The sequence below is a fragment of the Phocoena phocoena genome, chromosome 7, assembly GCF_963924675.1.
Source record: "Phocoena phocoena chromosome 7, mPhoPho1.1, whole genome shotgun sequence".
In the NCBI taxonomy this organism is placed as follows: Eukaryota; Metazoa; Chordata; class Mammalia; order Artiodactyla; family Phocoenidae; genus Phocoena; species Phocoena phocoena.
Genome location: NC_089225.1, coordinates 23,677,995 through 23,822,173, shown reverse-complemented (window position 1 = coordinate 23,822,173; position 144,179 = coordinate 23,677,995). Strand labels below are relative to the sequence as shown.

Here is a 144,179-nt window from a genome sequence, read left to right as displayed (position 1 = left end):
CATTTATGGCAATATGGTAGATCAGATTGATTATCTGGTTTAAAACATTTTTCTAAAAGTTTGCTTTTAAATGAATAACCTGGTTTTTAAAAAATGATCAGAAGAAAGACTTCAGAAAAGACTGAAAATAGAATTTGGTAGTATTGAACGTAGCTTTTGCTCCAAGGGAAGCTGTTAAATAGTAGTTACCCCGAGCTTCTGTTTTGATGGTCAAACAAGATACCGAAGAAGGCATTTGGTGCCTAAGACTTATGAAAGGTGGGGAATGCAATAGGCCTCTGCATAAAGCTGAAAATCTAAATGGATCTCTTGGGATCAAGAAATCAACTTACCTCACAGAAACAGACGGCAAGAAAACGTGCCTGAGTTGACATTGGTACTAATGGAAAAAGAAAAACATCTTCCCTGAGATGTTTTATTTGCTCACATCATTTTATGGCTTAAATTCACACTACCTGTTTCATCTGAGAGGCGTCAAGTGGAAAATTAAAAGCGGCTGAAGTCATTATGGGCCCCAAGCTAACTGGCAGAAGCAAATGAAAATCTTTTTTGAAAACAAAGAAAAAAGGAACCAAAGGTGTCCAATAATTCTCTCAGATAAAATTCTAAACAGTATACATTCACAGTCTATGGCCATAAAATAGTGAGTCCTCAGGGGGATGTATCAATAAATTAAAGTCACAGTAACATACTTCGCAGCCACTAAAATGGCTAAAATTTAAGAGATTGACAATGCCAAGTACTGGTGAAAATGTAGAGTAACAAGAACTCTCATGGATTACTTGGATACAATAGTATAATTGCTTTGGTGAAATGCTTACTTACTCTAGAGCTGAGTAATTATTTGCCAAGGCAGTTACCTAAGTGAAACATAAGTATATGTCCACCAAAGAGAGACATATGTGAATGTTCATTTCAACTTGATTCATATTAGCCAAAACATGCAAAGAACCCAAATGTCTGTCATCTGCTGAATGGATAAGCCATTTGTTGTACATTCGTAGAAGGAAATAATGCTTGACAATCAAAAGGAACAAACTATTGATACAAGTAAAAACATGGGCTAAATAAATATTGAGGTACCCAGGCAGTGGGTATTATTATTGCTAGGCAGTGGATATATTGGAGAGACTAAGAACAAACAACAAGTTATGAGTTCACTTGGAAAGGTAATCAAAGCATATTTTACGCTAAAAATAATTATACAAATAAACAATTTGCTAAACAGTGTATTTTCCATCTCATTTCTGATTTCACAGAATAACTTCAAATATGTGCAACTATAAATAGAAAGATGGATGGATAGATGGATAAGTGGCTAGCTAGATATGTTTAAAAATTGACAAAAGTCTGGAAAGATAAGTATCAGACAGGAGATGTCTACTCTGGTTATGGGATTGTATAGAATTGATGAAGGAGTATATAAAAAGAGAACTTGCTCTGTTAAATGTATAAGTAAGAAGAAAGTCTTCCAGTTCTGGATAATTGGTTTCCTTTGGTGTGAAATCTGAGTTGAGAGGCTGGCAGATATTCACACTGAAGTCAGGAAACAGGCTGCCTACGCAGGGAGCTCTACTCAGTATTCTGTAATAACCTATATGTGTAAAGAATGTGAAAAAGAATGGCTGTATCCATGTGTATGACTGAATCACTTTGCTGTACACCTGAAACTAACACAACATTGTAAATCAACTATAATCCAATCCAAAATTTTTAAGTGCTTGAAATAAATATGACAAAATTAATAGTTGATGATTCTGAGTTGTGAGAATATAGGTTTTCTATGTGTAATGTTTTAAATATCTAAAACAAAGAATAACAAAGAAGAAAAAAAAGAAACAGGCTGCCTGTACCATAGGCAATATGATCAACATTATAGAGACTCAGAAGGGCCTGCAGTCAGCAAGAGCCGAGGGGTGCCCAGTTATCAGAAGAACCGAGGGCATCGGCAGAAAATGCTATCAGAATACCTGAGATAGAACTGGGTCAATCAATCGTACCCCCAGAGATGCTAGATATTAAACTTTCAAACAATTCTAGTGTATAAAAATCATCACATCAGGACCAAGTGGATTTATCTCAGGAGCGCAAAGTTAGTTTAACATTCAAAAAAAATAAGTGTTATGTGGCCGTGTTAACCACGAAAAAAGGAGAATTATGGATGCAGAAAATGAATTTGATAAAATCTGACATGCAAACATTATAGAAACCTGAGGAAACTAGGAATATAAGAGAATTACCTCGGGCTTCCCTGGTGGTGCAGTGGTTGAGAGTCTGCCTGCTAATGCAGGGGACACGGGTTCGAGCCCTGGTCTGGGAAGATCCCACATGCCGCGGAGCAACTAGGTCCGTGAACCACAGCTACTGAACCTGCGTGTCTGGAGCCTGTGCTCCGCAACGAGAGAGGCCACGATAGTGAGAGGCCCGCGCACCACGATGAAGAGTGGCCTCTGCTTGCCGCAACTAGAGAAAGCCCTCGCACAGAAACGAAGACCCAACACAGCCAAAAATAAATAAATAAATAAAATTAAAAAAAAAGAAAGAATTACCTCAATCTGATAAAGGGTATCTACCCCAAAAACCTACAGCTAACACGGAAGACTAGGGTGAAAGACTGAAGACTTTGACTTTTTTTTGTTAAATGTTTTACATTTTTATTTGGAGGTCTAAAAAGGAGCCTAGCAACCTTCTTCTTGTTTTTTAATCACTATAATTCTTATTTGTCATTTATTTCAGGAAAAACATCAGAGAATGAAAGATCATATTTCATCTAATCTGAGACACAATCATTTTGTGTCATACCATTATTTATTGTGCAATTAATAAAAAATTGCCAACTAATTGTCAGATGCCAACAATTAGGAGAAACATTTTAATTTTTGAAATCTTAAAATGTGAAATAAAATTTCATCTCAGAGTTAATGAAGTGAGATACTTAGCAGAGAACATGTAAGTTGCAATAAACATATTATGGAAATATAATACAAAAAGAATGAAAAAATACTAGAACAGAAAATTTTTGAAGACTTTGCCCTTAAGATCAGGAGTAAGGCAAGATGTCTATCCTTGCCACTTCTATTCAACATTGTACTGGAGGCTCTAGCCAGGGCAGTATGGCAAGGGGGAGAAAATAAAAGGTATTTAGATTGGGAAGGAATAGGTAAAACTATATTTGCATATGACGTTATCATATAAATTCTAATGAATCTACACACGAAAAAACTATTAGAAATAATTATGTAAGGTCACAGGAACAATGCCCATGTAGGAAAATTAATGCATCTTCTTATACTACAAAGAACAATTGAAACTAGAAATTCCCCTCTTTAGATCTTGAGCAAATATTGAACTTTTCTGAGTCAAGTTTCCTGACCTATGAAATGAAGGAGTCGGAGAAGATAGGATGATCTCGAAGGCTCCTTTTCACTTGATTCTCTAGTGTTTCACTACTCTGTAACTTCGTGAGATCAGAGATTCTGTTTTGATCATCATGTCATTTCACAGAGCCCAGAACTGTAGGTATAAATACATTGTCTGTTGAATAATAAAAGAATGACATGCTGGAATAAGCCACCAAGGAACAGGAATGAGACTCCACTTGTGCAGATGTTTTATGAAATAAGTAAAGAGCTGCCGTCTGAAGAGCCTTGTGATTCGAAAGTCAGAGACTAAACTCTGTGGTCTTTTAAGGTTTCCTTTGGCTCTAGGAGTATATAATTCTTCCCATCTGAGAATATCCATCGTGATAATGAACTGCCAATCAGAAAGCTGTTACTTACACTACCTTGAACGTCGCACTGCGCTAGGCACTGTGCGGGAAGAACAGTAGACCATTCCCTGCCAGAGACCAAGAGTCAGAGGCAGAAACCAGAATGGAAATTATGTTCCGTCTCCAGCAGAAGCTCAAGTGTTTGTAAAATTACCCTCTAACTTCTCTCTCTTTCCTAAAATTATGGGGAGCCAAGACCTTTGGCTGTAATAACTTCAAATCACAGAATACTTAACCTAGTTTAATATGCGATTGGCTTTGAATGTATCTGAGGTCTGCATGCTTCATTATTCTTTTGGCAACCAGGCTGCAAAAAAGTTTGCATGTGTAAGCCTACAGAATGATCCCTGTTGGAATGTGTATTTTACCAAGGTTAGTTCTGCTTCATATCACCCCTGGGAGGCAGGTCAAAATTAAACTTTATCTTGGAAGCAAACACACACACACAGACACACACACCCAGTGAACTAAAACCAAGAATCTAAATAGTAGGCAGCTGAGATTATTTCCCCTGAGCCAACATAGACTGAACTCAGAGCCAGGCAGCTCCAAAGAATCAGGTGTCAGGTGTCCTCCGAACGAGTCAGTAAACGTGTGAGTGCTAAGAACACATGCAGAGTTGGTGACCAGGACTCATTTCAGAGAGAGAACAAGGAACCAGGGGGAGTAACAAACATGAAATTTCAGACCAAAACTAATGGCCCCTAGATTCCAAATGTACTCACATAGTCAAAAGCACTTTTTAGGGTAAGAAGATATTAAAATGGAAATATTTTAAAAGATGAAGTGTATGATCATAAAGCAGCCTAATTTTTTTTTCCTCCCACTGTCCATTTAAACCCCTCTGAATGTGAATGAAAAAAAGGGGGAAATCTATATATAGAGAGAAGGAAGAGTTGGAGGAGGAGGGGAAGGTGGGGAGGTGGATTTATTTTAAGGCACTGACTCACACGATTGTGCAGGCTGGCAAGTTCAAGATCGAGAACAAGCCAGCAGGCTGGAATTCAGGTAAGACTCCTGAGTCTGAAATCCTTTAGACAGGCCAGACAGGCTCAAAATACAGGCAGGATTTCTGTGTTGGAACATTGGAGCCAAATTCCTTCTTCAGATAACCTCTCTTTGCTCTTAAGGCCTTTAACTGATTGGATGAGGCCCACCCACCTGATGAAGGAGAGTCTGCTTTACTCAAAGTCCACTGATTTCAATGTTAGTCCCATCAAAAAATACCTTCACAGCAACATCCAGACTGGTGTTTGGCCAAACAACTGGGCACCAGAGCCTAGCCAAGTTGACACATAAAATTAACTCTCCCAGCCCCTTGGATGAAAATAAGAGTAGTAATTATGATTCTCTGCTTCCTCCTAGGAAATGAACAGTTCTCAAGTCATTTCAAGCCACAAAACAGTCTCAATTCAAGATTTCAAATTGTCTAAACATCCAGGTCCACATAAGGTTAAGGCTTCATCCCTCAATCAGCTCCGGTCTGCTTTGGGCAGGCTGCCTGTATTAGTGGTGGGAGAGGGAGTGTCTGCTTTTACAGGTCCTAGACTAGCACCTCGATTTTTCCTCCCTCATGCACTAGGCAGACTCTAGTTCTTCCAGGGTTGATATCAAAATGAGCAAGAGACATTGATGCTGTCATGTTTGGTATTAGCACTCTCTGGGCTTCAGAGAAATTTAAAGGTGAGCTTTCTCTCAAGGGATGTTTTTGTCCGCTTTTATAGACACATCCCACCCCCATCTTGGGATGTCTCCCTTGTCTTCCCTTGACACAAGTACATAAATGTCTTTCCTCTGACCTAAAACTGGTATCCCTTTCTCAGCTCCTGGGAACAAGCTGATCCATTATCTTTATGTTGGTCACCCCATTCTTCCAGGCAGTCATGTTCTTTCTTTCACAGGAGTCTCAGGTATGGATCTTGGTAAATACACAGGTATCAAGACCCTGATAAACTGGGATCCTGCACAAAAGGCTGTACTAACTGTGCTCTCTTTTTAGAGCAGCTCATCAGGGATAGCTTCAGTCCACCAGATTTCAGAGACCTAAGTTGGCTGTCAGTCTCCTTCACCCTCTAAGCTTTCAGGGACAGAAACTGAGGTCCTGGAATTGACCCATGAGGTCCCCTTCTCTTGTACAGTTGACCCTTGAACAATATGGGTTTGAACTGCTTGGGTCCACTTATACATGGAGTTTCTCCAATAAATATGTACTGTGGTACTACATGATCCGATGTTGGTTGAACCCCTGTATGCAGCACCACGAGTACAGTGGGAGGATTGTCAAGTCGTAGGTGGATTTTCAACTGCTCCAAGGATCTGAGTCCCTAATCCTCACGTTGTTCAAGAGTCAACAGGGTTGAATTTAGGGAAAAGTCTCCCACCACTCCCTAAGGAAGGTGAGTTTCCTCTAAGGCTCCCCAACTACTGCCAGACCTGGGCTTTAAGCTGTCTCCCACTTGTCCCCCAAAGCTATCAAACTCAATTTAGGAGATATGTAAATATAGGTCAGAGGCAAGTTTGGTGTTCCCTTATGTCTCTTCTATGCATATAAAAAATATTTTATGCAGGGTTTTATTTAGTTTTTGAAGGAGGAATTCTTCAAATAACCTAGCCTAACATCATTTCTAGAAGCTAAATTTGAAATTTTCCAATTCTCCAATATAACACGCCACCTTGGAATAGAACTGCTTACTTATCAAAATATGATTAAAGTAGTAACAACTGATGAAAATGATTATTTTAACTAAAAACCTTCTTAATCTTGTTCTACAGAATGACAATAGATGTGAAAGAAAAAAGGAGCGTGGTTTGTAGTCAAATAAATTTTGCAGATGCTGTAATAAACACTTTCTGGACAGGTTTCCTCTGAACTTTAATATGCATACTTATGTAAAGGAGAGGTGTATATGTTGCTGTCCTTTCCGAACCTATTTTTTTTTTGTTTGTTTGTTTTTGTTTTTTTTGTGATACGCGGGCCTCTCACTGTTGTGGCCTCTCCCGTTGCAGAGCACAGGCTCCGGACGCACAGGCTCGTCGGCCACGGCTCACGGGCCCAGCCGCTCCGCGGCATGTGGGATCCTCCCAGACCGGGGCACGAACCCGTGTCCCCTGCATCGGCAGGCGGACTCTCAACCACTGTGCCACCAGGGAAGCCCCCCGAACCTATTTTAACACAAAATTTCTTTTATGCTGTAGCATCTCCAAGGACTAGTGTTCCACAGCATGCACTTCAGAAAAAAAAAGAAATCCTAAAAACGAATAGCTGCAGATTTGGGAAGATATGGTCATATATGTGTATGATAATTTATTTTTCCTAATGTTTATGCACCTAACTTTGCCTATTTTCAGCTTTTATAAAACCACTTTGTATCTTTTGCATATTGCAAAATGCTACTTGTTAAAAGATCAAAAAGAAGACAATAACTATTATATTATTGGCTGTAAACTGATTTTTCTGTTTTCAGGGTTGATATTTAAGGACTCTTAAGAAATCTTGAGTAGATATGATTTCAAGATAAACATTGGCACACAGGATCTCTTAATGATTTTCTGATGAGTCCCTATGGATTCTTTCAGGACCCCTATTTTTGTATTCAGTTCTCTCAAAGGTGGTAGTAACATACAAATATTTGCCCTGGCTGCGGGGGCTGCAGGGGGGGCGGGGAATTGTGAGGTAATTCTGAGTTTAGAGAAGATAAATGTGAAGGAATACAAAAAAATCAATGAGTTTTCGTAAGTTGAATTCTATGTGAACTTTGTGAATCATTTGGATTGAAAGTGTGGCCCCCCTTCACTCTAGAATTAGCCCCAAGACATATTACTAGCACTGCTTGACACTTTGTTAAATATTCGCCATAAATTCCTACTTTCATAGACAGTTTTAGTTTTAATTAGTTTGCACCGGTGTAGTGTTCCTTACAGAAGGAACGTCATTGTGGTTGGGATTATGGATGGATTTCTTGAGTAATGATGAAGGTTACTAACAAAAGACCATGCAAACTCACATCATCTCCTCCCATACACCTAATATAGAACAGCAAAGAAGTCTAACTTCCCCATCTTATTTGCAGTTATTTTCTTAAATTGCATTATATTAAAAGAAAAAGCTATAAATTATTCATATATCTCTTACCTAATCCTGGATTACATTTCAAAATGATGATAATCAACAGGCTATAGAAAATGGTACGATATTTATAGCAACATGGTAACCAACTTAATTAAGTAATATCAAAGACAAATTGAAATCTCTATGTTCTTTCTCTTGATTCAGACAATTTTCTTCATGATATGATAATTCAGATGGAATTACATGGCTTGATTACTTTTTAAAGTGATTATTGAGTTCTCCAGATACTTATTGGTCGCTCAGGATCAGTTATCCACATTTATTAAGTGCTATATCTAATTGGCAAATCTATTCCACTTACACTTTTTAAATCGCTCCATTGTTGGTCAAATTGTGTTTGATGGTACCAGACTCCATTATACAAAGTAATTTAGTTATAAATACGATTTTAGGTTTCCCTAATGTTGTTTCTCTGATTATACATGACAACTTGGATAGACTAGAGCCATTGTAAAGAGCTGGAGCTGCCATATCATTTTCCATATTATGGAATCAGTCTACATTCTTTATAAATTTGGATCCCAGCAGCAGGTTTAAACTTGATTTGCTGCGTCATCGTTTATACTATAGGCAAACTCAAGTGAGTAGCAGTACAATAATATCCATAGTTCAATAGATGAAGACAACCCATAAAATCCACATTGTTTGATGATAGAATCTAAGAGTTAAAAGAGACATTGATGATCTAGTACAGCTTCTAACTAAGGCAGAAATATCCTCTGCTATGTACCAGATAGGGGATAGTTATTTTTTTATTTATACAAGTTCAACAATTAAAAAAAAGAAAATCACTTGCTAACAGGGAATTCCATTACAGTTCAAAGCATCAGAGAAGTATCACATCCTTGTGGTTAAGCCTGTAGCCTATAGAGCCAGATGGTGTGTTCAAATACCATTTCTACTATCTCCTTACTGGGAAGCTAAGTACATTTCATCACATCCCTGTACTTCAGATCTGTGATGTGGAAAATAGATATCTATAAAGATTACATTCATTGAGACATACAAAGACACAGAGTTAATAATGTATAAACATACCTAGAAGAACTGTTGGCATGAAAACAATAATATTTTTTAGAAAGTTATTCCACATATTAAACTAAACCTGTCTCCCAGTACCTTCCACTCATCAGTTCTAGCTCTGACTCTAAAAGTGCACAATGGGAAACATTCCCTCTTCTACATTTCCAGTCTTGGTCTTCCAGACTTCTTTTCTTCAGGCAGAGTTACCAAGTCTCTAATATACATGAATACTGTCTTCAAGCCAGTGGAGGCCTAGGCTAAGATGCATGTGTTTCTTGATTTCTTTGCTGATTCACGGCACTCTACAATGATTTAAATTTTTTTTTTTTTTTTTTTTTCGGTACATGGGCCTCTCACTGTTGTGGCCTCTCCCGTTGCGGAGCACAGGCTCCGGACGCGCAGGCTCAGCAGCCATGGCTCACGGGCCCAGCCGCTCCGCGGCATGTGGGATCTTCCCGGACTGGGGCACGAACCCGTGTCCCCTGCATCGGCAGGTGGACTCTCAACCACTGCGCCACCAGGGAAGCCCTAAGTTTGTTTTCTGAAATTGAGATGTAATTGACATATAACACTATATTCGTTTCGGGTATAAAACATAATGGTTTGATATTTGTATGTATTGCAAAATGATCACCACAAAAGGTATAGTTAACAGCCATCACCATACATAGTTACAATGTTTTTTTCTTGGGATGAGCACTTTTAAGATCTACTCTCTCAGCAATGTTTTTTGTAATTAATTCTTTCTTATTGGAGTGTAGTTGATTTACAGTGTTGTGTTTCTGCTGTACAGCAAAGTGAGTCAGTTAATATATATGCACTCTTTTTTCAGATTCTATTCCCATATAGGTCATTACAGAGTATTGAATAGAGTTCCCTGTGCTATATAGTAGGTTCTTATTCTCAGCAACTTCTGAATACATAATACAGTATTATTAACTATAGTCACCATGCTGTACGTTACATCCTCATGTCTTACTTATTTTATAAATTGGAGTTTTTACCTTTTGACCTCCTTCACCCACTTTGCCCACCCCTTACTGCTGCCGCCTGCTTCGGGCAACCACAGAATCTGTTCTTTATATCTGTAAGCTCACTTTGTTTTTGTTTAGATTCTACGTGCATGTGAGATCGTACAGTGTTTTTCCCTGTCTGACTTATTTCACTTACCACGGTGCCCTTAAGGTCCACTCATTTGTCGCAAATAGCAAGATTTCCTTCTTTTTTATAATGCTGGATAATACTCATATATATATTATGTGTTCTTTATTCAGCCACTGACGAACGCTTAGGATGCCACCATGTCTTTACCTTTGTTAAGAATGCAGCAATGAAATGGGGGCACAATGACTGCTTTTAAAGAACCTCAGCATGCCTCATATCCCTTCACAAACTTCACGTTCATTTTAGCAAAAACGTGACCACTAAATTTAGAACGAGGAAAGTATGTCACATGCCAAATAGAGGCACACACAATGTGTGCCTTGTTGCTGTGGCTGCTGGGACTAGAGACAGAGCACATCCTTCCGGAGCACCACTTCCCTCTGTGGGGCGTCCTAAGGCTGTGGAAGAGCAACTGGATCAAAATACACAGTAAATATTTAGTCATCGTTTCGCGTTCAGAAGACAGAATCTTTTCCATTTTCTCGTGTACTTTTTTTTTTTTTTTTTGCGGTATGCGGACCTCTCACTGTTGTGGCCTCTCCCGTTGCGGAGCACAGGTTCCGGACGTGCAGGCTTAGCGGCTATGGCTCACGGGCCCAGCCGCTCCGCGGCATGTGGGATCTTCCCGGACCAGGGCATGAACCCGTGTCCCCTGCAGCGGCAGGCGGACTCTCAACCACTGCGCCACCAGGGAAGCCCTTCTCCATGTTTTTCTTTGCCTTTAGAAGTCTTTTTCCAAAATTCATCTCTAGTTTCCTTAGTAACTCAGTCTTTACAGAAGCTCTTGTGATGTTTGATACTGGATATTACTCGCCATCTAATTCATGGGGATTCCTCATCCTACAACTATTAGCTTTCTGATTTCAAACGGCAAGTGGCTAGCAATATGCATGATGGCCTCTTCAGTTCTCAATATGATTGTAAATATATGAAGCAAAAAATATGGAAACAGCAAAAGATGAAAACTCAGAATAAAGAAACGAAAATTGGAAAATAACCTAATGTCAAAATCAAAGAAAAATTGTAATTATTTATATTGCAGATGGAGCCAGCTGGGAAGATGCTCTGTATTCCATTCTTCTATTCCAAGACCTGGACGATTAAGCAGTTTTTCTATGATGTCAGGTATGATGTTTACCTTATCTGAGTGGTGGAATTGTGAGTGATTTTGACATATTTGCCAATATTTATTTCTTACTTTCTAATTTTTAAAATCTAAATAGCTTTAAGAAGAGAGCATCTATCAGCAAAGATAATCTCAAATGTGAAGTGGTTGTTTTGGGGATTGGAAGTTTGGGTGATGATTTTGTCCTTTTATTTTATTATATTTCCAAATATTTTTTTACTATATTTATATGTTATATATAATTATAGAATAGAATATAGTTTTTAAAAGACAATACAATAGAGGACTCTGAGAACATTGGTTTTATTGCCTCTTATTTCAAGTCAGATTTGCAACAAAATATTTTCTTTCCTACTTGATATTTTTTATCACCAAAGTGAGAAAGATTATCTTTTTTATGAGAAAGACTTGTTTATATGTACATATAAGAAATTCAAATGGTTGTCTGGATTCTTACCCAAAATGGAGGGTGTGTTTGAGTGGTCTGCCTTAAAATATAGTCTAGGTAGCACTCAGAACTTACAATGGTTATTCCAGAGCTAGATTGTGGAGAAGCTAAAACTGAGGATGACTTTTTAATAGTAATCATTTTAACAATGTGGAGAGAATTATTGAGATAATCTGTGTCATTAATATAATATCTTTGGATGCATAAGGGGCTGTGGCATATCTTAAAAGATATAGGAGTCATCCTCAGAAGCAACTAAAACTGAGGTATGATAAGAGACTCTTGTAACTGCTTTAGACTTTATTGTTTTATTATTGTTACTATGATTAAGGCATAATTTACATACATTGAATGTACAAATTTTAAGTGTACAGTTCTATCACTTTTAACAGATCCATATAACCTGTATAATCTGCATCTCTGTGAAGGTGTAGAACATTTCTATCACTACTGAAAGTTCTGTTAGGCTTCTTACCAGACCATTTGGTTTCTTTCCAGTTTAGGGCTTTTGTGAATAAGGATACTATGAATGTTCTTGTCCATTATAGTAGATACACTCATTTCTGTTGGGCATATGTACAGGAGTGAGGTTGCTAGGTTATGGGGTATGTGTATGTTGAGATTTAGTAAGTACCTTAAAACATTTTTCTATGTGACCGGGCCAATTTACACTCATCCCGCTAAGTAAGAAATTCACAGTTGCTCCATATACTTACTAACACTTAGTATTGTTCATATTTTAATTTTACTCATCCTGGTATGTAATGAGAACTCTTTTTGGTTTTAATTTGCATTTTTCTGGTGAGTAACGGTGTGAGCCTCTTTTCATATGTTTATTGGGTGTTTTGATGTCTTCTATTATGAAGAGCCTGCCTATCACAGTGTATCGTAAATGTCTATTTGCTTGTCTATAATTATGTTCTCACAACTGGTCTGTGAGTTCCCTAAAGGTAAGGAATGTTTTTAATAGACCTTTCTTTTCCTGATACTTAGCACACTGCACTAGCCCACTGAAGATTCTAAAAAATATTAGCTTGACCAAAAAAGGGATAATTATTAAATAGCTCCTCGTATGTGTCAGGTGCTCTTTGTGTATTACCTCAGTTAATCCCCACAGCAAATCCACTTACCGATGAGGAGCTTGAAGCTCAGAGAGCTTTAAATATTTGCAAGGGCCATAGAGCTGGTGAGTGGCTTGCATTGCTATAGACTAAAACCAAGACTTTCTCATTTGAAAAGTGTTTCCATTGTTCCTTCTAATCCACTACAATGGCTTCAAATTAGAAAGCAGTCTTTCATTGTATTCATTTTGCACCCATGTTTACTGCTCATGATGGCAGAGGATGGTGTGCTAATATCCAAGTTTCTCTTCTTTTCTCTGGGCACACAGCTAAATTACCTTTCCCAGGTCCCTTGAAGTTGGGTAGGCTCTGTGACCAAGTTACAGCAATAGAATGTGATCTAATATTGTGTATACCACTTCCAGGCTTCACCTATAAAAATCTCCCACACGCAATCTTCCACTTGCTGCCTACATCTTGAAGATGGTGGCAACATGAGCTATAAGGAGGCTGGGTCCCTGAGTGACTGTGTGGAACAGAAACTCCTCCCCTCCCCCCACCACACTGGTCTATCACGAGTGAACTTGAAGCTGTCATCATGATAGACCACAGAGATATCAAAGTTTGTTATAGAAGCCCAGTCACCTAAGTCTCTCTCTAGATATTGGTGATGTGGAGATGATGGACTTGGAGAACTTCAGTTTGGTAAATAAAGAATTCTAACACATGGCAAATGTTGTGATAAAGGTACAAACTAAGTTCTATGGCAAAATGACGGAGACAGATCAGTTCTGCCTTGTAAACTTAAAGAATATCTCACTGAGGGAATAATATTTTTTTACCTTGTCCTTGGAAGATCAGATCGAAGTGATGGGCATTTCAGGTTGTAGAAACAGCATGAGGAAATGTGTGGAAAGCTAAAAAGCGTGGTGTACCGCTTTTGCCTGGAGATTTGTGAAGTTCAGTGTGGCTAGATTACAACTCATATGAGGAGAATGATAAGAGAGAAATGTAAAAAAAAGAAAAAAAGGTTTGGTGGCCACAATTGAAGCATGTACTCTACCATGAAAAGGAATTAGAACTTGGTGTTATGATCAATGGGGAGCCATTTTTTATGAATTGAAGGGAAAGAAACTGGACCAGGAAAATCATTTAAAGGCATTGCAATTATCCAGATGAAAAATAATGAGGATCAGAACTAAAACATTGTCAGTGGTTATTAAGAGGAGGTAGATTTTTAAAATTAATGTGGCTGTGGAGACAAAACGAATGACATTTAGACTGTTTCTTTTGTTGAATGTCACCCACTATTAGAAAAGTATTACATAAATCAAGTCCACATGAATCTTTGGTATTTTCAGGTCTTCTTCTAGAGTCTCTGTTTCTTGTTAAAATGTCAATTGTTGATTTCTTTCTCTAACTTCTGGTGGCCTTGTTCTACTTAAAGTGTGCTCAGCAATAATATTCTGTCAATGAAAAAAACCAAGTTAAGATTTCTGTCATTGTTCCTTGCATGCTGTTCCCCAACATTTCAGTTTGTTTTCTGTTTTAGATGGAAGATAAACACTGTAACTCCACAAATAGTTATTGAGCTCCTATTATGTTCTCAGCATAGCAGTAGTCAGTAATGATAAAGAGAGTATAATCCTCAATTTTCAGCCTTTATGAATTTCCTGGTCTAGAGTCAGTAGGGAAGAGGAAATCAAGAAGGATAACAACTCCAAATGGCAACAATACAGTCTAAAGCTGCTACCAAAATGAAGTATTATGAGGGTTCAAATTGCTAAGAAGATTCAAGGGAGTGCTGTTAGGTATTTGGAATGGTAGGTGTGGTTTTGTGCAGACTTCACGCAATGTGGTATAGGTTTCAATGATGAAGGTGATGATGATGGTGGTGGAGGACAAGTTCCTTTTAGCATCTGTAATTAGATGACACTGGAGTTACTACTGACATGCCTGGGGGCATATGACCAGGAAGGCTGTTCTTCCACATGCATGCCTGGTCTCCTGCATTAATGATTCAAATCACTGATTATGTAATAATAATAATGAGAATTGCTAGCCGAAGAGTCAATTTTCACTGTTTGTTTTGCTTCTCAGGCGAATAAAGGCAGTTTTAGAAAGGCTCCCGTGAATTAACAGAATAAAGCAAACACACAGGAGGAAAAGTGTCGCCAAAGATTAAGGAAGCTCACGTTAGAATCAGAGTAGGAGACACACAGAAGCTTAGCGAAAGGAATGAAGGAGCAGTTTCTTTTCTTCTGCCTCTGAAAATTTACTTGCAAACTGAATCACAAGCTGAGGAGGCAAAGGTAGGCCATTGTATGATGAGAGGAGGAAGGAAAAAAAAAGCAGCAAGGAGGATTTTAGTTCGCTTTTTAGAGGATTAAATAAGGCTGATGCCAGGAACATGCTGAAGTAAATTTCCCAAAGGGGTAAGATTTTGGCAGAAAATCAGAATCATGTATTTAGAAATGAGCATTATTCTTTAACTATACCAACAAAAACTCTAAAGTATTCAGCCTGGAGATGAATTTGGAAAGAATATAATAGATGTATTCATTCATTCATTCATTTATTCTGCAAACATATATTGAATGGCTATTATAGAACAGACACTCCGTGAGGCATTGGTAGGAAAAAAGGCCGAGACAGTCAGGCCTCCCTCAAGAAGTTCATGCAGGGTGACTCACAGAAAAACAAAAACAGAAAAAACAGTAAACATGGTGATGCGTATTGTGAAGCTAGGTATGAGCTAGCTGCTAAGGAAGTGTGGAGAAAGAAATTCTTCATCTGGCTGGGGCAGTCAGGAAAGGCATCCCAGAGGAAAAACTCTCTTGAGTTAGGATGTGCAGGATGAATAGAAATTGGCCAAGGGGAAAAAGCGGGATAGATACTTAAGGCAAAGAGAAACAGAAGAGAAACAGATCATGCACCAGTGATAATTGCTGCACATAAGACTCACTGTTGGATGCTAAAATTAGTGGGTAAAAGCTTTTGCATAAACAAAATTTACACAGTCTCAAAGTATCTCCCCCAAGGTATGTATTAACTACAAAGGCAAAGAGAGTAATTTTACAGTAGAAAAATTCAGCAGAAACCACCTTCTAGTAGCTAGAGATCAGCATCATCAGTGAAAAGCCATGAGCGTTATGAACCCAGTGATACGATGCACTGAGGAGAACACAGCACTTCTGTATTGTTCTTGCCCAAAAGGCATAACTTCAGTCCAATCATGAGAAGACATCAGACAAAAGAAAACTGAGGGACATTCAGCAGAACAACTGATCAATGCCCTTCCAAGGTGTCAAGGTCATGAAAGAAAAGGAAAGACTGAGAAACTGTTACAGACTGTAGGAGACTAAGGAGAAGTAGGAACTGAATGCAAGGTGGGATCCTGGTTAGGATATGGAACAGGAACAAAGTTAGTGAAAAAACTGGTGAAATTTGAGTAAGCCTGTTAGCTTAGTTAATAATGTTGTCCCAGTGTGAATTTCTTTTACTCGATAAATGGACTGCTGTTATGTAAGACATTAGGGGGAGTGAAGGATATATGGAACGTCTCTGCACTGCTTTTCCTTTTTTTCTGTAAGTCTACAGTTCAGAATTAAAAAAAAAAAGTAAAGACACTCAAGTTTAAGGTAACAGAATGTACACATGGGAGGATGAGCACATTGATAGAATCTTCGTGTTGGAAATTTGTGGGAGGTGAGGTTGGCCGAGTCCTTCCAAAGGAGTTTGGGTGTAGGTGACAACAGGCCATTGAGGAAGTTAAACAGGAGAGCATCATAATCAGGTTTGTGTTTCATGCACATCCTTCTGGTGACAGCATGGACGTGAACGTAAGGACTCCGGAGTTGGGGACAGCGTTAGAGTAGCTATAGGTCCAGAGAAAGATGGTAAAGACTTGTACCATGGCAGTGGTACAGGCGATGGAATGGAATTCTAGAGTAGCGCAACAGGCTTCTAAGAGATTCATCATCATTCCCTTATTAAAAATCATATGTAGGGCTTCCCTGGTGGCGCAGTGGTTGAGAGTCCACCTGCTGATGCAGGGGACACGGGTTCGTGCCCCGGTCCGGGAGGATCCCACATGCTGCGGAGCGGCTGGGCCTGTGAGCCACGGCCTCTGATCCTGCGTGTCCGGAGCCTGTGCTCCGCAATGGGGGAGGCCACAACAGTGAGAGGCCCGTGTACTGCAAAAAAACAAACAAAATAAAATCATATGTAAAAGTTTCCTAAGCTGATTTTCGATACTTATCACCCATATACCTATGTATGTAGCCTACACTGTTGGCCATTTTATCCTAATTAGGAATTTACTTATCCTCCATCCCATATGTGCTCCTGCTTCCTGACTTCCAGCCTGCAGTTTGATGTCATTACCTGAAGATCAGCTACTCCTTATATACAACAGGCCAGATTTCTTTCAGTAGACCATGCAACCTGGCGATGGGCTTTTCCATTCCCAGAACACTCTGCATGTAGGCAGCAATAAACAGATAAGGAACTTCCTCTCTTTCCCTTTGCTAAAGTTGCCAATCCATCTAGCTGATCAAGACCACTTGAATCCAAGATCAAATAAGTTGTTAGCCATTACTCCTTTGTTAAAGAAACAGAAAAGGAAGAAAAAGAAATAAGTGAGATTGTCAACGAGAATATTTCTTTAATCTCAAAACCAAACAATACAACCCACCTTCCAAACCATTTCTCTTCTTTGAATCTTGTCACCACTTTACAGCGTTTTGCCACTGCCTGCAAAATTCACTACCTGGGCTTCCACTTGAGGCTGCTTAGTTCTGCATTGTATTGATAACTTACCCTGGAGTTTTGATTTTAAAAGACCCAGAAGTGGGAAAGGCTTCAAATAGGATAAAAAGGCAGGCAAATGTATCCTTCAAAACCTCTACTCCATCCTGCACCCTCTACTAGTTTCTTGAATGCTTCCCTGTAAAGGGCGCCCAGGTGACCATCAGGTGGCTTGATAATAAAGCAGATTTGATTTGATAAGTAAAGGAAATAAGTTGCCTTCCCCAATGATATTTTATCTGCATTATTCTGTTAAGGGCTTACTCCTTTTTAATTAAGCATAGTTTCCTAAATCTTTTTTTTTTTTCAGTATTCTTTTTTTTTTACAGTACACGGGCCTCTCACTGTTGTGGCTCCTCCCGTTGCGGAGCACAGGCTCCGGACGCACAGGCTCAGCGGCCATGGCTCACGGGCCCAGCCGCTCCGTGGCATGTGGGATCTTCCCGGACCGGGGCGCGACCCCGTATCCCCTGCATCGGCAGGCGGACTCTCAACCACTGCGCCACCAGGGAAGCCCTCAGTATTCTTTTTAAAAAATTTTTTAATTGAAGTATAGTTGATTTACAACGTTGTGTTAATTTCTGCTATGATTCAGCAGAGTGCAAAGTGATTCAATTATAAATACATATGCATTCTTTTTTTATATTCTTTTCCATTATGATTTATCATAGGATACTGAATATAGTTCTGTGTGCTATGCAGTAGGACCTTGTTGTTAATCCATTCCATGTATAGTAGCTTACATCTGCTAACCTCAACCTCCCACTCCATCCCTTCCCCAGCCCCTCCCTGTTGGCAACCACAAGTCTGTTCTCTACGTCCATGAGTCTGTTTCATAGCTAGGTTCATTTGTGTCATATTTTAGATTCCACATATAAGTGATATCATGATACTTGTCTTTCTCTTTCTGACTTACTTCACTTAGCATGATAATCTCTAATTGCATTCATGTTGCTGCAGATGGCATTATTTCATTCATTTTTATGGCTGAGCAGTACCCCATTGTATATATGTACCACATCTTCTTTATCCATTCATCTGTTGGTCAACATTTAGGTTGTTTACACATCTTGGCTATTGTGAATAGTACTGCTATGAACATAGGGGTGCATGTATCTTTTTTGATTAAAGTTTTGTCTGGATATATGCCCAGGAGTGGGATTGCTGGATCATGTGGTAATTCTAGTTTTAGTTTTTTGAGGAGCCTCCTTACTGTTTTCCACAGTGGCTGCACCAACTTACGTTCCCACCGACAGCACAGGAAGGTGTCCGTTTTTCCACACCGTCTCCAGCATTTCTTACTAAACCTTTTTCTAACAAAGCAAAGACTCCTGATGGGAAGGCTCTGCCACGGCCATGTAGTGTGTTCAGTGTTATTGGATCTCTGTCCTTCTTGAGTAAAGGAGAGGAAAGCCTGAATATGCTGGACACTTTAAGAGGAACAGTGGCAGAGGGTCAGGGTTAAGAAGATATAGCAGAGATTCTGGCCTTCCAAGGATGCCACACCTCCACGTATTAGCAGAATACCTGATTTATTCCCACGTTTGCCCCATTGCTTTGCATTATGTATGGGATTGCCTAAGACATTATTTTAAATACAGAGCTACCGACTGCTTTGAACGTTGGAGTAGGTAAGGAGTAGCTTGGTCTTAGGTGAAAGAGATTAGAAAAGGATTTCTGAAAAAGATTTTGAGAGAAGGAGGGAAGAGACTGAACTCACAAGAAGAGCTGGAATTAATTTTTTTAAGTTAAGACACAGTAAAAATCAGCTAAATGCCCAAGCTGAGACTGGGAACAAAAAATAGAGGAGCCAGGGTTTGTAACCAGGACGGGGCAGAGCCGGGTGGCAGGGAAAGATGAATTAGAGAGAGAGTGTAGACATATAAGCATTTGCCTGAATCATTTGTCTGTTTGCCTGAGTATCTTGGGTCTAGTTACCTGGGATGTAACTTTGCTCCCATCAACTGATGTAGAAAAACGTGATAAATGTTGTCAAGTCTACAAGTTTAGTATTAAGGTTATTGAAATCCTTGGCCTATTTTGTGACCCTGTGACAGGGTGGAGGAAGCCACTGTAGATGAGAAATCCAGTAAGAGAACCATCCCAGGGAGAAATTGTAGGTGTGTTCCTATTTTAGGGAATTTTTTGTGCAGATATTACGGGAGATTCCCACCTCCTTCTCAGGCTCCAAATTAATTGGTTCTTCTTATAAGACAATAAGGAGAATTCAGAAAATATAAGGGAAACTTTAGACAGAAAGGTTTTCAGTAAACTCCTTTTATTTTCTGCTCAAAATGACATTAATAATTAAATATTACCCACATTGGTTTCTCAGCTTGGTGTGAATGAGTTCTTTTGCCTTTAATTTTTCAAATGCCAGAGTACAGATTCAAGGTCTCTTCTGTTTCGGGGGTAGGAAACAAAAAGAGACTCTTCTGCCGTCAAGCTTGTGGACAATGCTTCTGCCCTCTTTGGGGACCTATCCTCCGTTACACCAAGACCAGTAACAGACACAATTACTTGTTACATCATTCCCTTTCTCATTTGAATGTAAGAGGTAGGCTCTTTTCTGCTACCCGGCCTTTACAAAGTAACAAGCAGGCAGAATTCTTGTGATATATAAGATACAAAGCTCAAAGAACATGCTACATTCACTTCCCATTCCCTTGTTGTAAATCGTGCACTGGAGTGCACCGTGCTGTTCTAGGGACAGTATTATCAGTTCCTTATACTCATAGGTGAAGAAAGTACTGTCACATGAAAAGTGGTCAAGAATTATTATTCATGGGACATGTGATACAGTTCCAAAGATAAAACTTCACCTAGCTCATAATTTTACCCTGAGCGAGCCCTGAGTTCAGGGAAGAGTCCTAACAGCAATATGGGAGTGGCCTCTCTCCATCATAATCCCACCACTCAGGACTCTGGGACAGTAGAGCATCATCTCTCTATGTACTTACTCTCCATCAGTGGTATGAATGCTGCTGTTGGGATGCAGAGCTTGTCTATGGGGATTGGTGGGATTTTATAGCAATTACCAAAAACTAATCTTCATTCAACCCCCATTAAGCATGATGTGCTATATATTAAAAATATTACTTACCAGGGATAACTTATCCATGACCTTTTGCGGCATGAGGAATTATCTTGTCATGTATTATCATAGTAAATCCTCTCTCTCCTCTATCTAATAGCAAACATTTTTAATAGGTCTCTGAGGATCTATTTTAAATATTCAACCTAATACAGAATGCTGTAAACATATATCTTTTGCAGATAAAGAGAGCTGCTTTTCTTTTTCATTGGAGATCCTGGGCTTTAGATAGAGGGACTGCTGGGGAAGGGTGAAATGTTGAAAGCTATGTATCTGATTCAACCCCCTCACTTTGAAGCAGAAAGCTAAGAGGTTAGCCGATAGTCCAAATTCAAGGGCAAATCAGATGCAAACCTAGACTCACGCTGAGTTTCCTTCATTCTCTGTCCAGCACTTTATCCTGCACATTGACTGAGAACAGGGTTTAGAAGCAGCTGCTGTCCAGCAAGCCAAGAGAGGAAAATTCATGTAAGAGTGAGAGGAAGGACTTGGTAACATATATGGTGAATTGTGTTGCTGTCTGTTACTATGCTGCTAGGAGGTGAAGTTGGTTCTGTGGGGAATAAAGAGGTCTCCCTGGAATTCTAACATAGGCCAAGTTATATGTGCAGGAGTCATGGACGTTTGTTCTATAAACAAATATTTATTAAATACCTCTGCACACCAGACATTGTGGTAATTGTTGGCTAGGGATCTCGGGGGCTGAGGTAGGCATCTCCCTTCCCCAGCTTCACGGGTCTATGAGAAGAGACATCACTTGATGTCTCTAACTCCCCCCCACCCCGCACCACCACACACATCCTCCCCAGTTAGGTAGTAGAGGCGAGCAGTGACCTACCTTACTGAAGAGTTTCAAAGAGGAACCTGGCGTGACTCAGCCCCCTTTTATTCTTTCTCTTGGGAATCTGTCTGGTCAGCTCTTGGTCGTGTGTTCGGCGTAACAGTAAAAGTTCTGTTCTAATGGGGATGAATCCGTGGTTTCCCCTCCATGTTTATGACAGGAGCTGTCAAGTTATCTAATACAAAGCCTTAGTTTTATGAAACCAAATTTGCCTCACACTTACATGAAGTATTCCATCAGCTTTATTAGTAATAAAGTTGGCTGAAGTCAGGCAAAGGTGTGCTAGGTCTACAAACAGCATTTGGGCCACTACGGTGCAGGGCTGGGGTCATGGGTGTACGACCAGTGCAGTCATACAGGGTCCTCTACTTGAAGGGCCCACGCTAGGCTTAATGCCTTGCTGTCATTGTCTTGAAATTCTGAATTTTTGAATGAGGGGCCCACATTTTTAGTTTCTTACTTGGCCTTACAAATTCTGTAGCCAGTCCTGCCAAGGTTCTTAGTTCAACAGTGGGGACTTAGACCATGGGCTGTGTGGCTGAATCTTAAGCTACTGGACATGACCTTGGCCTGGTATTGCAAGATCATTTTAGCCATTAGTGGATAGAACATTTGCCACGTCTAAACCTTAAGGTGGCTGGGATCTGCGTACAGAGCACTGGTAAGACTCTAGCAGTAAAATGTTAGGTTGATCTGCATTTGCTACCCCCAAATTACATTCCATATTCAGGACTACGGAAGGGATTCTGTATTCCTGAGGCTTTTCGAAAGCCTGGAGTATCACTACCCTCACCCCCTCCCAAACATACAAACTGGCTTCAGAGTGATTCAGGACTAGTAAATAACTAAGCTCTTTCTGCGTTTTTCTGTATTTGAAGAGCACATGTCAGAGATTTGGGTCCTCACAGGACCCCTACGTACAAGTTTCAGAAGCGATAAAGGCTTCAGCTCCAGAGTACTGGTCCCGCTAAAACCCAGATAAAGAAAGTGAAAGGCTCTCTAGGAGGCAATTTCCTAGGCCTAATCAATTCCATAACAAGGGACTTTGTTAATAGACACTGAGGCATAGGAGTAAGAATGCCTACCAGAATTCTTACCGTAAAAACGTGCTTCGAGAACAAGCTCTACTCAGTAGAAAACTGGGGTGCCAGGGACTCAGGGATTAAGGGAGAAATGGAAATTAGTAAAATTTAAATACACTGAATGGGGAAGATTGATACCTCAAAAAAGACTTATTGATTGGACTGCTACGTTGCAAATTTCGAAACCCCCGAAGGTATACTATATCAAATGGCACTTTCTGGGTGACAGAACCCCAGGCAGAATCCTCTCAGATACGATAAAGGCACCATGCCCAAAGAAGCTTTCTTTAAAAAGATCTCCCAACTGAGTTTAAATTTAAAGATCTTGGTCTTCTTAAACAGGCACGGCCTAATTGACATTCTCTGGAGCGAAAATAAAAAATTTCCGCACTTCTTTCGAACACCATCAAATCTTTGCTATATCCTTTGGCAACCCGAAATTCTGGGTTTCTTTGCCTGAGATGAGGACTTGAGGACTGAAAACTACCTTTGTTTCTATGTTTGCTAGGTTTGCAGCAGTTCTGAAATAATATCTTGTATTCTAATATACCTTTGAACTCTTTAAAGAGTGAGGTACATTCAAGATTTTATGTGGAACTAATTCAACTCTTGAGGTCCAAAGGAACTGCATGTATTCTAGTGATGGACAACACAAGCTGTGGCTTCTAAAGGAACCCAGCTCCATTTGATCACTGAGAGAGCACCTTCAACTAAGACAAAGCAGAATACAAAAAAGACTCCACTTTCTTTGGGCTTTTCATACCCAAGAACAATATCTGATTTTGGACTTAAATTACTTTCAACTTTGATGTATTTGAACTTGAACTTTCAAGGGACTCTAATCTATGGGTTTATTTTCTCTCAAGGAATTTGATCCTGGAAGGGAGTTATGTTCAGGTATTGGGAATTTTACTATTGAATTAACTTTAAGTTTCCCAATGAGTTATATTAGGCAGTGTACTTGAACATAATTTAGAACTGGGCGAAAATAGGCAGACAAATTTCACCTGGCTGCTGTGGTTTTAGAATTAGTTTAATTAATGACCCATTTCATTGGGGAACGATCTACACTGTCATATGCAACCTCAGGAGGGTCCTTAATGAAGGAGTGATTGGTATGGGGGAGAGCTTTGTGAAGATAGAATCAAACCACCCTAATGGGCTGCCACTCTCCTCCTCCAATGAGATAATCATTCTGGTGTTGACCATATATTTAGGGTTAAGCCAAAGGAGTTAAGAGAACCACAGTCTTGGGAATGTTGATTGGAAAGCATCCTTTACCTTGGTTCCTGTTTCCAAGGGAGGAGACATCAATCAGTAACCTCTTGGCTTCTCTCCTCCTATCTTATTTTTTCCTCGCTAAGGCAGATAGAATGAATTATCAGATTGGTGTGACAGGGAGAGGGACCGGGGATTCTCAGTCCCTTGCTGTCTTTTCTTGCGCTCTCTCTGCCTTCAGAGAACGTGTACTCTTGCCTGCTCTTGGCCTTGTGCTAACTTTGTGCTTGAGGCTTCCTTTGGGGAGACCTATAGTTTTCTTATGCTATTTGAGATTATGTATTATGAAGTACACCGTTGCTTTTCACTTAAACTACAATCTCTTTCAGCTGTATAATGGCAAGTTAATGTTTTAATTCTCATTGCCTTGTTGTAGACACTGGAAAGACTCCTGTGGTATAAGCCAGGTGATCTTTCTCCAACTATTCAACCTATTTCTCAGTTTCCCCATGTGTAAAATGAGACAATACCTCTGCCTACTTTTGCAGGATTGTTAGAGATGGAAAGAGTTAGTGGCAAGTGCTTAGAAAAATGCTATAGCAGTGTTTGCTCTTACTATGTTATCTTATCTACCACTCTGTACAGAATTTGAGGAATGAGAATGAGAGATGCATTTTACTGGGTTTCCCATGCAGTCCAACAATATGTACTAGGTACACAAAAAACAACGTCATGGTCCTGGCTTCAGTCTTGGGGTAGAAACACACAAGTGAATCAATAATAATTGTAGCATAGCACGTGACACGTTATAATAAAGACCTGTGCTCTGTGCCATGGGAATTTGGAGATGGGACCAACTGACAATTTAAATGTTACTGCGGCTGTACTCAGTACTAGTCCAAGGCAAATTGTGAATTGGAGCCCCATATTTTTCAGCCGCAGAGTTACACCTTCATTTTAGTGCCTTCTGTCCCCATTTTTCTGCCACGCCATGATCTATGCTCTCTCACCACCGCCTGGCTGCCCTCCTGGAGTTGCTCCCTCTAATATTCAGTTGCAGACTCAGTCGCACGTTGGGACAACAGATGCCTGAGGCACCCATCCATATCAGATGCCAAACCATCAGTTGAGGGTTGAAAACGTCACTGGATATGTAATAAGACGGAGAAAACTGAGTTTATCAGAAAGGAAAGGAAATTGGGTACCAGATGAGGATTATAGTTCTAAGCAACAGAAGCTAGCTCAGGAAGATTGAACAGACAAGGAATTTATTTAAAAGATATTTAGCGGATCACAGAACCATTGAAAGCAGGCTGGAGACGATTATGTTCATGGCAGTGCTTTAAAACCACATTGTAACCCTGGTCTGGGGAGGAAACTGTAGCTGAGGCCACTGTACACTAGATGACAAAATGGGTACCAGTCACTAGTGCATCAGGACCTCTGCTCCTGCAGCCACTGTTGCTGCCTGCATGATGCCTCTTCTGTACAAAGCAACTTCACATCTCCTGCAGCCACCACAGATCCCAAATGATGGACACCTTCTTAAATCTTGCAAAACAACAACAGTGACGACAACAACAGGACTGAATTCCGTGCAGTTCTTGCTTTTGCCACCGCTTACTTTCTACCAGTTTTGCAAAGGTGTATCCAGTTGGTAGAGTCCAGGTCATATGCCTGAATTCCAGTGGCAAGGCAGCTGGCAAAGCCAGTTTTCTGGCTTCTCCCTTGGGGTGGTGTTGGGAAAGTATCAGACAGCCAGAAAACATGACAAATGTCTAGTATACTACCAAGAGCCTTGGAGGAGGAATGAGACCCTTTAAAGACTTGACTGAATAATGATTGATGCCAGTAAGTATCTTATAAGGTTTTTTTCTTTCTTTTTTAAAGGAATGGTTTTATTTTTCTTTTCAATATGAGCCATTATTATTATTATTCATTTTTCCTTTATTTCTCTTGCTGTTGAGGTTCTACCCAGCCTCCAAGTCAAAGTGAAATCCAGACGTTCCTAAAGAACCCCATCCCAACACCTCTCTCCCCTCAAACACAACTGTGCTTTGCTCTTCTTTTATAACTCATCACAGTTTCAAAGACTTTTACTTGAGTCATATATTGTCTTTTGCCACTGCCATCACCTCCTTTGTGACCTTTCTAGAAGCCGGAATTGGCTTCATCTTGGGTTCTCCCATACATAGGTAAGTTGCTCATATAGAGCAGAATTTCAGCAAATATTTGTTGGATCGAGCTAAATCTTCTTATTTTGTCTCATACCCCTGCCTTTTGTTAATTAGGCATAGAGGATAAAGTATTTTAATAGGACACTGAGTTATCCCTTCATATAACTCATTTTAATTTTTTTAAAATTTTAATTCATTTATTTTTATTGATGTAGAGTTGATTTACAATATTATGTTAGTTGCACGTGTACAGCAAAGTGATTGTTATATATATATTATTATTTTCATATTATTTTCCACTATAGGCTATTACGAGATATTGGATATTGTTCCCTGCGTTATACAGTAAATCCCTGTTGCTTATCTATTTTATATATGGTAGTGTGTATCTGTTAATGCCATACTCCTAACTTATCCCTCCCCGCTCCCTTTCCCCTTTGGTAACCATAAGTTTGTTTGCAATGTCTATGCGTCTGTTTCTGTTTTGTAACTAGATCATCTGTATTATATGATATAATATTTGTCTTTCTCTGACTTAACTTACTATGATATGCTCTAGGTCCATCCATGTTACTGCAAATGGCAATATTTCATTGTTTTTTTTTATAGCTGGGTGGTATTCCGTTGTGTATACATGTACCACATCTTCTTTAGCCATTCATCTGTCAATGGACACTTAGGCTGCTTCCACGTCTTGGCTATTGTAAATAGTGAACATTGGGGTGCATGTATCTTTTCGAATTAGAGTTTTCGTCTTTTCCGGACATATGCCCAGGAGTGGGATTGCTGGATCATATGGTAGCTCTATTTTTAGTTTTTTGTTTTTAAGTAACTCATTTATTTTTATAAGGGCCTTCTGGAACCACTTTGAAAACTTCTTAGGTGTAGGGGTTCCCTAAAAACAATACAGTTAACCACCCTTGGGAAAGGTAAAGTAAAATCTCATGATCCAGAGGAGAGGTATATCCAGAATAACCCCCTGTATTTCACAGGGAAAAAAGGAAACTTTCCTGATCCTTCAGAGAAAGAGTGACAGTAAACTGAGAGAGCTGACTTCAGGAACCAAATAGGATATGTGTGGGTTGAATTCAGCACCAAAAAATAGAGTCACTTTCGGGCTTCCCTGGTGGCGCAGTGGTTGAGAGTCCACCTGCCGATGCAGGGGACATGGGTTCGTGCCCCGGTCCGGGAAGATCCCACATGCCGCGGAGCGGCTGGGCCCGTGAGCCATGGCCACTGAGCCTGCGCGTCCGGAGCCTGTGCTCCGCAATGGGGGAGGCCACAACAATGAGAGGCCCGCGTACCGCAAAAAAAGAAAAAAATAGAGTCCCTTTCAATCTCTTCTTCCCTTGAAAAATCGAGTGAAAACCTGCAGTGCTGGCCATTATCAGCCAGATTCTTCAGTGACACTTTCTGGTAGTAAAAAACCATGGGGTCAGAAGCTGCAGCAGACTGATTAAAAAGCCAGCCTCTCCTTCTTTGGACATGGCAGTCAAAGAAGAGGGTGGGCAACTCTTTTCTAAAGTTTCTCTGGGAGTTTGATCTGGTTTTATTTTAATTTGGAGAAATAAATTGTCATCAAACATATAGGCTGAATTACAGTACTTGAAACCAAAATTATGTTTTTACTGCCATAGTTGGAAAGGACATGGGGAAGACTGGGAAGCTGGATGGAAAATGTATGACAGTATAAAACACAAGTATAAGTAATTTAACGTGATCACAGATAACAGCTTTTCTTCAGAGTAAGTTCTAGTTGCTATTTATTCTTCTGCCTTGCGAAGTCCTTTTGAGGGAAGGATTACAGAAGGTTTGTAGAAGAAACTTGGAAACTGTCTAGTCATTTCATCTGACAAAGAAGTACCCCGGGGCTTCCCTGGTGGCGCAGTGGTTGAGAGTCTGCCTGCCGATGCAGGGGACACGGGTTCGTGTCCCGGTCTGGGAAGATCCCACATGCCGCGGAGCGGCTGGGCCCGTGAGCCATGGCCGCTGAACCTGCGCGTCTGGAGCCTGTGCTCCGCAACGGGAGAGGCCACAGCAGTGAGGGGCCCGCGAACCACAAAAAAAAAAAGTACCCCGAAGGCCCTTGAGGAAGTGAGACCTACTAAAGGTCACACAGAGTAAACAGCAGAAGTGGGACTGGAATCAGATCTGTTTTGGTGCCACCTGGCCCTGATCAAAAACTATCTAAGAAATACTCAAAGACAGCATCCTTTACTTTTCCCCTAGGCATCAGGCAGACTTTGTTTCTAGCTCTCATTTTCAAAATGATTACTTTGTAAATTTTAACAACCATGTTGGAAAACAACAGAATTCCAATGTTAATTGCTATTTGAAAGGGGAGGGGGACTTTGCAAATATTTTACCCCACCCATCAGCAAACCCAGCTATGAGGCTGATCTTTTCTTTCTGACCTTCCCAATCCCAGTCTAAAAATATTTGCTGATGAAAAATCTATTCCAGCTAGTCCATTTTTCAGAATATGAACACTTCTCTTTGCCTCTCTTTTAACACTGGGCATCTGTGGGTCCTGTTTTGGCTTTGTTCCTAATTGCTATGCTATTAGCTGACTCTTCATCTGTTCTTGGCCATTTAGTCGGTGTGGACTTGTTTTCTCTGCCCTACTGATTATGAGGTGGGCCGTGGGATAACTGAAATAACTGAAACAACCCCACCCAGTAGATAACCTTGTCCAAGATTAATTGTCTCTTTTGACCAAATTATCACTAGCCATCCCCCTAAAGCCTTCCTTTTGAAATCCATTAGTTAATAAAGTTCCCAAATTACCAGTCAGGAGTCCATGTGGCTTAGGCAGACAAATCCTAGGAGTTAATCCTATTAATCCAATTTGGGGCACAGTTTAGACCCAGGGTGCTTCTTGAGAAGTTATATCTAGTTTTAAGGCTGTATTTGGTAGCTTCATTTGGGGGAAGTTTACTAAACAACCTGGTATATAGTTTTCTCTGGAAACCTCTGTGTGTGCTTACATTTTGCACACCATAACAAAGTGAGACTGGTTGATAACCTAGCTGTAGCCACCTAAATGGAAAGCACGCCCGTGGTTTGACCAATGGAAAGACATCTGAGACTCTCATTCAGATAAATCGGAAAAGTCCCAGTTAATTCATTCTACTTAATGGTCTCCATTTCTAGCCATTCACTGCTTATTATGGAACAGTGAGAGCAGGCCCTCAGAAGAACCCCGCACTTAGTTTAATGCTCTACTATAGTTTAATGCTCTACTGTAGTCTAATGCTCTACTATTGCTGTCTTGAAACTTAATAATTTAATCTTTGAATGTGTGTTTGGTAAATGAAGCCTCATGGGACAATGGAGCATATACTTGAGCAAAGGACATATGCAGAAGAAAGGTAATTACCTTTTATTTCAGTACTTTTGATGGTACTTTTTTCTGATTTTTGAGCAAGGAATCTCATTTTCATTTCTGTTCTGAGTGAGAGTGGCATGTATCGCAGTGTCCACACTTCACCTTGGCCGCTTATATTTCCACAGGGCCCTATCACCTTCTGTCCTGGCTTACATTGTACCCACACACCTACATCACCTCAGTGACTAAGGTTCACTTTATCTCGTTTTTCCTAACAATGGTTTAAACTATTTTTTAAGCACTTACTCTGTGCCATCCACTTAACCCACATTCTCCATGTAATCACCGTGGCGCCTCTCTGGGACCACTGTTCTCAGTAGTCCCATTTTACAGAGGAGGCAATTGAAATGTAGCTTCAGAAACTTGCCTAAAGTCACATGGTAAGTGTTGGGGTCAGCATTTGAACTCTGGAAGACTAAAGCCGGAGCCAGTGCGCTGCATAAGTGAGAAATGTCTTTAAAATGCTCAGTCCAAGAATATGATGGGACTTGTTGGACTTTTAACCCTTTATTTTGCCTTTTAAAAAATATAGTACTACATTATAGTAAGTTTATGGCCCACTAAAATCTGTCTTAATGAGGCATTAATGAGGTGATAGTAGACCAGTAATCACCTGCCTTCTCTCACTTCATTTTCTTTATTGAAAGTGAGGAGTATTTGAGTGAACTGTTGTTGGGCTTAAGGTCCTCAGGTCAATATTGCGCTCTAATTCACTTAATCATCTCTATTTCCTGGTCACTCCTTCTGTCTCTGAAACTCAGTTTAGAAAATTGTGTGCAGTGTAGATAGTAAGTTCAAAATCCGTAGAACTGGATTTCTAGAACCTGATTCCAGGAAAGCATACATGGTCTCCATACCAATCTTGCAAATGCATCCGAAAACTGTTCTTTTCTGTCCTGTTCACCCTTTAACTCCGGGAACAACGTAAAGGCCCCGCTTCCCAGGCATTCACTCTCTCTCCCTTGACTACTACACCAGTCATTCCAAATTCAAAACTTAGATGATATTTCAGTCTGTGATATGCAAGGGGATGAAAAGTTTCCTTTTCGTTTCGTTTCTCATCTTTCCCCACTGCTGTTAAGCCTGAATCTAAATGTTGCACATTCTGTAGGGCTCCCGTTAAATGGGCCTGTGAGGAGCTGGCAGCTGAGGTAGAGAATATGCCGACCTTATGCTGAGCGTTCCCTGTCCTGCCTAGAGGCTGCTGTATTGCTGGCACTGGACTGTCCAGGGTGGAGAGGGTAGGGGAGGCACTTTCCCTCTTGCCGTCACTGGAGCGGGCAACCCTGGTTAAGATGCATACATCAATCTGCCTCTCCCAGGGATGAACACAGTTTCGTCTTTCTTATGATCTTTGATCCGGGAAGTACGAAATGCAACTGTTTTCAGGAGAACAGATTTTCCTACGGAGCTATGTTCTGTTCCTCGTGAGTTTTCCTAAGATGCTCTTGACGAGCAAGGAGAGGGAATGTGGCAGCAGCAGGAGACTGCAGAGAAGGGTACATTACAAGTTACCGGAACATCCGTCATCATCGAGAGGGCCTAGGCTGTGACCTCTGTGGCAGAAAGCAGTTCCAAAGAGAAGAAGCTCCTTTTTGCCACTTTACTGCTTATAGCAGCCTCTGTGCTGTTAGCCTAACAATATTTCTTGAAGTTAGAGTGATTTCGTGATAGTTTTTATCTGAGGGCCTCATTTTCCGTGATCATTCCCAACTGGACTGGGAAGAAGAAGAAGCTGCAGCTCTAGCTGTGACCAAGAGTCAAAACGCGCCCTCAGGGCTTCCCTGGTGGCGCAGGGGTAGAGAGTCCACCTGCCGATGCAGGGGACGCGGGTTCGTGCCCCGGTCCGGGAGGATCCCACATGCCGCGGAGCGGCTGGGCCCGTGAGCCATGGCCGCTGAGCCTGCGCGGCCGGAGCCTGTGCTCCTCAGCGGGAGAGGCCACAGCAGTGAGAGGCCCGCGTACAGCAAAAAAAAAGCACAAAATGCGCCCCCAGTAAAGAACCACCTGTTTTGAGCTCTCCCGTTGCTGCCAGACATAATTACACTCACCGAAGCTTCCAATATCAGCAGGCTGGGAAGGAAGGGAGGAGCTGTCTGGGCCTTGCCTCCCGGCCACAGACGGATCCTTTGAGGCCTAATGAACGCTGTCCTCTGGCAGCAGGAGACTCATGCCATCATATGCTGAAGTAAAAGCATCACCAGTCACCAGTCACACTCAGCTTTCACACCCACTTCACTCCCCAACACGGAGGCTTCCTTGGCACACCCCCTTTCCCCAAACCCTTCCACCGGTCCTCTGGAAACGTGACCCCATGGGCAAATTCCCCTAATCCTCAGCCTATCTTACAGAGGTCCCTCTATCCCTTTGTTTTATCCAAACCCCATTTCCTGTAGCCTACTGAAAAGGAGAGTTTATCTAGTAATAGGAATAGTAGGTGGGGTTGTCTCCCTTTCTCCTTGGGGCTAATTCCAAGCCATTCCATACGCCTTTGAGAAGGACAGACTCCTTCTATATCATCCTACTGATCCTTTACCAACACTGAGACGTCGCCTCTCACTCGCTGAATATTGTAGCCCTTGTTCACTCTCTTAACGTCCGCCTCAACTTTGACCCCTCTTCCAGAAGACTTCAAAGACAATGTCTACGGTTTGTTCAGCCCACGGGTCTCTCATTTCCTTGAATTAACTCTTCATTTCAAATGGCCTTCGCCTCCATTTAACTTCAGCCACCCATTTCCACATGCCTGTGTGAAAGTGTGATTATAAATCTGTGATCTATAAATTTCAACAGCTTCCAAAAGTGCTTACTTAACACTCTAACTTGACCATGCTACTGTTACGCAGATTCTACTACTGCTTTAAAATATCGTTTGTATGTTCTTCACCTTCTTCATAACACCTAAAGTTCCCCTCTACTCAGTTTCACTAACTGTTGAAGACTGTGCCTCATAGCACAAAACAGAAACGATGAGATGGGACCTCCATTTCATCCAGATCAATTTTCCTACATAAAACCCCTCCTCCTCTTTTCCGTCTTACTTTAAGGAAAAAATATCCTTTACAGATATTAAGGCTCCAGATATCCAGGTCTTCTCTCGCCTTCCCAGAGACCTCTCCATATCAGTTATATCTTTTTTTCTCTTAAATTTGAAGTATGCTTCCTTAGCGGATTCTTCTCCTTAGCATTCAGACATATTCTTGAACCACCAGCTTGATCCCCAACCCCATGCAGCCACTGCCCACTATTTTCCCACTGGTCTTCGCCGTTAACTTCTTAAATCATCTTCCTGGGCATCCTTAACGTCTCTCTTTCACTCATCTGTAGCATCCAATTTAATAGCAAATTAAATCCGTTGTAGCTTCAGAATATTTCCATAAATCTGCCTTTTCTCATCATGTCGACCACTAGCACCTGGCCCAAGCTGCTCTCATCCCTCACCTGTCCACTCCAGTAGCCAGCTGTGTGCTCCCCCTGCTTCCTCTACCTTGCCTCCTGCAGTGGCCTCTGCTGAGAAACCCCCAGGGGTTTCCCATCTCAGAGGAAAAGCCTGAGTCTTGAAAACAGACTTTCGAGGCCTGACACGATCTGCTCCAGCCCCCGCCCCGTCCCCACTCTGACCTCACCTCCAACCCTTTTTCTCTTTATGTACTTCCTTCAGCCAACCCGGCTTCGCTGTTATTTCTCAAAAATGCCCTGTGCTATGCTCAGTATTCTGTAACATCCTAATGTGGAAAAGAATTTGAAAAAGAATAGAGGCACGTATAACTGAAAAACATAAACGTTTCTGCTTTTAAGAACATAAAGGCATTTATCCCAAGGTCCTCAATAAAGGGGATTTTTTTTTCTTTGTGATAATAATGAAAAAGGGCACTTAGAGCAGGCTTCTCTCTCCTCCCCACCAAACCACGTGATGACCCTTCTTTATTTTGAAGAGACCTTGGAATATTTAACACTGTGTATTAAGATCATAAAGCAGGAAGATATTCTTCGAAAGAGAATGTATATGAGAAGTAAAGTTGACCTTTGCCAACCTGGTAAAAAATAATGCCCCGTGTGCAGCTGCCTCAGGTGTTTTGTATGTGATGCTCCTTCTGCCTGGAATGTGCTCCCGTAGACATTCTCATGACATGCTCTCTCTCTTACTTCCTGTAGGTCTGGGCTGCAGTATTACCCTAGAGAGAGGACTTCCCTAGATAAACCAACGGCCGCCTTCTCTCAGTAGTTCCTCTCCCCCTTAATAGCACTTTATTCTTTCCACCTGACATATTGCATATTTAATTATTTGTATGCTTATTGTCTGTCTCTCCTCTATAACAAAAGTGCCTTCAGGCATGTTATTTTGTTTTTGATTTACACTTACTACTCTAGTTCCAGCATCTAGAACAGAACCTGGCGTGTGGTAGGTCGCGATAATTATTTCCTGAAAATGTCCCATCTTATTATTTCCACTTTATTCTCATGGTCCTTCCAAACTGGTCTGCTTCTTTGACTTCTACATTTGTTCTTATTAAGGTCTTCAGCGACCTCCTTTGCTAAATCCTCACCTAACGTTACCTCACAGCAGGTTTTGATGGAATAGGTAACTCCCTTCCTCTTGAATCATTCCTCATGGCTTTTGTGATTTTCCTCCTGGGTCCCTGGTCCTCAGTCGCATCCCTGCTGACTCTTATGCAGCCCTTAAGCTGTGGAATTCTTCAGAGACCTCTCATCTCATGCTGCACTTTCTTTCCCGGTGATCTCATTTCCTCCCATGGCTTTATAAATACCATCTATTATTACTGGTCTCAAACTTATTTTCCTGCCCAGCATTATCTTCTGAGCTTCACTAAGAATCATTAAGAATCTCAATATGATGTATGAAAAACTAAAGGCCAAACTTATTATCCTTGAGAGTTACTTCCCTCAGAAAATGATGTCATTGCCTAACTCAGAAAACTGTCTCTTCTCTTTCCCTTATTTCCTATGTTCTGTTCCCCACCAAGTCCCGTCCATGCTGCTGTCACACCATACCTTGTGTCTGCTGCCTTCTCTTCATCTTTTGTCATGCCTAAACCACCATCACTTCCCACCTGCAGCACTGCGACGGTCATCTAAATGGTCCTTCTACCTCCGCTCTGGTCTCTTTCCATCTGTCCACTACACACTCTCTAGTATGGTCGTGCCACTTCCTGGCTTAGAACACTTCAAGCAGTCTTCAGCACAGTTAGGTTATAAAGTCCATCACGATCTGGTCTGTAGCTATTTCTTTTGCATGATATCTTACATCTCTCCTCCATCCTCAGTCTCTGCCTGCACACAGCAGTGCTCACGAATGGCTTTTCTTAGGGCACCTATTATGTGTATTATGGTAGTAATGTAACCTATATTATATCCTATCACAGCTGTCATGCTGTGATTAATGTCATTAATTTTTAGATGAGAAAGGAATTTTTAGTTGAATTCCAGGGAAATTGATCCTGGCCCTGAAATCATATTTATGGAATGAATGAATGAATGAATTTGCCCAAGACCACATTTCTAAACATTGCATAGCTTCTCTACCACGCAGGGTTGTTGGAGTGATATACGTGTTAATTTTTTGAAAAGCATAAAGTACTAAAATGTAAATTAAAAAAAATCACGGTACATTTTGGAAGTTTGGGTTACCCTGTATTACACAGGCATTCCTGCTGAGTGGAAAATAAATAACTAAAAGGCTGAGTCCCCACCTTTAAGGAGCTTATCTCCTCATAAGGCAGGCAAGGCTTACATATAGTAGAACTCATAGAGAACAGTATAATATGACACTAATAAATGCTGGGGAGAATAATTGGGGCAAGTCCTCTTCTGCATTCTGTTGAGGAAGGATACAAATAAAGGGACCCCGCCCAGTCAACCTAATCTACTGAGTGAACCAAAGGAGTGTCATCAATTATAGCCAGATCTCCAGTGTCCTATGTGAAAGTCCCCAGCACTGGACTTAGCCCAGCATACATAAGCCACAAGAATGTGTTACCTCTGATCCTGCAAAATAGTATCTTACAAAAGAGGTTCTCTCTGACACCATGTCTACCCAACCCTGCAACTCCCCACCCCTTTAACCTGGCTTCCCTTTAACATGATCTGTTTTCTTTCTTCTCACCACCCAACACCATATATTTATTTGCTTGTTGTCTGCTTCTTTTTGTTTATTCTGTCTCCCCCAACTAAAATGTAAGCTTGGGGCTTCCCTGGTGGTGCAGTGGTTGAGAGTCCGCCTGCCGATGCAGGGGACAGGGGTTCGTGCCCCGGTCCGGGAGGATCCCACATGCCGCGGAGCGGCTGGGCCCGTGAGCCATGGCCGCTGAGCCTGTGCGTCCGGAGCCTGTGCTCCGCAACGGGAGAGGCCACAACAATGAGAGGCCCACGTACAGCAAAAAAAAAAAAAAAAAAGTAAGCTTGAAGAAAGCAGAGACTTGTGTTTCGTTTGCTCTTGTGTCCCTGGTCAGTAACGGGGCTCACAATTGGCTGTCACTGAATAAATGACGTGTTAAATGCATGAAAATTGAGGCACTAGGTTGAATAGAGTCCATTCTTTAACTAAGGGACTCAGGGATTAGGATCATCATTTTTTTTTTTTACATCTTTATTGGAGTATAATTTTTTTTTTTTTTTTTTTTGCGGTACGCGGGCCTCTCACTGTTGTGGCCTCCCGTTGCGGAGCACAGGCTCCAGACGCGCAGGCTCAGCGGCCATGGCCCACGGGCCCAGCCGCTCCGCGGCATGTGGGATCCTCCCGGACCGGGGCACGAACCCGTGTCCCCTGCATCGGCAGGCGGACTCTCAACCACTGCGCCACCAGGGAAGCCCTGGAGTATAATTTTTACAATGGTGTGTTAGTTTCTGCTTTATAACAAAGTGAATCAGTTATACATATACATATGTTCCCATATGTCTTCCCTCTTGTGTCTCCCTCCCACCCTTCCTATCCCACTGCTCTAGGTGGTCACAAAGCACCGAGCTGATCTCCCTGTGCTATGCTTCTGCTTCCCACTAGCTATCTACCTTACATTTGGTAGTGTATATATGTCCATGCCTCTCTCGCGCTTTGTCACAGCTTACCCTTCCCCCTCCCCATATCCTCAAGTCCATTCTCTAGTAGGTCTGTGTCTTTATTACTGTCGTACTCCTAGGTTCTTCATGACATTTTTTCCCTTAAATTCCATATATATGTATTAGCATACGGTATTTGTCTTTCTCTTTCTGACTTCACTCTGTATGACAGACTCTATGTCCATCCACCTCATTACAAATAGCTCAATTTCGTTTCTTTTTATGGCTGAGTAATATTCCATTGTATATATGTGCCACATCTTCTTTATCCATTCATCCGATGATGGACACTTAGGTTGTTTCCATCTCCGGGCTATTGTAAATAGAGCTGCAATGAACATTTTGGTACATGACTCTTTTAGGATCATCATTTTAACAATGCTCTAATATTATCCTTTTTTGACTGGAATATACCACCTGCTTCTCCGCTCTCAATTTCCAAGACTGGCTTTTTTTGCTCTTTTACCGAATCTCACAATAGGAGAAACTGCAGCCCGGCCACCCAGTGTTGCCAGGAATATGACCAGAGGCCTGGGCCATGCCCTCTTCCGAGGCCCTCTGAGACCCTCCACAGGCAGCTGTCTGGCGTCTCAGTGGACCTCTCTTTGGGCATGGCTCCAGTCCAGAGGATCACCAGCTCATCTCCAAATGTGCTGTTTATGAGGATTGATCCAGATACTGCCCTCCAGAACCCAAGAGGCCCCATGCTGGCTCCATTCAGCTATGACAGTGTATGCAAAAGCTACCGCAGGTTTCGCTAAATTACGGAGCAAGTGTCAGACTTCCTTTGCGTTATCAGACACATATTACATGGCATCTTTATTGGGTTTTTATATCTTGAGGGGGTCCTAATAGGATGAAAGGGAGGCTTGCTAGGTGCAGATGAGTGCCATTTGACTATTTAAAGGCACATTTAATTAAACTGGATTCATTGCCTGCATGGGGCAAGTTAAATGAAAAGTAAATAGATGGAGTATGATTACATATTATTAAGAGGAGAGGCAGCTCTGGAGACCAAATTCTTTTAACAACATTAAGCCAAGCTCATTTCATATGCACGGTTTAGCACTGGCCTATAAGGAGAATGTGTTTTGAGAAAGTCAGAATGGTTATGAGCTCTAAACAGCTTTTAATAAAATGCAGTGTTTCAGGAAAGGATCAGCTTCTAAGCTTCACTTAAATATGCTAATTAAAGAAAATGAAGTTTCCCACTGCTCCCAGGTTCGCTTTGTTTTCCCTCTATTTTTTACGTTCGTCTCAACCAGGCTGCTTTCTGCTTTAGCTCATATAACTCCTAGAAATGCTCCAGATTCCTTATTTACAAGATGTCAGGATTTTCTGTGAGTTGATCAGAAGAAGAAAGCCCAAGTCTGTCAAATCAATGACTTTACTCAAATTGGCTCTCTGGGTCTGATTGTCCCTAGACTAACCCTAAGCTGCTAGCTGGGTTCTAGACCATTGTAACCAAATGGGCCCACCGAGTTTGGCAGTAATAGTAAAAATAGCTGTGATCTTTTGACTGTCTGTAGTTGGGCAGGTGGTTTACATGCATCATCTAATTTGATGCCCACCATCCCCGTAAAGATAGGTATTGATAGTCTCACATCCCACAGAAAGAGATCGAACAAGGTAAATAGATGTTGGTGCAGCTGGGATTCAGACTCAGGTCTGAGTGACTCCAAAATCCCTTCTCTCTCACGGGCAACACCTTCCCTGACCCCATCCGGGGAATCACAGTTCTGGGGGAGGGGACAATATTTGAAAAGCATGTGAAATTGTCAGTGTGATTTGATATTACAAAATAGAACCAAAAAATAACTTCCAATAACTTTCAAAGCGTGAACCCCTGTAGAGGAAGTTTTGCACAGTTCTCTTGGCTGCTGGTCCACAGGTCAAAAAACAAAGTTGAGAAGCGCTGATCTGATTTATCCACCCCAGACGTACAACCTTCTGATTTTGCCTCGCCAGTTCCCCCTTCTTCTGATAGCAACACCTTGATGTAGCTTCTTAGAGTCCGCTCTCCTCCATTTTCAGTCCATGTGGCCTGAGCTGTGTTTACCCTGCCCTTTAGTTTCATGTGTTTGCACAGGTCCTTGGTCTGGTCAGCAGGGTCCCAGATTGAGTCATGAGACCCACTCCAGGAAGGGAGCTCCAGCCCTCATACTTTTTCCACTGGAACTATTGAGAAAGTGACACCCTCTAAGCTGGTAGGATACATACCTGGCATTGTTCATGGTCCTCTTGTCATCAAGAGGGAGAGCCTGCCTGAAAAGAAGCCATACCCAGAGATGGAAAGGCTCAGAATCCCCGATGACATTGTTTGAGAACCTGCGTCCAGCCGTGCATGAAGCCAAACATCTATGCATGGACTTTCCAAGTTCATGAACCAGTTAATTCCATTTTGTTATTAAGCCAATTTGAGTCATTTTTCTATCACTAGAACCTGAAAAAGTATGCCTTCCCCATCCCCACCAATTTTATAGTTGTAGAACCTGAAGCTCAGAGAGCGAGAATGATTTTCTCAATTTTGTTACTCCTGGTTAGGGACATAGTTAGGTCTAGAATCTAGGGCCCCTTCTTTCCAAGTTAGTTTTATCTCCCTGGACCGTTGATTCTCAAAGTGTGATCGCTGGACCCGTGGTACTAGCATCATCTGGCACTTGTTAGTAATGAAAATTCTCCAGACCCTTTCCAGATCTACTGAATCAGAAACTTTGGGGGTTGGACTAACATTCCTTTAGGTGGCTCGGATGCCTGCCCAAGTTTGAGAACCACTGCTTTGGATCAGTGTTTTCCAAACTTTTGAAATGGCAGAAACATTTTTTAAAATAGAATATTGTATAGGAGCTCAATATATTGATAAGTACCGATAAGGGCAACTTACTTTGCTTGAAGTGGAGGCAAGGAGCCCAGAAACCCGCTTGTTCCTGAAGACACATGACAGCGCTTGAGAACATTTCCAAGGAAGCTCTAGGACCCCATGAGTCACAATTCAGACAGAGAAAGATTGGAGAGATGCTATGTTACATCCACCCCAATTCTCATCACTTTAGGGTACTGCCCCATTACCATTTATGCTCAAATTTTCTATAATCCCTGAAGTGCTGTCTTAGGGTGAGCGATTCAAAATCTCTACATAAAAAAGGGACCTTTTGAATATTTACAGAATCAGAGGGGAAAGCTGGGATTGGGGAGTTCACAGTAACAAAGATCTGCCTTGGGAAGTCCCAGGTCCTGTCCCAGCTCACCCCAAATCCAAATGTGGACGTAGGAAGTGAAGAGGCAGCAGCTTCTTTTCAAAGAGCTAAATATCCAAACCTTTGGTGTCTGGAAATGGTGTAGGAAGTGATTTATATTCCCCTCAAACATGGATTGCTGTAAACCGTGCAAATTCAGTAGGGCTGCTCCTTGACAAATTTATGAAAAACGGAAATGTGTTATGGAACCTGGCACTCCTTGCCCTGTGCTCACCCAGCATTGCCTGGAGGGACTTGGTCTCTTCCAAAGAAAACTGTCTAATCACCCGTGTGTGCTGTGGCCTCAGACACCTGGTGCCCTGCCTCCCAGGGACGTTTGCAGAGGACAGGGCAGTGTTAAACAGAAAGGCAAGCATCTGCCGGGAAATATTTGGGGATGAGGAGATTTTACAGCCCTCCTAGGGACACTGGTAACCGCTTCCGTGTCTTAGCAATGGTTAGTCATTATCTCTGAAATGCCCTGTGATCTTCAACTCAGCCCATTTCCAAAAATTCTTCTTCTTATTTTTTTGCGGTACGCAGGCCTCTCACTGCTGTGGCCTCTCCCGTTGCGGAGCACAGGCTCCGGACGCGCAGGCTCAGCGGCCACGGCTCACGGGCCCAGCCGCTTCGCGGCATGTGGGATCTTCCCGTACCGGGGCACAAACCCGTGTACCCTGCATCGGCAGGCGGACTCTCAACCACTGTGCCACCAGGGAAGCCCTCTTATTATTTTATAAGTTCAATTATAATAAGTTCAATTACCATCTCCCTTATAAAACTGTACATGTCTCCCTATCTCCCTGTCTTCCTGATATTCCTTTTTCAATGTTCCCATTGATTCTTGTACATGCCTCTGTTATAACATCCATCATATTATTTTAACACTAACAGCATTTGTTTTGGTAATAATAGAAACACGTTTTATATTTATTACTGCCATTTTGGGGATACATCGCTTCATGATGTGGTAAGAGTAGGGACCATATGGTTCATCTGTGTATCTCAAGAGCTGGGCGCAGCATCTGTCACACCATAGGTGCTCAAAAATATTTTTCCTGTGAAAAAAATAAATTTCTTGCTAGGCTTGTTCTACCAAGGTCAGCTATGGAGTTCACCAGCTTGAGAACTTAATAACAGCCAGTGTGAATCTAGTGCTGAAAATAAGCCAGGCCCAGTGCCTGGTGAGTTTCAGATGAGGAAACGTGTGAACTTGTCCAAGATCAAGTAGCTCGGGAGTGATGGAGGAGTGACTTAATCCCAGTCTTGTTTGATTCCAAAAGCTTTGCTCTTAGCATTATATCTGTCTCGCCCTCTCATTCATCATTCATTCATTCATTTAACTCACACTTAAGGAGAGCTGGATATGTGGATATCCTGAGAGGCTGTCCTTATCCTCAAGGACCCAGACTTCCATGAGCTCATAGAATGGTGGAGAGAAAGTCCCCAGAACTGCAACAAATAGATGGACAAATACAATCCTGTTTGATGAGGGCTCTTGTCTGGGATATACGTAGTACTTTTCTTCTAAAGAATATAAAACTCTGAGTACATAAGCAGTGAGATCATAAAGAGATCGACCTCGTTTCAGTCCTTTCCCCCTATAGAAATGAAGCCCGTTTCTGTACAACGTCCTGAGGCTTACAGGCAGATCAGATTAAGCAGGTTATCCTGGTAATGTTCATTATCCCAGGCCTGCCTGCCTATCCTCTGCTCTAATTGCTAGCTTTCCTGGGCAGAAATATTTCCAAGCTGCGTGCTCTGCACTTTCTCCTCCTTTTTAATATCATCAGATTTGAAATAGACATACACTGCAGTAGGTTTGCTGGAAATATTATAGAAGCCCAGTAAGAGATATTTGCATATTTATGAAAATAGTTTACCTTCTGCTTTGACGGTAACAAATGCTCACAGTCTCAGCGGTTTGTTCACTTTGTCCAAGGAAAGAACCAGGAGTATATTAACAATTTGAGAAGAACTTTGGGGTGTGGTTACAAATGATTTTATTTTCCTTGATGTTCTTATTCCAAGAGGTTTCTGTTTTGGCATAATTTCTCATGCCAGGTACAACCTTCTTCTGGCCATGATAGACACGGAAACTTTTGGAATTCGCCCCAGAATGTGCCAAGAGTTTAGGTCAGACTTTGCCAAACTTACTAACCAGTCTACACTCATTGTTCATCTTTGACAATTATAATTTTGTCAATTTTTATCAGTTTTCTGGATAACTGCTTAAGATGGATCTGTTTCGTGAGTCACTTTTGCTTTTCTAAAAATCTTTCTGAAGCCATTAAGCAAAGGAGAATGCAAACCTGACTCACTGATAGCTAGTTCTTAGCCTTTTTTCTAGGAAGAGAAGATTCCGGAAGAAATGTTTGAAAACAGAGAGATGAAAATTACAGTGCTTTTGGGCTTCCCTGGTGGCGCAGTGGTTGGGAGTCCGCCTGCCGATGCAGGGGACGTGGGTTCGTGCCACGGTCCGGGAGGATCCCACATGCCGTGGAGCGGCTGGGCCCGTGGGCCATGGCCGCTGAGCCTGCGCGTCCGTAGCCTGTGCTCCGCGGCGGGGGGGGGCCGCAGGGGTGAGAGGCCCGCGTACGGCAAAAAAAAAAAAAAAAAAAAAAAAAAAAAAATTACAGTGCTTTTAATGACACTGCATCTCTGACAGCCAGTGTTTGTGTTAGACTATCCCCAGCTACACCACCAGTTTACTGTAATTTTGAAATAGTTTAAAAGAAATGAGCCCCCTGTGGAATAGGCTGAATGACATATTGGAAAGACAAAGGTTTTGACGTTAGACAGACCTGGACACAAATCCCCACTCTCTCACCTACTTGCAGGGCTCTTCAGGGAAAATCCTTAACCTTTTTGAGATAAAGTTTCATCAGCTGTATTATGGGGCTGGTCTTGCCCACCTGCATGGTTCTATAAGTTTTCAATGACAAAGAAATATGGGAGAATTCTGAGTACGAAAAGCTCCAAAAATATTAGTAGGTGTTCCGTAAGCTTACTCTTGTTCAATAACCGTATTCTTGGAGTATGTATTCCATCTTTTACGGTACTTGTGTTAGAGCTATTGTGTAGTTTCAGTGCCATTACCAATTGCTTTTGTTTCCTGCGGCTACTGTGACAGACTGCAACGAACTGGGTGGTTTATAACAATAAAAAATGATTGTCTCACAGTTCTGGAGGCCAGAAGTGTCAAATCAAGATGTTGGCAGGGCTCGAGGGGAAAAGCCTTCCTTGTCTTCTCCAAATTCTGCCAGCTCTGTGTGTTCCTCGGCTTACGGCTGCATAACTCCAGTCTCCATCTGTCTTCATATGGCCTTCTTCTCTTTGTCTTCTCCTATTTTGACTGCTATAAGGACACTTGTCCTTGGATTTAAGGTGTACGCAGATAATTCAGGATAACATCGTCTTGAGATGCAAAGACCTTTTTTCAAAATAAGGTCCCATTCACAGGTTCTGGAGACTAAGGCACGGACGTATCTTTGTAGGGACCACCATTCAGCCCACTGCACTAGGGTACTGTGAATCTACGGTGAGGCAACTTAAAAGGTAGATTCCCTGAGTTGCATAAGAGGTTGGAGCAAAGGCTTTAAGTAAACTACAGCCTGAGTGGACCCATGAAAGGTAATGGATGTGACGAGATGATAATACTGAAAAGTTAGGCAGGAAGACAGAAGAGAATGAGTTTAGATGAGACGGTCCCAGTTGTGAAAAGCCAAGTCTGGCTACCCCGAATGACTCTCTAACTTATCTGTAGTAAGCTCAGTCTTTCTAGAAGCTCCCTGGCTCAAATATTTCTGAAATCCCAGAGTAGGAGTAGGGCCATGGCAGCGCGTTAACTTACACAGTGAATCAGTCTTGCACTTTTTAAAGAACTGCTAGGGAATTTCCCTGGTGGTCCAGTGGCTAAGACTCCTCGCTTCCACTGCTGGAATCAGGGCTTTGATCCCTGGTTGGGGCACTAAGATCCCACATACTGTGTGGCCCAAATAAATAGATAAACTGTTTGGATCTTAAAAGAGACAGAGAAATTTATTAAAAAATTAAAAAAATAAAGAACTGCTAGTTAAGCAGGAAATCAGAGACTCATTTTCATATAGTCCCAAGCAACTAGCAGCTGAACTTCATAAATATTGGCCTCCATTATAGTTCCTTGAGGAAATTGCTAAAACACAATTCTGTACTCAGACAGTCTGTTACATCTCTCGATATACAGCTCTGGCGATCTGATTCCTTTTTGACCAAATCTTTTTCACCCCTTATGCAAAAAGAGGATACAAATAGACACAGAAAAGTTCAATGCCCATGTCTACCCGCCGGTATTATCCAAGCTCCAGACATGACCCAGACATGTTATTAGGACTTTACACCTGAATTTTGGAGCAAGGTGTTTATACCCTCATTTAATGTCATTCTCCTGACCACACGCCCCCCACACACTTTTTATAAATTCCTTAGAAAAATATGTCTAAGCAAACTATGCTTAAAGACAAAGAAATGTGGAATATTTACATTATAGGGACAAAAAGAAGTATAAGGATCAATGGGTGAGGAACCAGTGGGGAGGTGTACTCAGGGAGAGAGTCAGAGCCTAGGCATACAGCCATCACTTCTCCCCTAAATGTTACCTTCCGGAGACCTTTTCTGTTGCAGTACTGAAGAAGCTGGGTCTCTGTAATTGTTGTTAGTATACAGGGGAAACTTATAAATGTTGGAATCAGAGGAACTTGGATAAGAATCCTAATCTACCACTTAACTAGCTTTGCTTTCTCAAACAAGTTGTTTAGCTCTTTTAATCATTTGTACCGTTATTAAGTCGAAGAAAATACCACCTAATTTAAAGCACTGCAGGGGAGATTAAATGAAAATTGAGAGCTTTGAGCTTTGTCATCACAAAAACCCATTACTTTATAATTTGTATAAGCTTTAGTAATTTACAGATTAACTGTCCATGATACCTTTAACTCAGAACATCTTTGCTGCTGGACCTACCTCTTTGGCTTGTTGTCTTTTCATCTTCAGATTCTCAGGCCTGCCATAAACTTTGCTCCCTGATAAGTTAACTGATGGGTGCTGAAGATTTAGATGAAAGTACTATCATTTTCAGAAATCTCTCCTTAAATAAATACATGAAATTCATATTCTTATCTTTCATTCGCCTTTAAAAATAAACTAATATAGGGACTTCCCTGGTGGCGCGGTGCTCAAGAATCCGCCTGCCAATGCAGGGGACACAGGTTCGAGCCCTGGTCTGGGAAGATTTCACATGCCGCAGAGCAACTAAGACTGTGCGCCACAACTCCTGAGCCTGTGCTCTAGCGCCCGTGAGCCACAGCTAGTGAGCCCGCATGAGAAGAACCTGTGCTCTGCAACAAGAGAAGCCACCGCAATGAAATGCCCTCACACTGCAACAAAGAGTAGCCCCTGCTCGCCACAACTAGAGAAAGCCCACACACAGCAACAAAGACCCAACCAAAAATAAATAAATTTATTAAAAAAACAACTAATATAGATAGAACTTTCTGGTACACTTAAATGCTAGTTTGAGATCACTCAGCTCATTTGCATGGATGACCTCTACTTGAATTCATTTCTCTGGAAATAAAAGTTTAGTGCACTACTAATTCAACTTAGTAATTGGAAGACTTCAGCAAATGAGGAAAATTCTAATTTTATAGGGACTGGGGACTTCATTCAAATGAAAAAGGCTTCACTGATGACATGAGTTAATTGTGCAGTTAACATGAAATAACCTTACCTAGCATTACAAAGATTTTAAGAGAATCAGTTTGCGGGTATCAATGATTAAAAGATTCTTTAATGGGAAATGGCATTTCCTGAATTTTCTCTGTGTTGTGTATTAAAAGAGACAATCACCGGTCACTCAAGAGTCTAATACTCTCCATAATGTTATATAGTAGAGCCCTATTATGTCCCCAGATCTAGGCCTAAAGATAGGATTTCTTCAGATTCCAAGGTACCATACTCTTTCTTTTGTGGAATCCTTACCTTCTACCTCTAAATGTTGGCGATCTCAGGGCTCAGTTCCAGACCCTGTTACCTAATTACATGCCTGCTTGGAGATTTCATCCATCCCTCTGGCTGTGAATACCATTCATATGCTACTGATGCCCAGATTCTCCATCTCTCTGAGGTAGAGTCATATATCAACCTGCCTACTTAACATCATCACTTGGATGCCTCATAGTCATGTCAGATGTAACATGTTCAAAATTAAATTCTGTCTCAGGTTGGGTTCCTTAGAAGCAGAGCTTCAGGCAGGAATTCTCAAGTGATTTATCATATTGATATTGATTTAGTGATATTCAGGTGATTTATTTGGTCAGTGCTCTCAGGAGAACGGGGAGGGCTGGGGTGGGGGGAATAGGAGAGGGCTGGAGAAAAGAGCTAAGTGAGACTAGCTTCAGTGTCATCCCACAGGGAAGATCTGGAATGCAAAGTGTGCGCTACGTTGGTCTCACCTTGAGGCAAGGAAGCTGGCCTTTTATAACCACGTGTCAGGTTTCTGGCTCCCTAGGAGTGGGAGGTTGGAGGACGTAAGTTCCCAAGCACCGTTTTACTGGGAAAATTCTCCAGAAAAGGTGGCAGCGGGGAGCAATTAGCATCCAGCACTCATGGCAGCTGGGGAATGGGTGTATCTGCCAATGGAGAGGGGAAGACCGGGGTAGCAGTAGCGTCCACTAAAGATTCTTAATGGACCCCTCAATATGTGGCTCAAATTCTACCTACAACTTTTATCTGAACTGCATCCACTTCTCTTCAACTCTACGTCTAATACCTAGGCCACGCTACTATCATGTCTCACATATCTGGCACCCCTGGGTCTACTCTTACTCACCAGCAATACATTGTCCTCATAGAAGCCAGGGTTGTTTTCTTTGTTTGTGTGTCTGTTTAAAACACCAGTCTGATCACCTTCAAATCCTTTAATGGATTCTTATTGCCTTTGTAATTAATCTTGAACTCAAGGTCAAGATTCACCAGAGAGTCAGGCCTCTGCCCCCAATGCCAACCTCAGCAGCGGCCTCTCTCCCTCTGCTGCTTCTGCTGCTGACCTTTGGTCAACTCCTCGATCATTAAAAGCTGCTTCTGCCTTGCGGCCTTCCCTTTTGTTGTCTCCTCTGGTGAGAAAGCTCTTTCCTCATCTCTTTGTTTGCTTGGCTTCTCATCATTCAGGTCTCTCAAGTGTTCGAGGACGCTTGTCTGAGAGAGGCCTCTCCTGACCTGTTAGCTCATTCACAGCACTAATCTCAGTCTGCGGGTTATTTATTTGTTCTCTACAAACCTGGCTATTGAATGAGCCAGACTGGTGTATGGAAGCAGAAAACAACTTTCTGTTAGCCTTGATCTCTTAACTCATTATCCTCCACAATAGATAATCCCATAGCGTCTCCCCGATTCCTCTCAGGTATTAAAATTCTAATCGAGGGAGACATCTACACTTTAATTCCTTAGACTTATACTATTTAAAGCTTTTTAGCTTCCCCAACTTGGGCCTGCCTCAGGCTGGAGAGACTGCATTGGGCAAAGAGGACAAGATCAGCCTTTTTACTATTTCCCATAGTTTACATCCCCCTCCCGCCCTCACTGAAGGGTGTAGGCTTCCTGTGTCTTCTTCAGGATTGAAGCAAGGGCAGAGCCAGGTGGGGTGTAAAAGGACTTACTTCACTTGGATAATTGTAACCTGGCATCACGGCTGTCTATGAGTTGTAGGCCTGACTACTGATTCTCCAGCTGAGACTCCCCCTCTGCAATTTTCTGATATAGTAAATGGCTTAGGTGCTGGTTGATTACACCTCCTTCAATTCCTGGCTTCCTGTGGCCTATTCCCCCAAACAGCCATGTTGGTGTCTCCTCACTCCTTTGACCAATCCACTTTTGAGATAACCCAAGTACAGTTCCCTTTTGCAAAGACCATATCTGGAGCAGAGGAAATAATTCAGCTTTGTGCTGCCCACCTCAGGGCATGCAAGACTGTCTCAGTCCATTCAGGCTGCTACAACAAAAATACCATAAACTGGGTATCTTATGAACAGCAAACATTTATTTCTCAGTTTTAGAAGCTGGGAAGTCCAAGATCATGGGGCTGGCAGATGCTGTGTCTGATGAGAGCCCACTTCCTCACTGATGGCCATCGTCTCACTGTAACCTTATGTGGCAGAAGGGGTGAGGAATCTCTCTGGGAGCTCTTTTATGAGGGCACTAATCCCATTCATGAGGGCTCCACCCTCATGACCTAGTCACCTCGTAAAGGTTCCATTTCCAAATACCACCACACTGAGGATTAGGTTTCAACATATGAATTTTGTGGGGACACGTTGAGTTCATAGCAAAGACTTTCCAATGAAACCTGCTACCAAAGGTTACACAGGGTTGGCTAGAGGCATTCAGCTATGAGTAGTAAGATATCAGAACCTATATCTCCCAGACTTCTGCTTTCTGAGGATTAAACTTTCTGAGGATGAAGGAATCTGCTCCCCTACCCTGGGCTGTACTCTGACAACACCCTGTTCATTACTCCTTACTCCCAGGCTTCTCTTATTTCCTGTTCTTTATAGCCAGGAGGTGAGTGTTAAAACAGTTGGCAGAAGTGATTCTATCCAATCTTCTTGTATAGCCAACATAGAAGATCTAACCCTACATTTAGAGTTTGGAGTACATTACACCTACTATTCTCAGATTTAAGGCCAGTTAAAACTCCAAGATAGGGAAAGCCCCATTTAACACCCTGTTATTTATTTCCCTTTTGTCTGTAACCCTCACTAGAGTATATATACAAGAAAGCTGGTACCCTGTCCATCTGGTACTCTGATGATTCCTCACCACCTAGCCCAGTTCCTGGCACATAGTTTGTGCCCAGTAAATATTCGGTGAGTAAACTAACAGTGCTGTATATATAAACCTTTTTTTTCTTAGTTCCTTTATCTGTAAAATCTGTTTAAAATTTAACTCTTAGGGAAAAAAGAGACAAGAGAAAAAATTAGCACACACAGAAAAAGTAGGACACTGATGTTCAGATTATAAACTTTATTTAGGATTTGAAGGGCCCCAGAAGTCAGTGTCAGGGATTTACAACCCCTGACGGATTCCCCAGGGGTCTTTTGTTTAAAATGTAGTAGTCAAACTGTTTACTACTGTTTTCCTACCCTAGTTCTTGGTAGATTCTTTGCATCACTCATCTCCACACCTGCTCTCCCTAGAAGGGCTCTTCAACAACAGTTAGTCTGCGTAGTTTCGCAAGGTAAGAGGCCCTTTCTCCTGCCATGGAGGCATCAGTCTCACCAACCCTGTCCCACTTCAGCTGCTCCTGCCTCCTTCCCAAGAGTTCAGAGATCCACAGTGAGAGCCCTCTGTCTTTATATGAGGCAGGAAAAAGACAGTTACCTGGAAAATTTTCTCTATCATTGGGTGATCAACAAATCACAGTTACTGTAATAATTATCACATCATTATTATTATGATATGTTAGTAAGCCATCCTGCCAGAGTCTTTTATGTAGTGAAAGTAATGAACTTCCTTTCATCACCACTTTCCTTTGTCAACATGTATTGTTTCTGCAGCTAATTAAGCAAACCAGTGTGCATTTTCATGGTCAGAATGAGCAATAAATTCTGCAAAGAAATGTTCAAAAGGAGGGGGTGGCTGTCAAGGAGACCTGAGGATTCCACCCTGGAAGGGCAGTTGTCTAATGAGAGGGCATCTAGCTCCCTAAGGGGCTCCTTGCGTGTCAGGTAATGATTTTGCAGGGTCAGTGCAGGTGAAAATGCCATGAAAGTGAATGGTAAGTGTTGAGAGCAGAGGGCTGCAATTTTAAACAGGAAAGTCAGGGAAGGCCTAATGTAGAATGGACTTTACGTAAAGACCTGAAGGAGATAAAAGAGTCACGGGTCTTCTGAGTAAAGAGCATTCAGGCAAAAAAAAAAAAAAAAAAGAACATTCAGGCAGAGAGATGTAAAGGACCAATAGCATTACATTGGGGTGAGGCGTGATTAAAGAGGGACTCGAGAAGGAATATAAAGTTTCTGGCCAGAGCTTCTAGAAGGATGGCATTCTTATTCATTGAAATGCAGCAAAGATGAGATGGAGAAGGTTGAGATGGAGAAGGTTTGCTTGGGGAGATTAGGAGCTTAATGTTTATGTGTATTAAATTTGTGTAAAGCCTATTACATGCTTAAGAAGAGATTCCACAAAGGCAGTTGTGTCTATAAATCTAGAACTCAGAGAGAGAGAAATCTAAGAGCTGTCTGCCTATCAAGAGTACATAAATAAATTAAATGAACAGCCCCAAGGTAATAAGAGTAAGCATAGATTAAAAAAATAAAAGACCCAAGATTGAGTCTTTGCCACTCCAAAAGTAAGAGGTCAGGGAGATGAGGAGGACCTCAGAAAGAAGCTGTAGGGCTTCCCTGGTGGTGCAGTGGTTGAGAGTCCGCCTGCCGATGCAGGGGACACGGGTTCATGCCCTGGTCCGGGAAGATCCCACATGCCGCGGAGCGGCTGGGCCCGTGAGCCATGGCCGCTGAGCCTGTGCGTCCGGAGCCTGTGCTCCGCAACGGGAGAGGCCACAGCAGTGAGAGGCCCACATACCGCAAAAAAAAAAAAAGAAGCTGTATTAGTCAGGGTTCCTCAGAGAAACAAAACCAACAGGATTTATGTAGCAATATAGAGATATAGAAAGAGATATATTATGAGGAACTGGCTCACATAATTATCATGGCTAAGAAGTCCCATGATCTGCCATCTGTAAGCTGGTGGCCCAGGAAAGCTGGTGGTATAGTTCCAGTCCAAACCGGAAGGCCTGAGAAACCAGGGGAGCCAATGGTGCAAGTCCTAGTCTGAGTCTGAAGACCAGGAGCATGGAGGTCTCAGGGCAGGAGAAAATGGATGTCCCCGCTCAAGCAGAGAGCAAATTTGCCCTTCATCTGCCTTTTTGTTCTCTTCAGGCACTCAATAGATTGGATGATGTCCACCTACATTGGTGAGGTGATGATCTTCTTTACTCAGTCTACCAATTCAAATGCTAATCTCTTCCAAAAACAGCCTCATAGAAATAAAGCTTTGCTATCTATCTGTGAATCCCTTAGCCCAGTTATCTGTGAATCCCTTAGCACATCTATCTGTGAATCCCTCAGTCAGTTGACATGTAAAGCTAATCATCACAAAAGCTTTAGAAGGACTTCCTTGGTGGCGCAGTGGTTAAGAATCCGCCTGCCAGTGCAGGGGACACAGATCTGAGCTCTGGTCCAGGAAGATCCCACATGCTGCAGAGCATCTAAGCCCAGGCACCACAACTACTGAGCCTGTGCTCTAGAGCCCGCGAGCCACAACTACTGAGCCCACGTGCCACAACTACTGAAGCCTGCTCGTCTAGAGCCCGTGCTCTGCAACAAGAGAAGCCACCGCAATGAGAAGCCGGTGCACCGCAGTGAAGAGTAGCCCCCGCTCGCCATAACTAGAGAGAGCCCGTGCGCAGCAACAAAGACCCAACACAGCCATAAATAAACAAATATTTTAAAAAGGCTTATACTTCCTTCCTATTAAAAAAAAAAAGCCTTAGAAGTAGTGGCAAATGAGGTGTGAGGCAAAACCTGAGAGGGGGTGTCCTGAAAGTCACAGGACTGCGTTTCAAGATAGAATGTGACAAATGCTGCTAATAGATGGAATAAGGTGAGGGCTAAGGGTGTACCATTGGATCCAGTCACCTGGAGATCACTGGAGATGTTGAAAAGAGTAGGATCAGTGAAGTAGTATGAAGTAAACAGAATGGGCTCAAGGGAGAATGAAGTAACATGAAAATGAATGGCAGTGAGTATAGAGAACACTTTTTTTTTTTTTTTTTTTTTTTTGCGGTTACGCGGGCCTCTCACTGTTGTGGCCTCTCCCGTTGCGAAGCACAGGCTCCAGACGCGCAGGCTCAGCGGCCACGGCTCACGGGCCCAGCCGCTCCGCGGCATGTGGGATCTTCCCGGACCGGGGCACGAACCCCTGTCCCCTGCATCGGCAGGCGGACTCTCAACCACTGCACCACCAGAGAAGCCCTAGAGAACACTTTTGAGGAGAATTTCTGTAAAGGGAAAGACAGAAATAACTGGTAGCTGGAGGAGGAAGTAGAATTAGTTAAGAAATTTTTTATGTAGGAGAATAAACAGTAAATTATGATGTTGATGAGAAAGATCTAACAGAGGAAGGAAAATCATGGTTCAGGAAAAAGAGGGGATAATTGCAATATCTTTGAGCAGACTGGAGGAATTGGCACCAGGGCACAATGAGAGACATTGGCGTTAGCTAAGAGCATGGACAGTGCTTCCAAAGTACCAGGAGAGAAGGCGGAGTGTACAGGGACAGATGCAGGTAGTTCAGCAGATGTGGGGGGAGTTTGCAGAAGTTCTTTTGGTTGCTTGTACTTTCTCAGTAAAATATAAAGTTGAGGAGGACGAACCAAGTCATCAACTAAGAAAGGAGGATGGGGGAAGAGGTCATTGGAGATTTCAAGTATGAAATAGTCCACTGTTAGAGTGGGAGAGAAACAGATATGGACATATAATTGCCAGTTAGCATGAAGAGCCCATTTGAGATGAGTGGTCATGAATTGAAAGTGAGGCCATTTATCATAGTTTATGCTTTGCTCTAATCACGTTGAGTTGCACAGTTGCAGGCATGGAGTAGACAATTGAATTTAACTAGGGCTGTGCTTTTCCCTATGATGAAGCTAGAGAGGGGCAGAGAAATCATGGATACCTGCAAGGGAAGGCTTATAATTCTTGGTCACAGAATTAAGGCTGGATGAGAAAGGGAGTGAATCCAGAATGGTCAGGAAAAGTGAAACATTGCTATCATTGATAGATTTTAGGTTCTGATGGGTTCAAAGGGAGGTTGGAGAGAAGATACTGGAAGGAGTGGGCTGGAAAGATAGCAGGTAGTCATCAGAGAGTGCAATGCTGGAAACAGAGAATATGGAGGGGACGTAGTTCAGATAATGACAAGGTCTGTGATATATTCATGAGAGCAAATGGCTGAGGAACACAGAGGAGCAGATCCTAGGAAGAGAGGAGCTCTGGGACTGAGAAGCCAGGTTGGACTAGAAGGGCGTTGATATCACCAAGAAGCAGGAGTGGTGCAAAAGAAAGTGACAACGAGCCAGGATCAAAAATCTTCCAAAATTCAGAAGTAGCCTGAGTCTGAGTTGACGACTAGTACAGCACCTGATCCTCTGAGATTCAAAGTGTTTTTGTGGAGAAGGAAGAGAAAATACAAAGGAAGGAGTGACGAGGGGGTAGGAGGGCACCCATCCCTCGTGCAAGCCCAGTGTAGGAGACTGCAGAAGGGCTAACAGTTATCATCTGAAAGGGCTTTCTCAAGAGAGAGTCAGGGTCTGAAACATAAGGAGTCTTTAATTATAATAGACCAGGAGTCCTATAAGTTGTAGTGGAAAAGTTTTAGGAATTGGGTACAGTTAGAAGATGTGATCAGAAAGTGATTTCATGAGGTTTAGCATATGGAGTATAGAGAATGAAAAGTTCTGTGTGATCTCTTTAACAATGGAGACCAGGACTTCTGGGGTGGCTTTCTTTTGCTGAAACTTTGCGTTTCTTTAACTACTGACTGATTTTTTGTCTAATTATGGAGGGACTAATTTCTTCTCATGGGGCAAGATGCACAGGCGTGAATACATATGTACTGGGCTGTGTTTAAGAGATAATTGTCCCTGTGCTGTGATGCACTGTGCTTAAGAGATAACATATGGAAATTGGGCGGAAAGCAGAATTGGGCTCAGCATAGCAAGATCTCTACAGATTAGGAGAAATTTGCATGGCAGTGGGAAGAAGGGGTTATTAGCGTGTAAAACAACATATCTGAAATCAAGCCTATCTCATTGTTATGGGAACGTTCCTTCCACTATCAACAGTATGTCATGCCCTGGTATCAGTAATATAGATTTCAAAGGTGGAAGGAGGAAGAAACTGACTTACATAGATTTTGAGTCCTTACGTGAGTGATAGATTACATATTTCGAAAGTTACAAAAGCAGAATTTTAATTTATTTTTTCACAAATTGGACTTGGTTTTTGTTGCTTTCAATTTCATTTCCATCCAGTGGTGGAAAATATAATCGAATGACTTTTAGGGAAATTCAGACAAATAATGGATTACTTAGCCATTTTGAGTAAAAGTCCAAATTCAGAAAGTCTTCCTCTACCCATCCTTCACTATATGTTTCGGGTAGGGAGAGTTTGGCTGTCACTCTAAGGGAGAGCCAGCACTTACATTTGGTCTGTATAGTGAGAGTAAAGTGAACAAACATGGTGCCATGGCCTGTCAGCAATGAATGCTACGTGACCACTGGCATCCACTGTGCTCTCAGTGTCTTCCAGCCCCCCTGCCCAAGAAGCCCTCTCTGATTGCATCTCCTTATTGTGTATAAAATATCTGATGAGGACCAGTGGCCATTTCTTGACCCTTGCACACTCATTTGGGTATTAGAGGGCAGAGTGAATAGGGATCTCAGGAATGCTTTTTTGTGTCACTCTGGAGCTTATGAGAACATATCCTGGGGTATGGTGTCCTCCGTTTCCCTTTCTTATTATTTATTTATTTATTTATTTATTTTGCTGTACGCGGGCCTCTCCCGTTGCGGAGCACAGGCTCCGGACGCGCAGGCTCAGTGGCCATGGCTCACGGGCCTAGCTGCTCCGCGGCATGTGGGATCTTCCCGGACCAGGGCAAGAACCCGTGTCCCCTGCATCGGCAGGCGGACTCCCAACCACTGTGCCACCAGGGAAGCCCTGTTTCCCTTTCTTGCCCTTACAGGTTTAGCCATGCTATGCTGGAAGTGACAGTCTTACTTTGCAGTAGCTCCTCGTGATTTAAGAAAGATTGCTCTATGAGGTTTTCTGTCTCCCTTGCCGTGACCCAGGATGGAAGACCCAGATACACTATACTATCCGATCTCCAAATTTAAAATGTATCTTTTGTGTTGCCTCACACATTTGACGTGGAGTTGTGCATATGTGTTTCTTCTCCATCCCCCAATAACAAGAATTCTCTCTTATGTCTAACATTCCTTTTTCTCCAATAACCATATTTGCTATTCTGGGTTTAAACCCTCTTTAGCTTATGAAGACATGGGAATTATGGTCAGGGCAGAGAGGAAATCATTCCTTACTGAAGTCATGTGCTTTATCCTTGGAGTAAGACATTTGATGTCCTCGTTCTTTGGTTCCCCGTGAAGAGAAAACTTTGGGCATATCATTGGATATGACACATAGTAGGTTTGTACGTTCTCCTGAAATATCCATTTTTATTTTAGTGAGAAGCTTGGGTTGATAAATGAAATAATATACCTGGCAACTGGAAAACTCTTTGCAAGAGAGGTGCTATAGGAGTGGGAATAATTGTTTCGAATTCTTGGGGATGGTAAAGAGACAATGGGCAGGTGGCTCATCATGCTTTCATTGGCTTCCAGTTTGGTTCCAAATGGCAAACTATTGCCTGGGCAAATATTTGGAATCGAAATGACCCTACTCCATTTGTTCAGAATATTTCAGTACTCTGTGTACTATGTAAGTCACGTTCACCGTTATAAAAGGACATAAAACTTGCTAGGGGAAAAAAAAATGTGATTTATTAGAACACTAGGATGGAGTTTGAAAAGGAAGCAAGTGAAAGAACAGATATCTATCACCAAATGACAAAGATGCTAACAGAGGAAGTGAAGAGTCTGAGCGCATTGAGAAATTTGAAGTTAAGATGGCAGAACTTTTCTCTAGGGGTGGGCAAACTCTATGTGCTTCATTGTTATAGAGACCAAAAGCGTTGTCAAATGAAAAGTAGATCTTGAATTGTGGATTTTGTTCTAAAAAAGTCAAAGACAATATTGTGTAATTTTGATAGAACCAATCATTTTTATTGAGGAGATAACAGTATTTATTTATTTGTTGCCTTTAGTTAAACATGAAATCACTATATTTTGGAATAGCTCTTGAGAATAAAAGTAGAGCAGAATGATACCATGACTGAGGGCATCAATCAAACTAAGAGAGAGGGAGGAAGGAAGAAAAGAAAGAGAGAGAGAGGGAGAGAGAAAGAAAGGAAGGAAGGAAGGGAGAGAAAAGCATAGTTATTAAGTAACATGAATTAAGGTTTGGCGGGTGGAAACTGGCTCTCTTTTGAGCTCTCTCTAGTTTATTTCATGAGATAAATTTTAAAAACAACAATATGGGTGGTATAGAGCTGGCATGTGGCACAGTTTATGCTATCAGATAGGCCTGAATCTGAATTCCCACTGTACCACTTAATAGCTGTTTGATATCAGGCAAATCTTAACCTGCCTTAGTTTGTGCAACTTGCCAAAGTATCAAGTTTTTCCCTCTGTAAAATGGAAACATTAAAACCTACTTCATGATTTGCAGGAACGCAGTGAAATACATTGATTGCTTGGCATAGTATCTGGGACATGGGTTTAGGATTTTGCATTTAGTCCTTCTTAGTGAATTTGCTGTGCGGAAGACTGCACTGATACCGTCAGAACTATTTGACTTTTCTTTCAAAGACATTTGGGAATAAATTCAATAAAAGAGCCCATTTGCCCTGCTTTTTCCCACTTAATGACTGACTAAAACTGAAGGCCCAATGTCCCATTGAAAGAGGCTAGAAGGACCTAGATATTAGCGTTTCCTCGAAATAAAAAAGATTTATTCCTTCTGGCTACAGTTTAGTTGCTCCCCTACCCGCCCCCCCCCACCCCCGCCAGCAATTAGTACATTCTGGCTCCGAGTTCTACAAGCATAAATTAGTCCGCCCCACCCCAAGCTAATGGTCATTCCTGAAATAGGAATCTGTTATTCTCCTCTTGTTGCGACTTATCCCGGAAAAGAACATTGCACTGGGGGATGGGCTGGGGGAGGAGTCTCTAAAGAAAAGAAGAAAATAAAAAAAGATGTAATTCTTTAAGATCCTGCTCAAAAGGGTCCTGTCCATGAAATCTGTTTCTTTAATCCTCTAGTGAGAATTAATTGTGTTACATTCCCCCAAGTACTGAGAGTTTCTACAACTCAATTTTGCATTTCTGGCTCACTTTATCACGTATTATATTTTTCTTACTTGTCAGTTCACTGGAGCAGTCAGTAACAGCTGTCAGGGCCAGGCTGAGCTCCTCCTTCGCCGTCACTTTCCCATCCTACCTAACTTCTGGTCTTGCGCACAAGTGTCCAAAGTCAGCCCCTATCAATCACTCCCTCTCTGCAGAACCCCAAGACGTGAGTTTCTTGGTTACTGTGATCATAGTCATGGAAATGCATGTTCTTAATTTGGGAATTGGGGAGATTTTTCAAGTAACCGTAATTATCTAATACCCCATTTTAAGGTAAGAAAGATCAAAGTTTGTGGAACCAGTTGCCCTTGTAATGCAGAAAGCCCTATTCTGGTCCTGCCGGCTTCCATCTCCTTGGCTGAGAAATATCACAGACTGGTAAAGTTTACCTCCAAGCCAAAGGCACATCTGTTTACACAGTTGTAGCTATTTCTGTTTCAATATTACATTTTCTTCTCCCATGCTCCTCTCCCTTCTCAGTAATGTTTTCTCACTGCTCCATATAAATTCTTCTATTTTTCAAGTTATTAATATGAAAGGGGCAGGAGTGGCGGCTCTTGCATGAAAGGAAGAATCACTTGGTATATGTCGTTAACGAGAATGCCTGACATTTGAGTTTAGTTGTTACCCTCCTAAAAATTCAATAATGTCTTTTTAAGGCACAAACTTGGGACTGCTATAAAGTTTGATCTTAAACAGCCTTAGGTATCTGGGCCAGGTCTAAACATATTTTTCTTGGTGGGAAATGATTATGTCTCACAGGTCCCTTCAATACTGTTGTGCACAGGCCAGCAGACCACTGTTGTTTTTAATTGGAAAATGTAAATCATACTTAAGAATTGTTCCAAAAGGACTCTCGAGCTGAGTCCTTGGATGCAGAGTTGCAGCTCACTGCAGATTTTGATAGTTGAGTTACAACTCACTGAAAATCAGCGTTTTAAAATGGAGGCACTGACAAACCTTGAAGCCAGGGCAGCACAAATGGCACCTTGATAATTTATAATCTACAGGTTTATTATTACAATGACAAATGCACTGTCATCGTTAATAGGATATTTCCCAGCAAGGACTTCTTGTTATGCAAGCCAGGTTCGGTATGTCATGCAGCGCGATAGCAATAAAGTCTACAAGAATTTGTAATGAACTTCAATTACTAATAGATTATGGTTAATGGGAAATATGTGCGGTAAAGATATGGGTTTTTATATGCGCCTTCTGGTATGCTACAAGGCAATGATTTATGCAACAATTTATGTTAACATTTTCTACTATGAGAAGGCCCAATTTGGTAGAAAGCCACTTCATCCATAACAAATATTTAAGATAATTTTGCACATAATATAAATGAAGGTATAAAATTAGATATTAATCTATTTAATTTTAGCATTTTTATTTTTGTTGAAAATGGAGACTTTTTTCTCTCCTGAGAAGTATTGTTGGTTAAAAATTCTTCCTATAAAACAGAAGCATGAGATTTATTGATGTCTTTGAGTTAAATGTAACATTTTGTATGTTAATTTCTTTTTTTAACTTCCTGCTGTAATTAGAGACCCACTTAAGTTTTGATATATTCTGGTGTCTTACTTATGTAAGTATGATTTTAAATTAAGAAAACCCACAAGCATACATGTTAAATTAACATGAATTTGTAACCCACATCATGATTCCTCTTTCTACAGAGATTGATAGCTGTAATATGTAGACGTGCATATATAAATGATTTATGTTTGTGTGTATATGGGCGGGTTGGCATACACACAGACACACACACACATACAGTTTATATACATGTATATACACTGTGACAAAAACTGACAAAACTGAAAAATGCTAACCACAGCTTAGTCAAGTATAGACCAAAAAATATATATAATTAAATTTCAAAAAACGAAACAATTCACTAAAAGATTTTGAGTTAAATGATAGTGAATTTAAAATTATGAACATAGAGCAGGCACAATCTTGGGAAATCACTGAAAGCATTTTTATATCTATCAAATGTGTGTGTAAGTGTGTTAACAGCTAAGATGGTTTATAAAAAGCTTGGTGTTTAAAATTAGCAAAATCGTGTTAATGCTCTTCCTTTTCTTTTAATTCCTGGATTCATTTTTTTCGTGAGTCCTATATGATATCTTGCAGATAGCGTTGTAGGCTAATGAACACCGATGCACTTACTACTGTCCTTACTTGAATAACCTGTGAAACATGGTTTTTTCTCCCCGATCGATGATAGTGCTAAGAATGAGGAAAGGCCTTAGCATCTCAGAGTTACACTCTTGGACTATGGAGCAGAGACCCAGCTCTGCCATGTCTCAGCTTAGAAACTGTGCAAGTCTATCTAAACTTATCAAACGTCATTGTCTTCATCTATAAAATAAGAAAAATTAGTAAAAAATGCCTTTTTATTTTGAAAATTAAATGAAATAACATGTCAAAAATTGTATATAGTGCCTGATACATAATTAGTTCTCACTTCATTTAGATATTATTAAATAATAATGCAAATGCAACGTTCAGAGGCTACTGGTTCAGATATGTCAGTGAATGATGCAATATTTCTATAATTATTCCTATTATTTTTACCAGTATTCCATACAAGTTTCCATATCTGGTGAGCCAGAGAATCACCTGGTTGATTCATAGAAAGACAGACTCCTGGGCTTCACACATGGTTCAGATCTAGGGTAGAACCAAGAAATTTGCATGTCTAATAAGGTTCCCAGGTGATTCGTCTGCCCATTGAAAACTGAAAAGTAGTAAGTGACTATGGTTTACAGAATTTGTTGAGGTTCATGTCTCCATAACTTGTTGAAACAGAATTAAATACTATGACGAATGACTAATCTGCTAGGTGGATATGTGACATCATGCAGGTTAAGCATCTAGAATTCAGGTGATTGATAAAATAGGTACACTTATCTTGATATTTTAGCACTATTTGGGGAAAAAAAGGTTTTTTTCTCAGAAATAGTCACCTACTCTCCTAGACCCAGGATAACATGTGTTGTATTTTTCAAAGTTTTTTCTTATTTTCTCAGTGTTCCTTTTGGCCTCCTTTGTAGATTAGAAGAAAAAAAAAAAGATTCTGAAAAAGATGGGAAGGACTTGGTTAAGATTAACCTACTTGTGGTAGGTAGGGCATGGATTCAGCCACTGCTACTTCAAATAAGTCAACATCGTACTTGGAAGGTAGAAAGTTATTTCTGTCTCTTGTAACCGTCTGAAGGTAAGCAGTCCACCCCTAATGTGGCAACTCTGCTTCACCAGGTTTAGGGACCCAACTCCTGTTACTTTGCATTTCCTACGGCATTGCCACTCTTGTCTGCCTGGTCTGAGATTAGCTCACTGTCACATCCACTCCAGCCATCTAGAAGGAAGAAAAGCAGATGAAGAGAACACATGTCTTCCTTTGTTGGCATATCCCACAATGTTACTTCTCACATCCCATTGGCTAGAACTTAGTCGTGTGACTATATCTGGCACAAAGGGAGTATGGGAAATGTAGTCTTCATCTGGGCAGCTGTATACCTAATTAAAAATTCGATGTTACATTGTCACAGAAGAAGGGGAGAATTGCTACTAGGAAACAGTCTCTGCCATATTACCTTCGACTCTCTGGCCAGCTGGAGCTACACAGGCCTTACGATTTGCCATTTCAAAGTCTCTTGTGTTATGGATGCTCACTAAGTGAAAATATGTGTACACAAGATTAAAATAATAAATCAATTCACTGGGATTGTCCTTCTCTGCCCAAGAGGCCAGGCCAGTCATACAGGAGCTGCTGTTTGAAGATAATACATTGTTGGATCAAAGTTGATTAAGTCAAACAGGTGTTCTCTTTGTACCAGAGTCAGCAGTTGTGATCAGTCCCCAGGAAGTAGAATGAAAATTCGAAGCTAGGAGATAATTCCTATAAGGAAGCTTGGATAGTTAGGATAGAAAGGAACAGAATCAACAAGGATCACCCTTAGGCAGCAATGTGATGGTTAAGAAAATGGTATCTGTGGTTTATCGCTATAGATTGGCATTCGCTGTGAGAATGTGGGGAAAGTTACATAAGCAACTTAAACCTCAATTTCCTTCTTTGTGAAATTGGGATAAAAATAATGACTATCCCATAAGCTTGTTACAAGGATTAGATTAAATAATGTGACACAATACCTAACACATCATAAACACTCAATAAATATGAACTATTATTAAAGTTGAGTCCTTAAAATTCCTTAATGTCTGTTATTTAGCAAAGAATCTCCATGATCAACTATTTTTCAGGCTGCAAATCTATAAACTAGAGAGACCAAAGAAAACACAGGGAAAACAGCTAAGCCTGGCAGCTAATATTTACTTCGCCATTCTGAGGACACACAGATGGGAAACCCATGGGTCGCCAACCTTGCCCAAATAAATCCCTCCCATGAGATGTCTCCTGAAGCAGTAAGCCCTAGCTAATTTGCTTGTCCCATTTTCTAGGTGTCTTTTATAAAATGAGAAAGAAGTCCAAACTCTTCTCCCAGTCAGACCTGGAGAAATAAAAAACCTAATAGATAATAATAAACAAACCACAAAGACTGTTATACTTCTCCCATTAAAAGCTACTGTGGGATAGATGAAGCCACTTGGAAAATGTGCAGAATAGTAGCAATCTCTTGATAAATAAGCCACAGTTGCAATGTGTTTGTGCTGATAATAGGTAGCATGGAACAACTGCCTCTTCTGCAAAACCCTGGGATTTATGTCCAGTCCGCCTGCAACGGGGACTAGAGAATTAACTCGTGAAATCCATCCATCGACATGTAGAATAAGGAAGCACAGTATAGAAATGAAATTAGCATAAAATTAGTTAGCTGTAGGACATAAATAGAGGGACCGACATTTTCCTGCCTCTTTTGTATCAAATGTCTTTGGAGAATTCACGAAGCTTGGACTGTAGTTGATAGCCCCTGTGATTTATTTCAACATTTTCTACCGTAGGCAGGTTGTTTGCAAAGTCCTTCAAGTATCATTAAGACAAATCAGGAAACACAGATAATTCTTCAGGGGAAGAATCTGATCATGGGAAGACACTGATTATATAGGATAGCCTCCAGAACCGCACGCCACTGTATTTATTAAACCATCGCTGCAGAGATTACAGCAATCTGACATGGAGTCCTAATGAATTTTTGGCACATTTGGAAATTGTGACTGTTGTTGCCCAGGGAGCCTCTTAAATCAACCCCCCTTTTACTGCTGTTGCCTTTTTACGGTGTATCTCATGTTGAGAAATGGATTACATGATCCATAGCTTTAACTACCCTGCATTTGTTGATCGCATACTACGAATGCATATTGCACAGTGTATGAATCACGGGGGAGCTAGGATAGGGGTGACAGATAATTTAAACATGAAATGGGTGATGCTTGGGACCTGGTAGGAATAGAGGTAGAGAAATAAAAGCAAAAGTCAAGGCAAATGGATGAGAGAACCCAGGTATTTGGCAATAGATTAAAACTACCTTATTATTGAAGTACAGTGTTCAGAAAGAGTGCCATTTCACCCTTCAGTGAGGTGATTTTTTTTTTATACTACCCTTTGACCATCCTATTGCTTTTTCTTTTCTGCAATCAGATCCCTTCAATTTGCAGATGGGCGTTTGGGGGCAAAGGCAATTTAGTCTGATGCAGTGTTACTCTTTAAGATAACCTACATCTATGATGACAGAGGATCATAAACTTAATTTTCCCAATGTATAGAGGCACAGTGTGAAGTCAGAATGTGTAAGGGCTAGCTTACCTTCTTTTACAAACTTATTTTGAGAGCAGAGCAAGTCATTTAACTTAGTATCTCAGCTTCATCACCTCCTAAATGGGATAGTAATAATCAGTCTTTCAAATTCGTTAATTAAGAATCAAATGAGATCTTACACGTTATTCTAACAATGACATCTGGGAGGCAAGAGGCAGACACCCACACAGACACCTTGGGGAAAGGGGTACTTGTTTTCTGGCTAAACATAGACAGGAATTGGAAATGGTAAGGAGCATTACTGAAGACAACCAAAGCACATCTCCTGTTCCAAGGCCGTATGGTCTTATTCTCTCTGTAGGTCTGCTCCATTCTTCCCTTTCTAACTGTGACATCCTAGTGAGGTCCTCCCACGTATGGCCACTGTGGTGGCTACTCTGGACTAGAGTTCATCTCATGACATTTCAGCCCACCTACTGTAGAAAGCCACCTAACCTCTTGACTGTCCTTCAAGTGTGTCAAGCTCATTCCCACATCAGGGACTTTGTAGTTGCACTTCCTTCTTTCTGAAATGCTCCTCTCCCAACTCTTTGCATGGTTGCCCCTTCACTTCATTTAAATCTCTGTTCGAATTTCACCCTTTTTCTAAAAAAAAAAAAGCCTTCCTTGACCATTCCAACCACTCTTATTTTCCCCTCCAGTACTCTTTTCTCCTTATCTACTTTTGTTTTCTTAATCATGCCTATCATTATCTGACCAATATTGATTTTTCGGTCCACCCTCCCACTAGAAATCAGGTCACTGACGTTGGGAACTTTGTTTTCTTTACTACTTTATCATCTTTGCTTAGAACAATCAGTAGTGGTGGAATGTATATTTCATGAATGAATGAAAAGATGAAAGCCTAACTTCCCCAGGTTTGGAATTCTAAATTAGTAAGAGAATTAAAGGGATGCCTTTTATATTTTGTGAAGAGAAACCACTCCAGTCAATCTCTGGCCAGCCTATGTATTGCCATCCTTGTGTCAGCTGCCCACCCTTTCTTTGGTATACTCAGGCAAGGTTGAGATGGGGCCACTTTTCATAGTATGGAGCGCTGGTACTTATAGCATCAGGCAAGCAGATGCCCTCAGGTGGGATTTGAGTGGCTCAGCCCTGGTGGCACTTGGGCTTCGTGAAGCACCAGTTCAGCAATAACAGAGAGGCCATCTACCTTTAGCTAGAAATGTCAAGGTCAGGGAATAGGTTGCTTCTTCTAGGTACTATCTCTCTCTCTGGCCTCAGTCATAATTTTCCTTAATTTTAATTTTTTTAAATGGTTCTACATTTTATACTGAATATTTTTGAGCAGTTAATAATAATTATAGTTAATATTTTTGAAATTCCCTATGAGCCTGTCACTTTATGAGCATATTTCTGTACCTTAACTCCTAGAATCCTCATGACCACCCTCTAAGGTTGGTACTGTGATTATCATCTTCATTTTGAAGATGAAGAAATCTGATAATAGAGAAAATGAATTGCCTGAGACCTCTCAGTGAGTAATTAATAGAACCAGGATTTGAACCCAGGAAATCTGGTTCAAGCTGTCCATCTAACAAGACTATTTTAGGTAATCAGTCCCTTGTGGGGCTTATCAAGAAGTCCTTATTTTCTTAGAAATAACATTCTGATGGGGTAAATATATGTAAATATGCTTTTAAAATGACAAAATACTCTGTGTAAGCTATTTTTATTAAGCAAACATTTTAAATACATTAAATATACATTTGAGTCTGTGCAATGTCACAGACTTAAGATCTAGTATTTTCTGTGACCCTTGCATCTGTTTTTTACGGATGCACACCAGAAATTTAATATTTTTCTTTTGCCCAGATTGGCAGAGTTTTCTTTTTTTATTTTGTTTTAATTTTTTATTGAAGTATAGTTGATTTATAATGCTGTGGTAGTTTTTGGTGAACAGGAAAGTGATTCAGTTATATATATTTTTTAATTTTTCATATTCTTTTCCATTATGGTTTATTACAGGATATTGAATATATTTCCCTGTGCTATACAGTAGGACCTTGTTGTTTACCTATTATATACATAGTAGTTTGTATTTGCTAATCCCAAACTCCCAATCCACCCGTCCCCCATCCCTCTCCCCCTTCACAACCACAAGTCTGTTCTCTATGTCTGTGAGTCTGTTTCTGTTTCGTAGATAAGTTCTTTTGTGTCAGATTATGGTTCCACAAATAAGTGACATCATGTGGTATTTGTTATTTCCTTTCTGACTTCACTTATTATGATAATCTCTAGGTCCATCCGTGTAGCTGCAAATGGCATTATTTCATTCTTTTTATGGCTGCATAGTATTCCATTGTATATATGTACCACATCCTCTTTATCCATTTATCTGTCAATGGACGTTTTGGTTGCTTCCCTGTCTTGGCTATTGTAAATATTGCTGCTATGAACATAGGGGTGCATATATCTTTTTGAATAATAGTTGTGTCCAGTTATATGCCCAGGAGTGGGGTTGCTGGATCATATGGTAGTTCTGTTTTTATTTTTCTGAGGAATCTCCATATTGTCTTCCATAGTGGCTGCACCAACTTACATTCCCACCAACAGTGTAGGAGGGCTCCCTTTTCTCCACACCCTCCCTAGCATTTGTTATTTGTAGACTTTTAATGGTGACCATTCTGACTGTTGTGAGGTTGGTACCTCATTGTAATTTTGATTTCTCTAATAATTAGCGATGTTGAGCATCTTTTCATGTGCCTGTTGGGAATCTTTGTGTTATCTTTGGAGAAATGTCTATTTAGGTCTACTGCCCATTTCTTGATTGGGTTTTTGGTTGTTGTTGTTATTGAGTTGTAGGAGCTGTTTGTATATTTTGGAAATTAAGCCATTGTCAGTCGCTTTGTTTGCAAATATTTGCTCCCATTCCGTAGGTTGTCTTTTCATTCTGTTTATGGTTTCCTTTGCTGTGCAAAAGCTTGTAAGTTCGATTAGGTCTCATTTGTTTATTTTTGCTTTTATTTCTATTGCCTTGGGAGACTGACCTAAGAAAACATTGCTATCTATGAATTATGTCAGAGAATGTTTTGTCTATGTTCTCTTCTAGGAGTTTTATGTGTCATGTCTTACATTTGTCTTTAAGCCATTTTGAGTTTACTTTTGTGTATGGCGTGAGGGAGTGTTCTAACTTCATTGATTTACATGAGGCAGTTCAGCTTTCCCAATACCACTCCCTGAAGAGACTGTCTTTTCTCCATTTTATATCCTTGGCAGAGTTTTCAATTAAGAAAGTTGCCAATTTTTACAATAAGCAAGGATCAAGGCCCTAAAATACTTTGCTCCACTTAATACTTGGGATTTGGCAGGACTCTCTAACAAATGCAGAAAAGTGTCAGAAACACTTTAAATAAGTTAAGGTTTATACTAAGGGCAACAAACAATTTTGTTGGGTTTCTTGAGCTGTGGTTACAACAAGAATATAAACACATAGGTATAAGATAGGTGCTTGAGAAAGAAAGTAACCCATTACTTAGCATCTTCTCTATGCATGGCCCCATGTTAAGCACTGGGAGATGTACGATGATGTATAAAACAACATTCCAAATTCATGTTGTAGGCTTTTTTTCTGAACCACAAAAACAGACTTGAATATTCAATATGTGACTGCCTCAAGTCCTTTGTAATATCACGCAGTGCAGGCAGGAGCCAATAGTTCCATCCCTCACACCTGTTGTACCCTTTATCTTTCCACCACTGACTGGTAGGTAACTCCTAAGGATTTTCTCTTGAAAAAGGCTTGACTGTTCACATTACATTAAATTGAAGCAGGTGAGAATTTATTTATCCTCGTATTTTATAGTAAGGGCTGTATGAGAAAAAGGCCATATTTACAAACATCCGTCTATAGACGGCTAGTCTTCTTCATCTTTAAGCAGCATGGTAGTTCTATTCTTGTTTTGTTTTGCACATGTGCTTTTTAGAAAAGACCGTAATTTGCTCTGTAGTCTTGATTTCCATTTTTTTTGGTGAAGTTGTTCAAGGTTGTCGTGGTCCATATCCATCCATCATGCCTGCTTCACAGATTTCCTTTGTCAGTAGTACGTATCAGTATGATTAATGGTTCAGGGTTCATATTCAGGAATCTGATTGGATCACTGTCATTTCATTTGTTGCAACTGACAATTCAAAAAAATATTGATGAAGTTGTCCATGAAAAGAGAGTAATGCAAGTCAGTTTTACTTATTATGAACAATAAAGCTTGGTAATTTGTGGGTAGAAATAGGCTCTATACTCCAGTGTATTTCCTGGGCCTGAAGGAAGGCATTAATCCTTTTTAAGTGACTATACCACAGCATTAAGTGGTAGCTCTGTGATGTGAAAGAGTGAATATCATACTATGTTGAACGTTTCATCACTGGTGAATCAGGGTCCGTGACCTCTTTAGTAAAACCTTACTTTTGTTCTGTTTCTAACAGGGAGTAGTAATTATTATATTTTTAAAATATATGTATTTATTAATTATAAAATTACTTAAGAGGTGTGCTTTTTTTAAGAATGATAGATGTTTATTATTAAAGATAATATAAAGATTATGAAAAACTTTTCAAAAATCCTCTGAAATACTACCGTTAAAGATGATTTTTTTTTTTTTTTTTTTTTTTTATGCGTTACGCGGGCCTCTCACTGCTGTGGCCTCTCCCGTTGCGGAGGACAGGCTCCGGACGCGCAGGCTCAGCGGCCATGGCTCACGGGCCCAGCCGCTCCGCGGCATGTGGGATCTTCCCAGACCGGGGCACGAACCCGTGTCCCCTGCATCGGCAGGCGGACTCTCAACCACTGCGCCACCAGGGAAGCCCAAAGATGATTTTTAAAAAAAATATATTTATTTATTTTATTTTAGTTTTAGCTGTGTTGGGTCTTCGTTGCTGCGAGTGGGCTTTCTCTAGTTGTGGCGAGCGGGGGCTACTCTTTGTTGCAGTGGCTTCTCCTGCTGCGGAGCACAGGCTCCAGGTGCGCGGGCTTCAGTAGCTGTGGCTCGCAGGCTCCAGAGCGCAGGCTCAGCAGCTGTACCACACGGGCCCAGCTGCTCCGTAGCACATGGGATCCTCCCAGACCAGGGCTCAAACCCATGTCCCTTGCATTGGCAGGTGGATTCTTAACCACTGTGCCACCAGGGAAGCCCTAAAGATGATTCTTGATCTTAGAGGAGATCTTAAGACAGAGGGGCATAAGGATGATGGAGTATTGAAATAGACTCAAGTGTTTTCAAGAAATTTAGTGAATGATAAAAGGTATATTTTAAGTCAGTGGGTTTTTTTGTCAATTGTGTTGATATAGATGGGGGTTTTTTGAGGAAAATCAGCTTGTTCTCAACTCACTCTTGATACTTATGTAAACTTCAAACATATCAAAGATTTTTTTACAGTGAAATTATAAAATTATTATGATTAAATATGTTAATATTCTAAAACCTTGGTTTTAGGAGGCCTTTTAAAATGTGTCAGAAGTCCAGAAATTAAAAAAGGAAAAAAACTAAATTTGACTGAATAAAGTAGAAAAACTTTAGTATAGCAGAAAACAAACAAAACACTACAAGATCATAGACAAAATTAAAAGAAGAAACAAAGTGGGAGGAAATGACAACACATAACAAAGTTAATTAGAGTAATCTTTAAAAATAAGAAACTACAATAACGAAATGCACATAGAGAAATACTTCTTCACAGAAGGGGAAAAATCAATAAACATATGCTTTCTTAATGTGCAAGGTATCAATAAGCATATACTTTACTAGTATTTTAAAAATCCATAGCACACATTTTATTAGTATTCCAGGAAATTCCATTATAATCAACAAATGGAAAGGGTTTTATTGTCAATAAGCCCGTGAAACCTAGTTGTCTCATTTTTCCAGATCATGTGGTGTGTAGACAGCATGTAGTCTCTTTACCGATAGAAGGGATGGGATAAGACCAGCAGTGTCATATATGATTCCACATGGAAGTCCAAGAATATCTTGGGATTTTCTAGATTTTACATCTCAGAGAAAATGCTCTGTTTATATTATGAGATATATTTATAATTTTAATGCACAAATAAGTGGATGATCAAAATTGTTCAGACTATAGTTTTTGAATACATTCTCATGGTGGACATTTATGCCTCAACCACTATGAAACTCAGACTGTTATTGAAAAGAACCTTCCCCTCTTTCTTGACACTGAATTCAGGGTCTTGCAGATCTTTCATAATCTCTGCTTTGAGATCAGGTGGTGCTGTTGTACTAAAGTTGCAGGTTTCTGTCAAAAAATCCCAAAGCAGGTCTCCATTCTCATTGCCATCAATAAAACAGTCAGATATGTCCATGGTGGAAAGAAGGTCATAACACTCATACTTAATCCTCAACTTGTCCAGCATCTGCACGAGGTCAGATGACGTGACATACTGGCAGAGGTCATCCCGGGGTAAGTGAGATCCGTACTTTTTCCATAGCTTGTCCCAGCCACTGGTTTCTGTGCAACAGAACAAAATTCATGCTTTCAGCTATTCTTCTTTGCCTTTACCTACTCTGCCAGCCAGTACACTAGATGCTTGGAATAGAGCAGTCAATTTAAAAAAAAAGAAATCCTTGCCTTTGTGTAGCTCAGTTCAAGGAGTGAAGGGGGTGGGAGGAGAGAAAGTTAAATAAGTAAATAGATCGTATATCAGATGGTGCAGAGTGCTAATGAAAAACAAATCAGAGCAAGGAATAAGGGGGATCAAAGAGTTGGATGGGTTGCTGTTTTATATCAGGTGGTCGCAGACAGTCTCTCTAATAATGTGACATTGGAGCAGAGACATGACAGCAATCCACACAGATATCAGAGAGAAGATTACTCCAGGTAGAGAGAAGAGCAACTGCAAAGGACCTGAAGCAGGAACAGGCTTGGCTTGTTAAGAACTAGCCAGGAAGCCAGTGAGATTGGAATTGAGTGAACAGAGGGGAGCGTAGAAGGAGAGGAGGTTGTATGGGTGATGGTGAGGAGTAGACTGGGTGCTAGATCATATGGAAAAAGATGAGAAGCCATTGTAGTGTGGTCTAATAGAATTTTCTGGACTCTTGGACATGTTCCATATTTGCGTTGTCCAGTATCCTAGCCAGTAACCACTTTATGGTTATGGAACATGTAAACTGTGGCTAGTGTGACTAAGGGAATGAATTTTAAGTGTTACTCCATCTTAATTCATTTCACTTTCAGTAGCCAACTGTGGCTTCCATATTGGACAACACAATATTAGAGTGACTTAACCTGATTTGCATTTTCATAAGGTCGCTCTGGCCACACAGATGGACTATTCTCTATTGAGAATAGACTATAGGGGCATAAGGACAGATCAGGAAGAACAGTAAGAAAGCTACTGCAATAATCTGGGTGTTAGATGATGTTACGTTGCACCAGCAAGATTGGAGGTGATGAGAAGTGGTTGAATTTTTTATATATTACACTCCTAGATCCAATGCCATTTGCTAATGATTTGGATATTGTTAACAATAATAATTTGGATAGTGAAAGAAAGAAAAGAATCAGTGATGATCCCAGTCATTTTGGCCCAAGCATCTGAAAAGAGAAAATTGCCATTATTGGAAATGGGAAGAATGGGGGAGGAACATGTTTAAATGTGTTATCAGGCATCTGGTTTTGGAGACATAAGGTTGAGGTCCCCATTGGACATTCAGGTGGTGATAGGAGGAAGGCAGTTGTTTATGTTAGTCTGGTTCAGAGGAAAGGGTCTAAGAGTAAAAATTGAAATAGAAAGAAAGAGCACAGCAAATACAATGATAGTTTACCCAGACCAAAGATGGGGTAGCCTCTCATGTCTATACAATTACAGGATGCTGCCTTGGACAGCAACAACTAGGTTGAGTCCTAAAAATTTTGTCCCCAGCTTTAGAAGATATATTAGCAGTGTATGTTGTATTTAGTTGAAAACCTGGCCCAGTGTAGAAGCTAAGAGATACAGCATCTGTGGGAGAGATAGGTTGGACTGTTCTGACACTTCATGAATGAGATGAGGTTTGGTATTTAGTCTCTCAGAACCTCAGTTTTCTCATCTATAAGATAGAGATAACCATACTTACCCCAAATGCAACTGCAAGTATTAAATGAGATAATTGAAGTGAATCATTGCTCAATGGTAAGCACATGGCAGATGTGTAATAAGTGCTTACAAAATAAATGAATATTATATGGAATTACTTTGATAATGTATTTCCACTGGTTGTAATCTTGAGAATGTAAAAAGACAAATTTGCTTTTCAGACATCTGTAATAATACTAATAAATCAAAACAAAAGAACAGCTATTTATGGACTTTCTAATATACGCATCTAATAGTGGGCTGTTACAGAGATAGTGGATATGTGCAGCATTTAAGAGTGGTCTCTGAAGCCTGACTTTCTGAGTGTGAAGCCTGGCTTCTCCTCTTACTAGCTTTATGAACCTGTGCCTCAGTTTTGTCATCTATAAATCAGGGATAATAATAGACTATCTTCATAGGATTGTTGCAAGGATCACCAAGTTGATAAAGTAAGGCACTTAGAACCATGACTGGCACATAGTAAACACTGCTCAAGTGTTAGGAAATTAAGTTGGACTTGGCCAAAGCAATATAAGAGAGAACTTACAACTCTGTGAGTTTCCAGGATTAAAAATTAAGATTTCAAAGGCGTGAACTTTTTTGGTTCTGAAAGCTCCTTTATGATGTAATCAAAGTAATCGGACTCTCCAGAAAAGTACACAAACACTATATAGCCACACAATTCTGCATATAATTATAGGACGTTGGCCTCATCCATGGGCTTGGCTAATGTCTCCTGATTTAACTCAACAAAAGAGAATAACCAAGGCAGAAAATGGTAAATAATAAATAGCCTAGATAATTGATGTTCCACTAACATTTCAGAAGAGGGAACGATAACTACAGGATAAGCTCTAGAAGAAGGTGGAATTGGAATGAAGCAGAAAAAAATAAAACCTCAGTTCAGTGGGAAAAAAAACGAGGGTCATGAGCATGTGTTACAAAAATCTTTCATTCCAAAGACAGTGACTGCCTAAATAAGAATTTGCCTGCAAACAAGACTACAAGAAAATAAATATTTCGGTGGTTGAGAAAAGGCTCTGTTATCATTTTTTTTTTTTTTCACCCTGGCAGAGAAAAAAGAACCAAACACTAATTGCAGAGAATTTGCTGGTGTCAGTGTTCTGTGACTCAGTGCCATTTCTGAGCTGAGCAATTAGAAACTTTCTGACTGATACATTATCATAATGGCTCTCGGTGGGCACAACATATGGTGTTACTTTTGTTTTCAACATGATGTAAACCAGGTCCCTCACCCCCACCCCCCTTATTAAAAATAACACGCCATGATTTGCCTCCTTCCTTAGATAAGGAGAGGGCAAGACAGAAAATGTCACTGATCTCCTGGCTAATCTCCTGTAACCAGATAAGTTGCATTTTAATTAGCAACTCTCTCAACGAATGCCTGGCTACTACATTTGCAGAAAAACATGCCACTAACATTATTTTAGTGTGGGATACTCCTCATTTTAAAAATCCACCTCTTCTTATTTCTCTTCTTTTTCATCCCCAAATCAAACCTTTTATCATTATAATCAGGAACTTCTGTTTGTTATAAATAAATAAATATTTACTGAGCTGGGCTAACTCTTTAATGGATACTTAGGAACAGGAGAAAAGCCTCTGTTCTGCCTACTTCGGTGTGCACTGTGTGCGTGTGAATATGTGTATCTTCTTTATTGAGTCCTTTATTCCTGTTTATTAAATCCATCTTCAGATCTCCAGAACTTTCTGTATTCTCTGATTCCATGTCTATCATGTTAGCTAAAACACAGTATCTTTTTTTGAATGGACATTCAGAACTAGCTGTAGTTGGGATAGTATAAGACAGAAATAATAAACAATTATTCGGTTCAATTCAAACACATTCACTGGGTGTCTTCTTCTAGTTGCCAAGGGTTTTGCAAAGATCTGGGACTAGAGATAAGAGGCAGAGCCTCTTGCTCTCCGGGAACTCTCCTTAAACTCCCTATCTGCCTCTGATCAGAAATTAGCACCTTTTTGAAAGTATGTACATGTCTGAATCCTCCATTAGATTAGGAGCCTTTCAAAGGCAGAGGAGTAACAGTCATCTTTGCAACCCCGGAGCCTAGCAGTGACCAACTAGAGGAGCTCAATAAAAGCTGGATGAACCAAATCTACACGACTGTCCTATGCAGTCAACTTGGGACCAAGAGTGTAGGCTGTGTTTGAATATGCTGAATACACCTGTCACCTTAACCAGGCTAGGTGCCCTGCGTAATTAAATCTAGAAACTGACCCTATATTTCATTATCTTAGAATCTAATAAATTGCAAACAGTGGGTGTCCATATGGTGCTCAAATAACTGAGTACTTCAGTTTATTCACAGAGAGAACGCATCAGTTCAGTAACAGGTCAGTGTCTGACTCGGATGGACAGGCAGAAGCCTTAGCTGTGGGGCATATTTAAGATGACCTTTTAGAGCAAGATGTTAATCCAGACATACCATTATGTGCTTAGGTGAGATACTGGCTTGATGAGTGTTCTTAGAAATTTAATTTAGTGACTAGTTCTAGGTTTGTCTGACTCTGCTGGCATCGAGTACTCAGTTTGCTGTACTGCAATGAGGCTATGGATGAGAATATTGCCCCCAAAGAAAGGAAATACACAAACAGGCTTCTTCACTTCTGGGTAATTATGAAGCAACTTCCATTTAGAAAGTGACTGCAACAAATGTGATATAAACAGAGCCTAGTGTGAACCATTTTGGTGTGGGTGTTTCAAGTTTTAGGGTAATATTCAAGTTTAAGGAATGTTTTCATTGGGCAAGTATGAAGGATGGGGGTTCAAGTTGGGGCTGAGAAGGTAGTTTAGGGTAATGGTTTTTCTACAGCGGTAAGGTAGGAAGTAGATCAGGCACCTCAGATGACCTGGGGAGCTTTCCCAAACCTGTCTGCTATCCACAGACTGGTCTGGCAGATAGGGATTTGCAGTGATATCATCAAATGAAAAAGTGACTAATAAAAATGTGGATCAATTCTATACATGTTAATTGACAACGATATAAAACAAATCTGATTGGAAAGTTCTTGCGATTAACTTTGTTTTCACTGTTGGAAATTGACTATGCTCTATTTTCCTGAAAGTTGACCCATATGTTTATATCAGCTTTATTAATACGACAAAGCAGTTCTTGCTATTTTTAAAAAAGAAGACCATAGGCACTTCCATACACCGAGGGGCCAACAGAATTTATCTCAGAGAAATATACTGTTGTTAAGATGGGTTTATAGGTGCACAGGTTTATCTAGGTCAGAGAGGCAGAGCAAAAGGGAGTTAAACTGCTCTAGGTAACAAATAAGAGGGGTAGAAGGGGGAAGTAAGGAGCTGGTATCTTAGGAAGAGCACGGAGTTAAGAGGGTTGTGTGTTACCAGTGTTTTCCTCTTTGGGATACCTGCCTCCCACTGCTGTGTGCAGTAATGAAAAATTGTAAGCTGTGTGCTTAAAAAGTTAGTAAAACATCTCCACCATCAAACTACGAATGAATAAGTTTTGACTCAAAATACCTTTTTTTTTATGAAAGCTAACTGGTTTTTGCGCTTTTACTCCCTTTCTTTGATTTTTTTCCCCCATGAATGTATATAGACATAGTACATGTGAACTACATGTATGCATAGATGCCGTATTATGTAGGTATGATTATCTGGGAATAGGCCTTGCACGAACTAAGACTCACAGACCAAGTTCACACAGCTAGGAAGTGCCTCAGCATTCTTGATTTTATGTATCATCCTGCATTTCACTGGACCTGTTTTGGTTTGCACATATCCTGATGCCAATAAACCATGCATTCTATTAACGTATTCATGATGTAGCCAGCAGAATACTGTATCCATAAGGGCACTTAGTCCATTCTCAGTTGCTTGTAGACTGGTCATTCCACTTCCTAAACCTTAGGCTGGCTTTTTCTTATTGGTAGGCCTATACTCATAGACAGCTGCCTTCTGACACTCAAATACTTGACTTCTGAAAATATTTAAGCATAAACCAAATATATAGAACAGTAGATCTTCATTTGATATGAAATATATCCTAAAATCAAACATATATGACTACTGGATGAATTGCTATTTCTGTCTGCAACACTGTTTCTTTATTATTGACACAGATTATCAAGAATAGACTGCCCTCAGTGTTGATAACTAAATTGACTTCTGTATTCCTAAATGCAGTACAAAGTGCTTTACCCAAGTGTCCTAATTTAGAGAGAGGTTGGTGGGAAACATCCAGTTTATGGAAGCCCTCCTAAATGGTAAGATAGAACTCTCCCACACAAATGAGTATTTTTAACTAACCTGAGATAAAAATAGTATATCAAATGTTCCCTTAGAGAAGAGGTTGTGTACAGGAACTCTCATTTGCCAAACTCCCACATGAGTTCAAACCCAGGATTATAGGCAACAGCTATGTTTGCCATCCTTAAAGCCATTCTTCATATTTAAGAATACATGGGGACTTCCCTGGTGGCGCAGTGGTTGAGAATCCACCTGCCAGTGCAGGGCACACAGGTTCGAGCCCTGGTCCGGGAAGATCCCACATGCTGGGGAGCAACTAAGCCCATGCACCACAACTACTGAGCCTGTACTCTAGAGCCCGTGAGCCACAACTACTGAGCTCTGGCACCACAACTACTGAAGCCCGCGCACCACAGAGAAGAGTAGCCCCTGCTCGTAGCAATTAGAGAAAGCCCACGGCCAGCAGCGAAGACCCAATGCAGCCAAAAATAAATAAATAAATAAATTTATAAAGAAAAGAATAAATACATTTTGCGACATATGGTTTCTGAGTACAGGGTCTGGTATAAGCTTAGGGAGACAGAGGCTGCTGTGTATGTGGAGTGAACCTGCCTAGCACTGTGTGGACAATCCACAAAGACTGCTGAATGAAAGAAGTAATGAATTAATGAATGCAACAATGTCTGTGTTTCATTTGCTAATCTGTTTACTTATGTTCTCTGTGTGGTACTTATTGTATCATTGGAAACAACATGACATGATCAAATGCCTTCTTTGGAAAATAACACGACAACACAAAACAAAACAAGGGGACCATGTTTGATACTTATTTGAGAAAACCTAAATGAACATTGATAATGACTCTAGAAATGCAGATTAATCAAATATGATAGTGTCCCAAATATTTAAACCTTTATTTTATTGACATTTATTAATAAACATCACAGAAGAGAGACATTCAAGAGACAAAAAGGAGGTAAATAGAAATATTTACTATTTTTAGTCTTGTTAAAAACATTCCTATCCATTGTATTTGCTGTATGTTAAATATTTTTTATATAGAGACAACAAGGATATATTTGCCCGAGAGAAAGAAGTAAACAGACATTTAATTCCACTGGAACTCCTAAATTGAAAGCTGTTGTGAAGGATTTTCCTAATACTGTGTTAATTAATTGACTCTGATCAGAAGCCAAATCAAGAATTTCATAATGAAGATGAAATATACCAGCTGCCTTCAAACACATGTATCCATGCGCTATCACTGTTTTAAAATTCAGGCTGAAGGAAAATAACTTACCGGACACAAGAGTAATGAGAATCTTAGCACGGGTAGCTAAGAGACTATGGAAGAATTTCAGCGTGGCTGGGATGTCTTTTACATAATACAGCATCTAGAAATGAAGGAAGAGAGAAACGAGATGCTTTTCTGTGTCAATGTCTTTGTTGCTTGGACTAAATACTCACTAGAAGGTTTGATGTTCAAGTTGAGTGGATTTTTATTCAACAAAACACTTAAGAAATTTAAAAATTAAAAATGTTATATATAGAGATAGAATAATAGTGTGAGAAAATATTTGGGGAGAGGGGAAACTATGGTATTTACTCAACTAGAGTCAAACAGCTTAAACTTTACTCTTTCTGGCTTCATTAACACAGACATTTATAGCTCGAGACAGTCTGCATTCCACATGGGGGCACTGAATTCTAATGCTCACTCTATATTTTGTGAGTTTTGGTAGTTCTGGGCAAAAATGGTGCTGGCACCGTAGAAACATTCCATTTCATGGAGCGTTGTTTTAAAATTAAGCCCTTTGCACTAGCTTCACCGTAGGCTCACAGATGCTTTTTTTTAAAATCATGGAAAATGTGACAGGCTTTGATGTTGACAGATTCTCTAGGGAAATGGACTGGATAAAGCCTAAAGTTACATGCATGGTCCCAGGGTGCTAGGAGTCAGCCCACCCCCTTTTTTTTTTTTTTAAAATAGATCTTTATTGGAGTATAATTCCTTCACAATACCGTGTTAGTTTCTGTTGCACAACAAAGTGAATCAGCCATAAGCCTACCTATGTCCGCATATCCCCTCCCTCCCATCCTCCCTATCCCACCCCTCTAGGTGGTCACAAAGCACCCAGCTGATCTCCCTGTGCTATGCCGCTGCTTCCCACCAGCCAACTATTTTACATTCGGTAGTGTATATATGTCGATGCTACTCTCACTTCGCCCCAGCTTTGCCCTCCCACCCCGTGTCCTCAAGTCCATTCTCTATGTCTACCTCTTTATTCCTACCCTGCAACTAGGTTCACCAGTAGCTTTTTTTTTTTTTTTATTCCATATATATGTGTTAGCATACGGTATTTGTTTTTCTCTTTCTGACCCAGAGTGAAGTAAGCCCACCCATTTTTTTTTTTTTTTTTGCGGTACGCGGGCCTCTCACTGTTGTGGCCTCTCCCATCGTGGAGCACAGGCTCCGGACGCGCAGGCTCAGCGGCCATGGTTCTCGGGCCCCGCCACTCCGCGGCATGTGGGATCTTCCAGGACCGGGGCACGAACCCGCATCCCCTGCATCGGCAGGCGGACTCTCAATCACTGCGCCACCAGGGAAGCCCAGCCCACCCATTTTTAATAACTGAACCCTCTCTGGTGAAGTGCAGGGAGAGGTCTTTCCACCCAACACAGATAGAGCTTGGAATTAAACATTGGCAGTAGAAAATTTTCCCTAAGGACTACATCCCTGGAATCTACCCCCATAGACACTTTTTACGTCTCATCTTCAGCTCTCTTAAACAAGAATTCAATGTTTTATGTAGATGCCATGATAGAATTTATTGCATAAAGCATAAACAACCTAAGCTATGCCCCTCTCACACAAATGAATGAAATACAGTGGAGCTGCACACGGCTTGTGTAGTATCACAGGCCATATTTAGTATCATGTCACTCCATGCTGTTCATCACAGGGACCATACATAGACAGGCACCCAGATGCCGCTAATCCACAAGGTGGCTAACCATCCATGACATGACCTGGCTGAAAAGAGGAGGTGGGTCATAGCAGAGGCTCTGAAATTTGATCTAATAGACACAGAATCTCTGCAGTTGATTATGAATATTAAGTTGAAGGATGTCATGAGAATGCTAGGACCGCAAGGAGCAATAGAGAGACAGAGAAATAGCACAGAAAAATGCAGAGTAGATGGAGAGGGACAGAGGAGTAATGCAGAGGAAGCAGAGTTGCTGTGAGAAAGAAAGAACAGACGTGGAACTTTTGAGAGAAACTGGTGAATGATCTCTGAAGCTACAACATTATATAAGAATTATATATATATATATAGATATAAATATATAGATCTATTTAAGTAGCTCGATAGTACAGCAACTGCCATGAATTCTCTACACTAAAGAGAACAGTCTCACATATATTTTTCATTTTGTTTTATGTCATATTACCTTATTTATAGCATTCACTGGTATGTTTGTAGAATACAGATTTTTTTAAATGCTAAAAAAAAAAAAAAGAATTTTATAAGAATGGGATCCAGAGCATATGTGGAGGCATTGGTTTTTGATAAAGGGAGGCTTTTGTAATAAGGGGAAAGAAAGACATGGTGCGTACAAGTGCAGCTATGTTTGTAAATTTGGAGAGTGAAAGATGATTTTTTACCTGATGGTTTCTCTTTTTGCTACAGAATAGGACGTGAGGTCATCAGTTGGAAATGAGTGGTGGAGGAGGGATTACAGGAGGTATAAGGAGAGAGAGGGAGGTATGAGATAGTTATACAGGTGACCCTTGAACAAGGCAGGGGTTAGGAACACCAACACTCTGTGCACAAATATTCACACATAACACAGAGTTGGCCCTCCCTATATGCAGTTTCTCTGTTTCTGGGGTTCTGCGTCCAGTCATGTAGCATTTATTATTGAAAAAATCCACATATAAGTGGACCCACGCAGTTCGAACCTGTGTTGTTCAAGGGCCAGCTGTTTGAGAAGGTGGGAAAGTAAGTCTACTAGAGAAACATAGGTTTGCTGAGCAATGTTAGGACTCCCTTATAGGTAAAAGATTTTGTCCGCTAAGAAAGCAAAGATGTAGGATTGCCTGGATATGCTGATCTTGGAGTCATTTCTTCCTATGATTTTAAAAACTTTATTCCTTTGGGATGACTGTGCTTGTGGACTATAGAAAGCAAAAAGCATCTTGTTGTTCATCGTGGTATTTCTAAAATATACACATCTTTTAATGGTAGCCAACACCCAAAGCCTATACACCTATATGCTATCCAGATATGTCAGTGGCCTCTGGAAGTATGTCCCCATACCACCTACTGAATTGTCTCCCCCTTTCCAAGAAATACACTATCGTATTTCTAGGAAATACACTATCGTATTTCTAAGAAATACACTACCATAGTTCTAAGAAATACACTATCGTATTTCTAAGAAATACACTATAAGTGCTGGACCATGGAAATAAATTCCTATGTAATGGCTGACTAATGTCAGTAACACTTTGTTGACCTGAGAAATCATCTAGCCTGCCCTTCTGTCATGTGCACACGAGCCAGGTCATCAAAAGAAGGCAAAAGCAAGAGGATTCAGAAAAACTCTGGGATGTTGGTCCATCCAGACCATTAGAGTTACTGGAGAATTGTGTTAGGATGTGTTACACTCTACTATCTATGAACTTTCAATCCCACAAAAGTCAAGCCAGCATTGAAAAAAAATCAGTAACTATGGGGGTATTTTTCATAGAGAAAACTGGCTTTTTAAATGTTACAGAGGATCTCTTAGTATTGTCAACATCTTTAACTTCAATTTGGACAGATAATGGTCACTTGTAAAATCAGAAATCAGATTTTCATTTTTCTTTTTAAAGTTAAAATATTAGGTACTCTGAAATATTTCTGAAAAATCTTTGAGAGTATATAACAATAAATATTTCTTACCTGAATCATATGAATAAAGTCCCACTTCTGAAGTTCTTTTTTCTCCATCATTCTATTTTGATATTCAGATGATGTCTCCTTATGCCAAGTAAACTTTATGTTCTCGAGGTTTGATGTCTTGGCTACAAGCTCTAAAATACGGAGAAGAGGTGGCACACCATCAATTTTAACTGCAAATTCGGAACCCATTTCCATTTAGAATTTTAATGCAATCAGTGTTATATACATAACAGATATAAAGCATACTTTTCTTTTTTATAAATCTCCAGAAGACCAAAGAGTTCATCCTAGTTTTTCCTCTAGTGTTAAATGAAATTAGAGAATGGAGTCAGTAAGAAATAATTATGAGAATCCTGATCAGACATAGGTGCTATTACCTTGGTGTTAATGGGAAATCAACTGGTGAATTTTATCAATGGAAGATTGATGTAAGACAGGTGATATGATTCTGTAAGTCAGGAATCAGCAAACCATGGCATGGGCCATATCTTCCCACCACCTATTTTTAAATAGACTGCAAGCTAAAAATATACACTACTTTCTGATTTCATGCTTCTTTCATATCTTGTGCCATTACACTTTTAAATGGTTGAACAAAATCAAAAGAAGAATAATACTTCATGATAGGTAAAAATGATATAAAATTCAAATTTTAGTGTTTATAAAGTTTTATTGCAACACACCCACACTCATTAGTGTATGTATTATCTATGGCTGCTTTTGGGCTTCAGTGGCAGAGCTGATTAGTTGTGACAGAGACCATGTGGCCCTCTAAGTCTAAAATACTTACTCTGTGGCCCTTTTTAAAGAAAAGTTTCCTGATTCCTGCTGTAAGCAATGAAACGTAAGCTCTTTAAGGGCAGGGATTCTGTTTAAATACCTCTGAATGAATTAATGACTCTGTCTCTAAGAATAAATATCAAAAATAATAGTTGATGACCAGGGGAGGGATGGAGAGTCAGTAAAAAAAAAAAAGGGGGGGGGATTCTCATCACTATTTATATTCTGAGATGTTTCGTCATTCCTGCCAAGAAAACAAATTAATCAGGTTCTTCTCTCAATAAGCTTACAAAGAACATACCACAGCAGCTGTGTTGTTAATGACTGAAGGGACGCATTTGGGGTGACAGGCCTTTCAGAACAGAATTTGATCTACAGCACTGTGGATTACAAGTACCTTTGTACTTGGTGATTTGTTCAGCACTTGGTTCAACCACTTCAGTGTTGATACTAACTCCTGGGTATTGAGCCTGCACTTTGGAGAGGATATGAAGATCAATTTCACCTGGAAGAAAAGCATAGGGAACAGATCACCTCAGTACAGAAAGAAATGAGTAAGAATAATTTGAACGAGTTTATTATCTCTAGGAAAGCCCAGCATAAATAAAGAATAATACTCAGCTGTTGCCCTGCCACAATGTCTATGATGCAGAACAGCTAAGTTGTAAGTAGGAAGAGTAATGTGATTTGAGGAGGGCTATGATTGCTTGTTCATTCATTCATTCATTCATATAGCCTTTATTTAATATCAGTTATTATATTACAGTAAGTCTAAGATGCCCTTCATTATAGGATGCAAACAGCCCTTCTTTTTATATCATTAAATCAGAAAAAATACTGTCAATTATAATTTTAATTATAATAATTATAATTTTAAAATTTCATCAACTGGAAGATGTATATCAATTTCAGGATGTTAAGTATGAAAAAAACATGCCATAGAATTGATAAATTAGGCTAGGCCAGATGCATACAAAATATATGTCACATACAAAATATGTCAGGTACAAAAAAGGATAAACAAGTATATCAACATGTGCCCTCAAAAACACCATGGTCTAGTGGTATAGACAGACATGGAAAGAACTCTGGCTGGGTTGGACCAAGGTGGGAAGGAGAAAGGAGACAGTGAGGGAGAGGATAGGAGGAGAGGCCAGAGAGAGGGAAAGCTTCATGGCAGATCACTCCTGAGTTCTCTGTTACAGGGTAAGTGGAAGTTAGCCCAGGGACTTCCGGGGAAATGGGAATTGCAGGTAGAGAGGACAGGAAGTCAGGAAACAGAATCGTATATGTGGGACTAGTGGCAATTCAGAGTTTTGGAATGTTAGGCAAGGCAGTGCCTCCATGCAAGAGGTGATCCCAGAGAGGTAAATGGAGAGGAAGTTATGGCAGAATAGATATTTATGCATTAATTCATGCACCAATGATTGATTATTTACTATGTGCCAGGCACTACACCAGGCTCTAGCAAATGATGATAAGAGGAGCAAATAGATACCTGCCCTGATGAAAATTTAGCCTGTAGGTGACTATGTAAGAGAGACAGATGACGGTAAGTTGGATAGACTTGAGTTCCAAACCTGTCTGATCCGCTTACTTGGTATTAGGACCTTTGGAAACTTGCTTTATCTCTCCAAGGTGCATTTTCCTCATGAGAAAAACAGCAATATTAATAGTACATAATTTATTGGGTGAGGGGATTAAATGAGGCAATGCTTATAAAGCGTGGTGCAAAATAGAATTGGCACCTAATAAATGTTAGCTGTTCGTTATTTTTATTGTTATCATTGAGTCCTTCTCTTTAAAAATCTCTCTTCTTTCTCTATTACTGATGCCTCCAAATTAAGTTTGCACTTTTATTCTCTTAGTTATCATGTTGACCTTCACTAAAACAGACTTATGTGCTGGCAAGACTAGCATATGAAAATGACATTAGTCGTTAACATTTTGGCATAAATGGCATTAACAGAACCTTTACAAGGTTAGATATGGTGGGCGGAAAAAGCATAGGTCATAAGACTGAGAGGTCTGAAAAGAAGGAGATGAGGAAGATAAATCAGGAACAAAAGATGCTAGACTTGGAAAAGAGGGCCGTCTAATGGTATAATGAGAGTCCCAAGTACTGGTAATGGGAGACAGTGGGGATTAGGGGGGAGAAGATATGGGAAGGAAGCTGAAACAGAGGATGAAGAAGCCTATGTGACAGTTTTCTCCGTAGCTGGACCTGACACCTTTTAGTCCTTCCTTAATCATTATTCTAGCCGTCATTTATTGGCCACCTATTATTTGTCAAACACTGTGCTAGGCACTTGACTTGAAACATCTCACTTAATCCTGACCACAGTGCTATCGCAAATGCCACAGTATTGTTCCCAACTAGATAAGGTGATTTGAGTAACTGGACGCCGAGGGGACATTAATGTGCCTAAAGTTTACGGCATACTTGTCTGACTCCGAAGTGTTTGTTTTTCTAACAACTTCATACTAAGCCATAGGAAAACACCAAATACTAAAAGGACATAGGAAGTTTTTCTCTACAGTAATTATTTTTGGAGGGTACAAAAGATAACTAAGGCAAAAGGCTGATAGGAAAATCTGTGGGCTAATGAGAAATAGAGAGATTCCAGCTTGCCCCAAAGGCCCAGAGGCCAAAAGTTCTGTTCTTGCCTCTATCAGCCTAGCCACGTATTTTATTTTATTTTTTCTATTAGCATGCAATGATTTTATTATTGTTATTTTTTAACATCTTTATTGGAGTATAACTGCTTTACAATGGTGTGTTAGTTTCTGCTTTATATCAAAGTGAATCAGTTATACATATACGTATGTCCCCATATCTCTTCCCTCTTGCATCTCCCTCCCTCCCACCCTCCCTATCCCACCCCTCTAGGTGGTCACAAAGCACCGAGCTGATCTCCCTGTGCTATGCGCCTAGCCATATATTTTAGATTAAAAAAATCATTAATTCTGAGGCTCCCAAACCCAACATTTTAAAATTCAGATAGTGGGACCTACCCAAATGGAAGAATGTATCTAGCACATCCCCAGGGCTCGTTCCCATCTTGTCCCTTTCCCAACCTGCAGAATGTTCTACCATAGAGCCACCCAGTCCCACCTCCTATGGCAATGACAGAGGACACAATGCTAGAATTGCAATGGAGACTCGGAACCCGTAGGTTCATGTAACAACCTCTATAGAGTGTGAGCCCACGTGTGGACACGAACCTTCTGTGCATTCACTGCTGGGTCCCTAGAAGAAATTAACAACAAGAGGAGATAATGAAATTATTTCCTCAGGGGGTAGCACGTAAAATGCAGTTCTGACTTCATAAGTCAGGTGACCACACTTCTTGTTTGCCAGGGACAGTTGTACTTGCTCCTGGTGCTAATGTCCCATCTGGTTTTGTTTCCCAAGTTTCTTTAATTTCTAACAAAATATTATCACTGCAATTTTATTTTTGAAAATACTTTAAAAAAAATAACTATATTTTAAAGTTTTTTGTATTGAGATATAGTTGATTTACAATATTATATTAGTTTTCAGGTGTACAACAGAATGATTCAAAATTTTTATAGATGATACTTCATACGTAGTTATTATAAAATATTGGCTATATTCCCTGTGCTGTTGTATAGCTTATTTACTTCATACATAGTAGTTTGTACTTCTTAATCCCGTACGTCTATCTTGCTCCTGCCCCCTTTTCTCTCCTCACTGGTAACCACTAGTTTGTTCTCTTTGAGTCTGTTTCTGTTTTGTTATATTCATTCTTTCATTTTATTTTTTAGATTGCACGTGTAGGTGATAACCAAGTATTTGTCTCTCTCTGTCTGACTTATTTCACTTAGCACAAATACCTTCTAGGTCCATCCATGTCATTGCAAATGGCAGAAGTTCATTCTTTTTTTATGGCTGAGTAATATTCCATGGTGATATATGTATCCCATCTTATTTATCCATTCAACTGTTGATGAACACTTAGGTTGCTTTCGTATCTTGGCTATTGTAAGTAATACTGCTGTGAACATTGGGGTGCATGTATCTTTTCGAATTAGTGTTTTTGTTTTCTTTGGCTATATACCCAGGAGTGGAATTTCTGGATCATTTGATATTTCTAGTTTTAGTTTTTTGAGGAATCTCCATACTGTTTTCCATAGCGGCTGCACTAATTTACATTCCTACCAGCAGTGTACTAGGGTTCCCTTTTCTCCACATCCTTGCCAACATTTGTTATTCATAAACTTTTTGATGACATAAAAGAACTATTTTATAAATTGACCGATATAATAAAAACAATTTGTTCAATAAATAAATATTTCAAAAAACTGTAATAATTTTACTCCTTTCACTCCCTCCCACTCTCATTCTTAAAAGTATCCTGGGTTTGACAATAAACAATGTCACCATGCTCGTAAGGCACTTATTTTCTGTGTTATGTTTGTTATTTATAACAGACTCTATTATTTCTTATTGTGAGATTATATATATATATATATATATATAGAGAGAGAGAGAGAGAGAGAGAGAGAGAGATCTCCCATAAGACAATATATTCCTTGATCTCATACCATATGTAGTTTGCATTCTTGTATCACTCAGAAATAAGAGAAATGCATTTAAAAAAATTATATGAACCTCTTTCCCCCATAAAAGAGAGTCAGTAGAGAGGTAGTTCAGATATTCTGTAGTATTACAGTCTAAACATGTATAATTCAGTTCTAAATAAATTTAGTTACAAATATTTTCTTGATACATCACCTATCCTGTTTACTTTCCATCCAGACATCCAAGCTTTGCTCTTTTCTTCATCTTCCCTCCCTGGCCACCTGTAAGTTTTCCTGCTAAATGTTTCTTTACTTTCTCTTTTCCATCCATACTAGCAATGTCCTTGTTTAGGCCCAAATTACCTATCTCTTGGAATACTAAAATAATAACCTAAAAGTTCAGCCTGTCTCTGCTGAATTTTGTCTCCCTCAAAGCCATCACTACAACAACCATTTAAAACCCTGAGCTAATAAGCAAGCCCAATATTTCTGAGGTTAAAACCTTCTAATGACTAATCAACTAGATTAAGTCCAAACTCCTTAACTGAGCACAGACCACCTTGCCTGCTTTCTTATTCTCATCTCTCACAACTTCATGTTTTGAAACTCTTGTCTCTAGGAACCTTGAATTTCTTGTGTTTCTACGCTTCGCTCTCCCCCACGCCCCCCCCATCGACATCATGACTCTTCCCTACATTTTGCCTGTGCTCTCTCCTCTGCCAGGAAGACTCTCCCCTCACTGCCTCACTTCATCCGACTGACTCTTAGGCATGAACTCTTCCACACATCACTAACTACAGGCTTTCTCACAGAGCCTAGCAGTAGCATCAGAATCCTTCAGACAGAAGCTGCCAGTTGGGCTTCCCTGTTGGCGCAGTGGTTGGGAGTCCGCCTGCCAATGTAGGGGACGCGGGTTCGTGCCCCGGTCCGGGAGGATCCCACATACCGTGGAGCAGCTGGGCCCGTGAGCCACGGCCGTTGAGCCTGAGCGTCCGGAGCCTGTGCTCCGCAACGGGAGAGGCCACAGCGGTGAGAGGCCCACGTATCACAAAAAAAAAAAAAAAAAAAGAAGCTGCCAGTTATTTGATTGGAGTTGGCAACACAGATAAAACCTTGTGTTCCCTGATCTGAATTATTGCTTTAATGCACTTATTTATTTTTTTCACTAGCAAAGGCTTGATTCCAATGAGTTTGTTAAAAAAGTATCAAGGACTCTAAAATGCTGGATTAAGCAACTGAGCAGGTTGATCATTAATCACTGAAAAGCATGTGAGGGGTTATCAGACCCTATAGTACCATGAGCCAGCAGTAAAGAGATTCAAACAATGAAAAAAAAAAAAGAAAGAAAGAAGATCATTTGTTCTTTCTCGGCTGGATCCTTCTGAATAGGAGCCATAACATTATGAATGTGTTCCAGTATCAGACGTTAAATGCCCTATAAAGGCTTTTAAAGAGCACCCAAGCCAAACTAATATGCCAAAAGAATGGGGGAAGGTAAACTAGAAATGAATCAGTCAAATAATTCAGAAATTCTCCACAAATTCAGGGGTAAACAAAAGAAACGTGGAAGCCAGCAGTCTGCTGCTTTTATTGTGCATCGCAGAGCCTTCTGGAAACCTTAACTTTCAGGTCCAGAAAACAATATTTAAGAGGAGTAAGGGAGTACTTATTCATTTTATAGTCAGTCTCCTTTCATATATGCTCTATCGTTAGGCATTGCTTGATCATAATTCTGGCAATTGTAGACTACTTATTGATGACATCCTAAGCCTTTAGGCCAGCAGTTGTTTGAGTTAACTAAAGCTTTATTATTACATGTTTCCCCCTAAAGCTTTGGAACAAAATCTGCAAAGTTTCCTGTGACAAATGGAAAAATTATAGGGATTAAGCAAACTCTTTCCAATATACCATCCTTCTTTTTTTTTTCTTTTCTTTCCTTCCCTCCCGCACCCCGTTTTGTGACTAGCAAAGCAAATTAATGATTTTGGAGTCTGGGCATTTTATGATGATGTAACTGATTTTCTCAGTTGATCAATATGTGGAGATTGAGCAAAGAGGAAAATCCAAACATGTGTCAGCATGAATCAGAAATTATTTTCTAGTAGGCTGAGTTGTGGGTTGTTTTTTTTTTGTTTTGTTTTTTTGTGTTTTTTTTTCTATTAGGCTGGGTTGTGGGTGTTTTGTTGTTTTTTTCTGTTCTGTTCACTCCTGTATTATTTTCTATCCTGACTTTTTGATTTGGGAAGTTAAATGAAAACTAACTTTTAAAAATCTCCTTCCTCGCAAATCTCTTTCCTTTGTACTACTCTGTCCCTCAAATCATCTACAACTATAGTATGACTTCCCATGTCTCCTTTCTGACCTAAGTTGAGTGTTTTACTTAATTTCACAGTCAGGTATTTTTGTGGTTATAATATCTTGCTTTCATATGGACCATATTTTAAATGCATCATACCTATATTTGAAGAACAACATATAATTGAAACCTGACAGTGGAACTTAAAAAGTTCAAAAATAGGGAAAAGGTGGGGACATTATCTTCCAGACAATTTTTCTCCATTCCCTGAACTTCAAGGATATATTTCATGAGATAGCAGAGGAATGTTGCCTTTTTGCTTGAAATCCGAGGTCATTTGATTAAAAAGGAAAACAAAAATATGAAAAGGAAAAGTTAGAGGCTATAGAAAAATTGAACTCAAATTTAGTATTCACTAGAAATGTCTTATGCAAATTTGTTAATATCTCTGCCCTTTAAATTGCATATCTGTAAATTAGGGATAATATGGTCTACTCTGCAGGGTCACTCTGAATGTTAAAGACATTATATGGAGATAATTTACCACAGTTCATGATATATAGTCATAATTCAATAAATTGAAGTTATTATACATTAACTCAACAAATATTTTTAAGCACCTACTAAATGCTAGGTTCTAATCACTGGAGATACAGCAATGAATAAAATAGACAAAATATCTAACCGTTATGGATGATGATAAGTCCCATGGAGAAAACCAAGGCAAAAAATAGCAAGGGGAAGCCATGAGGGGAAGCTCTGTGATTTTCAGTTGGGTGGTCATGTAAGCCTCCAGGAAAAGGTGACATTTAAGAGAAGGCTGAAGGAGACTGGGAAAGAAGGAATGAAGATTTGCCTTTCTAAATGGGCAGCTCCATAATAAAATGGAAAGAGCACTCATCATGTATTCGTGATGGCTTGTCTTTCTGACTGAGCTACATTCAATGAAACACAAAGCCCAGCTTGAGAACCCTGGGGCTGCCCCAAATAAGAACATCCTCCATGCCAAGAAAATGGAGGATTAAAGACTGGTCAAGTTATCTCCAGCCATTTGATTTCCGTCTATTCTTGCTTCATTTCTAATATCAAAATATATGTGAAGGGCTTCCCTGGTGGCGCAGTGGTTGAAAGTCTGCATGCCAATGCAGAGGATGTGGGTTCGTGTTTGGGAAGATCCCACATGCCACGGAGCGGCTGGGCCCGTGAGCCATGGCCACTGAGCCTACGTGTCCGGAGCCTGTGCTCCGCAACGGGAGAGGCCACAACAGTGAGAGGCCCCCCTACCGCAAAAAAAAAAAAAAGTGAATTCTTTAGAGTATCAGCAGGAAAAATTTTATTCTATTACAGTTGCATTAAGATTACAATCTTCCTTTTTCCCTCTACTAGAGTATCAGGCACAAAAAAATTGTTTCTAGGGAGAAAAATTGCCCAGATAACTCTCTGCTTAGTGATGAAAAATAATTTCAGCTATGGGTTTGCAACCAGGACAAGAACAATCTGATTCTGAGCTGCAGTATAAAAGATAAAAGATTCTTGACGAGATCCCTTCTCTTCTCTTTCTCTCTCTCTCTCTCTCTCTCTCTCTCTCTCTCTCTCTCTCTCTCTCTCTCTCTCTCTCGCCCCATGGGAGCCTCAGTATGGAGGCAGTTCTGTCAGTATGGAAAGACAAGAGTAGAATATTAAAATAGCTGGAGAGTCTCAGGAAGGGGATTATAAATATAAATTCTGAGCCAAAAGGGCATTGCCATTTACTTTCGTGTGTCTTCCAGCTGTTGGCCCAGGAACAATACTGCCTGATTGCTTTGCAACTTCAGAAGAAAAGCCATGCTACCAAAATGTTCTATGAAGCACAAACATAGAGAAAATGTCCCAAAGGGTGATGAACACTGAAGTGTAGAGATATTTCATAAACAACTCAAAAAAGACTGCATTTTGCCTTACCTTTCAATTTATACATTTTAAACATCAAGATATTTGCTACTTCATCACATACATAGAGAGGTAAATTCTATACCTACCATATTATGATGTTTATAAGTTATATTGAATTACCCTTAATAAAGTACCAACTTTCTTCTACCTTCTTCATGCCCAAAGACAGGATTTATAAGATGAAACTACTTGAGCTGACAAAGGTAGTCCAAGATAATCACGTAGTTGGTGTGATTTCATCAATATCACACCAACACGTGCATCCGTGTTCTTACGTGCTCTTAACCTTCACGATCTCTCATTTGACCCTTACACCATTGGCCCGCCACATTAATAGTGGTTAAAACACAAATGTTGCCGAGGAAAATTTTCAGCCCTAGCGTGCGTAGAGTCTGAGAGCCTGTTGCCCTTGTAGAAAAAAAAGCAAGAAATAATCAACAGAAAACAATCAAGGACCTGAAGGACCAGAGAGCCGACAACCACCATCCTCTTGCCACATCACCCTCACTCTCATCACCATGGCCACCATGTCCTCGCAGCAGCCATGGGAGAACAGATGGACTCTGAAGAAAAGATCTGCTAAGCTATAACACAAGCGAGATTGTTCTTAAAGTATTCGTATGGGTGCAATATTATTACCAGTGAGTCAGAAATAACCAAAGGAAAATTGTCATGAAAACGTGTGTCAGAACAGTGCTTTGGGCGTCAGCCAAATAGCTGAAGGAACTGTTAGAAGTCAGTGAGTCTATTCTTTACCATCATCTCTCATCAACTATAAAATTATAATTTAAATTGGGTTTATTTTTCCTGTCCCTGGCTGTAAAATTAATACTATAGAAAACTCAAGACCTAGAAGTGTAAAGTAAAAATAAAATAAATATCTCACTACGGAAGAAAGCAAAGGTTAATGTTTTGGTTTATTTTCTCCTAAGTTGTTTTTTTCCCGTTTGAGCAAATAATTTTCTTTAGTTTACCCATTATGATTATTATGTATATGAATTATTTTGACTTTCCCACTTGAGACTTAAACCATGAATATATCAAAATTTATTTGAAAGTGCTATTCGTATTCTCAAAGACGGATATGTGGGATAATCAATTTCATTATTAACCTTTTATATATAATATAAATAAAAGTATCCAAAAAATGTATAAATGTGTGCATTTATATGTGGAAATATATATGAATATGTATTTATACATAGAAATACATTTTTATATATAGTTTTATATGTATAGTTATACTTAGTTTTAAGTATTTTTGCTATTCTGAGGCATCTGACAATGAACCGTGAATTTTTGTGCAAAAATCTTTTTTGCAGATTAATTCCAAGAACCAGAATTAATGATTAGAATGAGATCCTTGATCTTTGGTGATATAAAACAAAACAAAACAAACAAAAAAACAGGTGTCAGACGCCAGCTGCTGAGAAAGGATGCAGGCTAAAGAACTAAAGAACATTCTCAGAGGCCCACTGGGTAGGCAAGACCAGTCCAATAGTTGGAACGCTTGGAGGTGGGGGGCTGAGGTACAGGGTGGGTGGAGGATGTACAGAATCTATGAGGAGAGGCTGAAGCAGCAGCAGGGCCTGTGTTGGGACATCCCGGATTGGCTATTTACCAAGTATGTCAGTATTTTAACAACAAGCATCACAAGGGCCTTGTGTGATAGATGAATATCAGAACTGTTCTTGATATATAACGCCACGCTACTTTCAGGAAAACTTTGTTTCATTTCAAACTCTTACCTTTTGTACGTGAAAGCTTTCATGTCACTGTAACATCATCACTATTGCATATTTGCTTTTTAAATCTTCTCAAATTGTTCTCAGTAAAAATTTGAACTTTTCTTCAAAGAGGTTTCTTATATTTTGTACTGAATATATTAGTAGCTTAGCAATCCAGTATTTTTTTTTTAACCACTCCTATCAGTTTGTTATTGTTAATAGAGACAAAGCCTCAGAAGACTTTGGGCATTGACCCCAATCTCTAGGACCCCCAATCCCCTTGTGGCATATATGATTAGGTTCACCATGTATAAAATGAAGATGACAGCAGACACCCTACACCAGGGTTATGTGACTGTGTGTCTTAAATCGCAAAGTTGTATTCAATAGTGTATGTCAAGTAGAAGCATATTCATCGACTAAGAGACTGTGTCCCAAACTGGCACAAGAACTGGGAAGATACAAACTTGTCCTTCAGCAAAATTACACATAACCACATGCCACAGACTTTCTAGTACGTTGTAAAATAATCAAAACTGTAAATGAAAAACACTCAGATGTTGACAAAAAAAGAAAGGTGGATCTACCATATTGCTTTCTTCCTATTTTACCTTTATCAGGCCATTACTGCATTCTTATTAATTTTAAGGCTATACAACTGAGTTTATTTTCTTTTCTAAGTATACAGTCATTTAATCTGCAGATAATGATAGTTTTGTCTTCACTCTGCTCATTATGCCCATTTTCCTGTTTCAGGCCTTATTGAATTAGCCAAGACAATCTTGTTTATTTCGGTTTTAACGACAGTGGCTCCAGTATTGTAGCATTATGTTCACGTCTCTCCATTCTGTACTGTGTCTGTCTTTAACAGTACTTTCATGTTCACTGAAAGTTTTAAATACAATACAATGAGGTAAACTATTTCGGTAAATTTATATATGTAGAATTGTTTTTTTCAAAATAACATAATTATGAATGCCTTTAACAATACTTTGTATCTGATGCCCCAAATTATCTGAAGTAGACAGTCCTAAATCCTACAGATTAATAATTGACTAGAGTCCATATCCTTCCAGTTATGGAATAAGTGCTAGCATGCTGCACATAAGTAAAACAGTTCTTACTCATGTCAAGTTATAAAGCAATTAGAATCCAGACAAAAATCGTCTGCATGTCTAGAAGTCCTATTTAAACTCTACTTCTTCAATATAACAAAACATGGTGTTAGCCACACCACTCTGAAGAAATGCCTACCTCTTTCTAGAAGGTTACTCATAAGATCATAGATTTTCTGGACTGAAAGCACCTTCAGTGGCCCAAACACCCAAGAAATCAGTGCCTGATTCCTTTCCATAGCATATGTGCAAAGTGTTTTTCCAGCCTAAGCTAGTACTCCTAGAGTGACTGGTCTTTATATCCCAAGATGTGTGCTTTCATTTCTTTTTTTTTTTTTTTTTTTCTTTTAAACATCTTTATTGGGGTATAATTGCTTTACAATGGTGTGTTAGTTTCTGCTTTATAACAAAGTGCATCAGCTATACATATACATATGTTCCCATATGTCTTCCCTCTTGCGTCTCCCTCCCTCCCACTCTACCAATCCCACCCCTCCAGGCTGTCACAAAGCACCGAGCTAATATCCCTGTGCCTTGCGGCTGCTTCCCCCTAGCTATCTACCTTACTACGTTTGTTAGTGTGTATATGTCCATGACTCTCTCTCGCCCTGTCAAAACTCACCCTTCCCCCTCCCCATATCCTCAAGTCCGTTCTCCAGTAGGTCTGCGTCTTTATTCCTGTCTTACCCCTAGGTTCTTCATGACATTTTTTTCCCTTAAATTCCATATATATGTGTTAGCATACGGTATTTGTCTTTTTCTTTCTGACTTACTTCACTCTGTATGACAGACTCTAGGTCTATCCATCTCATTACAAATAGCTCAATTTCATTTCTGCTTTCATTTCTGAACAGGTTTGATCATTAGTAAATTCTAATACCGAACAAAGAAATCTCTCTCTTTTAACCACTGGCCCTTTAGGGGCAAATATTCTGTGGTTTGCTCAATAGGAAATATCTGCAGATGGCAATAAGCACATTCAAATACTTTTTTTCTAGGCAAAAAAAATCCCCCAATTCCCTATATTTCCCCAGTCATTCTTTAGTTGCTGATATAGACTGTTGTCTTACTCTAGACCATTGGAAACATTAACCTTTGCTTGCCACCAGCTCCTGCTTCTAAACTGGATACACTGGCTCTTCCAGTTCTTGCCTTAATTACATTTTTCTACTTCTATCCACCTAGCTTAAACTTCAGGGTCACCTTAACATGCCATTTGTGAAAGGAAACAAGATTAATAATCTGATAAAATTAGATTTTCAAATAGCTGGTCATTACTAAATACCGAATCTCTCTTTTGCCAAGTCGATAGTTAACTTTTATATCTGTTTAGTACAGCTTGTTGGACTAGACTACAATCAAGAGACCTGTGTTTTATTCTGCCTTGATGGTTCTCAGGCTTTTTGTTTGTAGAATGAGGGTATTGATGGTCTCTAAATTCTCTTCTATTTTTTAATCTCTGTAGTAATGTTGGTGTCTATATGTTACAGAATAAGAAAACAACCTAACTCAACATATGTCAGCATAATTATTTTCCAAAAAATGGTATAAAAGGGTTTATACCACCTGTGTTTCATATGTGAATTGCTTCAGTGGATTAAAAATTTATCTATATACACACTATTATATAAGTTATGACACCTGAGTTGGTACATAATAGGTTAATAAAAATAAAAGTAGAGAGCTGGATAAAATGAGATTATTTGAGTCCTGTCTAAACCTTATAAAAATTTCTGGCATTTGAACATAAGAACTGAACAATGCAGCAGATAAAGTGATTCTCCTTGAAGCAAAGCCCAGAGCAAGGAGAAAACATTGCCCATTACTGCCTTCTGGAACCTTTTTCCACGTATAAATGTACACTGTAAATTAACAGCATTCTCCCTTACCAAAAAGAGTATGGGTTTCTTTTTCTTCATGTACCATCAAACATAAAGACAACACTCATGAAAAGTTGAGTAATGAGGAAGCTCCATTGGGTGGTTTAATTTTAGGAAGCATCAGTGTTGAAGATGGACCAAAAAAAGCATGTTCTCTGAGACTTGGAATACAATGCAGTTGCTCTCAATAGCTAAAAACAATTGGGAATTCCCCGGCGGTCCATTGCTTTTACTGCTGAGGGCATGGGTTCGATCCCTGGTCAGGGAACTAAGATCCCGCAAGCCGCGCAGCCAAAAAAAAAAAAAAAAAAAAAAAAAATTGTTGAAATAAGCATGATATGAATACTCTGAGACCTCGAATGAAGCACTCCCGTTGCTCACTTTGTTTCATGAAAGTATACAAACTTATGCACATACACATACAGCGTTACACTTCTCTATTTGGCCTTTGTAAAACCTGTATGGTCTATATTTCTGTACATGATTTGTTTTTCTCCTGATTTCCTCTCTTTCTTTTGTGGATACACATAATATTTATTTCAAACATTCTTCTAAAATTAAATATATAGTCTATGAGTAACAATGCTGCTTATCAATTGTATTTCACTGATGTAGTAGATCACTTACAGAAGACGTGGAAAAGTTTTCCATCAGTTTCCTTTCTTTTGAACTGCTCAGAGCCCTAATAATTGCTTGGCTTCTGAACTGAACTGCCAAACACCTTTTTCTAAAACCTTACATTCTCTCTTAAATTATGAAATCCCTCTCCACCCAAATACCAACCTCTGTAGAAGAGACAGAAGACAGATAGGGTACATAGCAGCCCCTGCTCATGTTTCTGAGAAAATCAAACAGGCCCCCAAAGAATATGAACATTAAGTGATATAAATGCAGCAGTTTGATTTAGGGAAGTTTTTAGTGTGTTTGCTTTTGGTGTGTTTTTTCATCATGATGGTAAGAATGGTATCACCATTACAAATACAGAGAATTTGCACCAAAGATATGCAGGATAGGATCTGTAGGTATATGGACATCCAAAAGAAAACATCTAGGAAGTGAAACCAGAGAGGCCCATAAGCTAAGGCCAGAGTAGAACCCTGTAAGATGCATTATGGGAGCCGAGCACAAGGTGTCACACGGGGCCAATGGCCTCATTTGCCCAGGGACTGGAGTTCAGACACTGATTTGGAAGGATACCTAAGCCGCAGGATAATGCAAAAGTCTCAGGCACACTGTAGATTGTGAAACATGCGGCGAACCCATTTCTCTAAGGCAAGTACAGGAAGTTGCTCACTATATATTTTTCTTCTGCGCATGCAGTCCTTGCAGTTAGGCAACGACAGATTATTAGATAAGCATCTCCCAGTTGGTATATAAGCACTCAGACTAACTGAGTGAGGTGTCCTTTCCCCCAAAACACTACTCTTTCATGCCAAGGACCTCTAGACCTAGGGGTTTTAAGTGCCTTGCTTTTGATTTCATGTAACTTACTTGAGCAGTGAAGACTAAGTATCTACAGTTTGAATTTCTCTTGCAGTTCTTATGTTTCTGATCAGTTTCTTATGAAGAATGAGCTTAAAGGGCACCCATATTCTCTCCAAGGCAGAGCTTGTTATTAATACAATGTTAGGGCTCAGTCAGAAGAACACCAAGTACTGCGCCCTCTGTTTGGAAAAGTTCTCTATATTAGCCCCTACGTGCACCTTTATGTAAGGAATCACTGTATGGGGCAAACGTTCCCTTCTCTAGATAGCTTATAAGCATCTTGCTTGATAAATTTACATTAGAAATTCAATTAACTTTATATTAAAAGGTCAATTAACTTGGCCACGGTAGAGTTTGTTTTTAATTACTTTTCCTTGTAGGGCTTCTTTTCTTGTCCAAGAACAAGTGACACTATCAAATGATAGTCTCATTGCCTGTGGTTGCCTGAAATTCATTTGCAAAACACACTGGAAATGACTGTCTTGGTTAAATGAATTAATAGGACACTCTTTGGGCAATTCATCACTCTTATAAACCTTAGGACATAAAATATCACAAGCAATAATAGAGTATTTTAGCTTAAACGCACTGTATTAGATCATTCATGACAGTATCTTTCATTACCTGTCCTTGTTGGTTTCTGTTTTCTTGGTGAAAGATGATAATAACATAAAATTATTTTAAGAGTCAGTCCTTATTACATTATATTACAGTGTATTTTATGAAAAATGAGCAAATGATGACAAATGCTGAGCAAACTAGCTATCCTATTCCTTTAGAGGGCTCTTGGTTATCTTTGTGTTAAGATGGGCAGATTAGAACATTACACTTAGAAGACTCAAGAGATTACCATTTGGCACTATGTGACAAGTGGTAATGTAGTGTCCACTTGTTACCAAGTTGTAACCTATACTAATCATCACTCCATGGTTATTTCAAATGAAAACAATAATAAGGATATAAACATATGAATAATATGTTTAAATATTATACCTGACTATATATTATTATATATGGATATATTATATATTATAAATAATATATGACTATATTATGTTATAGTATTAATATATCATATATATCATATAATATATATTATTATTATGTTAACTCGGACCTCCAGATGACTAGCAACTTAAAAGTAAAGCATACACTACTCAGGAGTTTGATATGAGGCAAAGTCTGGAGATGATTTTTCTTGTTTTATTTTTGCAGAAAGGACCTACCTCCACCTTATAGAAGCACTTTAGAAACTAATCTATATAAATCTCACTACAAACCTATGAGACAATTCACTGTTCCCATTTTACTGATGAGCAAACTGAAGCTTATGTTTCAGCCAAGTTCACACAGTTCATTAGTGGCAGAGTCAGAAACTACACCCACATTAACCTGTCTTTCCAGACTTCCCATTTCCCCTAGGATAAAAGCACTGGCTCTAAGTAATGAGAACATGAACTGCTTACGAAAGGGAGTTGGGGAGTGTGCTGAATTCTTAGAGGGCAGCTTTAGAACTGAGCCAGAGGAAGGGAATGGTTTAGGCCAGTGCAACTCAAAAAGAGTGGGGTCACAAGAGTGTAAATTAACTGCGTCATTAAGCATACTTTTCCCCATAGCAATGCTTTCTCAATGAAAGGAGCTGTGCACTGATTTACTTTCCAGCACACACTTATCTTCTCATGCACCAGTAATAGTTTGCAAACCATTAACCAGTCTATGGACCTTGCTTTAAGTGGCACAAGCTTAAGGAATGTCTTATGAAATTTCCCTTTTCTGTGAACAGTTAAATCATTTTGGATCAAAGGTATCCTCAAAGTTATCCTATATTTTTTCCATTTATATATAAAAAAAATAAGAAAGCCACACGTATCCATATCACAGATAATAATGAAGGCCGATGTCCTAAACGCTATAAATCTACGCGGACATTAATCTTAGCTGAAGTGGTATGTCTCTTACTAGTTTTAACAAACAAATCTCTGCTAAAAGCAAAGGAAGATGGCTTTCCTAAAGAATGAACAATGTCGCTGTCAGACAGCATGATGTTTGGAGTGAAGTACAAATTTTAAAATGTGTTATTCATACCTGCACCACCACCAATGCTTAGAATCTTAATTTCAGATTTTGTGTCTCCAATCCTGAAAAAAAAAAAATTATGTAGTTTAAGAAAAATGTGCCAGGTGGTTTGTAAAATCTGATTATCAAGTCTAGTTGAAGAGAACAGACTAAAATTACAGTGAACAAAAGCTAGGCCAACAAGAAAGGCCTCGATCATTTCAGTGGCTATATTGCTGTCTTCAGACGTCTTTAGAAGTAAAGGTTCCACTTATTACCAACCTTGAACTGGGAGACTTTTAGAAACAGCACTATAAACATCTCAGACGTAGGAAATAGCATTTGTTTGAAGATTGTTTGGAGAACAAAAACAGAAAAAGTGGGCCTTTGAGTCTGGTAATATAATAAGCCATTCATTGTAGATGGGAGAAAGGCTAAGGTGATTCATACTATCTCTGATATTTGCCTTGTTTCCTTCTTCTTGCTAACTTCCTTTCAATAAACAAATGTTTATTAAGCATTTATTATGTGCCTATCCTAAGCACTGATACATAAAAATGAAGAGACCACTTTGCTGTCAAGTTGAAATGTGAGACAATAAAGCCCAGTATTATGGCTCTATACAGAAATAGAGTGGAACTGATGGACTGGGATGCAACAGTAGGACTTTCTTTAAACTGATGTAAAAAAAAAAAAAAGGGGGGGTCAGAAAAAGGACGAGGTGCACGATGACTGCCACGTTGTGAATTTGGATGACTGGGTGAAGGGTGGTATCGAAAAGGAAGCTGGACAATATGATTTTATGGCAAGTTTACGTTTTTTCAGTGTTTTGTGTTTCTTTTTTTGATCTGAATTCAACAGACATTTGGATATGCAAGATTGAAGCTGGGTAGGAGAGAGATCAGGACTGATGATGTATTCTGGAGAATTATCATATAGTAATGGTCGAAACTAGGAGAATAGATTCTATCACCCAAGGGTATTGCAAAGAGAAGAGCAGTGGGATTATGACAAGATACCAACTTTTAAAAGTCATGGGATAATGGGGAACACACAAAGAAGACAGAGAGGAAAGCAGTAAAGCTCAGAGAGATGATAAGAGAATTAGAGAAGGAAAAGGCCATTGTACATGGCAGACTGTACTACTAAAACATAAAAAGAGGACAACTCTCCATTGAATTTGGCAATATGAATATCTTTGATAATAGCAGCTTTAAAAGGTGGTTAAGGGCAGGAGTCAGATGGCAGTGGGATTAAAAGTGAACTCGATAAAGAAGAAGAAGATCTAGAGATTTTTGAAAAAGGATGAAAGAGTGAGAACGAAAAAGGGAGACTGCTAGAGAGAAAACATGAACTGAAAGAACGGTGCTTGTTTGTTTGTGCTTCAGGATGGTAAACAAGCCTAGTTTTTGGCTAAAGTGAAGAGCCTGCCCAGAGTAATAGGAAGAAGACAGATTGAAGCGGAGTTCTTAAGGACACTGGGAAACACAGAGTCAAGGACACCTGTGAATGAGTTGCCTTCCTCAGTTCTAATTATCTTCCAGTTCATAATCATGAGTCCTAATACACCCATCCCTGTCTGTACCCTTGGTTAATTCTTAAAAATGCTTCTATCATTAGCTAGCATAGTGAGGTTACGGAGCAGAGCACCTAGGTTGAAATCCTAGCTTACTAATACGTAACCTTGAGCAAGTTATTGAACTTCTCTGTGCCTTTATTATTGATTCTAAGAAATAGGATAATAATACCACCTACCTTGTAGGGTTATAATTATAGTATCTGCCTTATGGAGGAGTTGTGAGGATTAAATGATGTAACTGATGTGAATCTTTTAGAAATGTGTCTGCACATGACAAACACTCAACTTATTATTATTCCAGGCACAGCTAAGTGATTTATATGACTTAACTCTTTTTAAAAAAAAAAATTTTATTGAAGTATGGTTGATTTACAATGTTGTGTTAATTACTGCTGCAAAGTGACTCAATTATACATATATATACATTATTTTTTCATATTCTTTTCCATTATGGGTTATCATAGGATACTGAATATAGTTCTGTGTGCTATACAGTAGGACCTTGTTGTTTATTCACTCTGTATATAAAAGCTCACATCTGGGACTTCCCTGGTGGTGCATTGGTTGGGGGCCCGCCTGCCGATGCAGAGGACACAGGTTTGACTCCTGGTCTGGGAGGATCCCACGTGCCACAGAGGGGCTGGTCCCGTGTGCCACAACTACTGAGCCTGCGCTCTAGAGCCCACGAGCCACAACTACTGAGCCCGCATGCCACAACTGCTGAGCCTGCATGCCTAGAGCCTGTGCTCCACAGTGGGAGAGGCCACTGCGATGAGAAGCCTGTGCACCACAATGAAGAGTAGCCCCTGCTTGCCTCAACCAGAGAAAGCCTGAACGCAGCAATGAAGACCCACGGCAGCCAAAAATAAATAAATAGACAAATAAGTAAATTTATATAAAAAAAAAAGCTCACATCTGCTCACCCCAACCTCCCATTCCATCCCTCCCCCAACCCCCTCCTCCTTGGCAACCACCAGTCTGTTTTCTGTGTCCGTGATTCTGTTTCTGTTTCCTAGGTAGGTTCATTTGTGTCACATTGTAGATTCCACATATAAGTGATATCATATGGCATTTGTCTTTCTCTTTCTGATTTATTTCACTTAGTGTGATAATCTCTAGTCGCATCCATGTTGCTGCAAATGGCGTTATTTCTTTTTCTTTTTTTTCTTTTTGGCTGCATTGGGTCTCCGTTGCTGCGTGCAGGTTTTCTCTAATTACTCTTTGTTGCAGTGCACAGCTTCTCACTGCAGTGGCTTCTCTTGTTGCTGAGCATGGGCTCTAGGAGCACAGGCTTCAGTAGCTGCAGCACGTGGGCTCAGTAGTTGCAGCACGTGGGCCCTAGAGTGTGCAGGCTTCAGCAGTTGTGGCTTGCGGGCTCTAGAGCACAGGCTCAGTAGTTGTGGCTCACAGGCGTAGTTGCTCCGCGGCTTGTGGGATCTTCTGGACCAGGGATCAAACCCATGTCCCCTGCATTGGCAGGCAGATTCTTAACCACTGCGCCACCAGGGAAGTCCCACAAATGGCACAGCTGAGTAGTATTCCATTGTGTGTATGTACTACATCTTCTTTAGCCATTCATTTGTTGATGGACATTTAGGTTGTTTCCATGTCTTGGCTATTGTGAATAGTGCTGCTAGGAACATAGGGGTGCATAGGGATGTATATTTTTGAATTATATTTTTGCCTGAATATATGCCCAGGAGTGGGATTGCTGGATCATATGGTAGTTCCATTTTTAGTGTTCTGAGGAACCTCCATACTGTTTTCCATAGTGGCTGCACCAACTTACATTCCCACCAACAGTGTAGGAGGGTTCCCTTTTCTCCACACCTTCTCCAGCATTTGTTATTTGTAGACTTTTTAATGATGGTCAGTCTGACCAGTGTGAGGTGGTTCCTCATTGTAGTTTTGATTTGCATTTCTCTAAGAATTAGCAATGTTGGGCATCTTTTTATGTGCCTGTCGGTCATCTGTAGTGAATTAACTCTTTGAATTCTTACAACTCCTCTATGAGTTAGATACTATTATCATCCTATTTCATATATTATGATGATAACTAAGAATTACTGAAAACTTGCTATTTTCCGGGCAAGGATCTAAATGCATTATATGTGACAACAACAAACTTTACTATTTACAGCTGTATGCTATAAGCATCCTCACCCTGTTTACCACCTCCAGATAGGGGATTGAATAATTCCTCCGTGAAAAAATAATCCACTTCACTAAATAAACTTATCTATATTGGCATCTGAGAATCTCCCATCAAGTGCAAAATCTACATCAAATTACTACGGTAAGCTGACTGCTCAACAGACTGTTCCTGTACATACACAGAGAGGACCTGAACTAATTTTTAATGCCTCATTATTTGATTGGATGGACAACCAAGACTCATCAGTAGTTGGGGAGCTCCCCTAACATGAGAGAGACCAAAAGAAACAGAAAAGGAGAATTCAGAAGAAACATGCAGAGAGCAGAGGAAAATTTTATAATAAATAAAAGATGGCATTATATCTATGAAAGATGAACAGGATGCTATAAAAAAGGAACATTCTTGGAAATTAAAAATACAATAGCAAACAATAGAGGGCTGAAAGATAAAATTGTGAAAACTGGAAATATAAGAAAATTAGAGAATCAACTGAGAAAGTCTTCTGTTTGATGAATAGAAGTTCCAGAAAGAAAGAAAGAAAAAAAGCAAAACAGAGGGCAGGAATGATTAAATAATACCAAAGCTTCCCTAAACTGAAGGATCTGAATCTTAATTGAAATGGCCCAGGGACTACTCACAAAAATGGGTGAGAAAGACCCACACCATAACTCATCATCTTAAAATTTCAGAATACTAGATATAAGAGAAGATCCTAAAAAACAGAAAGGTCACAAACCAAAGATGAAGAATTTGAATGGCATTAGATTTCTCAACAGTAACTACAAGACCATGGAAAAATATCTTTAAATTTCTGATATAAAATCATTTTCATTGTAGAGTTTTATACCCAAACTATCTAACTATCTAACGATGATGAGCAAGGAGTGAAAGCATTTTTAAACACACAAAGTCTCAAAAAATTTACCTCCCATGCACTCTTTCTTAGAAAGTTCTTAAAGGATTAGCAGGGAAGAAAAAAAAAAAAGACTAAAGAAACCAAGAAAAAAACAGCATCAGATCCAGAAGCTGGGAATTCAGTACTGGAGAGAGAAGGGAATTTCTAGAAGATGAAATAAATTCCTCATCAATACTTGTATAGCAGGCCAAAAGCAAATCAACCCAGACTGGAAAAAAAGAACAGAGAACTCCAGAAAAGATGTTTCCATGAGGAAAAATCAGCAGGTTACTTGATCTGTTGGAATATATTGAGAGGAGATTAATACTTCTGCTTAGGGTATAAGTAGTGATAGGTACATAGGAAGCTAAGTAAATAAACTAAAATCAAGACAGTAGTTAACTCTAGAAAAAACAAAAGGCTGTACATGAAAGGAAATATAATGATTGTAGTAATGATAGTATAAATGCATTGTTCAATTATGAAAAATATTTACACAGGCAAAATGATATGATATAAACAAATTAACCCAAATTTAGACATATATATGTATATATTCATATATATATATATATACACGTATATATTATATATACCCACTATATATATCTATGTTGTATTGACATGATGGGGGGAGGGATGTGCATGTTTATTTAGCTACTTTAATACATCAAAATTAAGAAAGAGAATAACATGTTATTTAGAATTAGGAAAGAAAATTCCTAACAACTAAATGTTTTCAGAGTGTTGAAAGTGGTTGTCTCCGGAGAGCCCGAATCAGGAATGGAAGTGGGTAAGGCAAGGAACCACTATTTTTGTTGTCGTTATTCTAAGCATCCATAGTATGTCTTCAAACCAAACGGATGGCGGAAGTAAACCAAGGATCTGCATAAGCCACAGACATGAACACAGATGCTTAGTATTGCAAAAGAACTCAGAAATTAACTCATTACCTTTAATTTCAGAAATAAGCAAAAAGACTCAAAGAAGTAAACTATAATTAGTTCCTAGATAAGAAATTGTATTTGCTGTCTGCTTTGATTTTTGCATTGTTATCCTATTACTTATTAATATATGATACTCAATTTAAAAAAAACACATTTAAAAACTGAACCATGAAAAATAGAAGATAGAAAGGGTAATAAAATTCCATATACATCCAACAATGCCTTCGCTGGTCAGGTGGAGTTAACTGTCCTGGTGAAAGCATTACAGGCCTACAATAGAAAAATCCAGCAAAAGATAAAAATATCAGTTTCCTTTGCTGATAGGAAACTTTCCTTTCCAGTTGCAAATTGGATCCCCAGCCATTTTCCCCAGTTTTCCATCATTATTTCCTGAAGCGCAGAGTAAGTTCCCGCAATCCACCCCCAGATAAGTGATTTGATTATCGTTGCCATGTGAAATCTGTTACTCTCATAATGCTTATCAGCTCTGGCACAAATTGAACACATTAATCACCCAAAAAAAAAGGAGTCTGCGAGAAGGGTAGACACTAATGAGTTTCACTGATAATGGGAAAATGCTTTTTTAGGGCCACATTGCTAATATTAAGTTGAAAGTAAAAGACAATTATTATTATTTTTTTTTTGGAGAGAGGTAACTATAATAATGGATAAGGAGAATGAATTTAAATGGGTATTAAGAGAATTGAGAGGCACCCACTCAATCCTCAGGGGTAAATAGTATTTGGTAATTATTTGATTCTAATGCAAAAATACTGGACTTCGTTGGGGATTTTTTTTTTTTTTTTTTTTTTTGGAAGGTAAAATTTGGAGGAGGGCTGAAAAATCTGAGCTCAAAGATTGGGATCTTATCTTTTCCCAAAGGAACGTGGATTCGTGCCTTCAGATGGTTAACGCTTATCTCCCAGCAGCTGGAAATCCAGCACAAATCAGAGCCTTTGAACGTTTCAAGCGAGCGTCTAACTGAAACGCGGCAGGAGAAGGGGCACCGGAGGGTCGAGCGGGGCGGCTGTCAGTACCTCGTTCTTATCCCCGCGCCCAGCCTCCCGGGATGGCCTTGACCCATCTATCACTGCACAGAACGAGACCGAGGCTTGTCCATGGGACAAAAACGGCCTTTTTTTTTCGGTTACCTTGCTAGTATGCCCGGCAGCTTCTCGTCCATGAATTGCTGCATGCACTGATGCTCCGTGGAATTGTTGAGAAACCTCCGGAAAGATTCAACATATCTGCTGTGGTCAGAAAACAAGCTCTTCATGGAAGATGCCATGTTTGGTTTTCTGAGAAAGACAAGGAGGGAAGGGAGGTCTAACTTCCTTCTTCCCTTCCTTCTCTTCCCTGTTCCTTCTTTCTCTCTCCACCCGCACCAGTTTATATCCAAAAAAAAAAAAAAAAAAAAAAAAAAAAAAAACCCCACAAAAAAGCCCTGCTTTGAATTTAATGTGCTGGAGAGGCTGGGTTTGCAAAGCTCGTTACTAAGTGACTATTTGTACAGGACTTTGCCCCTGAGACTTTAACCCCGGCACGGGCGTTTTAGAAGAAATGAGTAGTAAAGCAAAGCAGTAAATCCACTGCTGAAACTTGTTTTAAAACTCATGAAGTTCAGAAAGCCCTAAAAACAGATGACATTCAAATCACTTCCTGTTTTGGCAGCAGGGGCCAGCCAGTAAGTTCCCAGTGGGAACGGGGCTGCTTTCAGCGCCAAGGGCAGCAAAGGCAGGAATAAACAGGCCAGCTGCAAGGTTACAAACCACTTCCAGAAATCTACAGCTGCTGAATCTTTGACAAAAGATTGTCATCTGCCTCCAGGCTTTCTGTTAGGAGAGTTTCATGCCTTCACATCCCTAAACGCTTGAACTTTAAACTCTGCTGCATTTCTTCATATGCTGATTGATTTGTTGTGATTCAGGAACAGAGCTATTAACGGAAAGGTCTGAGAAGCCTGGTTGGGAGGTACTGTGGATGTATTGATAGTCTCTGACTCTGCCACTAATAAACTGTGTGAACTTGGCTGAAACGTAAGTTTCAGTTTGCTCATCAGTAAAATGGGAACAGTGAATTATATCTCACAGGTTGTAGTGAGAATTATATAAATAACATTTATAAAGTGCTTTAGCACATTATTACCGCATAATAACTGGCTCCTTCTGCAACAGTAGAACAACGAAAAAGCAGTGGTTTTATGTATGGACACTGAAAATTGAATTTTATATTATTTTCACATGTCACAAAATATTACTCTTCTTTGGATTTTTTTCAGTCATTTAAAAATGTAAAAGTTATTCTTAGCTCGTGGGCTGCGCAAAATCAAGTGCTGGCCTGGATATGGCCCAGTGGCCCTGGTTGGTCGACCCCTAGGCCTCTGTACATGTGCTACTTAACTCCCATCTCTATGCAAAGAGCCTCGCCTTCTTCATACTGACTCTCACAATTTTTTAATTCTTATATTACCATTTTCTACCCTTCTCTTTAGAACTTAATCCAAATCATTCATTCATGTATTCATCTACTGAACAAATATTTAGTAAGGGTCTACTGTGTGCCATTCTGCTGAGAAGAAATAACCTTAACCTCTATTTTCCTACTAAAAACTTCCTACTAAAAACTGAAACTAACTAAAACTCAATCTTCACCTGAGGCCCTCGCCTGCCTCACTTGTTCACACGTCTTTCCCAACAATCTGCTCTTCATGTGTGACTCATCAAGGATTTCCTCTCCATTCTTGTTGCTTTCATGATACTGAGATTCTCTCTTTTTTTTTTTCTCACCCACTTTCCTGCATTAGGAGTCACACTTTCAGCATGACTTGCACTTGACTAAATGCTGGTTTTAGCAATCACAACTACCTTTTAAAATTGCATTTAGAATATCCATTTCGTAATCCATAATGCATCTGGAATGTCCCTGGAGATTAAAACATCTAGCTGGCTGGTTGGGATGACTAAGTTTTCCCCTCTTTTTTGAAAATTGGGGCAAACAGTCCAGCACATCTATCATTTGCCATGACTTCTCGAAGGTTACTGGCCATAGCATCATTATTGCTTTTATAAATTGTTTTAGTACATTGGGATACGTTTCTTCTAGGCCTTGAAAGATTGTCAAGTTTAGAATTCTTAGATATTCTCTTACCTACTTTGGGCTTCTGTTCCCTGTTCCCTACCACTTATTAGGCTGTTACTGTGTCAAAGTGCCTTCCATGAATTATCTCCTTTAATACTCCTAACCCTCTGGGGATGAAACTATTGATATCATCAAGCAAGACTCAGAGCACATAAGTTGTACAAGATCACATAACTCATGAGAGAAGAGTCTGGGTCCAAATTCATGTTGTTGAACTCCATGGACTGATTTTTAAAAATTACATCTTATTACCTCTCACCACTTTGTAGCTTTCCAACATAAGGATTATTTTCCATGGTAGAGGAGACTAGAACAAAGCAAAAGTGTAGTAGTTCTGTATTGATCCAATCACCTAGTAATATAATACTATCTGTGTGCTAGGTCAAAAAGCAAAGGGTTTCCCTTGTTTATTCTTATTGCTCTTATATTCTTATTCCATTGCTTTATTCTTATTAGGCTTATGTGCTATTCCAAAAATACAAACAAATGAACCAAAGAGAAAAATATACATTAGCAGAATTCTAAGGACGCATCTTTATTGTACATAGCATTTTTTGGCTCTCTCATTCACCCTGGTATGTAGTCTTCTGAATACAGTCCTTATTGGACTGGCTTCTTACCCTTAGTAATATGCCCCATAGCATAGCATATATGTATATGACAATGGTAATATTGTTAAATTATCATAATCAAATAGTTAGAAGAGTTCATTTTATTTTCTCTTAACAAGAAAAGAGAAGGAAGATATTTTTATACAAATGGATTGGCTCACTTGGTGTGTTGGTTTGTTTGAAATTTAGCAAGTAGGTGACCACAGTAGTCTTGAAGGGAGGTTTGAAATCATAGTACATAAGATTTTAGAGCTCAATTAGACTGGCAATTTCAGGCAAATATAATAGATATCAGGAATCTGAGTTTCAACAGGACAATTGGCTAAGTTTCTCATGAGTGTAGAAGCAAGCCAAGAAGCAAGAGACCTGAGTGCTATACAAGCTTAGCCTCTTACTAACCAAACAACATTGGATAAACAGCGTAAGTGCTCTATGCTTCCTTCCCCCGCATCCATGTTATATGTAAATATGGGAAAAGAAGGTAGACTAGATGATCTTTAACGTTCCTTGAAGTTCCGATTAGTCTTCATCTTTGAAAAAAAAAAAATAACTGTGAGCCTGTGAAACTGAAAATAGATAGATTCATACCTAGGAGAGCCACTGTATCCAAAGACTGCAGATAATTGATAACCTAAAGATAGTCTCTGGATAGGCAGCCCCTTGACTTTATATGAAATGTCACTGGCCATATTTTATCAGTATAAAGTGCTTGAGCTCACATAGGTGGTGATATGCCATATGTCTTGTTTTTAATAGCATAGCTGGTTCAATTGCACTTTATTGACATGCGGTTTATAATGGTTTTGTTTTAATTAACTTATAACAGAAAAAAAAAGTCCCAAAATACCCAGAGAGGAAACAAACCAAACAAAATAATGCAGAAGAAATATTTGGGGAATCATTAGTTAAGAGGGAGAGGGGTGGATGGGTAGACAAATAATGTTAAAAGCTGTAGAAAACAGTGATATTCTAGAGATGTAAAGCTTATATGAAATGTTTAAGGGTGATTATGAGACAAGACAAGGAAGAAATAGTCTAAGAACTTAGTTCCTATTTAATAAGCCAAAAATTTAAAAAGTCACCTGCAAAAGTCTAGAATCCCTTGCAAAGATAGAGGTTGGTAAGTACTTAGAACCTGGTAAATTATCAGGAACTGGGAAATTGTCAAAAAAAGAAAGAAAAGAAAAGAAAAACATAAAATAATGCAATTCATCAAACAGCCTTTGCCTGAGTCTGTGCTACAGATCATCTCGGTTACTGACTCAGTGACCCTAAGGAGTAGGTCTCATGTTGAATTAGGGATCTGGTGAAGGTTAAGGGTTCATGTAAGAGAAACTTTTTTTTTTTTAAATACATGGACCCCCGTATTTTTTTTTCTGAATTAATTAATTTATTTATTTTTGGCTGTGTTGGGTCTTCGTTTCTGTGCGAGGGCTTTCTCTAGTTGCGGTGAGCGGGGGCCACTCTTCATCGCGGTGCGTGGGCCTCTCACTATTGCGGCCTCTCTTGTTGCGGAGCCCGGGCTCCAGACACGCAGGCTCAGTAGTTGTGGCTCATGGGCCCAGTTGCTCCGCGGCATGTGGGATCCTCCCAGACCAGGGCTCAAACCCACGTGCCCTGTGTTGGCAGGCAGATTCTTAACCACTGCGCCACCAGGGAAGTCCAAGAGAAGCTTTTATAAAGAGAGTGGTCATGGTAAATAAACTTCTCTGGCATTTGGTACAGGGGCATGTGCTCAAGAATGTGCTGGGCTAAAACATCCTTCCACCTGGGACCTTGCCTGTGAATGATCCAGAGAATGAAAGGATACACATGCCCAAGAGGTCCCAAAATTACTTTTGTTAAAAAAATCAAAGCATAATTTACATACAATAAAATACATAAATCTCAAGTGTACAGATTGAGGAAACCTTGCACATGTATACATCCCAGAAGATTAACTCATGTCTGTAGTCAATAATACTGCCTCCCTGCCACTCCAGAGAGCCACCGTTCTGACTTTTATCCCCATAGGTTAGTTTTTCCTGTTCTCGAACTTCATGTGAAAGCTCCACACAATACATTCTTTTGTGTCTGACTACTTTTGCTCATCATCATATTTTTGAGATTCACCCATATTTTTTGGGGGGGGGGAGGCATCAGCAGTTCATTCTTTTTTATTCCTAGACATTATATTTTATAAATATTTCATAATTTTTAAACCACTTTTCTCTTAATGGATATTTGGGCTATTCCAGGTTGGGGCTATTATGAATAAAGCTGGTAGAAACATTTTTGTACATATCTTTCGGTGGATATAGGCACTTATTTTTGTTACCATGAGTAAAATGTCATAGGATAAGCAAATATTTAACTGTAGAAGGCATCGCAAAAATGTTTTGCAGGGCTTCCCTGGTGGCGCAGTGGTTGAGAGTCCACTTGCAGATGCAGGGGACGCGGGTTCGTGCCCTGGTCCGGGAAGATCCCACATGCCGCAGAGCAGCTGGGCCCGTGAGCCATGGCCGCTGAGCCTGCGCGTCCAGAGCCTGTGCTCCACAATGGGAGAGGCCACAGCAGTGAGAGGCCCGCGTACCACAAAAAAAAAAAAAAAAAAAAAAAAAAAAAAATGTTTTGCAAATGTCCACAATCACCAGCAAAATATAAGGATATTAATTTCTCCATATCCTCAGCAATTCTGGTATTGCCAGTCATCTTTTTTTTGTTTGTTTGTTTTTGTTTTTTTGAGGTACGTGGGCCTCTCACTGTCCTGGCCCCTCCCATTGCAGAGCACAGGCTCCAGATGCGCAGGCTCAGCGGCCATGGCTCACGGGCCCAGACGCTCCGCGCCATGTGGGATCCTCCCGGACCGGGGCACGAACCCGTGTTCCCTGCATCGGCAGGCGGACTCTCAACCACTGCACCACCAGGGAAGCCCCTGCCAGTCACCTTTGCTTTAACTCTTCTGGGGTTATGTAGCAGTATCTCTTTGTGGTTTGCATTTGAGTAAAGATTTTTTCCAATACTTGTGGGCCATAAAAGTTATGTAATGTTTTATGAAGGGCCTGTTAAAATCTTTTGTCCGTTTTTTAAACTGTATCATTTGCCTCTTTTCTTATTGATTTATGTAAGATTAATTTTTATATTCTAGATATCCTGTTATATATATGTAAATGTATGTGTGAAATATCTTCTCCCAGTCTGTGATGTGCTGTTCATTTTTTGATGATTTTTTTGAAGAATAGAAATTCATCAACTTATCCTTTTTAAATCCCGACTTAATCTGGAAATATATGTGTTTAATAGAACCAAGTCAACTAAAACTACCCTCGTGCCTTTTGTACCTTTAGCCATTGGTGTGATGGAGCTGATTGTTAGAGTTTCAGGAATCTCATGAGCTGGTTGATATCACATTAGTAGCTTAAAATCACCCCGTAGTGGGAATATTTACACCATGGAAATTGGCAAAAGAAAGGAATCTAGACTTATTTTTTCCTGGAGGGCAGATTGTTAAACCATTAGCAGCACCCCACTGCTTTTAGCCCTGTGATTATTTGCAAAGCAGCTGTGGAGAGCCTTCTGGTAAACTACCTGAGTTGTGGTAATGCAGCAGAGGCCTCCTTTTCCAGTCTCTAGCATGCCCTTCCTGAAGAGTTTGACCAGTCAAACTCTGGAAGAGGTGGTACCATCTTCCAGCATCTCTTAATTAATTGGTTGTACCCTCACTGTGATCTAGAACGTCTAGAATGTTACCAAATGCAAATTTGTGTGCCCTATGCACAGTGAGGCCGAACAATACCAAAACGTCAGAGTTTGGAGCAGAGAAAGGTTTATTACAGGGCCATGCAAGGAGACGGGTGGCTCAGGCACAAAAGACTCCGAACTCCCCGAAGGGTTTCAGCAAAGCATTTTTAAAGGCCAGGTGAGGGAGGAGGGTTGCAGGGTTTGTGAGCAGCTCATGAACAATTCTCTGATTGGTTGATGGTGAGGTCACAGGGCAGTTAACATTATCAATCCTTAGGCACCAGTAGGTCTGGGGGCTATGTGCTCATGCTTGTGATCATCAAGTAGTTAATTTCTTTCATTTGGTGGTGGTTTTTAGCATCTGAAAACCTCAGGAAATATGCCTGAGATACTATTATTTGGGCACTTCAGAGAGGAGCTACAGCAGAGGATATGACGGAGGGGGTCTGTGCCAGGCAGACCCCATAGGGTCGTGCTTCGTTATAAGCATAGCTCCTAGGTCTGCCACTAACTATTATGATGTTAGGTAGGTTATTTATGTTCCCTTTCTTGTCTGTGAAATAGGAATAATCACATCTACCTCATAAGACTTTCGTGAGGATTACATGAAATACTGTGTAAAAGTGCTCGGCATAGTATCTAACACATAGTACTCTCTCTGGCGTGAGACAGGCCTCTCTAACCTTCACGGCCTTCATTTATAGGATGAGGACAATCGTGAGATTCAAGTCCAAATGGCAGAATCCATGTCAAGTGGTCCAGAGGGCATTTTTCATAGCGGGAACTAATTGTAAAGGTACTGGGAGAGCTGAAGGGGCCAACCGAGATGGTAAGGCAACCCACCAGGAAGCTTCTACCACCTGTAGGGCTGTTACCAAACCCCTGGACTCTGGGCTACACAGTAAGAGCCAGAACAATGAAGGGGACTCAGCCGCTCTTGGAGATGCTTCCTGAAACCCAAGGAAATGGGCAGAAATGTCCAGTGTCTCTCCGCTTCCTACCTTCTCATCTTTGTCACTTTCCCTCTTTCCTAAAACTAACTGAAAACCAGTTGGCAAGAAAGCTCGGGTGACGTAACTTGCAGGGTTCAGCCCCCTTCAGTATGGCACAGAGCAGGGGAAAAACCAGAAGCAGCTCTGACAGAAAATAGGCAGAAACCAGCACAAGTGCCTACTGGATTAATTTGTTGTGAGAGTTAAATTTTTTTTAAAAAGTGTAAAGCGAAACACCTAGAACGTATTAAATGCTCAATGAAAATCAATGATACTTCAATAAAATAGTTTTTAAAATGCTCAATGAATGCCAGATAATCACAGTAAAATAGTGAAAATAAAGGCTGTTTTCATTGTATGATGCTATTTTTGTAGCTATTATGGTATTATCATATATGTTATATATTATGTTGTTATTATAGTTATTATGATAGCTGCAGGGTCAAAGGAAGGCTGACATTTATAAAATCTTTAAAATGAGGAGCTGAGATATGATCATTGATTCCCTCAGATCATCAGGAAGATGGGCTTTGTTTTAGGAGGTGGGTATTCGGTTGGTGTTCCTTGGGAATCTGTCAGGGTTCAGTAAGCTCATCACAAAGAGCCATCGGTGGGCACCGGGGGCCGCTCTAACCTCTGAACGTTTCAGAGCCGGCCAGGAGCAGGGTCGGGTAAGTCCCCTCTTCTCTATGCAGATGGGGTTAGCAAGCAGAGCAGCCTGTGACTGCTGGTTCTACTTCTTGCCACTCTGCTTACTATCTCCATGTGTGACTCTGAGCAAGTATTTAAATCAGTTGGCCTTGAGTTTCTTCAAATGTAAAGCACTAGATTCCATCATCCATTTCCGGTTCTAAAATTCTAAGATTACTTGGGTATAAACCTGTTATTCAGAGCCGGTGGCTAGGATTTCAGGTAGCAAAACAGGATGCCACTTCTCAGAAATGTATGCCTCGTTCTCTGACTCTTCGATGTTCCTCCTTCACTAAATTCAAAGCTATTTTCCATTTTTAAGCATAAATGATATCACCATAATGCACTAATTATTTGGTAAACATAAGGAGAGTATAGTAATTACCCATATGCTCTCAGGCAGTAGAAAATAATTAAGATCTGTTTATCAGTATGGCTACTTAAAAGCAAAAAGCATGTATATGTATCAAAATCTGTTTTTATTATTTCTTATATAGGCCTCTAAGAGTTGTTGATACCTGCAGAACCTGAAGAACCAACTCTTTTCCCAGGATGTTCTGTAATCAGACATTAGACGTGGAGTGTTAGCCGGTTTCAGTAGCCAGAAGATGGTCTCCCATAAACACAATTGCTGTTACATTTCAGAGTTATCAATTCTGAATGCATTTTGTTTAGTCAAGTGAAATTTGCAGTCAATAAACACATGATTTAAGGAAGCGGCATCGAGTGTACAAAGTGCATATGAAATCTCTCTATTCTGCTAGTCCAAAGAAATACTTCCACCTGGGACAGTTCTAGCAGCAGTGAAATGCATATTGGGTCAAAGATGGTGAGAGTATGTGGAATTAACTCAGTCAATTTTGAAAATTTGCTTTGGGGAATTCTGAATACATGTGTGGGCTACCTTGCCTCCGAAGCATCTTATCACTCCCTCCTACCCCCCAAAAAAGATCACAGAGTGATTTTTGCCTTCCACAAATGCCTGCTCTTTTTTATAGTCTGCCTTTAGTTTGGATGCCAGAGGAAACACTGGTTGGAATTCCAAAGTTGATTAAAACTTTTCACAGTATTTGGTCTTTCGCTGGCCAGATAAACACCGAAAAGCTCATCTGTTTTTCATAATATTGCTGCTAGAATCATTTTCTTAAGTTTCATTTTATCACCTTTTTATCTCCAGTCAGGATAAGAAGTGAATGCATACTGGAACTTAACTTGTGTAGGGAATTCATTTTGTTTAATTTGGTTTTAAAATACTAGCTGTAATCCAGTATTGAGGAGAGATAGCTTACACTCCTTAAGAGCTCTATCCAGAGAGATTTTCATAGTGAAAATGGAGGGAGAGGGGGAGATAGATATTAATGATATTCAAACAAATAATTTTAGAAAACCCATGGAATGAACCAAAATTATGTATAGAGACTCACATTGGAATTAGAATTCAAAGCAAGGTCTTGGTGAATATGGGGCCCTGCACACTGCTGCTAGATGGCAGACAGAGAGAAGAATAAATGAGCTCTAGCTTTTGAGAAACTTAATTAAAAGTGGTATCAAACCTGGGATTCTCCTGAAAGAATTTGTACTTTCTTTAATAAAGGCTGTTTCTCATTGAGAAGCAATTCTAATTTTATACCAGGCTTGCAATTCTATGCTGAAAATGGCCCTTCTGTGAGATCTTGTTCATTTTTTCAAAAACAGTATATCGCCACCCCCAGGACCTTCCTCTGGTACCCAGACAGGAGAGCATTTGCCAAAACAATGATAGGAATGCTTGGAAGATAATAGTTCTTCTCTGAACTTTATTGCTGTGAGCTACAGTACAACCAAAAATCCAGACCAAGGGCAACGCCAAGATAAAAAGGAAACCACATTTACCATCCACGTGAGAAATTTTCATTTCCACATTTAAAATTCTGGTAGGGCCAGAGAACAGATGGGTGATGGCCAGGGGTTAAAGGTCAGGGGGAGGGTTTGGACTATGAAGAAGCAACAAGAGAGAGTATTTTTGGAGTTAATGGGACTATTCCGTAGTCTGAGCGTGGTCATGGCATTTGTCAAGATGTCTAGAACTGTACGCCCCAAATGAGGACATTTTACCATATGTAAATTTAAAAATAAACAAACAAGCAAACGTTAGCAACTTTGACATTTTAAAAAAGTGTGTCAGTTTAGCTTTCTGTTACATAAGTCCATCAATAGACTTGACATCTTACTGGTACTTCTCCGCCTCCCTAATTACGATTTCAAAGGCCCCCTCCCTCTCACCTCTCCTCAGTTTCGCCTCTTCCTCAGAGCTTGCTATGATTTCCTGATTTCTCTTCTTGTGCAAAAAAACCTTTGAGAACCAAGGCATCAAATTAATGATGATGAAAAGAATTCAGACCTGGGATAGAGCATCAGGGGAGAAAATGTGCTGATGGGAAAGCTTCGCACAGAAAGTTGGTGGGGAGGCGAGGGGTTCCTTTTTCTGCAGGACCTCTGAAAGTGGGGGACTAGGGAAGGAATGACGAGAAAGATAGAATAATCCTACCTTTTTGTAAAGTGTGTTTTAGTTTATGATAATCTTAAACGAGCTCCTGTAATATTCCATCTATCTGTTCGCGTAGATAGGGTTCATTGCTCCCCCATTTTACAGATGAGAAAACAGGGCTAGTACGTGAGAAAGCTTGTATGTGAGCTAGGATTCCTGTGCTGAATAAAATGAAAACATACAACATGAGAGCTGTGAGTTTCAGTTTTATTTGGATACTGTAGTCCCAGGAGACAGTTTCTCGGGTAGCTCTGAGGAGCTGCTCTGAAGAGGTAGGGGGAGAGACCAAAATATATATGCGATTTTGGCCAAGGGGTACATGCAGTCAAGCAAACGTCTTGGTAGAAGATCACTGCTAGTCACATATCTCAGTTAAATGATTTTAGTGCTTCTCTAAGTATAGGAAGATGCAAGAACCTACGTTCATAAAAAATTTCTCCTGAAATATTTCTAACTGTCTAAGGGCTTGTTTTGCCTGTTTTCCCAGAGCACAGACTGCCTCGTCCTGATCGTCACCCTGGATTCCTTTCAGGGTATACTGTAGGTCAGTGACTGTAGTGGCTAATGACTTGATTCATGTAGGACTGGATGGCGGGCCACATTCTTTGTTTTACATCGGGTTCTAAGCACTGGCTTCAATCTAGAACCCCATGTAGCCTCTGCCCAAATGCTATGAGTCCAGAGCCACTGACAGGGATGTCACCCCCCAGTGAAATCCTTCTGGACAGTGGTCAAAGGGTGTGGGTGGGAATGAGTCTGTAGACTTTGGGTACATCTTTTAGTGATGACGTTGCAGCCAATGCTGTGTTGATGGGTTTGCTCTTACTATTTTAATTTGGTCTAGAAAAGCCATAGAAATAGGTAGCTCAGGCTGGGGAACAGTGTTCTCTCAGTCAAAGGCCATTTGCACAACAGGCAGCGTCAATTTGAAAATCCAAACCCAGAAAAGAGTGCCTGAGATCTCCTCTCCCATGTGGTATAGGAGAGGGATTTGACCAATTCAAAGAGTGTGTCAGGCAGGTTTTCCCTCATGAGGCAGGAAGTAATTAACTAGAGATTAATATCTTTGTTTATGCTGTGCCTTGTTCCAGGAACGATTTGAGAAGGCTAGCTAGGAAATCCCAGATCTAGTCCTGTTAAGCAAACATAGTTCAAGGAAGATGGGCCCCAGCACTTCCTGAGACATTTCCTCAAGAGGCTTTGGTTTGCCCAAATGTTGTGTGTTTTGCTCTCTGTAATGGATTCAGTATTTCTCAATATATTTCACAGTATAAATAGGAAACCAGTTGAGCAAATGCCTATCTGATTGTCGAATCTCCTCTTTTTAAACAGAGGAAAAGAAATTTGCCTTTGACTTAAAAACTTGGAGGAGAGTTGGTGGCTCTATTTCACATCTGATCTGGCCACATTAACTCATACCTGAAAGTCATTTCATCAGAGGGACAATCCCTGACCCCCCCCCCCACTCCCCCTTTCCAATCCCCTTCCTGGCCTCCTCCAACCTGTTATTCTCCAATATAACTTAGATCTTTCCCTTCAAAGAAAAAGATCGAAGATCCCTTAGGTCTTCATTAGGCTGAAATACCAGAAGGGCCAGGAACTGTGTGTTTGAGCCATAGGTGGATCTCTGTGTATTCCTAGTGCCTCTCACAGTCCTTGGCACATGAGGTAGGTTAGATTAATAAATGGAGCACACGGCTATGGAGTGCCCATAACTATGGGCCAGAAAAGCTGGACAGAGGAAGACTTTTCCTCCCTCCCTTTACATGGTAGGAAAAATGTGTCTCATGTCAGATGATTCTGGATACATGGGCAGCCCCCCAGGGGTGCATGCAACTGTGGGAGAATATAAAACCTCTCTTCTACCTTCAAGGTCTCTTCTTTTGAAGGTTGGACAGGCTAGAAGGCAAAAATTAGGAGGATTACTGCTGGGGTTTGCTCCATTTTGGTGTGAGAAACTCAGTTGCTTAAAATGTAAAATGTGCAAAAACTTGTGGAACGAGCACTGGACTTGCTGTATTGAAATCCTAAAAATAGAGCTGGAACTACTTTAAAAACCATCATGGCTGTTGGTTTTCAACCCTCACTGTGTGTTAGAATTGTTACTGAAAGCTTGGCCTCTCTGTACACAGGTGCCGAATCAAATCCTAGAGACAGAGTTTTGGGTGAAGTTTTGCTTTGCCAGGCAAACCGGGACACACTGGGCTTCTGCCTCGAGAAACTATGTGTCTCAACCCCAGAGGATTTGATGATGGGTTCATAACAGTGGTTCAGGGTAGGGTCTCTGACAAGATTAGGGTCTATGTAGGGCTTACACTCCCTTCATCTCATCTTGATGAGCTTCTCTGGTCCCTTTAATCTTGCCTCAGGTGGTCCTTGGCTGTTCATCTCTTGATTAGCAACTGTTTGATAATCTGCCCTTTGGAACTCAGGGAAGGTCATGGAGGCTGGAGTCTTGCCTACAAGAAATGGTGGACAAAGGTGCTTCCATGCCTGGGAGGCACACAGGGCCCCACTTGGTTTCAGAATCCCCAGTAGAGACAGAAGTAAATGTATGGATGCCTGGGCCCCATTGTTTAGGGATTCAGATTCATTTGGTCTCCTTGGTATTTTGTCATTTAATTTGTCCTCAAAGCCCTCCCCACTCCCCCTCCCCTCCCACCAGGTGATTTGGCTGTGCAGCCAGGTTTGAGAATGATGCCTATGAACCAAAGATTTGAGATACTCTGGTCACCTGCTTTGGCTGCCCAGTAGCATCTGATCCCGGGCTCTGTGTTCAGGGGATTCCCCACCTCGTGAGTTGTGGTGGTGGCAGCACCTTTTCCCAGGTCCCCAGCCTCCCTTGCAGCTAGAAGGTCTTGAGGGCCTGAGAGTGAAACCCTTTCAATCAGACACACCAGCCTTGGATTTGGGGAATTGGAATGGGAATTGGAGATCCCAGGACGCTAAGGTCACAGCAGGTCTCTCTGCTGGCAGTGGCTGTGACACCAAGAATGAATTTCTTGGGCCACAGTGGAAGCAGGTCCGTCCCAGCATCAGTTGCTGCAGCAGCAGTATCCTTATCGCATCATTCTGGCTTGTTTCTGGCAAGCAGCCCTCAGATCCACTTCTCTAGGCCTCCCTGTGAGAGACTCAAAACCCTTCAGAATATTCAAGTAAATAAATGCCTTCTCTGCCCAGATCAGCTAGACTCAGGTTCTGTTGCTTGTAAAGCGGGATCTTGAATACTGCAAATGCTTTTTTTTGTTGTTTGTTTCTGACTATATTTCTTGGAATCTTGTGGTTCTGTGGGTACCCCAGGAGCAATGTGGAGAAGACAAAGTACGCCAAGCCTGCATTTCTCTGGGTTCACCGTCCCCTTCAACCAGGGCAGTTCCATTTAATGTTTTCTTATGAAAAAGGGTTTCTACTGCCAAGAAAAAAGTTTGGAACCCACATTTGGGTAGCAGGGAAGACGTTCTTTAGTCTCTACCAAATTCCATTAACTTTTCTGGCCTTTCCCTGAATAGCAAGACAGAGCTGTTCTTCCAGACTTGGGTGAAATATTCTGGTAGTGAAGTAAGCCACAGTGGCCACCTGGCCACCTGTTCCTTTTCCAACATTCAAAGTTTGTCCAGCTTATATTTTAACTGGGGGTCTGGAGACCCAGTGGAGATCATATTTCTTAGCCATGTCACCATGGAAAAATACCTTATTTCCACTAAAGTTACATTCCCCTTTCGGTAAAAGAGAACAACTAACACTCTTCTGTCAACTTCATACGAGACCTGTACGGCTCAAATGATATCATAACTTCAAATGATATAATAAGTAAAGATATCTTATGCACTTATAAACTATTCTGTGCGTGCAAGATGAAATTATTATTACCGTTACTGTCTGCATGAAATCTTAAATCAGTTGGTGAGTTTATTTCCTGGATGTAAGTGAACTAAACTGGTTAACCCAAATGGAAGAAAAAGCTGGTTCTTGTCACAGAAAGATGTGTAGTGTTCTACTGTGGCTCTGTGGTTAAATTCTGAGGTGACACTGACATTTACAGTCTTTATACTTCAAGGGCCTATAGGCTCTGAATGACTTATTTGCTTTTGGTATATTATTTGCAGAGAGAGCTAGCAGTAATACAAATGGTTGAAAGACAGTATCCCTTATATTTTCAGTTATATAAATTTGTATAATTACATACAAATGTCAATCAGAGAACAAATTTTATTAAGCACCTTCAAAGTATAACACAGTGTGATTCTATGTTTATATAAAGGCAAGGTTAGGAACGAAATTGGGTCATTTGTAGAGACGTGGATGAATCTAGAGACTGTCATACAGAGTGAAGTAAGTCAGAAAGAGAAAACCAAATATCGTATGTCAACGCATATATGTGGAACCTAGAAAAATGGTACAGATGAACCGGTTTGCAGGGCAGAAACTGAGACACAGATGTAGAGAACAAACGTATAGCTACCAAGGGGGGGAAGCGGCGGGTGGTGGTGGTGGTGTGATGAATTGGGCAATTGGGATTGACATGTATACACTGATGTGTATAAAATGGATAACTAATAAGAACCTGCTGTATAAAAAATAAATAAAATTCAAAAGTTCAAAAAACAATAAAGGCAAGGTTATATAAAGGCAAGGGTTGTTAGAACTCTGGTTATTAGTCTGAAGTGCTTAGATTCTGCTCAGTAGTTAAGCCATTAGAAGTAAGTGAGAAGATTCAGACAACAGCACCGTTTTAGTAAGAAGTAAAGATTAATTGGATAATGATTAAGGCCTTAGAAGGGTGAAATATAATTCAGATTTCCTAACTTGAGAAATTGAGAGCATGACATCGCCCCTAGAAAAGAAGCATCTGGCTCCGTGTTTTAGATGAACCTTTAGAATGTGTAAAAGTCTTTAAATATGACCAGAATGAAAAGAACAATGAGTACAGAGTATTCTTGATTTGCATCCACCTTTAACAGCCAGTGCCACCTGGTGGCTTGTGACCCTGTCTCCACTGAAAGAAGAAATCTTGTTGATTCTTGATCCTGTGGACCTAAGCAGGGTTGACGCAGAATAGAAAGAACACTGAGCTGGTATACCAGAGGTCTAAGTTTTTGGAGCACTGAGATTAAGAGCCATGTCACCTTGTGCAACATTATAACATGTCTAGTCTGTAAAGGTCCTCCAGCCATAAATATCTATACTTTAATGATTTCTTATGAAACTCACAGCCAGAGCTGGAATCCACAAGGTTTCTGATAGCAGTAGATGTGATGTGAATTAAAACTGCAAATCCCATCACATATGTTCGAATTACCCCCTTCTGTTTCCTTTTGATTCAATAAGCCTCAGATCTCTCTTAAATTACCGAGTAATAGAAGACATGAGAACCACAGTAGTTTAGGAAAGGAGTAATACGTGGACAAAATCACAGTGAGAAAGACAGTGAAAATGAGCAGCCCAAAACATTTCAAGGAATAAGGTAACAATTGAATTTTACTGAAGTAATATCACAGTATAGGTGCATAGCTGCTGATAATCTTGATCTCTGAGAGTGAATATTTACTCTCAGGGCCAACATTCCATCACCCGTAACTCCTTATGATTTTCCAAAAATAACAGGGCATTTTAAGATTTCTTGGTACCTTTCTTTTTTTTTTTTTCGCTGTACGCGGGCCTCTCACTGCTGTGGCCTCTCCCGTTGCAGAGCACAGGCTCCAGACGCGCAGGCTCAGCGGCCACGGCTCACGGGCCCAGCCGCTCCGCGGCATGTGGGATCTTCCCAGACCGGGGCAGGAACCCGTGTCCCCTGCATCGGCAGGCGGACTCTGAACCACCGCACCACCAGGGAAGCCCCTCTTGGTACCTTTCTTAATGCCTCCTGCTGCTTGGAAATTCCACCCTACTGTCTACACATTTCTTTCAGAAACTTCTTGTTCAAAGGCTTTCCTCATCCTGGAAAGCTTTCTAAAACTTTCCCCAAGCAGAGACAACATTTCTTCGCTCTGTGACATCACTGATTGCATTTTGTTTTCATCTTACAATGTTCTTATCAACTCCTCATTATACTTCTATCAAAGCAATGTATATTAGATCAGTTTAAATGCCTATCAGTGTCACCACACTTTGGCCTTCTTCAGATCAGACACTTTGTCTTTCAGTTCTATATTCCACATATTCTTTTGGTTGACAGCTGCTAGAATAGATAACACCCCTCTCTCACATCCCAGGAGGATAATTCTGGGGAGAAATTTGATTGGCCTGTGATAGACGTGGATACCACTTTATATGAGGGTTAGGGAATGAATACAGTTTATGTAAACATCTACATGCTTGCACCCATGGACCTGAGCTTCTAAATACTTTTTTAAGGGCTCACTCAGGATGCATAGGGAGAGTTTGCCAGCAAGTAGATTTTATCATGGAGGTTTACCAAATTTGGGCTTTTTTTAAACCAAAGATCCTTTTCCTGACAATATGTAGACATAGTTTCTGGGGCTCTTCCATTTCTCTAGAGAGGACCCCTCTGCCTTTGCCCAGGGGTATAGCTCCTGACTGCCAGTTAGTGCTCTGGAAGCAAGACAAGAGAGAATGTCCAGGAAACCTAAGGTTAAATATGCAGAACATGGAGGAAACAGATCATCACAGAGAAGAAACAAGATTATAAGGCAAAATAATCCTATCATTAACAATCTCAAATAGATAAGAGAAGCTGATATATCCATAAGACTAAGGTGCTATGAAAAATGAAATTAAATATACAATAGCCAAGATAAATGCAATAGAAAGGTTAGAAGATAAAATTCAGGATAACTCCTCAAAAACAGAGCAAAAAAGGAAAAAGAAGTAGAAGAAGGAGGCAGAAGAGGTAGAACCAGAGAAATGACATCATGAGAAAGATTTGATGGAAGGGGGCCATGAACCAAGGAACGCAGGCAAGCTCCAGAAGCTGGAGAAGGCAAGAAGAAGGACTCTCCCCTAGTCCTCCAGAAAGCAAGGCAGCCTGGTCAACACCTTGATTTTAGCCCAGTGAGATGCATTTTGGACTTCGGGCCTCCAAAGCTAGAAGATAAAAAAAATCCGTGTTGTTTTAAGCCCCTAAGTTTGTAGTAATTTGTTATAGCAGCAATAGAAAATGAAAAAAAGACCATATTGCATTTGTTATTTATTCCCTTCCTTGGTTGCTTTAGGACACTCACCCCAGTCCTGCTGTCCTTGTCCATAATCCTTGATACCCAGAAGTCCATCCTTCCCACAGGATATGGTCTCTGCTTTGCTAGAACACCCAGCAACCTGTACTCACTGCACTTGGACCAGTCCTAACTCCTCATTGGCTTTGAAACCCAGAACTGCAGAGTGTCACTGAGTTAGCTCAGACTCTGGCTGTCCTCACTCACGCCCACCCCAAGCCCCTAATGAAAAGAGCATCGACAAGGATAACAAACCCCCCTGGGATTCTTTGGCATCATCACATGGACAAAGCGGGTTCCATCCTGTGTCTTCTTTTCCCCCTCTCAGGGCTCAAACTCAATTCTATGACTGCTTTCAACAGATGGATGAGTCTTAGTTGTCTTGACTGAGCTCTCCATGCATGGTTTTTAAGCAAAAACGCCTTTAATTACCCAACTCATCTGACTCCCAGCTCATCTCTGACTGAATCCTTCATGTCAGTCAGAAAAACTATCCTGCTGGGATCTAGCTCTTGGCAATCCACAAATAATGATTAAGTTGAGTGTTTCTTTTAGAGTTGGAAAGGATTGCAGAGACTGCTGAAAACTGGGATCCTTAGTCAGAGATCTAAGGGGAAAAGAGTCAGTGAGCCGCTCAAGAACATAAATAATGACTGAGAGATCCCAGAGAGGACTGCTTAGTGAAAAGGGCCACTAGTAGTGGGGGAGCCACCAGGAATGGCAGGAGAGATCCCACAGAAGCAGAAATCCGCAAGAGAGGCCGAGCTCGTTTGAGTTCAGAACCGAAGTCACACGCCAAGTGCCTGGCTTGATAACATTTTGCCCCAATTACCCTTTTCCTTCTGACCTCAGACTAAAATCTAATTATAGTCAGCATGAAAGAGGTCTGGTGGGAGTTGAATACCCACAACCTCTCTCCCGTCTCTTTTATTAGAGGGCCAAGAGGGGGCCTGCAAATGTGAACAGAACTAGCAGCCAGGATTTCGCATCAGGCTAGCAGAACCTCATTGTGAGAGACAACCGAAGCGTCAGGGATAGAGAACAGATTCTCCTGTCGCCTGTGATTCTCCAAGGTTGTTTTTATTCAAATGGAAATATCCAAGGCTTTGTGCAGGGCTCACATGTCGATGAAAGAGCTGCCTCACCAGCAGCTGAGCTATAATTGTCTTCGCATTCCTGAACTCAGAACTTGGCTGTTCGTTAATTAACGGCGCACTCGTGAGCGTAGCGTTTCCACACCGTGGGTTGCCAAGCAGTCCCTCAGCGAACACTTCGTTGCATGCATTAGTCTCGCCACTCCTTGATGTTATGGACTTCCGATTATAATTTTATTCCTTTTTCATTTCGCGTATTAGTGTTGAACTTCTAGTGTCATAAGCCACTTTATGAGCTGTTGTGGAGGATATAGCGATAAATAAGACGGAATCGATGCCTCAAGGTACTGAAAGCTGGCAGCTGGGCTGACCCCCAGAAGAAACATAGAGCGGGTGGCCACCACCTTGGAGGAAGAGTACAAAGCCCAGATTACTTCCCTGTACCCTAAGCCTTCTATTTTTACTATCAACCACAATTTTTTCTTAATAATTTTAGTTGTAAAATAGATTTAAGAAGAGTTTGGGCACTGTATATTTTAAATATGTGCACCTTATCGTCAATTATATCTCAATAAGTCTGCAAAAAGTGAAAAGAAGAGAAACGTTTAGGCACTGAGATTAGGTTCTTTTGGATGCTCGTAATAACCTTACTGAGGAAAATGATGTACTTTCCCATTATATGTAAGCTGCATTTCCCAAGTTTCTACGAAACTGGCACGGGTGAGGTCAAATCATTGGCTGTAACCTAAGTTTTACTTGATTTTGCCAACATTCACTCATGAAGGACCCCCAGGAACATGTGTGTTTTGAGTCAAACAAAGCATCGTTCATGCAAAACGAACTCAAGCCTGCCCACTCCTGGTGGGCTCACACCACTGGGCTAGCAAAGCCTATACTGCTTTTGGGATCCCTGCTCTGCAAAGATGAGGAAATTGGGGCTCTGAGTCAGTGAGTTGTGTGAGGGCACACGCTTGTAAAAGACAGACCCGGACGGACTGTACTTTGCACTCCAACTCCAAGTGCAGTGTCTTCTCTCTGCGTTAGAGCTCATCAATCTCTTGTCGAAAGGCAGAGCCCTCACACGTGATCCCAGTACTACAGACTTTCACAATCGCACAGATGAGTTTCCTTTGGCAGATAAACTGGACTTGCAGCAATTGCCAGGCTACGAGTGTAGGTTGGGGCCAAGGAGTCACGTCCTGAAAGAGGCCTCGTGAAACTAAAGGGCAGGTATCCCTGAGGACAGCGAACCACAGGGACTCCGTGTGCAGACCTGAGGGAGAGGCAGTGCCAAGTCCAGGCCTCGCTCTTCGTCTAGGCTGAGCATAGATTAGATGGTACCATGCACCTAACACCTAGTACGATCTAGCAGCTAGACTGTGCGCTTTATCACTAAGCAGAAATCCCTATAAGCATTCACCTATTGCCCATTCTATGCCAAGTGTATACACCATGGTTCGCTGACTTTCATCTATTTATACAATCTTCTCAAAAGTCCTGACGGTCCTTTGGGACAGAGAATGTCTCTTGCTGCTTGTACTCCCTTACTACCCTGCTAACAATGCACGAGTAATAGATTTTGTTGTTTCAAATGCCAAAGGGAGGGGAAATTCAACCAGTGTTACCCAAATTAATCTTCCTTGAACAGGGCCAGTGCCCTTCCTTGGGATGCAAATCCCATGTACCCCTGCACATCCTGTGAACAACTCTGCAGTCATTGATGTGGTCATTTCTGGCTTCCCTCCCCCTCTTTGAACATCAGTGGCTGCATTTGCTTTTTCTCTTATTTTTGCAAAGATTAAGGAAGCCAAACCCGCAGCTTCTTGGAGAAAGTGCTCATCTCGTGCAGCTCACATATCTCTTCTTGGAAGGCCAGGTCCTCAGAAAGGCGAGCGCTTGACTTTTCCTAAAGCAGTGAACATTTTGTCTCCCTTCCTTTAGACAAGCACCGAGTCACGTATTATTGCTGCTTGATGCCCCAGCCTGTTCACTCTTAGCTCCTTCATCCTCTCTCACCTTCAGACTTGAGCTCCAGACTATTCAGGGATTCTAACGGCATCACCCCTCTTCCTCTTGACATTTCTCTGAGCTTCAAGTACTCAGGGAAGATTCCGTTTCTCTGTGTTTACCAACTGCATTGGTGTGGACAGAAGGGTACATCCCACACACCATTTGCAGCAACTGTTTCTTAGGATCAGTCATTTTAAAGCAATACACCTCCTCAGTCTCTTAAATATGTCACGGCAGGAACTGCTGCGCCCTTTCCCCATCTTCTCCATCACGCATATGTCAGACATGCCTTAGGTCTGCTGGGCATCTGCTCTTCACCAGTGGGCCCCTCTCCACCCCCAGGCCCTTGGTGAAGTCCTCTGAGGAGTGACTTATGGAAAACACAGCAGCCTACAGAGAATATAATCCAAAATGTTTTAGTTCCCAGCTTGGCAAAAAATAGATAGGGAATTAACTGCAGGTTTGCCCACTGCAGGCTCTGTTCGTAAGCATAAGATTTATTTATTTATTATTTATTTATTTATTTATTTTTATTCAAACAGAAAGTCACAAAAATTATAAGCATCCTCATCAGTTCACTCGGTCCCATGTAACTAATTTTTTTTTCATCTTGATCTTTTGTTAGCACTTTTATGAGTTCATCAGTTTTCCATCAGAGTTCTGAAAATGCTTATTCATTCAGTTCGGCAGTACAGTCAGTTACCAGAAACCTGTACTTGTCAGTCTTTTCCGTGAATTCCTTGAAGATGAAACGCTTTTATAGGAACATGTTTGCAAAAGCCTCAGAGTACACCCAGAACTGTCTGTAAATGACAAAAGACTTAAAAGTGACCACGGTTAAAGATTTGATGAAAGTTCATGATAATGCAGTTGGCAAGGAAATTTAGTTTTTTCAGAGATATACATTTTAAAGTAATAACTAGAATTATGACTTATAACATTATACCAGAACATACAAGATTTTTAGAAATTTCCTGTAATGTCTGAAACATTTATATTAACGTATTTCCATACAAATAACCCAAAGAAAGTTTACTATTAGTTTTTTTGTTTGTTTTTTTATACAGCAGGTTCTTATTAGTCATCAATTTTATACACGTCCGTGTATACATGTCAATACCAATCTCCCAATTCATCACACCACCATCCCCACCCCACCGTGGTTTTCCCCGCTTAGTGTCCATAAGTTTGTTCTCTACATCTGTGTCTCACCTTCTGCCCTGCGAACCGGTTCATCTGTACCATTTTTCTAGGTTCCACATACATGCGTTTATATCCGATATTTGTTTCTCTCTTTCTGACTTACTTCACTCTGTATGACAGTCTCTAGATCCATCCACATCTCAACAAAATAAGCATAATATTGAAAAGTTAAAAAGAAATAACACCTTCTGCTCCTCTGTTTTCTAAAGTGCTCTGGGTAGTTCAAAATGGTGATATTGTACATTTCATTTCACCCATCAGTTTTTGGAGAGAACTGTAGACTGGGCATTTTATGTAATTCTGGTAATACTTTGATGAATAAGGCATGGGCAAGACCGTAGACTTATCGGGGGGGGAGACAAACACCTAATGAAGTCATTAGAGCAGACTGTGGTTAGAACAATGGCAATGCTGTTTACCGGTAGGAATGCAGAGGAGGGTCACTTGATGTAGCCTAATAGAGGGCAGAAAAGGAAGACTGAGAAATTCTCTGGAGAGAAGAGGCACCTACATGGAGAGTTAAAGACTGAAGAGTTAGAAAGGGAGGAGATTGGTAGAAAGGAGGGAAAAAAAGAATTCTTGATTCTGTTGTCCCCTAACTTGTATGTATTATTAGCACACCCTGGGAAATCTATAGCTACTGCTTCTTCAGAATTCTTTACACCTGGTGAATTCCATGGCCCGCTGCTCCCATGTAATTTCTGTGCATTGGCTTAAATAAGACACTGTGATAGACTGGGCAGACATTTCCTGGCAATTAATAATCAGCTGGAGAAGTTTAAGTCTTGAAGCAAAGCTGTGAAAATATGCATGTATATTGGTATAAAAAGTAGTCAAATTATTACCTTTTCATGTCTTGATGCACCAAAAGTTGAAAAGGTACATTGTTGTGGTCGACAAGCTGCATGTATGGTTGGTTCTCTTCCTAATCTCTAAAAGCCAAATAAACAGGAAGAGAGAAGCACACACTCTTTTACATTAGGTGTTTGGAATCCAAGTAACCATGGAGAACTTTCCTAAAAGTAGCTGCTAATTAATACTGGGATTAATTACTTAGAGAGGTTTGTGGTACAACCATCATAAAGTCAGCTGTAAATGTCTTTTTTTAATCAAGGTAGGTTTGACAGAGTTCTGCCTAGAGATGGTGGAGTGGGCAAAATGAATCTGGTGATTGGCTTATAAAATGTATAAAATGTTTCGGGTTGATACATTCAAAGTGTAACACTTGGATTATGCACAGAAATGACATATAGTATGGGTTATTTCTCTTTCTATGAATTCATAGAAAATTGGGCAATTCAGTGCAACAGACATTTATTAAGCTCATACTATATACATGGCACAATGTGAGAATAAGATGATGCAGGGACCGTAACAGGGTGCTCCAGGATATACTACAAGCCAGTGCCCTGAAACTGATGTTTTCCCTGTGTTTTTAAAGCAGCTTCTTTCTTGCTCTAATCTTTGTAAAACTAAAGGCAAAATCTGCACCTGTGCAAAGGAGATATGGAAGAGAGCTCTCAGGAAGGACTGAGCCACTTAATAAATGTGCAGCTTCTTTTCACCTTGTCACAATCTTGCTCTCCCTCCTCGCAGTATCTGTGGCCTCTATCACATATTATGCTGCTTTTATTTTCTCTATACTCTTATCCCGTTCAGCTTTGTTTGTCGGCTCTTATACAGCCTACACAAGTGGAATCCTCCTCGGACTCTTCTGTCTCAAACACGATTTGAAATACAGCAACTTTGGCAATGGCCCTTTGGACACATTTCAGTGCACTCATATCTCAATGAACTGAGTCAAAGAGGCCGACTTGTTTTTACTGACCACCTAAGGACAAAAGCATTTCAGGGTGATGAGAAAGGCTTACTTTGAAATTACAGTAAAGAGGATTGTATGGGGAAAAAAAATGGATGGCAATGAAATTTTACTGTTTTCAGGAAACAAAACATTAAAACGTTTAGACTACTATACCCAGATTGCTGGGGGAAAAAATTGGGTCTTCATTTGTACCCTTTAAAGAATAGCAAAAAAGGACTTCCCTGGTGGCGCAGTGGTTGAGAGTCAGCCTGCTGACGCAGGGGACACAGGTTCGTGCCCCGGTCTGGGAAGATCCCACATGCCGCGGAGCGGCTGGGCCCGTGAGCCATGGCCGCTGAGCCTGTGCGTCCGGAGCCTGTGCTCCACAACGGGAGAGGCCACAGCAGTGAGAGGCCCGTGAACTGCAAAAAAAAAATAGCAAAAAAAATAAAAATTAAAAACAAACAAAACAACAAAAAAAGAATAGCAAAAGATACTGAGTTTCCTAGGAGAATTAACTGGAAGGGGAGGTGTGTCTGAGGAATTTCTCACAAAGGAACGAACGGCACACCCAGCCCTCCCTGCCAGCTGGACCAGCCTGCTTCCTCGGCTGGGAGACCAGGATCATCACCTCATCTCAGTGGCACTAGGAGATCCCCTACATACTCGATCCAACCAATAGCTTATGCTGAGAGTGGTGCCCTGAAAGGGCCCCAGTGGCATTGGGGAAGGGCTTGGGCTTTGATACTGGGGAGATAAACGTGTCTAAGCCAGGGCTTTGCAGTGTGCTTAAGCTTTACATGGGATTTCTTGGAAAGATAGTAGAAGGGATGACAGAAGGTATCTGTGCTCTGCTGCTGCCTCTTTTTCTAGGGTCTTATTCTAGCTCTCTCCTACCGCTTCCCACCGTGACAGAAAACATGGAGTGCACACAGGGGCTTGCTTCTCTTTTCTTGTGTACACAGATCTGGTGTCTCTGCGTGTGCAGTGTGAGGGCTTCAGGACTTCTCAGATTGAAAGTGGATGAAGCACAACAAAGTCCTACTGTATAGCATAGGGAACTATATTCAATATCCTATGCTAAACCATAATGGAAAAGAATATTAAAAAAAGAGTGTGTATATATGTACAACTGGATCACTTTGCCGTACCGCAGAAATTAACACAACATTGTAAATCAACTATACTTCAATTAAAAAAGAAAAAAAAAAGGAAGTGGATGAAGCTCTTCACTACAATTGCACATACACCCTCAGACTGACATCTTTTGTCATTCTCTAGATCTAAAACATAAGCTATATGTGGTCTTACACTCCCTTTTTCCTACATGAACACATTGCCCATGCACTTCCTGAGTCACATAGCTCTGTAGACGAAAGCAGGTGGAAAATTTGGGGAAAAGAACTTGAAAGTAACACGAGCTAGAGAACACTCTGGGAGAGCTAATAAAAAGTATACTTTTTCCTTTCTTCTCTTTTCTTTTTAACCATGTCTAGGAGTACCAAGGGCTGGAGTAGAGATTTCTTTTACCCTAGGCACACACTAGACAACATTTCCCAATCTCCCTTGCAGTTAGGTGACATGACTGCATCTGGCCAGTGGAATGCAGGCAAAAGTGATCACTACTCTTCGCCCCTTACCCTCCTGTGCTCAGTCCTTTCTCTTCACTTATTACTGTTGGATATTGACACTCAGGGAGACCTTGGAAGCTCTGCACTGAAAATGTTGGATTCTCTTTCAGCCTGAATCTCTGAGAGACTGTGTACATCACTGTTATGGACTGAATTGTGGCCTCTCCCCTCAAAAAGAAATTTTATATTTTGAAGGCTTAACTTTTAGTGTGACTTTGGACGTAGGTCCTTTAAGGAGGGAATTAAGGTTAAATGAAGTCATATGGGTAGGGCTCTAATTCAATAGGACTGGTCCTCATAAGAAGAGGAAGAGCAGAGCTTGTGCTTTCTCTTTTTGTGCACACACAGAGAAAAGGCCATGCGAGGACAGAGCCAGAAGGCGGCCATCTGCAAACCAGAGAGATCACACCAGAAACCAGCCCTGGGGACGTGTTGATCTTGTACTTCCAGCCTCCAGAACTATGAGACAATAAATTTCTGTTGTTTAAGCCACTCAGTCTGTGGTGTTTTGTTATGGTGGCCTGAGCTGATAAATCCAACATAGATCCCACTCCCATCCCCACCCCTGTTGCATATTGGATTTTGCATGATGAAAAATAAACCTCTTTTTTTTTTGTTAATCCACTGAGATTTCAGGCTTTATCTCTGAAAACAGCTGGTGGGTTTTTTTTCTAATGCAAAGACCAAGCAGAGCTAATCAAGTTTGTGATATCCCTTTTCTCAAAGTGTATAGGTGGAATTTATGCAAACTTTACCTCAGTGCAAAAGGTTCCTTGGGGTCAACTCCACAGATGATTTTTTAAACAAAGAAAGAAAAGCTAACACCTCTTTATTTAGTTTTGTTTTGCTTTGTTTACAGTGTACAACATGATGATTTAATATACATACACATTGTGAAACGATTACCACAGTCAAGTTAATTAACACATCTGTTATGTCACAGTTACCTTTTTAGTTGTTCTTGTGTTGGTGATGGGAGAAATCCCAAGAAACTTCCATCTTATGAATGAAAATGTGTACCATTTTGTCAACATCTCCCCATTTTCCCGACACCTGACAACCACCACTCTACTCTCTAGTTCTATGGGTTTGACTTTTTTAGATTCATATAAGTAAGATCATACAGTACTTGTTTTTCTATGTCTGGCTTATTTCACTTAGTATAATGCCCTCCAGCTTTATCCATTTTGTCACAAATGGCAGGATTTCCTTCTTTTTAAGGTTAAATAACATTGTGTGTGTGTGTGTGTGTGTGTATGTACATACATATACCACAGTTTCTTTATCCATTTAGTTGTTGATAGAAACTCAAGTCGTTTCCATATCTTAGCTATTGTGAATAATGCTGCAATGAACATGGAAGGACAGATATTTCTTTGAGAAATTGATCTCACTTCCTCTGGATATATACCCAGAGGTGGGATTGGTAGATAATGTGGTAGTTCTATTTTTAATTTTATGAGGAACCTCTATACTATTTTCCACAATGACTATACCAATTACAGTCCCACCAACAGTGCACAAGGGTTCCCTTTTCTCCACACCCTTGCCAGTACTTGTGATCTCTTCCTTTTTTTGTTAATAGCCATTCTAACAAGTGTGAGATGGTGATATTGTGGTTTTGACTTGTATTTCCCTAGTGACTAATGATGCTGAGTGCCTTTTGATATACTTGTTGGCTATTTGTAAGTCTTCTTTGGAAAAGGGTCTATTCAAGTCCTTTGCCTAATCTTTAATTGGGTTTTTTTTTCTATTGAGTTGTATGAGTTTCTTATATACTTTTGGATATTAACACCTTATCAAATACATGGTTTGCAGATATTTTCTCCCATTCCATAGGTTGCCGTTTCACTGTGTTGATTGTTTCCTTTACTATATATAAGCTTTTTTTTTTTTTTTTTCCGATATGCGGGCCTCTCACTGTTGTGGCCTCTCCTGTTGTGGAGCACAGGCTCCAGACGCGCAGGCTCAGCGGCCATGGCTCACGGGCCCAGCCGCTCCGCGGCATGTGGGATCTTCCCGGACCGGGGCACGAACCCGCGTCCCCTGCATCGGCAGGCGGACTCTCAACCACTGCGCCACCAGGGAAGCCCTATATATAAGCTTTGATATAGCTTCTTTGCTATAGTCCGATGTAGTTCCACTTGTTTATTTTTGCTTTTATTGCCTGTGCTGTTGGTGTCATGTCCAAAATCATCATTGCCGAGGTCAATGTCAAGGAGGTTTTCTCTATTTATTTTAATAGGAGTTTTACAGTTCCAGTTCTTCATTTAAGTCTTTAATCCATTTTGTGTGTATGTGTGTATAGTGTAAGATAAAGGTCCAGTTTCTTTTCTTTTTTTTCTTTTCTTTTTTTTTTGTATGTGGCTATCCAGTTGTCCCAATACCATTTGTTGAAGATATTACCCTGTCTCCACTGTGTATTCCTCATACCCTTGCCAAATATTAGTTGGCCATATATGTGAGGGTTTATTTCTGGGCTTTCTATTCTGTTCCATTGGTCTGTGTGTCTGTTTTTATGCCAGTATTCGTACCGTTTTCACTACTATAGTTTTGTAATATAATATGAAATCAGGAAGTCAAGAGACAAAGAAAGTCACTGCATAATGATAAAGGGGTCAGTTCATCAAGAGGATGTAAAAATAGTAAATGTATATGCACTTGACATTGGAGCACCTAAATATAAACAGCAAATATTAACAGAACTGTAGGGAGACACAGCGGTAAAGGGCTTCGGTACCACACTTTCGACAATGGGTAGGTCATCCAGACAAAAAAACCAATATGGAAATATTGGTATTGAATAACAATATATACCAAATAGCCCTAAGAGGCATATATAGAGATTCCATTCAATGGTAGCAAAATATACATTTTTCTCAAGTGCACATGGAACCTTCTCCAGGACAGATCATCTGATAGGTCACAAAACAAGTCTTATCAAATCTAAGAAGATTGAAATCATATCAAGTATCTTTTACCACCATAATGGTATGAAAGTAGAAATCAATAGCAGGAAGAAAATTGGAAAATTTAAACATATGTGGAAATTAAACAACACACTTCTGAACAACTGTTTTAAAGGCCTAATGTTAGCTTGGCTTACTCTGAAGAGGCTTCCAGCACAGGGCTGGATTAGGGACAGATGTAAATGAAGAACCAAAAGGTGGAGCTAAGGTATTTAAAAAGTTCACACATGTTTGTAACATTCTTCAGAGGCTGTCTGTACAAGTTGGAGCCTCACCTCAACATTTATAAATAAAAAGCATGTTTTAAGTGTAAACAAAGAACTTTGTAATTAAAATGCTACCATTCTTTTTTTTTTGCCATGCTACATGGACTGTGGGATCTTCGTTCCCCGACGAGGGATCGAGCCTGCACCTGCTGCAGTGGAAGTACAGAGTCTTAACCACTGGACTTCCAGGGAGGTCCCAAAATGATACCATTCTTAACTCATGTTTTGGGGGTAATGGAGCAAGGATCAGGGTAGAATATATAAATTCGAAAATAAATCTAATTTTCAACCACAGAAAAATAAAAGCTCAATCTGACTAGTGTACACAGAAAATAAGCCATCTTCTAAGTATACCAGTGACTGTAAAGGAGCTGAAGTATGGGGGAAGGGAGAGGAGCTGTCTATAATAAACTCCATGCAACTTCACAAAACTTTTAGGTTTATCCGAAGGGAGTATTAGTTTTAAAAGCCTGAGAAACAAGAGCTTAAGGTATTCTGTTAAGCTCTTCATTAATGCTAAAGGCATTAATGAACTGTGTAGGCTTGGATAAGTCCCCTAACCCACCTGAGCTTCAGTTTGCTCATCTGTTAAGTGAAGATATATTGAAATAATTATGTGTAAGATATGTGTATGTGTGCTTATGAGCAAGAACATATATTTGCAAATGTCAGGGTTTCTCAGTTGTGGTATAAATGTGATAAAACAAAGAAAATAAAATATTTTGTTTTCGTGACAACTAGCCCATCTCATCAGGTCATTCAGGTCTTAGGACAATTTCGGCTCCAGCTTCCAAAGCCTAGATCTTATGTCTCAAAAATAACAGTACTTAACTAGAAACACTTTTTGTATTCACCTTGTAATTATAAAAAAAAAAAAAAAAGAATCAGCTCATAAGATTAACTATAGTTGACAGCCATGTCCCTTGAAAGGCCACATTTTCTGAACATTAATTTTATCTCCTGGAGGAGTAAGACACAACACATGTATCTAGTCCTCCCAACCTAAAGCCTCCACCACCACAGTGAAATCAAATCATACCTAAGAAGGGCAGTCATTCTAAAGTCATTACAATTCAACAGGAGCAAAGGGAAGACTTAATCAGAAAATTTGATTCCTGAGACATAATAAAGTCTGTTAATTTAGGAATGAGAAGTGACACTGTGAGGGACATTTAGCGTCATCACCCTCGAGAAGCATGTCAGAAAAATCCAGAACATTATTCTCTGGGTGGTACAGATTTGGAAGGGGGCATCTACTTCAGCTCTCCTTTCCCTCCCTGGGACACTGATACTACCTAGCATATAACTCAATTCAAACCAGGAACAAAGTCTGGAATTTCATCTAACACTTCTAAAGGATTGAAAAGTCTGAATAAAAATGAAATATTGGTGGCAGTAGAGGAGGGTGATGGGGCATTTCTTGGGCAGGAAGTATTTATGTAGAGATAAACCAAGCAGTCACACTTTCTCAACTCCTGTATCGCCTCTGTCTTCACGTGGCCTTCTCTCTTATGTCTCTGTGCCCTTCCCTTGCTTTTTAAGGACACCTGTCTTGGATTTAGGATTAAAATCCAGGTAACCTCGCCTCCAACGGAATCTCGAGCATCCTTCAGAAACGACCCTGGCCAGTGTCACCGCAGAGCAGAGGCGGTGTTATCAGGGCTAATGTGAAATCTCTTTCCGTGGCGCCAATCCCCTGGCTCGGCAGCACCAGCTCGGACAGACTGAGGTCTCTGTGGCTTTGGTGACACTGCTTAAGCATTCCCACCATATCCCAGCTCTGCTGTCAGCCTGTCGCCCACTGCAACCCCTCTCACCTGACCTCGGGGCTTGAGGAGGGGGCCAGTGCCCCCGAGGCCAGGGGCTTTTGCTCAGGAGAGAGGTCAGGCTTCTTGGGGGCTTTGAGCCCTACGGGGGTTCACCTGACCTGGGACCAGGTGTCGCCCAGAGATGCGTCTCATCCTGTGCCTCAGGAAGGGCTAGGGAACAATTTTGTTATTGTACTAACTTTACTCACTTAACTCACTTGAGAAACTAAGCAATTTTTATTTTCTGTTTAGAATGATGTATGTGTAGGAGAGTGAGCCGTCATGCTCCCAAAGTGCCTTGTTTTCTCTGATATAAATATATTTGTAAGGACCAGGTCCAGTGGATTCTTGGGTGTGTTTGCCGCATGAAGACTTTAGGGACCGGGCTTGTTGTGTAGTGGGGTTACAGTCTGAAAATGAGTCTCCTCCCCCTGAAGACAGAAAAGGAGCTTGAGGTGGAGCTCTGAGCAGTGGACTTAAGCCAAACCCCCGAAATGCCCTTTCCTCTTCACCGTACTCCTCTCAGGTCCTTAGAAGCATGTCCAGTTTTTCAAAGCCCCGTGCCTCCAAGCCTGGTCTCACTTGAGTCCCTGCCAGGCTCATGTGTATACCACATTAACACCCCAGTGACCTGAAGATTCTATGTAATTGTTTTATGTATACATGCGAATACATAAATGCCAACATTTGAAATAGTTTGATAAAGTCTTTGTAACCACGCAAAAAAAAAAAAAAAAAAAAAAAATCCAGGGCGATTTCACCTCAAGATTCTTTTTTTACTTCCTAATTACATCTACAAAGACTCTATTTTTAAATAAGGTCACATTCTGATGTTCAGGGTGCACATACATTTTGGGAGGATACTTTATTCCACTACACTGCCTTCCTTTTTATAATTTATATTTGTTTAATGATAAGCAAGGTTTATTTAGTGACAAGAACACCTATGGTTAGCTGCTGAGTTTCTGATTAGAAAAGAAAGTATGGTCCTCAGCAGCCAACAGAAAATGCGGGCCATAGAAATCCTACCTCGTTCTCCATGTTAAAGAGAAAAAAAAATCAAGATATGGAGACATGAAATATGCTTTGTGGGTCTATGTTTTTCTGTAGCTTCTCTAGCTTTTAATCTTTTACTTTGAGCTTTTTTAAAATTTTAGCATAAATGAATGTTTTATTGCCTTTGATTTACCATTATTATTAATTTTTATTTTTTAAAAAACGTGTGTGTGTGTGTATAAGTCTTTTTCCTAAGGAGGAAAAATATAGACATTTAAAAATTAGGTCATAGGGCTTCCCTGGTGGCGCAGTGGTTGAGAGTCCACCTGCCGATGCAGGGGACACGGGTTCGTGCCCCGGTCTGGGAAGATCCCACATGCCACGGAGCGGCTGGGCCCGTGGGCCGTGGCCGCTGAGCCTGCACGTCCGGAGCCTGTGCTCCGCAACGGGAGAGGCCACAACAGTGAGAGGCCCGCGTACCGCAAAAAATAAATAAATAAATAAATAAAATAAAAATTAGGTCATAATTAGGGGCATAAATTAGGAATAAGGAATTTGGGATTAACAGATACACACTCCTATATATTAAATAGATAAACAAGTACCTACTGTATAGCACAGAGAACTATATTCAATATCTTGTAATAACCTATAATGAAAAAGAATCTGAAAAAGGATAGATATATATGCATATGTATAATTGAATACTTTGCTGTACACCAGAGACATTGTAAACCAACTATATTTCAATTTAAAAAAAGGAATAAGAGAGAGAGAAAAAAATTAGGTCAACAGAACTGACTTTATCAAATGCCTGCTGTGTGTCCAGGTACAAAGGTAAGGAATAAAGAACAATGATGAGTAAAGGCTGTCCCTGCTCTCAGGGTGCTCATAGGCTACAAAGGAGCCTGCAACCTTGCAGCAAAACAAACACAAACCTTCAGAGGTCATCTTCACCATCTGTGAAGGCTCTGGGAGGTGACTGGAATTTTGTAGGAGAAAATGCACGATCGTTGCTGCTGCATCTGTGGGTCACCATGACTTCCCAGCACCCTGAGAGACAAGGGTCCCCTCTCAAAGCAGACTCTGGCCACAAAGAGCCTCTGTCCCTCCTTCTTTGCTCTAAACTTTCCTCAAAATAAACTTGTCTCCTTTGTGAATTTGCACTTTTGAAAAGTCTCCCCAACTTGGGGACATGTCTATTTGTAAGAAGTAAGATTTTTATAATTTTGTATATATTCTTTCCTTTTTGTTACCCTGTCATTAAATAAAGCTTCTGTCTTTCTTGGCCGTTCCAAGTCAGTGTTTAGCCTGCATGCAAATGCTTCGTTGTGTTAGATTCTTCCCACAAACCACACTGCTCATTTCTCCTGCATATCGGATCTTCTGTGATTCTTCACATAAATGGACGATGCAGAACTGAAAGCAGCTCGCTCTCTCAGCAGGACTTGGCTGGCCCAATTTTCCTTCTTGCTTTGCTGAGCTGAATCCCAGTGTGTCAAATCTCAGATGCATTTTTCTTTCCTGCCTATGCCTTTAATTGCAGTTTACTCCTGCTATGATTTTCCATTTAATTTCTTAAGCTTCTTAATTTCATAATGCATTTTTGTGCATCATTTGGGTAAGGAGATATCATGGAAAGGAAGTGAGAAGGGAATGAACTTTAGTACCCTGGATCAGCTGTGTTTCTTTACCCTTACACATTTGTTTTTGTGCCTTCCAAACACTGTATGTCTGGAAGCCCCGGACAACAAGCCAGGGCCTGGGCACTTATATTGCTGAATTATACTTCTATGAATTTGGTGCTGGAGTAAGTTTTATGGTAAAGAATTAAAAGTAATCATGTAACTTAAAAAAAAGTTTACATTTATAGCTGAGGATCACTGAGGGTGCCTCTCATGAATCCTGTACCCATTGCCGACCTTCCTCAAAGGACTGAGGTTCATTGAGACCAAGTTTCCAACGGACCCCTATTTTCCTCCACACAAAACTACATATTTCCCCCAAGATACAACCGAGAATTTTACTCTTTCATGAGTTAATTCGCAATTTACTTTCAGAAATGTATAAGGAGAGGGGGGAATTATAACTGCAAAACTTACCTCTTTGTACAGACTTACAAAGGTCCCAGATCTCCACAGACGATGAGAACTTGAGCACGTGTACAACCAAAATAAAAAAGCCAAACTGGGTTCATCAACCATCATGAGTGGTAGGTGGGGTGATATTCTCCATTGTATTCCCTTTTGCCCTTTAACATATGAGCCATTTTGGCTGTAGGAGGCAAAAGCTCTGTCTGCCAGGTCCATCCTATTTGTATAGTCAGAACAGGTGAATGACAATGAGGTATGTGCTCTAAGGTTTATGTATCTGTCAAAAGGAGAGAAATTGTTATTTTAGAATCCAGACTTTGAAGCTAGACAAAGTCTACCGGGATTAAAACTGGAGTTTCAGTTTTAATCCCGGCCATTCCTATCTGTGTGCTCTTCAGCAAGCTTCTGAAAATATTGAAGCTTTGGATTCCTCAGCTATGATGTAGAAATAATAATTTCACCAGCAAGATCCCTGCTGGGGGCAGTTGGCATGCTAGAAAGTGTAACTGCTTAAAATTCAACAGTAAGAAAACAACGCATGGGCCAAAGACCTTGATAGACACCTCACCAAAGAAGATATACAGATAGCATATAAGCATATGAGAAGATGTTCTACCTCATATGTTATCAAGGAAATGCAAATTAAAACAAGAAGATATGACTACACACCTATTAGACACTGGAACCTTGACAACACCAAATGCTGGTGAGAAAGTGGAGTGACAGAACTCTCATTCATTGCCAGTGGGAATGAAAAATGGTACAGCGACTTTGGGAGACAGTTTGTCAGTTTCTTACAAAACTGAACATATTCTTTCCCTATGATCTAGCAATCACATTTCTTGGTATTAACTCAATGGAGCCGAAAATGTGTGTCCACACAAAAACCTGCAAATGGATGTTGATAGCAGCTTATTCATAATTGCCCAAACTTGGAAGCAACCAAGTTGTCCTTCAGTAGGTGAATGGATAAATAGACTGTGGGATATCTCAACAAAGGAATACTATTCAGTGCTGAAAAGAAATGAGCTATCAAGCTGTGAAAAGGCATGGAAGAAACTTAAGTGTATGTTGGTAAGTGAAAGAAATCACAATGAATAGACTACACATTGTATGATTCTGAATATATGGCCTTCTGGAAAAGGCAAACTATTTAGATAGTAGAAAGATCAGCTGTTTTCAGGGGTGAGGGCTGGATAGAAGGATGAATAGGCGGGGCCCAGAGGATTTTAGGGCAGTGAAGAGAGTCTGTATGATAATACAATTGTAGATACCTGTCATTACATATTTGTCCAAACCCATAGAATGTACAACACCAAGAGTGAACCCTAATGTACACTGTGGACTTTGGGTGATGATGATGTGTCAATGTAGGTTCATCAGCTGTAACAAATGTACTACTCTGGGGTGATGTTGATAATGGGGGGGAGGTCTATGCATGTGTGAGGACAGGGGGTATATGAGAAGTCTCTGTACCTCCCTCTTTATTTTGCTGTGAATATAAAACTGCTCTTTAAAAAAGTCTTTTTTTTTTTTTTTAAAGAGTAATTGAAGGGAGTTTAAAGAAGAGGCCATTTAGTGTGTGGACAGAGTTAAGGGAACCTACCAGGAGTAGTGAGGCACCCAGAGACTAACAGTGGTGAAAGCCATTACCACCCTAATGAAGGCAGGACAGTGGCAGCTCTTGGGAGAACACTGTAGAACATGTGAGTAGGAGAGACTGCCCAATAAAGAGCTGTTGTAGTGAGGGATGTGGCCACCTGCAGATCACTGCCTGCCAGGGTGGGGTGAAATACACACCCTGAAGGCTCTTTGCCATCACCTGGCCATGTGCTCCGTTGGCAGCACTCAACAGAAAGCCAGAGAACAAAGGAGGACAGGGGATAGAGGTCAAAGAGATCAGGTTCCTGGACATAAATTTGGGTCAGAAAGGATGAAGAATGGATATGGAAGGGCAAATGGAGAACATTCAGCGTCCCCCAACATTCGGTGCTTGTTGTTTGTCTAGAATGCCTTCTTTTGAGTTACCAGTACTCCTCATTCAGTGAACCTCTGATGAGGCTGGAATAGCAACCCTCTGCACCCCATGACCAAGACCAATCAGAGAACTGAATTCTCTTGAGCTCCAGTAAATCAGTCAGACCCAACCTTGACATTTAACACAGAGTTTTTGGAAAAGGGAGTCTCTTTTTCATTTGGATTATGAACTTCAAGGGTGTAGACTTAGGCCAACCAACAATCAGCTTTCTAGCTGTGTAGAAAGACCTAGCCTGATGGTGAAGACAATGCAAACAGAGCACAGCAGGGTCCAGAAATGGGGAGAAAGAGACAGATCCGTGTTGACTTTGTTGGAAGCCCTGTTTCTAATTATATCTCAAGACAGTTTCAGTTTTAAATATTCCAGTGATGTGACTCTTTCATTTCCTGTGCTGGAAGAGTTGAAAGGGCAAAACAAGGAACTGTGAAGCATCCAGAGATTAGCATCATCGGGGAGTCTGTTTTGTGCCAGAATCGGGGCCCAAAGGAAGGCTTTGGTACTACCAGATTCCAAGAGCTAGGGGTGCCCAGCAGGACCTGGGACCATGGAGAAGGAGCTGCCTGGAAAGTGCCGAGTCTGCCAGGTTCGAAGTGGAACCATGGCAGAGATGGGCACAAGAGCTGAAACCAAAGGGGAAATGTGACCCCTGTGGAGCTACTGCCTTAAGCACAGTGATAGGAAATTTCCTGACTTTTCTTCTCCTTCCACCCTTTGACGCGAGTGCCCTCTCCTGCCCCCATTAGCTGAACCTAACTGGTAACCATTTAATGAAGGGAGCCTGGGGCATCTGTGGGGGTCAGACTCTGCAATTCACAGCAGAGCAGGAGAGGGGGAGGGGGTGACTTTGAGAGCCAACAAACAAATGACCAGGGGTTGGGGTACATCAGTTCTCTTTTCCTCTTTCCTTTCAGGATGCATTGTAAACTTCGATAAAGCATGCACAGCTCGTTTGTGTTCTCCAAGCCCAGGGTATGGTGAACAAGTTATTTGCGGCTTAGAGACTTCAGTGAGTTACTATGTAAGACAAGCTATTTGGTCTGATATTTAAGTTCCTTTAAAATATGGTCATAATTTATGGGCATGAAATAACATGACAGGAAAATGTGAAGGTAGATGATAATCCAGTCACATTAGGTGACTTGCCCTTCTTCATCACTGTGTACTTTCCCATCCTTGCTAATGATAATCCCTCTGCCAGGCCCACCAACCTCTTCCCCATCTCTCTTTGATGAAAACTTAGCTTCGCATCACAAGTGAAGTGCCATTCTTTGAAGGAAACTTCATTTTCTCTTTCCCTTCTTAAACCTTTCTGTCACTCTCATGGCACTTAACAAAATGAATCGTGTATTTTAGATCTTGAAATTTCTATCTTATTCTTTGATAATAGACTGTGAGTTCTCCAAGGGCAAAGAGTGTTTTCCCCAAGTTTGTATCTTCAGAGAAGGTTTGGATGACTCTTGTACTTGCTAAGTGCTTGCTAAATATATGTTGTAGTAGATGGACACCTGGAACACTTGTTGGATGGATCAGTATCCCTCCAGGTTGATACTGGAACCGTATCAGAAACCTAGGTTCCACTATTTTCTATGTCACATTAGGGTGACCTGCAGAATAACACTGCTCAGCTTTCTTATCTGCACAGTGAGATCAGATGACATGAATGCAGAGGTCCCTCCTGGCCCTTCCAATTCCCTCATTTCAGTCAGAAGGTAGATAATTAAATTTGTAAGCAGCAATTTTATAATTCTGTTCCAGAATTTTTACTTGAGGAAAGCTAACATTCCATGATCTCACTCCTTCTGGATTCTTTCTGAAGAGTTTCCATGGGGCTAAAATCTACCCACACTTTAAAAGTAAGTGGAAGTACCCCATGATCCTCACTCGACTTTCTCTTCTCTTACGCCTCTACCCTGGTGATTGCCCGTTTTGCACCAAAACAAGAAATAAAGCATTTTGCACCATAACAAGAAATAAAGCAATAGAAGATTAGAAAATGTTACATTCTATAAAGAGATACTTACTCCTAATGCATCCACAAAGAACCAAGATTATAAATGCTAGTATGTCAATTATGATGGTAAAATATGCATCTATATAATACATGTGATAAGGTGGATGGTATTGGAGTGGCTTTGGCATTTTTATTAAAATGTATTTTTTATGGAATTGATGAAAAACCAAAGTGTCCACTCTAAGCAGTCCCATGAAAATGGATAAATACAAAAGCAAGCATAAGAGTATTCGGCAGAGAATTTTGAGCCTGAACAATCAAGTTTCAGGCAAATCGTCTGCGGTTCATAATTTTAGCCCTTTATTATGCAAAGCTGCCAATTCAATTTTACAGTGCAAAGAAGTGTTTGGCCTGATTATCAAGTTATATTTACTGTTCTGTGGTTCTACTGAAAGATGCACTCTCTTGAAAGAGTCTGTTCAAATTACCTCTGAACACACTTTCAGATGCTCAGTGGCAAGCAGAAGTTGGCAGAGTAAAATGTATTAGTCTTAACTAGCATCAGCATGTGAGACTTTAAAAAAAAACTGGTAAATGATGATTCAGTTGCAGAGCCAGACAGATGATTTCCAAATCAACAAATTCAGAGAAAAAGTTGCTGATCCTAGTTGAATTGCCGCATGTTGCGGCTTCCTGTTACATGTGTCTTGCTGGAAAAAGATCTCTTGTAGAACTTTCCTCACCCATCCGAATAAAGTGTTTGTTATTTCGAATCCCTACCTGCTGAAAACTCAGGATCTCAGAGGACCTGTTGGAAAACCCAGACTCGAGAGGTTGGGAAGTTTGAGAAACTGGACGGGCACTAAACTCTGTGCTTTATTCCCCCTCTGGATTCTTCTGTCCCTCTTCTTTGAAACAGTTGTCTATACTTGCTAAATTCAGTTCCCCTTCTCCTTCTCTCTCTGATCAATGTACTCTGTTCACGCTTTTGTTCCCATCTCTCCACCAAAACTGATTTTAGTCAGTGTCATCAATGACCCCCATGCTCTGGATACCAGTGTTCCAGTCTCAATCCTTATCTAACCTGATACAGCAACATGAAGCACGACTGGTTATTCCCTACTCCTTGAAGCATTTTCTTCACTTGTCTCCCAGGACTCTGCACTCCTAGTTTTCCTTCTCTCACTGGCTCCTCTTTTTCTAGACCCTTTGCTGGGTGTCTCCAACAAATTAAAGTATTTCCTAGCTCACTCCTTGAACCTCTTATCTGTCTGTCTATACTCACTGCCTTCATGAATCCATCTAGTCTTGTGTTACCACCCTGATGTATAACATTCGTCTAGACCTCTCTCATGAGATATAGAATCAGTGATCCCGCTGACCGCTTGCTGCCTCTACTTGAATGTTCAAGAGCCATCTTGAAGTCAACATGTCTAGAACCAGACTTCTCTTCACTGCACTCTCACCAAACCTGCTTCTGCACAGCCTACCCTAACTCGGTTCATGGTGATACCATTCTTCCAGTCAGGACTGGGACCAAGGTGAAGCAAGTGAGTTGCTTAGGCACGAAATTTAAGACAGAGTATTAGGCAGGTGCCAACACTGCTTTTGCATGATTCTGAAAATGGGCCTCCTGAAATTTTATGTCCTCAATACCTCACTCGCCTCACCCTAGTCCCACCCTGCTTTCACCTGCTCAAGCCAAAAAGCTCAGCGTCATCCTTTATGCCTCTGTTTCTCTGACATCTGTGTCCCATCTGTGAGGAAATCCTGTTGGCTCTACCATCAGAAAGAGAGAGTAATGCCCTAAGTCTACACTTCAAGGGAAAGGCTTGAGGAACAGGCAGCGATGATCTCTGGGGGTGAATGTTAGACAGCTCTCAACTGCTGGAAGGAATAGCTGGCCCCCAAGGTGTGCAATGGAACAGTGTGTCTGGGTTGCTGTGGGCTTGGACCTTGGCACACGTAGGATTAGTGCCCCAGGTTTCCACACTAGAAGCCTGTGTGCTGCCTCTAGGCCCTTTGGGGTCCTGAAAGGCTATAGATTTGCCGCTCACACATGTGCAGTTCTCTCCCCTGTTCTGGCATCGGGGCGGTAGGCAGTTCCTCCCCTGCACAGCCTTTGGGCCAGAGCCTCCACCCTCCCTCCGCCTGGAGCCCTTTGAGGCAAGTGGGGGTGAAGGTGAGGTATCCACAAGTACTGGGGTTTGCATGATAGGTGGTATGAGCCAGATTCCTTACCCACGAGTTTGAAATGAGGGGC

At 40.5% G+C, this 144,179-nt stretch overlaps 1 protein-coding gene across 1 annotated transcript; it reads right to left on the bottom strand.

The window, feature by feature from the left end:
- Positions 1 to 68,646: 68,646 nt before the first annotated feature.
- HNMT (histamine N-methyltransferase) lies at positions 68,647 to 104,494 on the bottom strand. Its single transcript, XM_065880733.1, has 6 exons — positions 104,358 to 104,494; positions 97,661 to 97,713; positions 80,993 to 81,100; positions 79,816 to 79,946; positions 76,167 to 76,260; positions 68,647 to 69,002 (listed from the first exon to the last, which is right to left on the bottom strand). The coding sequence occupies exons 1-6, from the start codon at positions 104,492 to 104,494 to the stop codon at positions 68,647 to 68,649; spliced, it is 879 nt and encodes a 292-aa protein (XP_065736805.1).
- Between the last annotated feature and the right edge of the window lie 39,685 nt (positions 104,495 to 144,179).

Bases quoted from the DNA above. Each gene is read 5' to 3' on its own strand.
- HNMT (XM_065880733.1), bottom strand. From the start codon at position 104,494: ATGGCATCTTCCATGAAGAGCTTGTTTTCTGACCACAGCAGATATGTT. The intron at 97,714-104,357 runs GTAACCGAAAAA...TTTTTTTTTCAG, and splicing joins CTGCCGGGCATACTAGCAAG to GATTGGAGACACAAAATCTG. The intron at 79,947-80,992 runs GTACTTGTAATC...TCCGTATTTTAG, and splicing joins ACAAATCACCAAGTACAAAG to AGCTTGTAGCCAAGACATCA.